The sequence below is a fragment of the Eschrichtius robustus genome, chromosome 8, assembly GCF_028021215.1.
Source record: "Eschrichtius robustus isolate mEscRob2 chromosome 8, mEscRob2.pri, whole genome shotgun sequence".
Taxonomy (NCBI): Eukaryota; Metazoa; Chordata; class Mammalia; order Artiodactyla; family Eschrichtiidae; genus Eschrichtius; species Eschrichtius robustus.
In genome coordinates, this window is record NC_090831.1 from 127,825,525 (window position 1) to 127,947,420 (window position 121,896).

Sequence of the window (121,896 nt, forward strand, 5' to 3'; positions counted from 1 at the left end):
CCCCATTCCCTTTGAGCCGGACACCATTTACTTCACCAGCCTGAGCCTCAGTTTCCCCATCTGTGAAATGGGATAGGTTGGATTCCCCAGAAGCAGATTCCAAGGCGAGGAGTTGTGTGCAGGTGATGTGGTCAGGAAGTGACCCCACCGACGACTGGCCAGAGGGAGGGGGAAGCAGAGCAGGGAGGAAGGAGGCCGGGCAGAGTGAGCTCCAGGAACCTCAGCCGGACCCCAGGGGGCAGATGCCCTGGAGCGTCCCAAGCAGAGCAAAGGAGACCGGACTGTCCTGGGAGGGTCCCTGCCGGTGGGGGAGGAAAGTCAACTCCCTCGTGTCCCAGCCCTTGGTGCCCTCAGGCCAGTGGCTCCAGAGAAGTGTCCCGGTGCTGGGTGTTAGAAAGGAAAGAGCGTGGGGGGCACGGGGGGCCCACAAAACAGCCAGAAGGCACCTGACGGAATGGGGGGCACTGACATCGCTCACCACGTGGGGACGTGTGTGCTCACCAGCCAGGACCGTGGGAAGGCCAGGCCCTGGCACAGAGCCGGCACCGGGCTGCCTCTGTGAGCTTCCTTCCCTGCCAGGACACCCCTTTGTTTCGATCGATTGCACCTGGTGAGCAGAACTGGGGTGGCGGGCCCCGGCTCACCGGCGTCTGCATGGCCTGACTGCACACCGGCTGCCTGTTCGCTGCCGGCGCCTATAGCACGAGACACAGTCAGCCCTCAGGCAGGCTTCCAGTCACTGCGTGGTGGGAGGCTGCCACCCCTTCCCTCGGGAACCATGGCCGCCCATCAGCCTGGACTCAGGGGCTGGGAGGCTCAGGTGGGGGCAGACCCAGACGTGCCTGCATCCCGCCCACTGGAGAAGCCCCGCATCCCTCCCGACCCTCGGCTTGGGTGAGGTCTAGTTCAGGGATGGACCGGCTGCCACTGCACCCGCCTCGGGAGGTGGGTTCCTAAACCTCAGGTGGGCGTGTGGCCAGGACACAGCGGGGAGGGGATGGCTGTCTTCCCCCTGGGCAGCCCTGTCTGGCCCCCCGGGTGTGCAGTGTGTGGGGGCCAGGCCTCTGGACTCAGAGCCCCAGCTCCTGGATTCTATCCCAGCTTCACCAAAATTTTCTGTGATCGTGAGGTAGAAAATGAAAGAAAGCCCTACAGAAACAGACACTTCACAATTCTGTGCCCCGTGCGCCCATTTCTCAGTTGGACGGGTCAGATGCATTGCCTCTGAGACCCTCACGGTCCTGCCGTCAGTGGCGCTGGCCCGGTCTGGCCCCTTCAGTGATCTGGGGGTGGATTGGGATCCCTGGCCAGGGTGGGGTGATCCCCTCGATGATGTTAAATTGACCAAGAATTACAAAACTACAAGGCTGCTGCCTGGACAGCCCTGCCATTCGTTACCAGCCCCGGCAGTGGTCTTGCCCAAGTCCTCAGGCCACAGAGGGGGAATGCGGCACCCCCGGGGAAGGGCCGCCAGGCATGCGACCACACTCTCCTGGGGCAAGAAAGGGCCCGGAACACAGGGCCCAGAAATCCCGGGGATGGAAGAGCCAACAAGTCCCTGCTGTGTGCTCTCACACCTGGATCACCGTGCACGTGATGACATCACAGCGGTCCAGCCCAGGGCCTGGGATAAAGTCAGCATCACCAGCCGTGTGGACCTGGGCAAATGGCTTGACCGTCAGCACCAGTTTTCCCTTTCAGTACAGGCTGTGCCTGGACTCGGGCTGCAGACTGGACCCCGGGGCTCCGTGCGATGCCCGTCAGGCAGGGAGGGCTCAGAACCCGCTGCCATGACAGTGAGGGCCCCGTGGGACTGTGAAGCAACCTGAGGCCCCTCGGTTATCCCTGACCCTGAGCATCTCAGGGCTCTCTTACCACAAGCCACGCCTGCTGGACTCAGCGGTGCTTTTCCCACAAGGTAGAGAGAACGTCTGACTAAAACTTGAGGCTTGCTGTGCCCAGGGAGAAGGTCTGATGATAAGTCCCTTCTGAGGGCAAGAGAATCTGGCCTCCCCGGGCCCCGGAAGTGGGAAAAGTCAGGGAGCTTGAGGGCAGGGGCCCAAGCTAGAGGTTGGCACCTGCAGAAACAAGCAGATAGAACCTGGCACAGTAGTGCCCCGAGGCTTCCGGGCTGCAGGGGGCCTGTGGGCATTTGTGTCTAACGTGGCAGAAGCAGTGGTGCAGGGGGCCGCGGGGTGACCAGGCCCCTCAGCCCGAGGCTGGCTCGTGGCTTGGGTGAGCAGCAGATAAGAAGTTCCCATGGGCAGAGTGAGGGGCCGCTGCCCTCTGATGAATGTTCCCGACACTCAGAGGCAACAGCCAGAGGGATGCAGCCCCAGGCCCACAAACACCGAGGATGCTGGAAGCCACCAGAACCTAGAAGCAAGGCCTGGACCAGATTCTCCCTGACAGCCTCCAGAAGGAACCGCACCCTGACGTCAGTCCTCTGGCCTTCAGACTGTGAGAGGAGGCCTTTCTGTTGTTTCAAGACACCCAGGGTGTGGTCCTTTGTTGCGCCAGCCCCAGGAGACTGACACAGGGACCCACATCTGTCACCACCAGGAGGACTCCCGCAGGCCTCACAGGTTACGAGGAGATGGGGGAACAGCCCTATTAGAGACAAACTCTGAATTAGCTAGCTATTTCCCTAAAAAGTCTACTTGGAGACGGGTAGACTTATGATAAAGGAAGCAGAGTGAAACATCAACAGTAAATCTAGGCGGTGGGTATCCACGTGTTGAGCATAAAATTCAACCTTGACATTGTTAATAACAGAATGTTGAGGAAGGTCTATTCGTGGCAGACACCGTAGGCTGGGTGACCCAACACTTGTTTCCAACCCCTTTCTCCCTTGCTCGCTTTTATTATAAAAGCCTAGAAACCCCAAATGTTCACCTTCCCAGCTTCCCTTGCAGCTAAGCGTGCCCATGTGACATGGTTTGGTCCTTGAGACGTGAGCAGAAACCCTCGGGCGTCCGGGAGAGCTTGGGGTTTCCTGTCGGGAGGGGTGGATGTGACAGAAGGCTTCATCCGGCCCCTCCTTTCCCTGCCTCGGCCTCAGACCCTGCGTCCGCTTGAGATCATGGGTGGAAAGTGAGGGATAGGCCAAGGGAACCACGGGACACGGCCCTGACATCGCCAAGGGCTAAAGCAGACCTCTTGGCAGCAAAGGGCTGATTTCAGCCCCCAGAAGTTAGGGTTCCTGGTGCTTGCAGATGAAAGCTTTCCTCTCTGATCAAACTGTTCAATCTGGAAAGACTAGAAATGCCATTATTGATCATTTAAGGTCCGGCTGTGCTCTCCTGGGGTGTTGGGGGGCTGTCCTGTGAGAAAGATTATGTCCCTCTGGGAAATGACGGGGTACTTCCAAGGGTGTAGTGGGTCTGAGACCCCAGCACAATCGCTCTTTTTATTCTGAGCCGTTACTTCAATAGAGGATGAACACGTTTATACACGGAGTTTTCCAAAGGAGAAGCATCTTTGTTGAAAATACCTTCTTCCCTCACTTACCCACTCCCCACATCCGTGCTAGGTCAGACATGCCCCCAAATGTGCCCCCAAAGCCCGTGTGAATCACATGGCACGTATCACGGTCTCCCTGCCCATCGTCCACGCTGGCCCGAGAACACCCCCATATCACACTGCCTTTCAGCTGGGAAAACCTGGGGCTCAGACGGTGCTGGACCAGCTGAGCAGTTGCTGTGTGTGGACGGATGACTGGATGAGAAGAGAACAGACTCCAAGCTTGCAGGCCCCTTACAAACAGCAAACGGACGATGACGAGGTTCACCTGATGCTGGAGGTGCTCACGCTTCGGTGCTGCTACTGCTGTGACCCACCCGCGTCCCCAAAAGCCATGTTGAAGCCCTAGCCCCCAGGACCTGTGAATGGGACCCGCTGGGAAACAGAGTCCTTGCAGATGGAATTAGGAAGCGCCTTGATGTCAGACCCCTGGCCTCCAGAACTGAGACACAACACATTTCTCTTGTTCTAAGCTACCAGCTCTGTGGTCCTTCGTTATGGCAGCTACAGGACGCTAACAGCGATTAAGAACAGCCGGGGAGCTCATTTACAATATGGAACCCCAAGGCCCAGCCTAGAAATTCGGCTTTAATAGATTCAGGGTGAGGCCCGGCACCCTGCATATTCATGATTCTACAGCGGAGAGTTCTGCTGCTTGGAACAGAAGCATTCCGGCCGTGTGCTCATTAAGACAATCCTCTGTCTTCGACTGAAGGCTCCTGGCGGGGAGGCGGTGCCCCCGGGGGGAGCTGTGGCCTCACCCTCGTTTCACTCTACCCAGTCCCCCAGCCCTGACAGCAGCCCTTGGCCCCAGTGCCTTTGACCGCCCTGAGCCCACCCTGAACGCCAGGCCTTCCACACCTCCTTCTATCTACGCCCCTACAATGCTCACTTGAGCCAGATCACAGCCAACCAGTAGGCACCTCTGTGCCTAAGACAGAAAATTAATTAAATTTAAGGCTTCAGGTGATGTAAAACAAATTAGGTCTCTGCTTCATCAATTTCAGCCCCCAAACCTTGGCACTAAGTGTACTTAGGATGGGAGTAAAATAAGATACACCTTAAAAAACGAAAACCAAGCGTGCCTAAAGATTACATGAATGGATTCAACTTTAGGAACTAGGTCAAAAATGAGGTTTTGCCCTGTGCATGAGAGAACTCAGCGGCAGTTGAATTATTCATGCAACGTGAGCCCTGCTGTTTTAAACCAGACAATTGAACACTGGTTTAAAAGGTCATTAACACCCAGGAAAAATGCAAATGGTTTCTCCATCTTTTTAATTGTCATGGCATGAGAAGAACCACCACATGGAAATGAGATGGAAGCAGGTCCCCTCCCTGGTGGGGAAGGCGGTCCCCTCCTCCAGACTCTTCTTGCAGGTAGACTGGCTCCCCTGGGCACCCGCTCTCCACAGAGACCCGCTTGATGGGTGAGGAAGCAAATTGAGGTGCTATTTAAAACCGTGTTCTCCTACGTGAATAATCAAGAGCCTTTTTCTCGGAGAGGGTGGAATTGGGGGCAATGCTCAATTAGCCTAGAAAATATCCCGTCGGCCCAGCCACCCGTGGAAGGGAGCTGTTCCAGGTGGAATCACAGTGTGAGAAGGGACCCTCCCCAGACCTTTATCTTGGAAGCACGCAGAGGGTTGGGGATTCGCCCAGAGCTGCTCAGCCGCTTGAGGGCGGTGGGAGCTGGTGCCCTTCTCGTGCCCCGCCCAGGCCAGTCACCTCGCCTCCTTTCCCCAGGGACAGGATTCCAAGAGCACAGACGCAGAACGTGTAAGGTCAGTAAGTGCAGCTTGAAAACAATGACTTCTAAGTTGCACTCCAAACTTCAGGAGGCTCTGAACACAAACCACAGGCAGTTTTTGTTTCCTAAATCCCTTCAGGTCAGTGGGAGGGGCGTCGTGAGTGCCCCCGGCTGGCCAACATTGCAGGGGGCGGCCAGGGGCTTGGGCTCCTCCATCAAGTACCCGCAGGCGCTGCAGCGGCCGGCAACGTGGGCCTAGACCTTCCTCTCCTGGAACCCTCGGTCTAGTTGGGGAGACAAACACACAGAGGGCGTGGGACCAGGGAGACAGGGTGCCCGATGACGCCTGCGGGGGAGCGAACGTGGAGGGCAGGGGGAGGCCTGGGTCTGCTGCTTCCTGGGGGCTTGTCCACACCTCATTCTGTCTAGAAGAGAGACGACCAGATCTCAGTGTGTGTGAAACAACCCAACAGGCTGGTTGAAAAGCAGCTTCCAGAGTCACAGCCCGGACTGGAACGTGGTGCTTCTGACCCAGTAGGTCTCGATGAGACCAAGACACTGTTCAGTGGACAACCCCCCGCCCGAGTGATCTTGCATCGTGGGAACCCCCCGTCCAGAGAGAATCCAGTCTGACAGCCAGAGATACAGGATGAGCTCCCAGCTCCGGGGTACAAACCTGTCCCTGCGCGTGTGGTAAGATGTGCGGTTCTCAGAGCATCTGCGCTGCCTCCCCGCAGACTTGCCGTGCTAGACAGAATGGCCCCCAGAGACGTCCACGCCCCAGTCCCTGGGAAGCTGAGAACGTGGTACTGCCACAGACTGAGCATTTGTCCCCCCGCCCCCAGATTCACGTGTTGGAATCTAACCCCCAAGGTGATGCGGTCATGAGGTGGAGCCCTCATGACGGGGTCAGTGCCCTAATAAGAGACCCCAGAGAGCTCCCCACTCCTTCCCCACGTGTGGACACAGGGAGAAACTGCCGTCTATAAGCCAGGAAGCGGGTTCCCACCAGACCCCAAATCTGCTGGCCCCTTGATCTCAGAGTCCCAGCCTCCACAAATAAGTGAGTGTTGTTTAAGCTGCCCTGTGTGTGGTATTTTATTACGGCAGCTGGAATGGACCAGGGAGCTTACCTCACACGGCCACAGGGACTTTGCCCATGTGACCAAGACCCCGAGGTGGAGCGATTACCCTGGATGATCTGGGTGGGTCCCATGTGCTCACACGGGTCTTTGTAAGAGGGAAGTGAGAGGGTCAAAGCCAGAAACAGGAGAGTGAGCTGGACACAGAGGCTGGAGGGATGGGTTTTAAAGATGGAGGGGGGGGGGGGGGCGCCACGAGCCAAGGAAGGTTGTGCCTCTAGAGGCTGGAAAAGCCCAGGACGTGGATTCTCCCCCAGAGCCTCCATGAGGACCCAGCCCAGCCAACGTCGTGATTTTAGCCCAGACTTCTCACCTCCAGAGCTGCAGGAGAATAATTTTGTGTTGTCTTAAGCCCCTAGGTTTGCAGTAATTTCTTTTTTTCTTTTTTTTACAGCAGTTGTTATAGCAGCAAGAGGAAATGCATACACCTCCCAGGGAGTGAGTCCAAAATGGAAAGGCTCTACTGGCAAACGTGCCAGGCCCACGGGCTCCTGACCTCACCCTGCTTTGTTCTGTCTCCGAGAAGCTGCCCAGCTCCCAGGAGGGCAGGCCCAGCTCAGCAGCCCTGCACGGCTTCCTTCCACATGAGAGGGAGTCCTGGGGCACCGCTACTTGGACTTCGGTTCCTGGCCAGTGGGCCCTGACCCTAACTGACTCGATGGCACAGGACACAGCACCAAAGCTTCCATCTGAATCTCACAGGCGGAAACAAAGGAGAGCTGGTGAAAACACACGCAGTGCTGCTGTGCAGAGAAGCTGGAGAGAGGAAGGCTGGGGTCCCTGAGCTCGCCCCGGCCCCCGCTCCAGGGCGGTCAGTTCCCAAGGCCCCGCTGTCCCCTTAGGGCTGAATGACGGGCATCAGGCGGCCAAGGACAGGTGAGTTTGGGGACAGAGCTGCAGGACCCTTCCAAGGTCCTTGCATTCACAAGCCCTCGGCTGCCCCCTCTTCCTAGGACCCTTCTGTTTATGAGTCAGTCCTTTGGGTGGAGCTGTTAACATCTCCTTGTGGAATCGTGAACAGGGCGGGAGGTGGGCAGGCAGATGCGTCAAGCTGTCTGATCTTAGCTTGGAGTCACTTCTTAGATCAGGATGAGGAGGGGCAGCCGAGGTGGCCGCAGGACCGGGAGCACGGAGGGTGGGAGCCGGGGCACTGGGTGTGCAGAGGGCACTGGAGAGGCGAAGGCTGTGGACCCTCAGTATCAACCCCGACACCTCGTTTTGTCTCGGGCTGGCAGGACCAGCACCCCAGTAGGTAGAATGCGTCGTCCTGTCTGGGACCCTGCAGGCCTCAGCGGGTGCTTTTTTGTTTTCCTCATCACACTCCCAGGAAGTAACCCGGGAAGAATCACCGGCTTGTTCATGTTCACGTTCATCCTGGGGTCCCACCCCAGGGCCACACCTAAGCAGCCCCCATGTCACGCCCGAGAGGGGCCCATTTGAGGGAAGAGACTCCACTCCACCCTTCCAAAGCCCCACCCCGCCCCAGGGGATTCAGAACCTGGTGGGCTTCCGGCATCAGGGACATTAGTTAAAATGAAGGTTTCCAGGTCTCTCGCCCAGGAAGTCGGGCCCCGCAGGCCTGGGCTGGGGCCCAGGAGCCTGCATTTCATTTCCCTTCCTGTAGACCTGACCACACCCTGGGTCACTTGAATGATCGGTTTTCTGGGTCACTTGGCGAGGCTCCAGGACCCAGTCTGGAAACACTAGCCCCGGGGCCGCGGTGGGGATGTTTTGTAGAGGTGATTACCACCTACAATCAGGTGGCTTTAAGTGAAGGAGATGACCTTCCATAAGGTAGGTGGGCCTCCCCCAGGCAGCTGAAGGCCTTGAGAGCAAATGCGGAGGTTTCCCAGAGAAGGAGGAAACCTCAAGACCGGGTCGTCCAGCCTGCCGGCTGCCCTAAGGCTTCTGGACCTAGCAACCCCACAATCTCGTGAGCCAGTTCTCCAAAACCAGTCTCCTAGTGGATTCTCCTGCTGGTTCCCTGGAGAGCCCCGACTGGTACAGAAGCCCAGCGCGCTGTCGGGAGTTTCAACAGATCACTCCACAGGAAGATTCTAGAACAGTGCCAGGGACAGAGCACTCGCCCCACGGATGTGACCTGTCGCGGCTGCCGTGTGCTGGGGACAAGCCGTCGTGGTCTCTGTCCTTGGGGACCTCTCCCTGAGATGGTCCCTGGTTCCAGCAACCACACAGGTGTCTATGGGCCCAGCGCAGACACCGGCGGGGGGGTGTCTCTGAAAGGTGAGTGAACATGAGTGTGGGCGGATGCAGCATGGGGGGGGGAGTGGGAGGTCCCGGCGGGCTGGAGCACAGGGCCAGGAGACCCCGGTGAGAGGGGGAGGACCGGGTCTGACCACCAGGGCAGCCCCCAGCCCTCCTCCTGTCTCCCAGCCCCTGCCTTCCGCGGTCACCTCGATCTCCCCGTCCGCCGCCCCTTCTGGCCTCCTGGCCTCCTGGCCTCCCATCTCCATGGCCTCCCCCTGCGCTGTGGCCTGCCCTCTTCTTGTCCCCGCCCCGGGTCCCGGCCACAGCAGCTGCAGCAGCTCTGCTGTCCCAGGGGCCCATGCAGCCCGGGGGGCCGGCCATGCTCAGCTGTCCATCCCGTGCTGTCAGCCTCACTCCCCCCCTTCACCCTGTCTGAGTGCGTTTGGGCTTCTGCAGCCAGAGACCGGGCGGGCCTAACAACGGACGTTCATTCCCCGCAGTGCGGAGGCTGGAAGCCCCAGATCAAGGCACAGGTAGATTTGGTGTCTGTGAGGACCCGCCTCCTGGTTCACAGAGGGCCGTCTTCTCATTGTGTCCTCACATGGGGGAAGGGGCAAGGGGTCCTTTCTATAAGGGCCCTCATTCCATTCATGGGGGCGCCACCCTCCTGACCTGATCACCTCCCACAGCCCCCCACTCCTAACACCATCACATTGGGGGGTTAGGATTCAACACATGAATTCCAGGGGGAAACAGACACTGAGCCCACAGAACCGGCACCGTCTTCCCTCTGCACAGACGCGTGCTGGCCTCACTCCCGTTCACACACACTCCAGCCCCGCTGTCCGTTCCCCGCCTTCCCTCCACCATCAGGCTTCGGGTGGGGGCAGTGCCGATCCTACCTCCTCCAGGCTGCCCCCCCCCCATCCCAGTCCCACTGAGGACTCCCGGCCGCATCTTCACCTGATACGTAGCTAGTGAGCGTCAGGAACTGAATTTCTCATTGTGTTAACTTTAACCGGAATGCACGTAGCCACATGAAGCTAGTGGCTATGGGGGGGCAGTGCGGTCCTAAAACTGGGTTCACCTCTGTGTGACTTACCTCCCTACTCCAGAAAACGCTCCATGGCTTTCCTTTGCCTTTAGGGGAGACGTCAATACAAAGCAGTCACCTTCACATGGCATGTAACGCGTGCCAGGCGTTGTCCTGCAGGCCTAACCTCATCTGATTTTCCCAACAAGCCACTGTGGCCCTCCGTTCACAGATGAGGGCCTGAGGGACAGAGGGTTAGGAATGTGCCATGAAGGTGGGTCCTCAGCAGGGCTCACAGGGCTGCAGGAACCAGACGCCGCCGACCTCCCTGCCCCGGGTCCAATTCTGTTCCCAAAAGGCTACGTTGAAGTCATAACCCCAGGGAGCTACGAGTGTGACCTTATTTGGAAATACGGTCTTCTTTGCAGATGCCACCAAGGTAAGATGAGGCCACACTGGAGAAAGGTGGGCCCTAATCCCACATGACTTCGTCCCTGTAGGAAAGGGGGAGACACAGCCGCGGGGGAGACACAGCCGCGGGGGAGACAGCCCATGACAACAGGCAGAGATGGGAGTGATGTGTCTACAGGCCAGGGGACCCCAGGGCTGCAGACGACCCCAGAGCCAGAAGAGGCAGGAAGGATCCCCCTAAAGGTTCCGAGGGAGCATGATCTTGACTTCAGGCGAGTTCCCCAGAACCGTGAGAGAATAAATTTCTGTTGTTTTAAGCCCTCCGGGGGGTGGGATTTCTTGAGTGACCCCAGAAACTGATACACTCCCTTCCGAAGCCACAACCCCTCCACCCACCTCGAGCAGAAAGCAAACACCTGGCTCTCCCTTCCTCTGCTGTGGCCTGGGATTTCACCTTTTCCCTTCTCTAACGGGTGCAGACTCATTCCTCTGGACCAGCACTGTCCAGGAGACAGAGAAGGTGGCCACGTGTAATGTATAGTGGCCGCAGGAAGAAAATGAAAAAAAAAAAAACAGGTAAAGTTAATGTTAATATATTTAGTTAGCCTGATATAGCCAAAATATTATTTCAAGTGATCCACATAAAAATCAACGAGATATTTTACATTCAGGTCTTTTTGTACTAAGTCTTCAAATTCCACGCACACTTCATACCTATGGCATATCTCAAATGTGTAGCAATTTACACTTATAACACATCTAAATTTTCATTGGAAATACCTGATGTGCATTTGACGTTTATACAGTTTGCAGTTGGAAGTGGGCTCACATACTCAAGTTGTTCCAAACACATGTGGGAGTTCCCAGGAGCTGAGTGGAAAATCAGTTTTAAAATTTGCCTTTCAGCTAATTAAAGTTTAAAAGTCAATTCTTCAGTCACACTGGCCAAATTTTGAGTGCTCAGGGCTACACATGACTCCGGGAGAGCACGGCTGTAGACCCACCTGGGAGTCACCGTCCCTGTGTCCCCATCCACTCCTCCCACTATCCCCTCCCCCAACAAATCAAACTGGAAGGAGGCCTAGAGGTACAGCCCGCCCTCCGGCCCTCCGAACAGCCCTGCCCTGGGCGCCACATACAGGAATCCCCAGCCTTGGTTTACAGATTCCCCCTCCAGCCCGGCAGCTGGCCCGGAGGATGAATCAGGATAAGGCACTTCAGAAGCACACATAAAGGAGCAAGGAGCTCTGTGAGACGGGGGTGGGGGGTGGGGGTGGGTGGAGGTGGGGTGGTGCAGCGCAGACACTGAACTGGGGGTCCTGAGCCAGGAGGGTGGGCAGTTCCTCAGGCAGGTGGGAGGTGGGAGTATTCTAGGCGAAAGGAATACTGTTTTCCAAAGTCTGGAAGCTGGTATCACTTCACACTACCAACAAGACAGACAATAACAGGTGCTGATGAGGATGTGGAAGAGTTGGACCCCTTGTGCACTGCTGATGGGAACGTAAAATGGTGTAGCTGCTGTCCAAACAGTATGACGGTTCCTCGAAAAAATTTAAAACAGAATTACTCTACGATCCAGCAATCCCACTTCTGGGTGTATATCCAAAAGAGATGTAAACAGGAGCTCGAAGAGCTATTTACACACCTAGGTTCACAGCAGCGTTATTCACAACAGCCAAAGAGGGATGAATGGATAAAGAAAATGTGGTATACGGTGAAGTACTATTCAGCTTTAAAAGGGAAGGACATTCTGACACCTGCTACAACATGGATGAATCTTGAGGACCTTATGCTCAGTGAAAGGAGCCAGTCACAGAAGGACAAATGCTGTGTGATTCCACTTACATGAGGTACCTGGAATAGACAAAGTCGTAGAGACAGAAAGTAGAATGGGGGGGGAGCAGGGACTGGGGAGGGGATGGGGAGTTGTTTAATGGGGACAGAGTTTCAGTTTGAGAAGAGGAGAAAGTTCTGGAGGTGGTGATGATGGCATAGCAATGAATGTACTTAATGCCACTGAACTGTTTCTTGAAAAATGGTTAAGACAGTAAATTTTGTTATTTTTTTCACAATTAAAAAAATTAACCTCATGTTATTGACATATAAAATCAAATTTTCGATCAGACATTGTTTCACTTAATGTTTTCCCTAGCAGCATTACTAAAGAAAATTTATATTTCTTATCGTTTTGAAAAGAATAACCATTTTCTAAGCATTATTAGCCATCCAGAACTTGAATTTTCCAAAAGGCAAAATTTCCTTTTCAATCTTAGCATTTACAATTTTCAAGCAGTCGACGTCCTAGTGGAACTTGGATTCTCACACGTGAGACTGAAAGAAGAAAAGTCTGGAAGCTGGAAAGCGCCTGGTGAGTTCAGGAATCGATAGCCCTGGGCGGCTGCAGTTCGGCACGTGCAGGACACACACGGCCAGAGAGGATGGGAAGGAGACCCAGGGCCAGGCAGAGAGGGGCCTTGAGTGCCCCCCAGACCTGGATGTCCGTGATCTGAGCCCTGCGTGGGGGGTTGCACCATGGAGCGTGGAGGAGGGATCACAGGGGAGAGGTACAGCAGGCCTTGGACCTCCACTGCCAATGTCCGAATCCCACTCCTCCATCCCCAGTGGACCTCAGGGTGGGCCAGCTGCTAACCTTCTGTCCTCGGCTGCCCCTCCACGAGTGGAGATAACGATAAAAGGTCCTCACTCCAAAACCCGAATGCTTTCACACTGAAAGTCACTTTTGAAACTCATTTGGTGGCAAAATGTGATCAGAATGGATGTGAGGCTTCTTGCGGCTGCTGTTCCTCTTCCTACGCTCTCACTGCCGAAATAGTAACGTGTTTGATTACAGGGTGCTATCGGCAACCACTGGGCCAGGTCATACACACTACATACACTCTGTCACCTTCTAAAGTCAAAGAAGTTCGGAAACGCAGCTGGTGCAAGAGCTCTGGGTAAGGACTGTGTATCCACCTCTGAAGACGGCAGGGAAATGCATTCATTCGTGAAATACTCCCGCAGCTCTCAAAATGTGGTCTGCAGATCCCCAAAACCCTTTCAGAGGGTCCACACACAACCATTTTTACAGTTAAGCAGTTACTACTTACCTTTGTCACTGCCGAGACCTTGGCACAAGGTGCAAAAACACCGGCAAGCAGAAAGCTGAGGCCTCAGCAGCATGGAGACCACGGCTCCAACCGTACCAGCAGGTGTCATACTCACAGTCATGCACTCAGAGTTTTGCTTAAAAAAATGCCAGTTTCTGGCTGAGTAATATTCCATTGTATATATGTACCCCATCTTCTTTATCCATTTGTCTGTCGACGGGCATTTAGGTTGCTTCCATGACCTGGCTATTGTAAATAGTGCTGCAGTGAACGTTAAAAGGAATGAAATTGGGTCATTTGTAGAGACGTGGATGGACATAGAGGCTGTCATACGGAGTAAAGTAAGTCAGAAAGAGAAAAACAAATATCGTATATTAACGCATGTATGTGGAATCTAGAAAAATGGTACAGGTGAACCGGTTTGCAAGGCAGAAATAGAGACACAGATGTAGAGAACAGACGTATGGACACCCAGGGGGGAGAGGGGGAGGGGTGGTGGTGGGTGGTGGTGGGATGAATCGGGAGATGGGGATTGACATGCATACACTAATATGTATAAAATAGATAACTAATAAGAACCTGCTGTATAAAAAAATAAAATAAAATTCAAAAAAAAGAGCCAGTTTCACTGAAGAATGTCCTTGAGAAAGCAGTAAAAAAGTATTAGCTTTATTAAAGCTCAGCCCTTGGGTACATGTCCATTCTGGAGGAAGGAACGGGGGCTCGTGTTCACAGCGCTGCACTCAGAAGGGCAGGAGATGTCTAAGGGGAGCCCCTGTGGGTGAACTGTGAGCCAAACAGCCCTCTGCCATGGAACTCTGCTGTACACAAAACACACCTGGCAGACACACCATAGTTGTTCAGACATTTTCTCAAAAATAAATGAAGTGAGCCTGTCATGTCAATGAAAACAGTAGTTGTTGCCAATGATAAAATCTGAGTTTTCAAGTGAAAAGTAAAATTTTGGAAAACGTGTATCCAATAGCATAAGTCAGACAACTTCCCAGTATTTAAAGACCTTTCTGATGAGCTCAGCAGTGATATTAACAAAAGTAATTTTGTGATATTGTTTAAGAAAACCTGTCAACATTTGGGAGAACTGCATAACTCAGAGAAGCATTATTTTCCAAATAACCAGTGAATGATGTTGCTAAATCTTTCATGGGTAAAAGACCCATTCAAAGTGTAACATAGATCAATGGATATGAAGTGTTCATTGATATGGTTTCAGATTCCATATTGCAACTAAATTCCGAAACTTCCACCTGTTGAATTTTGTGTAATATTCAGGAAGAACATCCACAATTGTGTGACAAGGTTAATAAAACATTCCTCCTTTCCCAACTACATGTCTGTGAGAGGCTGCATTTTCTCCATATACTTGAACCAAAATAATGGATTGCACAGCAGAAATGAGAATCCAGCTATCTCCTCTTAAGCCAGACATTACAAAGAAGTGTGCAAAAATGTAAAACACCACTCTTCTAATTTTGTCTTGTTTTGGGAAATATAGTAAATGTTCATTAAAATATAAGATTTAAGTAAACATGAAGTGGGTTTTTATTGTTATTGTAGATGAATCATCAATAGGCATATTCCAAATAAACAAAGCTCCTCGGGGCCCTCAATGACCATGAGGGGTGTAAGGATGCTGAGACACCTTGAGAGTGTGGGTGGGACGTGGCTGGGGCCCCTCCTCCTGCAGACAAGGCCCTGCCCTTCTCCAGTCCACTTTGTAGGACAGCCCGGCAGTACACACCTGGGTACTTCCAACTTCAATAGCCATGAGTGCTGTGGAGAATACAACTGGGGCAGGAGTTGTTTTAGAGACGCAGTCTCTCTCTGGGGTCATCTGTATCCAGGGTTCTGGGGGAAGAATGTTCCACAGAGGGCAGAGCAAAGACAGGGGGCGGGGACCCCCCTGAAGTGGGAAGGGCTTGGCAGCAGAGTTGGGGTGTTGAAGCTGGCTGAGGGAGGCCAGCCTTGTAACCTCAGGCGAGGGGAGTGGCCAAGGCAGGTCACGTAGGGCCCCAAAGTGTGTTTTAGGGTTGTGTCTAATTCTCAGCATTCTTGGAAACCACTGGTGTAGACCAAGTGTGGAGAGAGAACAGGCTGCCGGGGGCCAATAGAGGTTGAAAGACCAGCCCTCCAGGTGTGGGCAGAAATGGCCGCAGCTGAAGACCAGGTGTGGCCTGTGAGAGGGAGCAACCAGGACTGTCTCCCAACTGGGTGGATGGGGAAAACGGGGAAGGAGCAGACTGGGGAGGAGGGGGCAGGACTCAACCCATCCCATTTGGACTATGAAATTGAAATGCCCATTAGAACTCCGGGTAGAGGCAGCCAGGAGGCAGTCAGGTGCGTGGGTCTCATGCTCAGAGCTGGAGAGAAATCTCCATGGTCATCAGGGCAGTGATGCTATATAGGTAAGGCCCCATCCCTTCCGGGCTGGTGGGAAGAGGGCTGGTAGTCCAGGGTGGAGGAGGGTTAGGTGGAGAAGGAAATATCAGAGTCGTGTTTTCCTTTTACCCTTGGCTGCCATAGCTTTGGGACGTTCCCTCTTGTGGCTGGGGGCAGTTCATCCCAGGGGGAATGTATTCTGGGGAATCTGGGGAGGGGGAAGCAGAGGGGGGCCTTCTGGAGGTCTTTCCCAAGAGGGTAGCGGAGAGGAGCCAGGCAGAAGCAGGCCCTTTAAGAGCCTTGCCTGATAGAGGCGCGCCCCTTCCCTGGGGGGAAGCTGACGAGTCCGTGGACAGTTTGCAGGAGAGAGTGGGGCCTCTGCCCCCGCGGTAGGGAGACTCTCCCCGGGACGCCCTTGTCACCAGGGCGCAGAGTCCTGAAGACGAAGCGCTGCCCCTCTTTTCTCCTAGGTCCTGTTCCTCCTTAGCTGTGCATCCCCTAGACCCTGTCCTCCTCTGCTCTCTTCCATTTTGGACTTTTCCCTGTCTTCATTGGACCAACGCCCTCCCCCCCAAATCGTTTTTTTAAAAGATGTCCGGACCCCCTGCTTCAGTGATTCTCTCCCTGGGCCACTGAGGATGAGCGCGGCCACCGAGCCTTAATCCCTCCTAACCTCTGACCTCTCCCCCCTCCCTTTAAGCAAACTTCCCCGCCGCCACCATGCCTCAGCCCCCCTCCCCCTTCTCCACGGCTCTCCAGAAGGAAGAGCGCGCGCATTTGGAAAGTGGGTGCGAGAAGCCCCGAGGCGGTGACTGCACCCCGCAGAGCTCGCGTCTTTAGGGGCGCTCGGCCAGCGGGGAATGGCAGCGGGGACAGGCGGCTTTGCCCACGCATTCCTCTCTGGAGGGGCCCTCCCGGCGCCTCCACCCACGAGCGGGGAAGCCGGGCTCCGCCGCGGGGCACCCACGCGCGTGAATGTCCCCCCAACAATGGGAACTCGAGGGAGGCGACGAAAGCCTTTGGTTTTAAAAGGTGGGAGGGGGCAGCGGGGGTACCTGCTGAACCACGCGGCTGCTTAGGGAAGCGGGTGTGGCCAGACCCGCGAGGCCGCGGGGACCGGGGCGGGGACGAGGCGGCGCCCCGGGGCCCCGGGGGACTCGAGGGACGAGCGCGGGGCGGGCCGGAGGCAACCGGAAGCTCGGGTCGCGGTGGTTAGGACGGCCCGGGGGCGTTTCGGGGGTGGGGTGGGGATGAAGTTTCGGACCGTGCCCCCCCGGAGCGCCACCCTTTCACTGAGTCCGGACGAGCGGCTTTGAAGTCGCTGCCCGGGCTCGCCCCGCCCGCGTCCCCTCCCCGCGCCGCGCGGAACCGCCGAGTCCGGGCCGTGCCGGCTTTGTAGCTCAGCGCTATTGCGGCGGCTCATTGGACCACGTCGGTGGGGCGATAGCAGCCCTCTGATCGGTGAGCTGCGAAGAGCTCTGCGGTCCATTCACAAATCCGCGCCGGGCCGGGCCCGGAGCTCCCAGGGAGCTGGCCGCCGCGTAGGGGGATCCGCTGCAGCCGCGCCCTTCGCCTCCTCGCGGGCGCTGCGTCTCACAAGGCTCGGAATTTGGGGGCCTGGGGGCAGAGGCTCTCACGTCGGTGGAAAGTTCCTAGCCAAGAAGTCCGTCTCATGGATCCGGGCTCCGACTCCCGGGACCTCGCTGTAGAGCCCAGAGTCTCCACTGGGCCGGGGTCCCCTCCTGGCCAGAAGGCAGGAGCGTGGCTCGGGCGCATCCCCAGCGGCCTGCTCCGAGCCAGCCGGCGCGAGTGTAGACCCGCCCAGGCTCCGGGGCAGGGCCGGCGCCGCAGCCTCAGCGCCCCCTCCCTCCCTCTCGGGGCGCGGCGGGGCACCTGGCCGGTCTCTAGGAATCACCCCTAAAGCCAAGCCCGCCCGGGGATTCGCTGCTTACTCAGATGAGCCGGGGGTGGGGGGGGAGGGAGACCCTCTGAGGAAACCGGCTTCGGGGCCTCCAGGGGGTCTCCCACTCCAAACTCCAGCAAGGGATCCCCTCACCCAACCCGACGGCGCAGCGAGACGGGGAAGGGAGCCTGGAGAGGGGTAGCCGAGCCGCGCCCCCAGCAGACGGCCAGTTCTGGAAGCCAGAGACCGGGTCACCCCGCCACAACCTCCTCCCGCCCCGCGTGCGCGCACGAAGGGAAACATCCGGCTTGGGGCGCCGCATCCCCGCTTGCGAAGGAGACCGCTGCCCCCCGGGCGGAGAAGCTGGGTGCTCGCCGAGACACCACTAGGCGATACTGGGTGATGCGGGCACGGCGGAGCCCCACCCCTTCCCCGCTCGGCGGAGCAGCTGGGCCCGCAGGGGGTGCCGGGGATGCCCCTGCCCCGCCACCCCGAACCCCAGCAAGGTCCACCCTGCCCCCACCCCGCCGGCCAGCCTGGATGTGCGAGGCGCCTGGGTTCCCGGAGAGGGAGCTCTCCTCGTGCCCCGGCGCAGACGGGCGTGCCGCTTTCTTTTGGCTCGATTTCGTGCTTTCCAGGAGCCGTTTCACTGAGGAAAGGCGGTTCCCGCGCGAGCGGAAAGGCTGCTAAGCCTGCGTTCGGCCCAGTCTCGGACCCTGGCAGACGCTCGCCTCTGGGTTGCCTCTCGATCCGATATCCATTCTGGCCTCCGACTTAGGAGACTGTCCCCGGATCGAGGTTTCCTAGCGGTCGAGACTTGGTTTCACATTCTATTTTCAAGGCTGAGCTTTTCCTGACTGCTTTGCAGGAGCAGCAGCTGAACTTGTATCTGCAAATAAGACAGAAAAGCGTCGCCCAAAATGTGTCGTTTGTTTGGGGAATCCGCGCTTTACCGTCGGAGCGTTTTGGCACCAAACCTTCAGTCCCCGCCGGCAGCCTCAGACCCTCGCCCCCAGGCCCCCAACATCTGAAACCCAGAGGCTGCCCCGCCGCCGCCAGAGTTAGCCCTGGCCTTGCGAACGGAGAGCTAAACTGGGTAGTTAATTAGGACAGCTCTCATTTCTGGCTCCGGGTAGCTGGGCAGGTGTAAATCCCTAGGAATTTAAGGGCATTAGCTACATATGTGGGAAATCCTGATGCATATCCCGTTTCTCTCTCCTAGCCTGTGTTTATCCTCCAGCTGGTGTAGAGTTCCTGAACTTTGCCGTCGTCACAGAGGCTGCTGTGTCTTAGGGGATTAAGTGATATGAGACACACAAAACCCTGAAACTCCGTAACATAAGATGCAACATGAAGAGCTGCCTGCAGAGGAATGGAAGATTTTTTTAGAGATATTGAGGAGAAGGAAGCGTTTTTTGGGGAGAAGAAAGAGTGCTTCTCTAATGTGTCCTAACTTTAAAATATTGCTTTGGTGGGCTTTTCCTTAAGTGGGTGAGGTCTGCTGGGATGATGGCACAGAAGTGGATATGAGTACTGGGAGAACTGCTGAGGGCCATTCCCTGGCCCTGGGCCCTGACCGGACCAGTTGGAGCTGCCCCGGGAGGGAAGTTGGGCCTCAGTGCCACCAAGAGCAGGCACCCACTATGCAGTGACCGAAACTTTGTGCTCCTAAAAGGCCACCAATCCCCCGAGAGTGTTCTGCCCTTAGCACAGGAATGTACCAGGGGACATACACCCCATACTGTACAAACTCTCCACCAAGGTGAAAGCCTGTGCCCCCAGGCCGCCAAATTCGGAGCCTGTTGAACTCAGTGGAATTGATCGGTAGTTTCATCAAATACAGGAAATGTGTTCATTTCATTCACAATTTAGCTTCACTCTTTTATAACAAACTATAAATTTTAATATATTTCTATTTGATAAGGAAAAAAAGAAATCCATTTCATGACTAATCTGAACATCGGTTTAAAATAAAATCTATCTCCCCCAACGTAACCAGTATATAACTCTGCATGAGTTCCCCCAGTGAAGCTCTATTGTTGATATTTGGGGGTGATGGTTTAGATATTTTCTTCCTGGTATAAAACCCAGACTAATGAGTTATTTGTCTCAGTAGCAGTTGGTAGGTCAGCTGGGCTGGATCCAGGTGGTTTAAGTTAAACTTGAACTTGTCTAAAATTCTGGAACTGTCTAGCCACTCAAATCATGTTTCCAAAAATAGTGTAAAGTCAGCATACGTGAGTTTATGCCATGCTCGCCTCGCTGTGATTTCCTGTGGCTTTCAGGGAAAGAAAGCGAAGAAAAGAAACCCCTTGCTCTGTGAGGGAGGCAGGTGTTCCAGGAGTTCCTTTTGAAGATCTTGTTTTCCTTGCAAAGATCAAAAGGAAGACAGTGGATAGACACTAGAATTCCTTCCACTATTTGTAAGTAATTGTAAGATTGGAGAGGGTGGTGGATTGTCTTCACAACTCATTATCCTTTTATATATCTTTTCTTCTTGTTTTCGTGTGCTCAGCCGGCTCAGGCTATAGGTGCCGCTCTTCAAATTCCAACTAATTCTACTTATTTGCCTCTGGATTATTTGGAATGTGTCACTTTCTTCTTGGTTGCCGCAATTCCGAGGGGACATTTTCTTTACCATGGAGGCGTGAGGTCACGGAACAGTCTGTATGACTCTGCACAGGCTGCTCAGTGGGATTGGTGAGGAGAGTGTGGTCCACTTGGAGTGGAAGCGGGCCCAACTTCCAGAGGCGTCCACATTTTACTGGGATGGAGAACAGCAGTGAAACAGGGTGAGAGAGCAGGAAAGGGGCCCCTAGGGCACAAGGTGATTCCCAAGGAATCCCAGCTCAGGTCATTTAAGGCAAGAGTCGCCTGGCTCTGGAGAAAGCCAACGGATGGTGGGCCACCGGGCCAGAGCAAAAGAATGAGTTTGGGGGTGTGTTTCCTAGCACAAGTGGGGCGATTCTACGATTTCCCTTTAGAAGCATCATTTTTCCTGAGAAACCAGGTTAGGGAAGGTTTCGGCTCTGGAGAACTGCCCACCCTCCGCCCATCTCCGCAGCCCTCCCAGGCTGGCGCTGAGGATAAGTGTCAAAAGTAGGCCCTCTCCCTGAGGCCTGGACAGGCGGGCACCCACTTCACACCCCCCAACTCCCACGGGGCTTTTGCCGAGCACAGGCCGCCTCTTCTCCGGCTCCGGCGGCAGGGTCCAGACGGGCAATGCCGCTCGCTGCCCTCCCCCTTCCTCAGCTAAGCCTCCGCCTGGCGCCAACCCAGCCACCAGGCTCTCCTGGGTGCCACGTGGGGACTTTCGGGAGCGGGGCGCCCCTTGCCGCCCGGGGCAGGGAGAGGCGCGGGGTCCGGAGCGCAAGGGCGTCTGCGCCCCGCTCCCCACGACGCTTCAGGCCCTTTCCAGGTCCTCTGCGGCTGCGCTTAACCCTCTCCTGGGGCTACTCGGACGAGGTCCCTGACCCCAGGCCCCCAAGTTCGCCCGATGCGTGGCTGGGAGGTGAGCACACCCGCACTTCCTCCGCGCCCCCCGGCCCCGCCCGACCACCCCCTCCTCCGCCTGCCCCATCATTTCGGCCTTTGTCTGCAGGCCGGGGTCGCGGCGGCAGCCCCAGGAGCCGAGGGTGGCTCTCCGCCCGGGCCAGGCCCTTTCTCCCCGCTCGGCCCCAAGGCCCCGGCCCGGCGCCGGGGACCGGCCGCGCGGGGCTGGCTCTCGGCCACGGGCGCGGGGCTCCCCGGCCTGATTCTGCTGGGGTTGAGATTTCGCCCTCCGCAATTGTTGGGCGTCTCTACCAACCGAGTGACGAGGACCCCAGCGAGCCAACGCCGCTCATATTGCGCTCGTTTGTTTTCTTCGCGTCCCCCCGCCCTCCCAGAGAAGTGTGGGAAGTAAGGGGACAGCAGAGTGGCTGGAAAAGTTCCCCTCCTCCGGCCTCGTTTTTAGGAAAAAACGGGAGGCTTGGATCTGCAGCCAGGCACCCAGCGTCCCCAGGAGCTCTCTGCCACCGGAGATTTTATTTGTCAGTCTAGCGTCCGTGCTATGAAAACACCGTGTCCAGAAGCCGTCTTTCCCCTTGATACATTCCGAGGTCCCCCTTTGTGCAGAGCGCCCGGGAAGCGTGGAGGATGGTTCTCCGGAAGCGGGGAGGGGGGTTGCCGCCACTCTCCTGGGCCTGGCGAGAGGAGAAGGGATCGGGGGTCCCGGGCCGCGGCCTCACTATGTTGGGGAGAAACAAACGTCCAGTGCTGGTCGCCCGTTCACGCGGAGAAGCCCACCCTGCGGGACGGCCGCCATCCAGCTGGGAAAGCGGAGCTGCGTGGCTCGCTGGGTGCAGGGCCGGCACCTCGGGTTCTGGAGCAGACACTTGGAAATGCGTCCCCCGCCTTCCCCGGCACCCCCAGAAAGCACAGGCAGGGGGGGGGGTCCCAGATCCCGCCTGGCCCGTCGGCCCTCAAGTGGGTTTGAGAGCTTTCTGAAAAGAGCTTGTTGCGATTTCTGTGTTTGTAAGATTTAGGATTCCCTCAGACCCGGAGTAAATCAACTTTCTGCAGCTTCCCCCCAGATTTTCTCACCCTCCACGCTGTACCTTTGGATGGTGCCCACTCTCAAGGGGCGCTCGCTTCCGGAATTACGTTCATGTTTGGGTTGGCTTTGAGTGGCCTGATACTCTCTAATGATTTCTTTCCTTATTCCTTCCTCTTTCCCCTCCTCCTCCTCCTGCACCTCCTCCTCCTGCACCTCCTCCTGCACCTCCTCCTGCACGGTCCCACCACGGCCCGGCCGGCCCATAACTCAGGAATTGTCCTGCTTCCTCGACCAGCCTGATCTGCAGCCTGGAGACCAGTGTCTGCAGAATGCTGTCCCCCCAAAAGTGAGGTTGGCCTGGAGATGACATGCTGCTTTGCAGAGCTCATGCTGCAGCCAGTAATTTGGGTCTGGATCGCAGGAGAAAACACAGCAGAAGTAAAGCACTTGGGCTCAGTTAATGCTAAAGCAATCAGAGGCAAAGATGCCCAAGACATTAGAAATTATTTCTCAGGAGATAGCCTAGCTGGTTTTCATGGGACAGGTGGAGAAATTAACCTGCGGTGGCTTTGCAGAAAGCAACCAGTCCCGGGCCCCACCTCTACCCACTTGGTGACCCAGAGACCCAAAATCATTGGACATTCTCTGATGATTAGGGTTCCCAGAGTCGCAGGAAAATTTCCCGCCAAACCCTAAACATGTGTAAAAAGGGTGTTCCCACAAAACTCACCAGCTTCATTTTTCCAGGCACACACAGACTATGGGCTTCGTTTTTTGAGACCCAGGGAGGGCCACTGGCAGGTGTGTATCTAGCCAGATAATTTGGTGAAGACCCTTCCACTGGTGGGGGAGGGAAGAGAGATGTGAGTCACCCCAGTGGGAAGTGCTTCCCCATCCCGCTTGAGTCTCACCGAGGACCAATGAGCCTCCCCGTCTGCCTCCAGAGCCTACCCACACCCAGCCACCTACCTGCATTTAGCAGCAGGTGACCCAGCCCAGAACCTTCTCCTGCCCAGTCCATGCCCCTCTTCCGCAGGTGAAATTCCCCCCAGCGGCACCTTGTAACTGTTGCTTCTAGTTGAGCCCAGGCCTGACTCTGGAGCCCGAAGTGGGTGGACAGAGCTGGGGTGGAGAGAGCATAGGACCTGGGTGGGGACCAGAGAAAAGGAGAGCCAGGTCAGGGTCAAGCCTTCAAGCCTCAACGTGGCCTGGTGGTCACACCGCCAGGAGGGCTGCTTGTCCAGACCCTACTCCATCCCTCCAGGCCTGACAGCCTCCTGCTGGCTGCCCCAGGCCCAGGGCCGGCCCCGTGGGGGGCCTCAGTTGCTGGGTACCCCGCAGCCACCTGGGCAGTCCAGACCTAGGGCACCTGGGCTCTCCCTCTTCTGCCTCTCCCCGTCCTTCTTCTCATCCCCCTCCAGTGTACTTTTATTGTGCCAGCGCTCCAGCACCCTCAGAGTTGCCCTTTTGGATGGTTCTCGAACTTTGAAAATTTCCATGAAAGTGCCTTTTAAACGATGGACAGGCATGCCTGGGGTAACAACGGGTGTTTGGTGGGGTGTCTGCAGCTGGGGGCAAGGACACAAGAGTGAACAGGAAGGAGCCAGAAGGAGCAGGGGGGAGAGAAGGGGAAACAGAAGTTCAAGTTGGACATTCTGACAGCAACTGGAAAGGAAGTTTAGAAAGGATAGAGGAAAGCGGGGGGGGGAAACAAATTGGGGGGCCACCCCACCATGTGGTTTCTAATTTCCCTTTCAGATGGGCCCTGCTCTCCAGAAAAACTAGTTTAAAGGATTTTAAGACAAGAAAATGAGGTGAATGTCCTCCTGGTAGTCCCTCCCTGGGGTGGGGCAGATGATGGGTGGGGAATTGGGGGGAGGCAGCTGCTCTAGAGTATTTTCTCTCCACGTGGTTTTGAAGTCTTGGCTGACCGTCAGCTCCCCTTCCCTTTCCAGAAAAGAAGACTCATTTATAACCCTTAGGCTCCTTTATTTCTCTTCCCCCACACGGAGTCCCAAATCGCATTCCCGAGCTCTTCTGGATCTGCATGCATGTTTCAGGAGGATCGTTGTCCCAGGGTGGAATCCTACCGTATACACGCGGCTCCCTGCACAAGCGCGCACACGCGCACACACACGCACACTTACGATGAGTGTCTGTAGGAAGAGGGTCCTGCGCGTCAGCTCTGCGTTTAAGACAGGAATCTGCCAGGTTACCAAAGTCAAATGTAAGTGACAATTCCCCTCTCCGACCAGCAAGGAAGGCGGACCACAAAAGTCCCTTTGTATCTCGGCAGCTCACTTAATGTTATTTATGCATTTTGTGCAAGGAATTGTGGGATTTTTCCCCACGGTAAACAATATGGAAATGTTAAAAAATAGCAGTCTTCCAGCGCTTGTCCACGTCTGCACGCCGGGGTGACCCGGCGGGGCTATCGCGCGGGTTTCTCAGATCCCTGAACCGAGAAGCGGCAGGGAAAACACGAGCGAGCGCAGGGTACGCGGCCGCGGTCTCGCCGGTTCGGGCTCCGGTCCCCGGAGCGCCAGGACGCTGCCGCTTTAAGGGGGGGAGGGGCGGCGACGGCGGGGGAGGGGCGGCGGGAGGCTCCTGTCACCGAGCGGCCGCCGGCGCGTCACGTGGGCGCGCGGCGCCCCGACCATTGGCCCGAGGCACGTGTCCAGGAGACCGGCCCGCGACGTCACTCGAGGGGGCTCTGTTAAAAATAAGAACAAAAATCCAGAGTCAAAGTGTCTCGGGTTGCGCTCAGTGGCCTGGAAATTTCCGAGTCGCGCGGAGGCCGAGGCGGCGAGGGCGCGCAGACGGCGAGGGAGCGCGGGCGGCCCAGCCCGGCCCGGCCCGGCCCGCGCCTCCCGCCGCTCACCCATGCGACTCGGGCCGCGGGGCTCGGCGGGGCTCGGCGGGGGCGCGGCCGCACGCCGGTGGGGCGCCCCGGTCCGCAGCGGGGCGGCGGCCGCGCGGAGGGGGCCCCGAGGCCGGCGGAGCGCAGCGCGGGCCCGCGGGCCTCCATGTGCGTGCTGGCGGCGGCGGGCGCGCTGACCGCTCGCGCCCCGCACCCTCGAGGGCCGGCCGGGGCGCGCGGGCGGGGGCGGCCGGGCGGCGGCGGCGGCGGCCCGAGTGGGGCCCGGCGGGCGTGAGCGCGGGGGAGCGCGCTGCCTGCATGCGCGGAGCTCTAGCCCCGGGCGGCCGCCGCGGCAGCGCCGGATCGGAGGCAGCCGGACGTGGAGAGGAGCGCGGAGCCCGGAGGCGCCCCGGGTCCGCGCTGGACCATTGTGACTGTGTAGCGCCCGGGTGCGCTGCGAAGACGAGGACCGGACTCTTTTGAATCTCCCGGCATCTGGGCGCGGGGCGACTCTCGGTATTTTCTAACTCAACTCGTGGATTGGAACGTGGCTCCGCTCTGAGCGCGGCCGGCGACTTGTAGGAGCCCAGCCCTGGCTGCGGCCGCCGCGCACGCCCTCGGAAGACTCGGCGGGGTAGGGGCACGGGCTGGCCGCGAGAGTCTCCGCGTGCAGAGCGGGCGGGCCGAGGGTTGATTGGAGGGACTCCCCGGAGAAGCGATTTGGGATTTGTTGCGAACAGCATGGAGGAGAATGACCCCAAGCCCAGCGAAGCGGCGGCGGCGGCGGCGGCGGTGGAGGGGCAGCGGCAGCCGGAATCCAGCCCCAGCGGCGGCTCGGGCGGCGGCGGCAGCAGCCCGGGAGACGCGGACACTGGCCGCCGGCGGGCTCTGATGCTGCCCGCGGTCCTGCAAGCGCCGGGCAACCACCAGCATCCACACCGCATTACCAACTTCTTCATCGACAACATCCTGCGGCCCGAGTTCGGCCGGAGAAAGGACGCAGGGACGTGCTGCGCCGGCTCCGGAAGAGGCAGAGGCGGCGGAGGCGGCGGCGAAGGCGGCGCGGGCGGCGCGGAGGGAGGCGGCGGCGCGGCCGGCGCCGAGCAGCTCCTGGGGTCGGGCCGGGAGCCCCGGCAGAACGCGCCGGGTGCGCCGGGTGCGGGCGGGCCGCTGCCCGGCGGTGGCGGCGGCGACTCTCCGGGTGACGGCGAAGGCGGCTCCAAGGCGCTCTCGCTGCACAGCGGCGCCAAGAAAGGCGGAGACGCCGGGGGCCCCCTGGACGGGGCGCTCAAGGCCCGCGGCTTGGGCGGCGGCGACCTGTCTGTGAGCTCAGACTCGGACAGTTCGCAGGCCAGCGCCAACCTGGGTGCGCAGCCCATGCTCTGGCCGGCTTGGGTCTACTGCACGCGCTACTCGGACCGACCTTCTTCAGGTGAGTCCTGGGGACCCATGTCCTGGCCCGCCGTGGGGAGGCCCGTGGGGTTGCGGGGCAGCGCTGGCGCGGGAACTTACCCGGAGGAAGAAGATACCAGGATCCCTGTCCCCCAACACAAAGACACACACACACAGCGACATTGTTTGCGGCTGACGCTGACCCCGGCAGCGGCCGGGAGGAGAGGGGGTAGGACTGATTCACAAGGGGGTACAGACTTCGTAGAACGGCAAAAGCACAGGACCTCCTTTCTCTCTTGCCTTTTGGGCCTCTCCTTGCAGCCCCTAGCCCATTCCTCCCTTGGCTGGAGTTCATTTGGTGGGAACGGAGTGGCTGGCAGACAGGCCCGGAAGCTCACACTCTCCACCCCTTCTCCGCGTTCTTCCAACTCAGTCCAGACCCGGGCCCCACGCCCAGCCCACCGCAGACCTAGACTCATCCTACGACCCAGTTATCCCAGATGTGGCCGGGGAAGAAAGCAAGGCTGTCTGCTCTTCCTCAGCTGGGGCTGATGAGGGGGCCTGGGGGGATCCGCGGAGGGAAGGGATGGAAACAGAGGCGCCCTTTGCCCCGTGCCTGGTTTGACTGCCGAGCCGGCGCGCACACAGCTTGGGGGAGGGAGGCCTGCAATCCCCAAATAGAAAGGACCTTTCCCAGAGCTTCCCTGGGGCAGCTCTGCGTAGAAAAGGAGCAGATTTCAGAGGGAATGTGGCGGGAGCCCGTGGGGGTGTGCAGAGCTTCTGGGCGTATTTTTCATAGATCCGGGATTTTTAAAAGCTAAGTCCATGTCCCTGTAGAAATCATCAGTCGCGTTAAATGCGGGTCTGCGGCTGCGAACCGCCATTAGGCGCAGACTCCATTTGTCCCCGAGCCGGCAGCGCAGACCGGACCCCCTTGCCCCCCCACAGCCCTCAACTGTTTTGCGGGGGTCGTTTACCCAGTTCACAGCACAACAAAGTCACCCCTTGGCCGCCTTCCCGCAGAGATGGTCTGTATATCTCTGATGAAATCCAGATTTCTCCAGCTAGATCTGAAATTTGCTCCATTGTTCTCGCCTCTCTCCTTTGTTAATATTTAATTAACATATAGGCTCACAATGCGGCCGGCGAGGAGCCCCGGTCCGGCTTTGTGCGGCGCCGGAGTCGCGGCCGCGCCAGGCCCCAGTGGCCCGCGGGAGCCCGGCAGCCCGGCCTGGCTCGGCGGCTGGTCTTCCTGGACTTAAAAAAAAAAAAAAAGCCCCGTAAGATAAGATTTGTTTCTTGGCGTTTAAGAAAGCAGCAACGCAGAGTTTTCTTGCGGAGGTTTGGTCCTGTTTCCGAGACTCCTTAGGTGTTTGCGGTTTGAAAGAAAATCAAGAAAGAAAAGGAACTAAAAATTCTGATTCTAGTAAGGTTTTCTTTGCGTGAAATGGTGTGTATCTTTTGTGGGCTGATTCGTTGTGTGCGTGCGCCCCAGGACCAGAGGAGTTTGGGGGTTGGGGAGAGCGGGAGTGGAGACGGAGAACCGGCTCCGCTACGCGAGGCTTCGTTGGGGGGCCGAGCAGGCGCGGGGCCGCCCGGGGCCTGTCGAGGCCTTGCCGAGACACCTCCTCCCCCCTTGGCGCGCCCGGGACGCCGGCCGCCGCCCCGGATCCGCGCCCCCCGGGTAAGAGCCAGGCTGCTGGGCGAGGAGCCGGTGCCCTCGGCGTGGGTGCGACGGGACCGTGAGTGTGCGCGCGCGTGGGGCAGTGCGCGTGGGTGGGTGTGAGCGGGGGCGTGCTCTGGAAGCTAAAAGGCCCGGAGTGTGAGCCGAGTCAGCCCTTGGCGCCCCCTCTCCAGCGCGCACGGCCCCCTCTTTCCGATCGTGCGTCCCGGAGAGGGAGGACAGGGCTCGGTGGGCGGGGGACGGAGGGCTTGGCGCCCCCGGGCCTGCGGACTGTCCCAGACCCCTCGCTTGGCGCGGGCCGGGGACCGAACCCACCTTCCTGGTCCGGGTCCGGGTGCCGCCGGAGGGGCTCGCAGCTGGATCCCTCCGCCGGCGCTGCGCTGCGTGGCTAGGCAGCCCCCTGACCCTGCAGAGAGGGGCGGGGACCTGGGTGCTCCGGCTGCCCGAGGTCTAGCCTTCTCCAGCCTCCCACCGAGGGCGCCTCGGAAGAAGCTGGGGCCAGGAGCCCCCCAGAGTCAATTCACACACTTCACAGATTAAGAACCCCAGGCGTGCAGCCGTGACTCCCTCCTGCAAAGGCCTCTTCCCTCACAGACACGCTCGCCGGGCCCACCTTCTGAGACCAACGAAAAGAACACACTTGGCTCCCTTTCCTCTGCTCTCCTTTCTCAGGCCTTTTCCCATGGCCAGGTCCTGGGAGCCTCACCACCCCGGTCCCAAGCCACCCTCAAGTGCTGTGGGGCGTCCCAGCGGGAGGAGGTGTGAGGGGTCAGAAGTGTGAACCTCTGCCCAAGGTCACCCGGGCCCCCCAGCGGCCTCCTCCGCTCCCGACCACGCGCCGTGCCCCCTCTCCTGGACAGGGGACTGGGGAGACCTGGTGCGGTGAAGGGGTAGGAAGCTCAGTGCTCCTGCCCCACTCAGGCAAGGACATGTGGGCGCCTTCCCGTTCCTAAAGCGAGCAGTGAACTTGGGCCCAGGGCCAGCTGGGGAGGCAGACCTCTGGGCCCCTCCTGTTCTCGGGGTCCTGCTGACCCTGCCCCCGGGCCCTCGGGACCTGGGGGGGTGTTCCCTGTGGGAGTCCCTTTACACCCCCCAGGGCTCTTCCTGCTACTCCGGCTGCCCCGCCCCGATCTTTCCCCCTCACCTCTCTTCCAGCACCTACCCCCGTCCTGTACTTATTCCTGGACAGAACCTCAGAAAGGGCTAGAAAAAGCCTGGCCACAAAGTTGTGGTTTTTCGCTTTCCTGCAGGAGTTCTCCTTTCGTCCGGAGCCCTTTCCGCTAAGCCTGCCCTTCACCCGCACACACGGTCCCTCCTGCAGACTTCCTGGGCCACCTCCTCGCTCCCCAGGGGAGGGTCCTGGAGGTGGGTGGGAGCTCCGCCCCATCCCATCTCAAGTCCAGGCCAGCTTTCCTCCAGGTCAGCCAGCTGGCCTTGGGCAGCCGCCTCCCTCCCGGCCTCTGCATCCTTCCGTGCCCGTGGGTGACCCACCCCTGAGTAAGGAGGCAGGCCTGGAGCCCTCCTCACTGAGTTCTCTGTGTCCACCATGCCTATCTAGGTCCCAGGTCTCGCAAACCAAAGAAGAAGAACCCCAACAAAGAGGACAAGCGGCCCCGCACGGCCTTCACGGCGGAGCAGCTGCAGAGGCTCAAGGCCGAGTTCCAGACCAACAGGTACCTGACGGAGCAGCGGCGCCAGAGCCTGGCCCAGGAGCTCAGCCTCAACGAGTCACAGATCAAGATTTGGTTCCAGAACAAGCGCGCCAAGATCAAGAAGGCCACGGGCAACAAGAACACGCTGGCCGTGCACCTCATGGCGCAGGGCCTATACAACCACTCCACCACCGCCAAGGAGGGCAAGTCGGACAGTGAGTAGGGGGCGGGCGCCAAGCCCAGTCTCAGTCCGAGCTAAACAATGCAATAATTTAAAATCATAAATAAAGGGCCAGTGTATAAAGATTATACCAGCATTAATAGTGAAAATACCGTGTATTAGCTATGGTTCTGCAATATTCTGTGTATATATAATTTACAGGAGGTGTAAAATCCAAAATATCTGACTATAAAATATTTTTTGAGTTTTCTGATGTTTATGAGATTATGCTAATTTTACGATTTTTTTTTTTTTTTTTTGCGAAGGGGGGCTGCGTAGGGTTTCATCTTTTTTAATCCCCTAAGTTCCATTATGGGACATCGGACACTTTTTTTCTTTTTTTTAATTTCAAAAGGAGAAAAACATTAAAACAACTTGCTGAAGTCCAAAGATTTTTATTGCTGCATTTCACACGACTGTGAACCGAATAAATAGCTCCTACTTGGTCTATGAGTTCTGCCACTTTGTTCGTGTGGGCTTGGTGAGGGCAGCAGGAGGGGCCGCATCCCCGGCCTCGCCCTCGCCACCGGGCAGTCGGCGGCGAAAGGGCCCTGGCGGGGCGGCGGCTGGAGGCTCGGCACCCCCTGAGCCTGGACGTGCCGGGCTGCCTGGGCCGAGGGGACCACGGCCGGCTCCCCCATCCCCGCCTCCTGCCTTCCCTTCCGGTCCTCCTCCTCGCCGAGGCCTGGCCCGCGCCTCCCTGCGTGCTTCCGTCTGCGTCTGTGTCGCTGTCCCCAGTCCAGCCGCCCGCCGCCAGCGCCAACTCTCCCGCCTCCGGGCACCGCTCCGGGGCTCAGGGCCGAGGGGCCGGGTATGTGGCCGGAGGCCCGCGGGCGGTGAGGCCACCCCACCCCTCCAGGCCTGGGCCCGGAGACTCCCCTGCGGCTCCATCAGCAGCCCAGGGGCTGCCTGGGCCCCGGAAACGTGGCTGAGGTCCGCTGCCTCCGTCTCTGGCCGGCAGAGGCCTGGAGAGGGAGCTGGCATTTCCTCCCTTCCTTTTTTCTTCTCTTTCTTTTCTTTCTTTTTCTTTTCTTTTCTTTTTTCTTTTTTTTGTAAAGTGGCCGCTTCTGCTATAGAGAGCACTCTTTCAAGGTAAATACGTGTGTGTGTACGTATATATACGTGCTCATATACACACACACAAGCAGACGTGTAAGAGTCCACAATTCTGGAACATGTGGCTACCTTGACTTTTAAAGGAACTCAGAATTCTCCAGGATCTAGACGAAGGAAGAAAATGTGTAAATAATCATTTCTTATCACTTTGTGTCTTTTCTTTGTTTTTTTAAAATATACATTTTATTTTTTTGAAGGTGTGGTACAGTGTAAATTAAATATATTCAATATATCCCCATCAAGTACATATATATAAACAAACACATTATCTATATCTATATATATAACTCCACACTGTCTTCTGTTTAGTGTATGGAAAAAGAATTGTGTCCAAATGTCCATCTGCACTGGGACAGCCCGGGGGGTGTACCCATGGCTGAGCCAGGAGTCATGGCTCTGCCCCTGAGGACTGAGGGTGAACTTCTCTCTTTGCCTTAAACCTCTTTATTTCACTGCGATAATAGTTTCACTTTGTACATACTAATGTAAACCTTTTTAAAACAAAAACTATAAAAGCAAAAGTTGTAATTTAAAATTCTGTGAATAACCATCTGCTGCTTAGGAAACTCAATGAAATGATATGCCTTTTTAGCAGGAAGCAAAGTTTTTTGGTTTTTTATTTTTTTATTTTTTATTTTTTAGTTTATAAAACATGTGCGTTTTACAGTTCCAGTAGCAAATATTTATAATCTTATAAGAAATGAATGTTTCTATTTACAACTGTGGTTATCAAAATTGTGAACATTCCCCCTGCATTTTTGTGTGTTTAAATTCTTGAAAGTTACATTAAATAAAAAAAAAAAACAAAACGCTTTATTGTAAAATATTGGATGTCCAAGGTGTAATGACTAGTTTTTTTTTTAAGTGTGTTTCTGAGTCCAGCCAAACTACCCTGGGCATCCTCCCCAGTGCTCAGGTGTTCATGGTCTTCGCCTCTGCCAGCAGGTGTGCACATGCCTACCTTCGTAGCCAGAAGTGTAATTTTTTTTTTTTAAATAATGAAGACACTTTGGATAGCTCATGTGAATACAGAAAAACCAAAGTAATTTAAGTACACATTTCTTTACCAGAAGGATATGTTCCAAAGTACAGTGCTTTTCCGTTGAATAAATATTTAAAATCCTGCAGGACTCAACAGGTCTCCGTCCCCCTGGCTGCTCCTCAGCTGGACAGAGGCGCTCACCCGCTGGGGAGAGGAACTATTAGTTGACCTGAGGCAAAGAGGCTCTCCCCTTTTACGTTTGATTGTTGTCTTCAGCCCCAAAGCAACGGACATGGACAACATCCGAAGGTAGATGCCGGGAAAGGACCGGCTTTGCCGGAGCTGACCGGATGCCTCTGCTGGAAGCGGTTGGGATTTTCGATCTCGGGACCCACAACCCACTTGGCCACGCAGGACAGCCGACGTGCGCCCTGCGCACCCAACTGCCCTATTTCCAAACTTTCTTGGCTTAAAAAAGTTTTATTCTCCCAGAAGAAGAAGCTCAGAGACTAGAGAGGATCATCTGTTCCAAAGGCGACCTTTTAGGCATTTCAGTTCCACACAGGCTTCCCAAGAGGAAGGACGCTGGGCCTCCCGGCAGCAGCTGAGCCGCTCCCAGGTTTTGCAAAGACACGTTCCTCACTGCGGAGACTCCAGAGCTCCAGCTGCCGGGTCCCAGGAGCATTAACGGGGCGGGATCACGCCAGCCATCCCCAGCGTCTTCCCTAGCCACCACCCCACCCCTGCACAGATCTGGGGGTTCCTAAAGACAAAATTAAAACCCCACTAGCACAACTTCTATTACCCGATTGGCCTCTCTCTCTCTTTTTAATAAAAAGACAACATAGCAACATTAAGCAATCATTTTTGGGTTTTGTTTTTTAATCTGTTGGCAAATCATAGCACTGTTAAGGGGCTATGTATGGTTTTGCAAGGTAATGAGTTCCCCGTCCTCAGAGGCATGCAAGCAGACACTAGGCCTACAGTGGCATACGATTTTTCTTTTGCCTTTTTTCCCCCCTTCTGGTAGGGGATTGGACTAAATGAGCTCTCAGACCTTCCAAACGCTGAGATTCTGGTTTTGCTCCTGTGTTTATTACATTTTTAAAATTCAACAGCTACAGTCTAAGCTCATAACTCATGGAGATCCACTTCAGTGCTTGCCAGCCGCTTTCACTAGGAGCTAGTGGAGACCAGAGTCAGGCCTAAAGGGAAGGCCACGCTTTCCGAAGTCCAGCTGCCACTTGGTTCCACCTGGACCACCACGGACGGTTCTGCGTGTCTCGGATTTGGACCCGGGCTGCAGCACCGGTGACGCACCGGGCTGGGTCCCCACCAGGTCGTTGCCCCCGCAGGAGGCCGGTTTCCTAAATGTCCCTCAGAGGAAAGTTCCTTTGTAAAGGAAGTCCTTGCTCCTTGGAGCTGAACGGGCCCCGCCCCCAGGCCTGGCTGTGTCCCTACCAGGCCCAGGCGGAGCTGTGTCCACAGTCCTCCTTAGTCGGGTAGAGACTAGGCTGAGGCCTGGGAGCCCGGGGACGGGGCTGGGGAGGACAGTCGCGGCCACCCCCAGGCCTGCGGAGCAGGGTTCCTTGGCGCTTAGAGAGCCTTCCTCCTCCGGCTGCCAAAAGGGGTCGAAGGAGTAGCGCCCAACCCTCGTGCTGGCGTCAGAATCCGCGGGTCAACACAGGTCTGAAGGTCGCCCAAAGTGAACGGCCAAGCGCTTTCTTTAGGGGAGACAAGGGAGGAGCCCCCAGTCTGATCTCCAAGGAGGTCCATCTTTTCTGTTTTCCCTTGAGTGAAAAGGGCAAATCCATGGGACTTCTGGACCGCTCGGTACAGGTGTGCCCGGGCGAACAGCTTGCACAGCGAACACCAGGCACTATGTATGCAAGTGCGCTCGCAGGCCGCGCGGGGCCGGCCGGGAGGCCGCGTTTGCTCGCTCCGGCTCGGCTAAAAGCCATTCTGTCTCCCGCTGGTTTAATATCCGACCTCTCCGGTGTCTGCCCGCCCGGGCAGCTCCCCAAGCGCCCCCGGGAAGGTCCCGGCTCCTCCGAAAACGGTCGCTTGCCAGGAGGAGCCGCCGCGCTCTGGGAGGTTAATAGCGGCTGGCGACCAAGGCCTCGGGGAGACCGACCCCCCGCCCCGCACCCCGACCCTGCCTACACGCCCGCACTGCAGCCCCGAGCAGGGCCTCGGGGTGGGGACCTCCTTTCCGCGCTTCTCCTTCCTACCAGGGCCGAGCGAGAGGCCTCCTCCGGGCCTCCAGGAAGAGGAGGCGGGTGGGGGGGATGGGGTGGCGGGAGACGGGCGGTCGCAGGCGGGACGCAGCGCTGAGTCCCCGGGCCCCGCGGGCTCCCTTCGCGCGGGAGACCCGGGCGCGCGTGGTGCCGGCGCCCTGAGCTCCAGGGCGCACTTCGTGAGCCGGGCCGCGCGAGCCCCTCGTAGACCCTTCATGTTTTTATTAATAATCTCGTATACTTCATTCTATTTATGATCCCCGCCCACAGAAAAGAAAAGGCCAGTCTTGAAATCTCCTGGAATGTAATAACGTTCATTAAAGTGACTCCTAATTACGAGATTTAATCAAGCGTGGTTGGCCTCGCGCAGGGCCTGGCTGGTGAGACTGACGATGACCGCGTTATTATTATTGCCGTTGCCGTTATTCGCCTCCTGCTCAGCCGCCAGGGTGACTGGCCACCTCCCCGGCTTGGGCCCAATCCCCGCAGAGGGATGTGGGGAGACGCCCAAGATGGGGGTGGGGGAAACGACCAGAGTCTCGGGAACACGTGTGGCCCGGGCTTGCTGCCCTTCGCGGAGCCCAGCCCCAGGCCCTTGCCAGGCCTGGGCAACACCTCCGGGCGGAGGTGGCGTGTCCCCAAAGCCCTAGGCCCTCCGTGTCCCCGGGGGACGCCAGGACCGGTGTTCCGTGAAGGGAGAATCCTGGGGCCGGAGCCCCGGACTCGCCCCATTGGCTGTCCTGCCCCACCCCTCCTTCCAGGGCTGAGCCCCGCGCTTTGCCCGGAACAAAGAGTGGCCGAGATCTGCCTCCCTGGCCGCCTTTTCACCCCCTCAGCCTGGAAGGCGTCCCAGAGAAGCCCCCCCGCTCCCGCCCCATCACCCCCGCCCCAGTCTCCCCGGAGACCCGGGAGCGAAGAAGAGCTGAGGGCCCCAGTGGGCCGCGCGCGCGGCGCTTTCTCCTCTGCGGAGGGGCTCGGGATGGGAACGCGGGTGGGAGGGACCCTGACACCGCCCAGGGTCCTCCGTGGGCCGAGGGAGGGTGGGGGTCACTGCGTGCGCGGACCGTCTGGAAGGATCGGGGCGGGCCGCCGCTCAGCCCCATCTGTCGAGCTGTGAAACTTGGCCGCGCGGCCCGAGCGCGCTGCCGGCGGAAGGGGCCTCCGACCGCCTTTCAGCCGGCGCGTTCGGGGTTCTCTCCTCCCGCCAAGTCCTTTGTCTGGAAGAGGACTGTCAGGCTCTGCGCCGGGGTTTGCCCTCCTCCTCCCCCAACCTCTACCCCCTCCGCTAACTTCCCTTTCTTCCTCCGCTTTTCTCTCCTCTTTGGATGGGTAATCACAGGCTCCAGCTGCCTAGCGTGCCGCGAGGAGTTGCTGCCGGGTTCCTGTGTCTGCGGCCCCTCCCGGCAGCAGACTGGCCGCTTCCCTCCAACTTCGCCAGGACCCCGGCCCCTGCCCTCTGGCGTCATTGAGTGGCCATGGCATGCGCGTCGGAGTTTTCCCTTCAGGCCACAACTTTCTCCTGAGGATTTTGACTCTCACACTCCCACCAACAAAATATGAATCTGGAAGGCTGGCGTTTCTTTAGATTCAGGCAGTAGGCAACACAGCAGAGTCACCCAGCCTTTGGCAGAATTTACTCCTGCCAAGGTTAATACCATTACTCTGTTACTGCGAGTAAGGTGCCCGGATAAACCATTTCCATTGTAACTCAGAGGCTGTCGTTTCAAGTCTCATATTATGCCCTCCAGTGCCAAAACATCTGGGTGAAAATTGGACAGATTTCAATCTCGAGAATGAATGATGGACATGCTGGCTTCCAAACATCTATTTGTTTGGGACAAGACTGAAGCCTGCTAAGAAAGCATTGGGCTGAGCTCGCTTTCAGATGCCCCAGGGTTCAGGGTCCCTCACATGAGCTTGCAGACAGCTCAAGTTCCACATTTTTTCATGCAGATATTTATATAACAGCACTTCGCACTGAATGAAGTGCAGGGCAAGGAAAGGGCAGAGTTTTGTGACCAGGCAGCCCTGCATTCGACTGTGTTACTTACCAGCCCCAGAGTCCAATCATTCGTGTTTCAAGCAGAAAGAACACCTACCTAATAGGTTTCCTGTGAGGGGTTTTTGTGAGGAAATGAACAGAAAGCTCCTGGGACAGAACAGGGCTCGCTACTTGGGTGGTGGAACTCTCGCTCTGCACGGGAAACTTGTGCTCAGCTCACGTGGGTCCCGGCCAGCCCAGGGCCTGTGTTTGGTAAAGTGCCTACACATTCCTGGCTACTACCATCCCGTGCAACATCTATATAGTTGTTAGGGGAAATGGGAAAGGGGGGAAACCGTGAAATAGGAGAGATGATATTCACATGGTTATAAAAAGTGCAACAGTGGTGGGAGCTGAAGGAGAACAGAACACAATCCCACCAGTAGAGACGCAGGACTGCAGTTAGCACTTTCTAGAATCATGAGCCCCCCTCTCTTTCGAAACACTGCTACGCGTGCACTTTGTAATCACAGGGCTCGAAAACATAGACACCCATATTCATATCAGGATCTTTTCCCCAGGCTTCTCCAAAAAATGAGCAAGATGCTGTGCTTTGGGTTTCTGTAGAAGCTCAATAGCTTTACCTGCCACTCCATTTTCCATTCCAATCGATAATTACCGCACTGAGCAGGGAGCCTCATGGCCACGAGACACAGCTGACTCAGAGCCTAGGCGGTGGGCACCCACCTGCACATGGAGGGCTGGGCTCGAGGCTGCGACCTGCAGCGTGTCCCTCCCGCGGCCCCCGGCTGCATCACACCCGCCCCACCCACACGGCTCTTCCTCCGAAAGCCAGCCGGCCTCCTCGTGACATGATGAGCAATTTTGTCTAAATACTGAAGGGTCTAAGTACCGCTTTGAAATTAATTGCTGTTCCTATAGCTAAAAGCATAACAGGCTTTGATTACATGCTAACCAGAATGAAACGTAATCCTGAGGTAATTATGTGGAGATAATTTTATAATTATATCATTCAACTGAAGAAGCAATGTGTTGTTAACCTCCCATTTTAACAAGTCTGATGATTTAAAATAAAAATGGTCCTAAATCTGGACCTTTTAAAAAACGTAGAGTTGCCGCTTTGTTTTCCCCACATCGAGAACGTGAATACCCCACGGAGAAAGGGGGAGACCCGGGGAAATCTCAGACAAAGGGGGCTGTCCGAGAGGAGAGCATTTCCCAGCGCTGACCTGCTCTCAAAGGCTCAGAAAGCCGATCTGCATTTCTATTCTGTCCGGCTTGTATGTGGAAGTAACACCCAAAGTCCCTGACGGGCGACCCTTGGAGAGTGCCGGCTCTCTGAGACACTCTAGCAGGGTGTGAATAGAGCCGGGTGGGCTGGGGTGAAGGTCAAAACCCAGGCACGCCTGCAGGTGGTTCGTTTCCTCTCCCAAACACCAGCGTCCTTGGAGGGGCGCCCGCAGGACCTCGGCCCGGCCACGGATCCCCTCCCCCGCCCTCCCCTTCCAAGCCACCCGGGAGGCTCTGGTGGCCCTGGGGTTGAGGTGTTAGGAGGTGCTCCACTGGGATACCAAGGCCTATTCTGCCGGCAGCCTGGCTTGCCCAGCAGTTCTGGGGAATTTGCGAAGGGCTGGAGGGCCAGAGTACCGCGTCTGGATGGAGAGTTAAACTGTCTGATTCCTTTGAGGTGATCAAAGGTCAGCCAGACACGTCCCCTTTGGGCATTGAGTGCGCCCTACAGTTTTTTTTTTGGCGGTTGCACACTGCCTCAAAGTGGGCGATTCACGGGTGACACATCAGCTCACTCGCCGCCGTGAGGAAGGCGGCTTTTACGCAGCGGCAGGAGCGCGCCTTGTGGATTCCAAGCCCCAAGGAAACAAAACCAACGCGGCGGAGGATGGATGTAATACAAACCCGCCGGAGTCACAAGCCAAACAGCCCCAAACGCAACGCACGGGCATGACAATGGCCTTTGTGCTGGCACCAAATGAGGGCGCTGGGCCCAGCACAGAGCAGGCCAGGACGGATGCACATTTCCATGCAGGTGAGAACGTCCCTGGGGCAACCCGAGGGCTGGGGCTCGTTGCCTTTGCACCATGAGATTTGCAGACCCCTCCCTTCCCCCTACAGGGGTATTTCATTCACACCTTTTTTTTTTTTTAAATGCTTCCTAGTCAAACTTGAATATGCAATGAGGCGCCAGAGCTTTGTGGCGGAAATATAATTAAACTGGTGAAAGATGTAAAAGATGAAGGATGAGGATGACATCAGGCCGATTTCACACTTGGCAGTCGGATAGCTGGGCCCAAGCCGTGCTCTTGCCACGCAAGGCAGATCAAAGTGCCCTGCCACTGCTAAAAAGGGGAAAGGGGACTTAAGTATGCTAATCCCCAGGACAAATATATTTTAATCTTGTTAGAATACAAGTTAATGCTGCAGCTCAGTGGCTGAACTTGGTCAGACTGTAGAGGTCCATTTTTATTTTAGCTATGAATGAGGTAGACCTCCTGGTTTATTCATAGGTAGTAAAAGTAATTTACAAAACGAACCCCTCTTTGGGCTGCATCACACCCATCTTGAGCTTTCTTTGCTGGGAGGGCAGGGAATTCCGGAGGGTCCTGGGATGGGATGATCCCTGACACCATTCAACTCTCCCCATCCCTCCCTCTGTCTGCAGAAGATCCTGATGGCCAAGAAAGGAACTCAGCTCATTTGGCAAAGAAACAGGGAAACTCTGAAATTAATTAAAAGATTCTCCAAAGCAATCTGTTTCCCTTTAGGCCTGAGGTTTGACAACCAAACCAATTCCTTTCTATCAGCCCTCTCACTTTAATTTTTACAATGTCAATTTTCATAACTATTAATTATTTGCCAAGCTCCAACTGTACATCCGGTATTGCCCTGATTAGCAAGAAGCTTGCAGGTTCGTGGCTGCCTAAGTTTCAGTTCCTGTTAGATGTGAATGTGTGAGTTGTGTAGGTATGCATGTGTAAGATGTTAGGTGCAGAGAGAAGAAGGAAGGGCGTCAGCCTGTAGGGCCCCCCCCCCGATAAAACCATTATGGTAAAAATTATAGATGATTGCAGGTATATCTGTATATCTGTGTGTGTGTGTGTGTGTGTGTGTGTGTGTGTGTGTGTGAGAGAGAGAGAGAGAGAGAGAGAGAGCTGGCGCTGGAGAGCTTACTGTAAGGTTACAGAAGGTTAAACTTCCCTGTAGAATCTGCCGGCCAGATATTGCTGATGGCAGCCATCTAAAAGGCAATTTCTGTCTTTCTGCTCTAGTGTGTGTTAGAATTCCCTCTGCCTCGGGCGTAAAACCTGACTCACACTAAAGCATGCGTTGCATCCCTGCATTCCGAAGACCCTCCTCTGCCCTTCTGGATCCCAGCCGGCCTACTGTCCCCCAGGGGAGGCGACTGGCAGGCCGACTGGGGGAGGGGCAGCCTGGCAGCAGCCTCCGCCCCCAAAACTGCCTCTGGTTTCCAGGACTTAGGAATGTCCATTTCTGCCACAATTCTCTCAAGTCCCCTTGAAGTTAGGAAGCAAGTTGCATGCGTTGCAGTTACTGTAAACCCACAACTGGTACATGAGGAGTTTCAGAATTCCAGGGAAGCGAGACTGAAAGAAGCACAGTGGCTGGTAGCCAGAGTGTCCCGAGGAGACCCTTCCTGGGAGACCCCTCCTCCTGTCTCTCTCAACTCCTTGAGTGCGTGTACTTTGGCTGGTGGTTTCCTTAGAAGACATCCTAGCCTTTCCTTTGGGTTTCTTATTCCAGCAGTCAGGTTTCCCAGATATTTGGTCCATTGTGTCTTTCTGTCTTAAGTAATGACAGTATCTAGCGTTTGTTGAGTTCCCACGAAGGGCCAGGGCACCAGCTTCCTAGGCTGCCCCACGCAAGCACTACAAACTGGGGGGCTTAAACCAGTAGGGATTTTTGTCTCAGTTCTGGAGACTGGAAGTCAGGAATCAAGGTGTCAGCAGGGTTGCTTCCTTCTGGGGCTCCAGGAGGGGATCTGTCACCTCCTCCAGCTTCAGACCATCAACCCCTGGTGTTCTTTGGCTTGTAGACGCATCACTCCAATCTCTGTCTCTGTGCTCACATGGCCTTCTCCCTGCATGCATGTCTGTGTCCAAATTACCCCCTTTTATAAGGACACCAGTTATATTGGATTTAGGGCCCACCCAAGTTCAGTATGACCTCATCTTCACTCCCATCTGCAAAGATGCTATTTCCAAATAAGGTCACATTCACAGGTTCATGAATGGACATGCCTTTGGGGGGACGTTCTTCAGCCCAGTACAACCAGTACTCCGCACGTAATGCGGATTCTCTTAAGCCATCTCCCAGTAAAGCCCCCGCAGTGGACTCTGCTATTCCCACCACGGAAGGGTCAGGAGACTGAGCCGTGGAGCCCCCCTGGTGGCCAGCGTGAGTCACCTGCCCTCAGCTTCCTCTGCTGGTCTGTGGCATCCGTGACACGGCCTTCGACTTTAGCATCCACGCGACCCAGAGAGACACTGTCCCTTCCGTAGAATAATTTACAGAAAGGTGCTTCGTCCCCCATGGGGGCTGCACAGAGCACGGTTATTCTGTTGCAAGTATTCCTTTCCCCTCGCGGCCTTGGCTTCCTCATCTGAGACCTGGCGAGAAGGAAGGAGAGAAGCCACCCTGCAGGCTCTGGGGAGATCCCCACGAGCTGGCACCATGAGGGATACAGAATCACGCCTGGCACAGAGGAGATGCTGGATGCGTCGTCACTGGGGTCCTGATGGAGGCAGCGCTGGCGTCCCTGCAGGAGGCCCTGCAGTGCTGGGGTCCCCCTGGGCGCCCAGCGGGAGCCGAGCCTCTCTGGGTGCTCGGTACCCCTGTTAACGCAGAGCTGTGTTGCGGCTGATGCTTTTACTGTCTTGCTGACCCTGTGGGAGTGAGTCTAGTTCACGTGCAGCGGAGCAGTCGAGTCAGGACTGAGCCTCTCAAACCGGAAACGTGGGTGCGCTTGGTGAGACTGCAAGAGAGCAGCCCAGAAGACGGGAAAGAGGGGAACACAGGGCCGTCCTGCAACAAACTGAGCGCCGTGTGTTCTAGATTCTGTTATAGGTGGAGAAGAACAGAAGCTTGTTTGAGTGAAACACTTGGGGAAAAGTGTTAGATGGAGGCCTCTCGTCCTGCACTCTCTCGGGGGATTGGCCGCCCATCAGCCGTGAAGGCAGGTGCGGGGGCTTCCCTGGTCCCGGCCTGCCCGGCTTCCATCCTCTGGCCACTTCGGGCCTGCAGAGCCCTGAGCCCGACCACCCACGGCAGCAGCCGGCAGCTTTCCCGAGCACCAGCCACGATTAGGGCACAGCAGTCCCGAGAGCGGAGTCCTATTACTGGGAAGCCACCAGCGAGGCACAGAGGGCATAGGTGACGTCCCAAAGCCACCGCGTTGGCCGTGGCAGGCCTGAGATTTACGGTCTAGCAGTAATTGCATTTTAAAGTGGGTCACCGGGCAGGCGGGGGCACAGCTGCCCCCGAGGAGTGACCTCCGGGGATGGACACCTGGCACCAGTGCACAGGACAAGCGCTGGGTAGGAGGGCTGTGGGGTGACATGGCGCTCCCAAAACATTCTGCGTGCACCCATGCATTTCCCAGCCTCCCTGGTAGGCAGGTCAGGAACAGCGGAGTAGCACTTCTTTTTTTTTTTTTTTTTTTTTGCTGCGCCGCAAGGCTTGTGGGATCTTAATTCCCCAACCAGGGATCGAACCCAGGCCCTCAGCACCTCAGCACTGAGAGTGCAAAGTCCTAACCACTGGACTGGCAGGGAATTCCCAAGCAGAGTAGCATTGACCAATGGTCTTGGGGCAAAGCGACCCACTTGGACCTCAGGTCCAAGGCTGGTGAGATGTGAGCTCCCCCATTCCTTTCCCGCCTCTGCAGCTCTGGATGTCTTGGGTTAGAGAGTGACCTCACAGGGCAGTGAGCCCCATCCGCCTGGACCCCAGAGAGTTAGGCCGACAAGACAGTGAGACATGCAGTTACTATTTCAGAGCGGCACAGGCCAGCGACCTAACAGGAACCCATGTGCATGATACCAGTGATGGCGGCCTGCCCCTCCTGACTCTGGTGCCAGCCCGGTCCTGAGAAGAGAGACAATCTCCCTGCCCTTGAACTTTCACCTCTTGTTCTGCATCCTCATCCTTTCCCGCTTCTCCCTCTAGGAGCCTCGACCCAGAATGAGGAAGAAGACTGAAGTGCAAACACTGTGCCCACACAGCCCCTGGGATGATACAGGATGCATATCCATTGTTATAACTACTTATGGTTTAATTCTGAAAGGGCAAGAGGGCCCATGTGGGCATTTAGCTGGAGGGCTGAGAAGGCAAAGCTAAGAATGAGGTTAAGGAACTTGTGATGTGTCTCTGGTACAGATGCTTATCTACGTTCAAAGCCAATGGGCCGTGCCACACGCCCTACCACCTGAGGTTCTGATGTAGCACAATTTGGATATGTTGATATTAGCACCATTCTTGTAATCTCCTCCGTATAATAAATATTCAAGGCTCATGTGTTCACTATTCCTACACCCACCCCTCTTTAGTGATCATTCTGGGTGATGCTTGTCCAACTCAAATAAACTTACATTTTCATCTCTACTAACTTAGTAAGAGAAAACTATATGTTTGAGTGGACTTGTGTGACCCCTCCAGCCCAGAACATAAAGTGTTTACACACTACTGAAGACCGAAAGCAGCGAGGGTCTTTTCCTTCTTGCTTTTCAGAGAGCATCCATTGACCTACATTTGTAATTTCATGTTATTTGCTAGTGCAGAGCTAGAAGAGTGGTGGAGAAAAGGCTGCCATGTACAGTTGAGCAGGTTGCTCACGGCACAAGGACAGCCCCCTGAGGTGGTTGAGTTAAAACCCAGCTTGTATTCTGTTTGCCAAGTTCTCTTTCCTGGCATAGAGCTGCATCCACCACGAGGAAGGGGTACATTTTTCTAAATTGCAGGAAGGTGCCACCCATTCATCAAGGTTTGTACTCATGAATCTATGACTGCTCAGAGGGGGAGCCTTTCTCTAATTTGCACAAAGACATCAGTGGCAGCCCTGGTAGAAAAGGCTAGGAGACCTCAGAAAAAGAGGAGGTAAAGGAGAGGCAGTCTCTGCAGTGTCAAGACATGAGTGCCAGCACCTCATGTTTATTTCAACATAAACAAGACATAAACTCAAAAATAAAAGTCATAACAACAGAAAACACTGCCTAGGTCTGTTGATAGTGAGGGCTATTTTTCAGCAAATATTCACTCTTCCTCCCCATCTGCTTTGCATGGAGTTGAGCTGCTTCGACGTTGAGCTTTGGACATGAAGTGCTTGCAGAGTGCTGGCTTACTTCAGAGCTTGGGCTCTCCCGGTGGCCTGGGCTCCAGACGAACCCATGTGATGCAGACCTGGACCACAGCACAGCCGCCCAGCTGAGCCCATCCCTGGGCAGCTGAACTGCCGCTGACCCGGGAGTCCAGGAACAGAAGAATGCACGCTGCCTCCTGTGAGCCGCTGCGTCCTGCAGGGCTCTGCAGTGCTGTGTTTACTCCACTGGCGATAGCCGACGAAAATGGCCTCTTTCAAATTCCTTCCTTGCCCACATCTGAGATTTGGGGACTGATTTACGGAGGGTATTCGTTGATCACTCTGTCCCAGTGTTTATTTTAAATTCCATGCAAGGCTTATGCCTGATCTCTATTTAAATTCTTGGCCCTCTGTGATGTTGACACTATCATTCAGAATCGCCTGTGCATCTTACCATCTCCGTTGCCCACTACAAAATTCATCCATGCTGTTTAGCATGTTCCCTGCGGGGTGGCTAAAGCAGATGTGATCTCTCAGAACATCTGTCAAGATGTGACTGAGGCCGAACACGGCAGTGACTCCCATGTGCTAAGGCTGAGCCCCGGGGAGAACCCACTCTATAAAGCCCTTTTGTGTTTGGGGCGATGAGATCTTGATTTGACCCTTGTTATCTGTCCCAGCCTCACACTGAGCTTTGCTAATGTTGTTACCTAAGACACGAGCAGAAGATTCCCCAAAGTTGCGCACCCGCGTTAGAGTATCTGCACGTCCCTTCCCCTCTGCGACGTGGGCACCTCCGAAGGGCCAGCCCGGCTCCAGAGCCCCCAGGGAGTCGTCTGGGGCCACTGTTGTGACTGCATCGCAGCCCAGCTTCTCCCCGGCCGAGTGCCACGTCAACCTGGGAGCCGGACCTAGCCCACCCTGCTCAGCGCCACTGCCTGAGGACCCCCACCCGTGACAGCTTTCCAGGACAGTTCGGGTTTTCCGATTCCTAATTCAAGCCTCTCTCCAATACAAGAACACTGTCTCTCGGAAAACTTAAAAATATCCTAGAGAGGTAGAGGAAATACTGGAGTTTTCATGAGAGGACCTGATAGCCGTCTGCCTGCAGTGGGAAATGGGCGGCGGTGGGAGAGGGTGGCCGGAAGCATCCCAAGGGGTAAGCGGAGAAGCGTCAGTTCCTCACGTGCAGACCTCTGCTGGGCGTCTGGCCCATGTATACAGCCCACCTGTGCTCGCGCACGGCTGTGCACACCTGCATGTGTATGTGCGCGAGTCTGTTCTTGTGAGTGTGTGTGCTTGTGTGTGAGATGCACACGCATCTGATGTGTGCGCACGCCCATGTGTGAGTGTGCAGCCTGTGTGTGAGCCTTGTGAGTGTGCACGCTTGTGTGCAGCCCGTGTGATTGTGTGTGTGCATGAGATCCTGTGTGTGCACGCCCACATGTGGACGCAGGTGGCTGAGTGTGCACACTCACAAGTATACATGCATGTGCACACGCGTGTGTTAGGTGAGTCAGGTGCACGTGGGGGGCAGCTTCTGTCTGTTACTGTGTTTGATGCCAAATGCTAATTGCTGTGTGGATCTGAAATCAAGCCATGATGGAGTAAACTGGAGGACAGAGTTTGTTCCCACTGGCTTGTTGGGGACTGATGGGGCATCTGCTCAGAGCATTTGAGGTTAGATCCCCGCTGTCGGCAGGGTGTGGGGAGCCCCCTGTTTCTAGGACCAAAACCAGGGCTGGATGATCATCAGCCAGCAGGGCGGTGGCTGGCGGTGTCGGGACGGATAACAGCAGCCAGCCATCTGAGGCAGGATCGTATCTTGGGAACACCCAGGACGCACTTGCGGGGCTGGTGCCCCTCTCGCGGGCTGGGAAGAGGACCCAGGTCCTGCAGTTGGATCAGCAGTCCTGCTCCCAGCTGAGCCCACAGGGCCTCCAACTCTGGGGAAAGAGAGAAGAAATCAAATCAGGACATGGTCCTGAAAAACAGAAGAGGATCACTTTCTCCCCCCCTCCTATACAAATTCAAATTGTCTTTCTTGGTCTGGTTGATTCGCACCACCAGCAGGAGGCATTTTTTAAACATCCAAATGTGAGGGACACAACATGATGGCCACTGTCCTTTACTATCTGTTCACTGAGAAAGTCCACAAGGGGAAAACATGATGATGAATTAAGTAATGCCTTTAAATGCACTGATCATAACAGCATCTCAGATATTGTTATAAACATGAGACCTTTCATTTATTCAGCCTGTCGGCATTGCTTAACATAAAATGGATTTACAGCTGTGTCAGGATGCTTTCTGTCACAAAGAACGGAAGAAAAACAAGTTGACCTGGCTTAGACAAGCCCCCAAATCCAGCAGTAGGATGGCTTCAGGTAAGGCTTGACCAAGGCTCACCAATGTCACTAGGGCTGGTTTCCTCAGTCTCTCCCTTTGCCTTCCAAGGTGTTGCCTTCATCCTAAGACTTCCTCCCTGTATGGATACAAGTTGGCTTCTGGCCCAAATGGGGATCTCAAGCTTCCTGGTTCAAACCCAGAAGAAAAGGAACTCCCACCCCTGGGTCCCATCCTTGGAGAGAGGGAGGGTCCTTCCCAGAGGCTCCCAGTGGACACTTCTTGATGCCTCACTGGCTCAAATTGGGTCATGTGCTTTTCCTGAGCCAAGGACCAGGTGATGCGGTGACTGACCCGCTCAATCAGGGCCCTCCCCGGACCTGGGGGTGGGTCAACCCCTTCCAGGGGTGGACGCAGGAGGGGCCCTTCAGAGGAGGGGGTCCCAGGCAGGCTCTGTAAACGGCCACAGTCCTAGCCTTTCCAGGTCCCTTTGTCCCCCTCCTCTCTCTCCACCCAACCCTGGCCCAGACCTGCTGGCTTAGTGCTGAATTAGAACTTGTCGGCTATTCTTCTCGGGACATGCTAGTGTCCAGATAACTCCTCCAGGGTTTCTGGTCTCCACTCACCCCACCGTGTCCATCGAGAGCCCCATGCGGGGTCAGGACACCCGTTTTCACCACAAAGCATGGTGCGTCCTGCTACGAGACACGCTGAGGTGTGCACCGGGGCACCACTCGCCTCGGCACTGCGCTGGCCCGACAGCGACTTTCAGGGTCTCCTGTGTCCTTTGCTCCAGCCACCGGCTTCTTCTTGAGCTGTGACCCACGGCATCACTTCCCTTGTCGCTGGTTCCCTGGGGCCCCATTTTCATCGCAGGAGAGCAAAGTCCGTTTGCATCTGGGCTCCAGGTCACCATGGCTACCACCTGCATTTGGGCACAGGTGTGATGGAAGCTAGCTGACCTGTGAGGGTCACCTGCAGAGCTCCTCCCCTGGTGACCCACCGGGCTCTCCTTGGCTTTAGGAAGCCAGCAGTTCCTTAACTGTCCCCTGTGGCCGGCTGTCCCTTTCAAGCAGCACATCTGGTGTTCTTCAGAAATCCCCTCCCACCCTGGCTCTGATGCTTTCCCTGCAGGCTGGTCCAGCCTCTACGGAAGGCCCCTCCCCGCCTCACTGGCTCACAGCCCAAGCCCCTACTGGGGTTGTCTGTCTTCTAAGGTCACAATTACTCTGAGAATCTGAGAGACCCTCCAGAACTCTGACTTGATTCGTTGGCCCCCAGGCCTACCAGGGACTCACCTCCCACATCCCCGAGAGGCCTTCCCAGGCCGCTCACTGCTCCGGTGAAGTTGCGGGGAGCCCTAAACAGGGGATCGAGGAGCGGGGTCTTCTGAGGCTATCGGTCACACCCGGGTCCTGTGACCCAAAGACCCTTGCTGCTGGGGTTCCAGGCCTGCAGGAGGGGATGTGCTGTTCGGTGTGTCCCCACCACTGAGGCACGGGGAGGACCGGGAGTTATCGCCACTCAGCAAAGGGTGCTGGGTGACCTCTCCACAATTAATATCTTGGCTGTCGCTGTGAATTCCCAGGGGGTGTGGTCACACATCAGACAGAACAGAAGCGCGATTGCCTGTAGTTTGACAGCCTGAGCAGAGCAGGAGCAGGGGACCCGAGGTAACTGGGAGGTTCTGCTGTTAGGTGCCCAGCACTCTGGGGAGGCCAAGGGCAGCCTCTGAGCTTGAATCTCGACTCTGTCACCACCCAGCCGTGGGAGACTGGGGTTGTCCGTCTCTGCCTCGGTTTCCCCCTCGCTGGGGCTTTCTTCATTCCGTTTTTGGACGGCTGACTGCACGCCCAGGCCAGACAGCTGGACGCCCCTGTTTGCCTCGTCTGCCTGGAACCATCCTCCCTGAGAGCCGGTCTGGGCCTGAGGCTGAGGACCAGTGGCCAGAGCCCAGCTGCACCCACAGAGCTCCTCACGCCCCCTAGCGGGAACCCACACCCCGCTTCCTCCGCCCCAGCCCTACTCGTCCTTCTTGGCTGGGTCAGCCATTCCCAGCCTTTTCAGGTAAAAGGACCTCTTTTTAATATCCAAAGACTTAGATAACCCGTTGGTAGTTATAGTTTTAGTACTTTCTGAAAAAACAGAGACAAAAAACAACTTTCAGTTCCATTGGGCTTTTTTAAACATCTTTATTGGAGTATAATTGCTTTACAATGGAGTGTTAGCTTCTGCTGTATAACAAAGTGAATCAGCTATACGTATACATATATCCCCATATCTCCTCCCTCTTGAGTCTCCCTCCCGCCCTCCCTATCCCACCCCTCTAGGTGGTCACAAAGCAACGAGCTGATCTCCCTGTGCTATGCGGCTGCTTCCCACTAGCTATCTATTTCACATTTGGTAGTGCATATATGTCCATGCCACTCTCTCACTTCGTCCCAGCTTACCCTTCCCCTTCCCCGTAAATGACATTTTATCAATCACATCAGCGCCCTCATGTATTTGAGGTATAATTTATATATGTGTACATCTGGATCTGCTCACAAACACGTACGTTATTTATATATATATATATATATATATACACAGTCACAAGTATATCTATATAGAGCTAGAGTGTTACAACGAAGAAGTCCCCAAATACAGTATATTCTGCAAGGAACACAGAAGTTAATTCTTCGCTGGTGACACTTCTGCAGGGACAAGGGCTAGGTCACGGGGCAGCTCTGTCCCCAGGGATCATTTGGAAACCCAGGCTCCTTCCCAGCACTGTCCAGCAGAGCTTTCCGTGCCATCCAATATGGTAGCCACTCACCCACATGGCTGTTGGACATTTGAAATGTGACCAGTGCCACTGAGGACCTGAACTTTAACTAACTTAAGTTCACTGCCCCCAGGACTCTTGGCTACCACGCTGGGCAGCACAGCTGTGCTGCCGCTGGGGCCTCCCCCACACCTGCCTGGTCCAGGCTCCGAGTTGCCTGCCAGTGTAGACCCGGCGCAGCTGGAGGTGGAGGGACAGCGAGGAGGGGGCAGGCTCACACACCCTCATAGAGGTCCGTCTCGACGCCACTCCTCGATGCAGAGAGCCCGGGCCATGGCCTGACCGGGCAGCCACACCCCGGGGGAGGAGACGGTGCTACGAGAGGGAGAAGGAATCCTGGGGGACAGCTGCTGGTCTCAGCTGTGCTACAGACACCTGCTCTGTATTCCGTATTTTGTCTGTAGCGCTAATCGGTGAAGCATGGGTTTGTAGGTCCCTTGCGGTCCGTGCATCCCCCAGGGGTCTGTGCCCAGAGGGTGGGATCACCAACCTGGCTCAGCCCGCAGCTCAAGTCCTTCCTCGTCCACACGACGTAGCCAACCCGAGCTCTGTGCCAGGCGGGGGTCCCTGCCTTCCCATCACTGGCCTCTCTCCAACCCCTTCGCCTGGGCTCCCTGCGCCTTGGGGTCCGGCTGCTCCGGGCACTGACCCCTGCATTCCCAGCCCGGACTCGGAACAGCAGCGAGATGCTCCTGTCTGCTGGGCCTTTCACCGCCGGAGGACTTTGGTGATTCCGGTCTCCTTTCATCTCCCCTGAGAGAACTAAGAGACTAAGGGGCGTCCCCCCCCCATGAGGAAACTCAGGAGCAGCGCAGCCTCCGTCCCCACCCTGTCCTGATGCTCAACGCCCTGGCGGGGCGGGAAGGGCCGCTGGACAGACGCACGGCTCCTGTGGTCCCCAGCGCAGGTTCCCGAGGATGAGAACGCACGCGCGCGCTTTCCTGCGTGGGACGCTGCCTGGAACCCGGACATCCAGCCCGGCCAGCACTCCCTGGAGCGGTGTCCCCTGTCCCTCTGTCTGGATTTCTGTCCCACTCCTGGCAAGCGCCCCACCGCGGGGATCCCGGGAAGGGAGGCTGCATGAGAACTCGTGCACACGGCAGTGGGAGCACACGTGCCTGGGATGAGGGAGGCAGGCGCGCCCGGGGAAAGCCAGAACTGCCCACCGGACCAAGAGGCCGGCCGTAGAAGGTGACGCTGAAGGTGGCAGGGGTCCCCGATTTGTGGGGACGACATCCAGGAGCTGTGGTGAGAAGCGTGCTCTGGAGGCGTGTCTGGCAGCAGACGAAGGACAGATTGGAGGGAGGTGGCCTCTAAGAGGCCAGGAGAGAAGGGCGAGGCCAGCATGGGGCACTAGGGCATCGGAGGTAGAACCCCAAGGAACAAGCCTGAGAGGCAGGGGAGCAGCGAGCAGAGCGGCGCTGGGTGGTGGGCAGGGCAGGTTTGCTCCTCCGGCTCAGGCCTTCATCTGTCCCTCCTGGGCCCAGATGGTCCTCCTCAGCAGCGGGGAGAGGGGCCCCGTGCAGCAGCCCTCCCCCGCCTCCCACCCGGCACAGGCGGGGGTGACCAAGGCTCGGGGGTGGCATCGCCACAAGCCAAGGACTGCGCTCTGCTGCGAGCGCCGCTGGCTGTTCTCAGCCGGCTCTTCTGTCACAAGCCCGGGCCGGCCACCAGGAAACCGGGAAGGAGGGATCCTTCAGAACAGGAAGTGTTAGCTGGGGAACCCCCCTTCCCAGGGTCCCGGCCCCTGGCCCGGCCCCCCTGCTCCGGGGATTGTCCTGAGCACCACTGACCAGGACTTCATGGCTCAGAAGCCACCAGAAGGCAAAGGGTGAAGGGGCCACGCCCCAGCGGCCGCCCGGCCTGCACGCTCGGCTGCCTGCTCTGTGCACGCAGTCTTTCCAGGTGGGACGCGCTCAGCCCAGGGAGAAAAGGGTGCGCAGCCCAGGGAGTGAAGGGGCAGCTGCTCTCACCAGAGCCACTCTTTTATATTTCTAATCAGGACCCAGAACCAGGATGCGTCCTGCCCCTGCCCGCAGGGCTCGGTGGGGACCGTGAGGCCACAGAACATCGGGGCAGCCCTGGCGGGAAGTCAGGAAGACTCAGACTTCAGGGGGCTGAGCTTTCCCAGGAAGGAAACCTGTCAGAAAGTGTTAACGCGAAGGACAGAGGGGAGGGGCCCCTGGGCCGAGCCCGAAACTCTTCCTGGCGTTGGGATTGCTCCACGGAGTTAAGGAGTTATTTTCGTTTGCTTGCAGTTGCCTGCTAATTTTTAGCAACACTATAGAGCAAAGAGCTATTTCTCCACCAAAACTCCCCTCCACCCGGCAGGCCCCAGAGCCAAGCAGCCCCCGAGGGGGAGCTGCCTAAACACCTGGACTCGGGGCTGAGTATCTAGAACCTTCTTCCTTTATCCCCGGAGTCCTGGGCTGCTGCTTCTAGCCCCTCCTCCAAGAAGGAGGCGAAGCTGAGGCTTGGAAAGGGCTGACCCGAGGCATCACTGCCCGTCCCTTCCGACGGTTGCCATGGTTGGCCTCAGGCATCCATGGCAGGCTGCAGGAAACATGGCTGTGGGCTGCGATACAGCAGGAGAGAATGGGCTGACGTGGAAGACAGAAAATTTTTTTTAATGTGCAAACAGTTTAGGGAACCGACAGACAAAAGGAAAAAGAGGAGACAATCCAACAAAGGCTGGAAGAGCAAAGGGAGCTGATAGGACGAGAGGAGGTGTGGAGAGGGGAGAGCAGGCCGCCGATTAGCATCTGAGCCAGAGAGCAAGGACCAGGCCGAGAAGGCCGGGGAGGCCTCGGGGGCTCCCAGCGCGTGGGTGTGGGCACTGGGGGGAGGGCAGGCAGCCCGACGTGGGGATGTGGGGACAGAAACATGACTGAAACAGACAGGACAGGGCAGGTTGGGGACCGCAAACAACCACGAGAGCAAATACTTAAGTGCCTCATCACGGCCAGCGGCATCCGGAATTTCACAGAACCGCAGTCATCAGAGGACCCGAGCAACCGTCCAGCCAAGCCCTTCGTGCCCAGGGAGGACGGAAGCTGACCGCTGAGGCCAAGGTCTCCCCGGGTCCCTCTGTTGCAAGCTCTTTCCCCAGCACCACTCACCTGCCTCTTGTTTATTACATAGTTTTATTGAGATGTAATCGGCATGTAACATTATACTCGTCTCAGGTGTACAATGTAATGATTCAGTATTTGTATATGTTGCAAAAGGACGTGATGTGCAGCTTGATGACCACAGTTAACAATACCGTACTGCCTACAGGAAAGCTGCTAGAGAGCAAATCTAAAAATCCGCATCACAAGAAAAAAGCATGGTAACGGAGTGAGGTGATGGATGCACTAGACTTGCTGTGGAGATCATTTCACAATATTTTCAGCCTGCTTTTCAAATACGCAGTCACACTTGAAAACTGGGATCAAGAAACCTGGAAGGAGCAGGAATAATGTTGAGAGTGGGAAGGGTCAACACTGGAGAGAAAACACATGGGACAGGAAGCAAGAAGGGGCAGAACTCGGGCTGTGAGAGAAGGTTGAGGTGGGCAGAGAGCAAGGAGGATGGGGGGCAGATGCAGGGAGGATGGGGGCAGAGAGCAGGGAGGATGGGGGGAAGATGCAGAGAGGATGGGGGGACAGATGCAGAGAGGATGGGGGGCAGATGCTGGGAGGATGGGGGCAGAGAGCAGGGAGGATGGGGGGCAGATGCTGGGAGGATGGGGGGACAGATGCAGAGAGGATGGGGGGCAGATGCTGGGAGGATGGGGGGACAGGTACAGAGAAGATGGGGGGACAGATGCAGAGAGGATGGGGGGCAGATGCTGGGAGGATTGGGGCAGCTGGAGCCAGGCTAGGAGCCATCTTCGTCCATGAAGGCTGGTAGACCCAGAGCAGGAGTTGGGGAGGAGGTGGTAGATTTGGGGTGGGGGCAGTATGGTGAAAGGTGATGCAGCAGAGATGCAAATGCCAGGGGGATGTGGGACAGGAAGACAGCCCCAAGGAAGTGGCAGAGGGAGTGGGTGTCAGCTTCCTCCGTGAGAGCTCACTGGGACGCTCAGAGCATCTTGCGTAAAGGAGGGATGACTGTCCATCAGTCAGTAACCCTGCTGCCCTGGGATGTAGGAAAAAGTGACAGGAAGACAAAATTCAGGGGAAGATCTATTTTTAATTTATGAAAAGGGAGAAACAGTCCAACTGCCCACCTTTTCATTTAGATTATTAGTTAGATGAAGAAATAATCATGTGCTGTCCCATTCTTTTGGCTATATATTACTGGAAAAGTATGAAATTAGTCTATTTGGGGGGTATACTTCCTTCAGAGTGCTTAATTTTGTAAGGAATTCTGGCAACGCAGGTCCCGAAGACCCAATGGTCACATCTCCCTTTGCCACCAAAACATAGTAAGTGGAGCTTACAGTTGACTTATTTGTAAATATTTCTTTTAAATCTGAACGTTGGTCTGAAGGATTTCTTCAAGCAGCCTTGTTACTAATTTTACAGCGCTCCCCCCAGAAAAGGGCACCAGTAGTTGGATTTTTTTGGGTTTTCCTCAGTTGAAATGAATCTTCTAATTCCCCCTGGTAGAGCAAGTCTGTTTATGGGGTTTGGATTTGCGTTTTGTATTATCCATAAAGCTTTTTCCATTTCCTAAAGTGCTTTTGAGAACGTTTTGTAGCTTTATTAATAGTAGCAAATGTAGTCGATTGATCTTTTTGGAAGCATTTCAGGATGAAATCATGGATTAGTATTCATTTTAAGACTGGAGGCTAAGGAGGGGAGAAGCTGAGACAGACCAACTGGTCAGCACCTCTGACAGGAGTACCAGAGTGGGGCTCTAACTTGCTGTGTGGTCTCGGACCAAACCGTTAGCCTCTCTGTGCCTCATTTGTCCTCTAAACAAGACTGCTTATTTCTATTTGCTTTAGGGCAGGAGTTCTTCACCTGGGTTCTGTGAATTTGGGTGGGAAAAATTCATCCTTGCTCTCCTCATCGCTCTCTAACTGAAATTTACCAGTTCTTTTCATTATGAAATAGACATAATGATGCTACAGCAGGATTGTATTGCCTGTGACATTGTTGCCAATTTAAACCACGATATTTTTGTATCATGTTACAATTGTTGCAGATAATAATATCGTTTCTGCTCTGCGTCTGCTGCTTCAGAATCAGTGATTAGACCTGCTGCTGGACCTTGTTAGTTAACGTATCAGTAAAGAAGCACACATCACAATTAAAATATATTTTATAACTATTTTAATCTAATTGGTTTCCTTGAGGTCTTGTGTATTTCATTTTACGCATTTAAACATCTTTGTCTAAGGAGGGTTCCCGGGGCTGCCATGGCATTTAAAAAAAGGTCAAGAAGCTCTGCTTAGAGGGGTATTGAGGGGGTTGAACATTGCTAAAGGACCAGCGGCTCTTTAGGGCAAGTTCAGAGAGCATTGTTGGTATTGCAATGATGAGCTCAGTGAAATGGCTCTAGGGGGCTAAAGGGCTCTGGGGTGACTTCCTGACCTGTCCGTGTTCAGAGCAGCCAGTTCCTGCAGGATGGCGCCTGGGCCACTCCTCCCGGGGCTGACTGTGCTGGCACACATGGGCACTGCATCAGCCACCAGCGCCCGCCTGTGTCGTTGACGCAAAGTCGATGGCAGTTATCAGAGCAATGGAGCACTCACAGGGCAGATGGGGAGGGATGTGGCGTGGCCCAGCCCGACTCTGGGTGACCAGCCCCCCGGCCCACAGCCCGGGAACCGCTCCAGGCGGGTGTGGGTTGGTCCAGGTTCTGTTGTCCTTGGACTGAAGACAAAAGAATTTGCCAAACAGGGCAGAGCTCTCCTGGATGCCAAATCTCCCCAGGAGGACGGGCGGTGTCCTAGACTCCGAGGGCGTCGTGGGTAATAGGGACCTAGGCCTCCCTGGACCGTGAGGAACTGGCCTCACGAGGGCTGCCCCGGGACCCAGGGCCATTCACGTGCCCTTATGCCAGCACTCCCGCTTCTGGAGATTCATCCACAGGGAATTCCCTTGAATTTGCTAAAGACTCAGCCACCGGAATTCTCCTCTGCCTTGTTCACAATAATAAAAATATCGAAAATAATCTAAATGACCTAACATAGGAGATTAAATACATGTGACATGTGTGATACAGGAGGTAAACACTTGGCAGCCCCCAGAGTTCATGGTGTAGAAGAAGGTGGAACGACATGGAAAGGATCTCACAACACGTTGAGTGAAAAGGCCAGTCACAGGGCAGGAGGAAAGACGTCTAATTCACATCCATGTACCCACACACATATGTGCACAGGCATACATACATGAGGTAAACAATCAGCTGGGTGATGAAGTTGAGAAAAGTTTTCTTTCCTTTTTAAAAAAAATCTATGTTTTCTAAATATGTGTATTTCTTTTTACTTATAAGAAAGAATGTAGGGGGCTTTGTGGTTTTCATTTTGTTTTGTCTGGTTTTAAAGAAGGAAAGGTACGCTAAAGAGGCGGAAATGCCCTTCTCTGCAGTTTTCTTTGTCGGGGCAGACTAAGGTGGCCGCGGTCACCCACCTGTCCTGGGCCATCTGCTCTGGTCTGAATGGCACCTCCCGAACATTCAGAGGGCCGAGGGTTCCCACGGCGTGGCCCCGGTGGGCCCCAGAAAGAGAGAGCAGGGGGCAGCAGGCACTTAGGTGGTCCTGGATGTGGTCTCCCGAGGAGGATGGGGAGACAGACCAGCAATGTCCACTCAGGGGGCTCGCGACCGCAGAGGTCGAGCCGGCAGGTAAAGCAGCAGAGCAAGGCTGGAGGTCCGCGCGGTGACCCGTAGATAAAAGAAGGTCCGCTGGGCATGGCCCCTCAGCTCCCTCTGCCAGGCTGCCAGGACACAGGCTGGTCACAGGTGCACCATCAGACACAAACATAAAAGCTCTAAAGGGATCACAGAGCATCCACCCCCTCTCATGCACCCTCAGCTCTGTAAGAACCTAAAGTACCCAATAAAAAGTCGTGCTTTGGGGACTTCCCCGGCGGTCCAGTGGTTGAGAATCCGCCTTCCAATGCAGGGGATGCAGGTTCGACCCCTGGTTGGGAAACTAAGATCCCACGTGCCGCGGGGCCACTGAGCCCACGTGCCACAACGAAAGATCCTGAGTGCTGCAACTAAGACCCAATGCAGCCAAATAAATAAATATATTGTTTAAAAAAGAAAAATACTTAAAAAAATTAAGTGCTTTCTACTGTACTGAAATTTACCAAAACTAGATGAAATAATTTTCCAATCTGAGCTTGCGTGTAGCTTGACTCTCAAGTAATGCCCATGTCCCAAGCCCCCAGATGATTGCAGTTCTACGGAAGCCCAGATGGTGGGGCCCCTGGGTGCACAGTGGAGGCCCTGGGGGCCAGATGGGGCCCCCTCAGCCCTCCTGCCAGTCCCCCTGCAAAACCAAGAACAGACTGAGATCAGGCCGTTCCCTGCCCCTCGGCTGAGGATACGTCCACCTGCGGAGAGGCTCCTCCACTGACGTGTCCCTGAGGGGTTCGGGGCGAAGACACCTCTGTCCTCGGCGCCCGGCACCGGGCAGGCTTCACGATCTCCTCGCCTTATCAGATTCCTTCTCTCACTCCCACCAAAGGCCACTGACAGGAGCGTACAGTCTCCAAATCCACATGCTGTCGTCGGCAGGGCCTAGTGTCAGCATTTCCTCACTGTCTCCAGCAGGGCCCTTTCCGTCTCTGCAACCACTGCTGATCTCTAAGGGGCTGGTCGCCCGGGAAGAGGTGACCCTTGCAGGAGGAAGACAGGAGACCGGCCCTGGTCCACTCAAGGAGGCACCAGCTCTCACACCAAAGACCCTGCCGAGGTCGCCCTCCTCACCTCCCCGTTCCCACGGCGGGGTCCCGTTCCACGGGGCATGGAGGGTGCCCTGCTCACGGGCATGGCCACCTTTCCTTGTGTCCCTCTCAGCACCCACCACGGGGCCTTGTCACGGGCAGGGGCCCGCTGGGCACAGCCAGGCGTGCAGAGAGCAGGGGCGTCTCAGCTCTGGGGGGCTTGACCGGGGGGAGTCATGATGGGGACAGTTGCTGTGAAATGAGCCCAACACAGGGCAGGTGCCAGGCGTCCGGCAGTGGTGCCGGCCGACGTGGCCACCTGGCTCGCGGGGCGGAGTCAGGTCACGGGCCCGCCTGCCCCAAGTCTGCGGGTGGACGAGGGGCTTCGGGGAGCGGGTGGGTTTGGGTACATTGCTAACTCAGATCTGACTCTGAAGCTCCATTTCTGCTGCCAGACTAAGAGAAGGGCCGCCAGCCGGACTGCCTCCCGGGGTTCAGATCTATGAAAACAAATGGGAGAAAGTCAGCTCCCGCGCCCCCCTCTGTTCACGAGGCTTTGTGTGAGCCCAACGGGCTGGCCAGCGGAGAGCTCTGCTCCCATGGGACCCAGGACAAGGACAGTTGGTTCAAGGGCGTGGGGCTGCTCAGAGCAGGGATGCAGGACACCACGGACGACCAAGGGGCTGCCCCGCCCCGGGCCCCGCTCCCCTCACCTGCCCGGGGCGCCCCCTCAGTGCCAGTGCTCTGGGGCTCCCCAAGGGCCACGTGACAGCCTCACCAGAGAGGAGCAGGGCCTCTGGTCCCCCTGCTTGGGCCTGAGTCCTGGGGTGGCTGCAGGTCATCCGGGCCGGGTTAGTGCAGGAGACGGAGCTACCACTGCTGGGAATGAGTCACAGCAACGACAGAAACTAAGGCTCTGCTGGATCTGAGCCTCAGACACTCAGAAGAAGCAAAAGGATTTCTAAACAAGAAAAAAGTATTCCTTTCTCAAGGCTGAATGTATCACACCCTTAATCCGAATGGACGATCAGCAGCTTGTCCTCGGCTTTCTTTTAACACAAACGCGGCTCCAGGTGCTTCTCTTTCTGTGGAAGGACCTTGCATAGCACCAGGAAGAGGATGCAAGAAGGGCTGACGCGAAGGAATCACAGCACACCTGCAGGCACACAGGGCAGCTACCTACGGCTGCGCCAGACCCTTGGGGTTTTCACTCTCAAAACTGGTCCAGGTTTTAGTGCCCACAAAGTGTACAAAATGGAGCTAATTTGCAACATCTGCTGTTCACCATTTGGGGGTATTGCTTAAAAAAACCCACTCAAGTGACCCTTTAATCTTAGGGCATTAATATTTAATCGCGGCTTTGATTGCATATAAAGGCAGTTCGAGGGTATGTTTTCACCTAAAGGTCTAATAATTTAATAACACTTATTGAAGCTGCATTTGTATTAGATTTTGCTCTGTTTTAATACCATGGTGCTTTAAATAGGGTCCATTTTTAATGGGGACCAAATAGTCTATTTTTTGGTTCTCTGCTTTCTTCTACAAACCACAGGGCATGAAGGTGCTTAATCGGGGCCCTTTGATGAAGAACAACAAAGCCATAAAGATCATTTCTATCAGACAATGAAGATCACCTGATTGAAATCTTCTCTCTGTGGACAATGGTGTCACCCCCCAGGATTATCGTCACCTTTCATGGGCTGATATCAGAGAACATGCAGCAGAGAAATCCCCACTTGTTCAGAAAGCAGCTTTGAGGCAAACCTTTAATATAAAATGTCAGGATACATTCTAACTCTTCAGGTGCCAACCTCTCTATTCAAGAAGTTTGAAATTGGTATTAATATTTTAACTTATCACTTACAAGATCTTTTCGAGTCGTAGCCACACTTAATTAGCTGACATTGGGCTTCCAACGTTCCATTATGTAACTTACATTCCTTAGATGTTGGTTTATTAACAATCCCGAAAGGAGAAAGAAGTTACTAGAATCTTTGTCTGCTCTAAAGCAAGGCATGTATGCCTCTGACTTGCACCATAGATCAACCAAGTCGGCAGTTCAGGAACTTTGTCCGACACTTTGGTTCAATGGAATACAACTCTATTCTACATATTTAATTGCTTACATCATTGTATTGGGCTATTATGTATTGGGTTACTTTGCGCTATTATGTTTGGTGGGGGGGATACAATTTTGACCCACAGTTCCTTGAAATCTGAGCTCCACAATAATAAGCCATATTAGAATAACATTCTAATACATTTCCCATGTAACCTCAGAGCATTTTTTGTTTTCCAGTAACTTCTTAACGAATATGTTTCATAAATATTTTGCTGTTGTGTTTCTATGTGTATTATGATGTAGGGTATATTTTTTCTTTCTCAAAAATCTTGAAAATCAAGATGGGAATATAGGAATCATTTTTTCCTTTAAGGAATTAAAGAAATTTCTAGACACTTTTTTTCTGGGATCACCCTGGAGCAGTCAAAGCTTTAGCGGACCTGTGTCCTGACTTTATTCATATCTATGTATGTAGGTTTGTAGGCTGCATCTACGTACCTATGTTTCTATCTACCCATCCATCTCCAGAGTCCCCCGAGAATCGGGAAGGGCACAGAGCTGTATCTGACGTTTTAGACTCCACTTCCACAAACTGTCCTTAGGAAGCAAAGCTTGATGTTTCAGGTGATGGCCCTACAGACAAATGAGCCAATATTATATAAAATTTAATCACCATCTCCTCTGAGCAGGGCAGGTCCTGAAAACGGACAAAAAGAGTGGATCCTGCTTCCTCAGCAAATACATGTTTAGGGCAAGGGGCAGCAAGTATGACTCCCAGAGAGAACCATGCCATTTCCTGCCTCTTTCCCTAGGTAATATAAGGGCAATGACTTTCATATTTCAATTTCATTCATTGCATTTGACCTTTTATTTATTTAGTTCCTTGCTCTAAAAGCAAATAACCTGAGGAATTTAAGAAACTTATAAAGGGAAATTAAATTATAGGTTAAAAATCATAATAAAAACACATATCTAATGGGTATACCTTTTATTGTAACAGTACAATATCATTGTTAATTGCATTTTGGTATAAAACTATGAAATATGCCATTGAATGGGTTTCAAGATTTAAGATTAGCTCATAGATTTGTATGAGATTTTAAAACAGGCTACACGATCACATCAAAGACTGGCTTTTTCTCATATTTCATTACAATGTGAATTTTAAGATTGATACAGAGTTTAAAATATTTATTTAGATAATGCTATTACATATATGAATAAATATCAGCCAAGCAGAGAAATAGGTATAAAAAAATATAACCAGTTATTGACTTTTTTTTTTAGGGCTTGCTTTAGTAAATCAAGTATTGATCTCTCCCATTTGGGACTTTGCTCTATTCCACTCTCCACTCCTCAGTGAAATGGATTCATCGGTCTTGGCTTATTCTTAGCAAATCGTAATCCACATAACAAAATATAAGCTGTTCATCTCAGCCAATTTGGTCTTTTCTTTATGAGAAGAGGCTCACAGAAGCCTTCCATGGAGACCCAAAAAAACCATCTCATAAAAGTACGATTTGAAATCATCCACCTGAAACACGTCTTCTCTCCACATTATTTTAATAAGCATTATAAATCTCTCCCTACCTTTTCTCCGAGATTCTCTTCTGACCCAGAATTAGGTGCTTTCCATGGGCTCTAAGAAACTTTTCTGTCACACCCTAGGTGTTGTTTTGTTTCTTTTTCTTCCCTTTTTTTTTTTTTTTCCCCTGGCTTTTTGCTTTTGCTTTGTTTTTGGTCAATAAAAGTCATTAAAAGGCAGGAATGCGTTTGGAGGCCCGGCAAAGCCAGCAGTCAGCTACTCTCTCATTATTGTTCATTTAAAAGCAGCACAGCCTCACCACACCCAGAGGGAAACTTAAGTCATCGCAGCCATAAGAAATGCAGTGGCTCACTCAAATGTAGTGTTAATCAGTAACTACAAACATGTACATGCGTTTAACAAGTTCCATCTGGAAAGAAAACAATTATCTAAGTCGTGAGATATTGAAAATCTTGCAAGAGACAAGATTATTTTTACTGGGAAGTAAGAAAAAACGGAAAAGCCCTATTTAGCAAAACCTGAAGATATTCCCCATCAGAGGCAAGATGTTTGGTTCTCTCCAGTCAAAGCAGAAGCCTCAATATCCATGAGAAACAGCCATCAGTGGAGGGAAGGCATACCTCCCCACGGTCCTTTAGGTGGGAAACAAAAGTCCAAAATCAAATTCTACGATTAGCATTAGTACTGTCTAGATGTGAGAATTTGTCAGATTTACCATTGAGGGTATGGAAGGACCGCAGCCAACACTTCTACAATCACAAATGTTATGGTTTTCGAGGGAACTTTGTGCCAGTGTCTCTACATGTTCCCGTGAAGAAACAGTTTAGTGCATTTACCAAGGAAGCCTAAGTTAGGAAAATGTTTATGACTCATTTTTTGAAATGCTAAATTAAACTTAAATAGCTAAGTTTACTAAAGTTATAGGGACTATGTTTTAAGTCACAATTTTACTACCCTACTGAAAAATGATGCTAATTATTCTTAAATCCTATTTCCATTTTTTATCAGTTGTATGCAGTGCAGCCTCATTGGGTTATAATATGTAGGATCTATACTACTTAGCCAGCTACAGACGTATCAGAAAATCACAAACCTTCTCAGTTTTCCCAAATAAATGAAGTTCACTTTAAAAATCTAACTTTTAATAAGAGTTGCGGTGGGAAAAGGAGAAGAATGGAAACCTCTTTCTCTTCACTTTGGCAAATTTTTCTAAATGTAAGAATTGTTTCCTCCTGACGAGTCAGTTGAGTGGCTTAAGTAATGTGCTTTCTAGGCCATCAGGTAACATATGGCAAATAGTTTTTGTTTTGGGGACTTTGCTCTATTCCACTCTCCACTCCTCAGTGAAATGGATTCATTGGTCTTGGCTTATTCTTAGCAAATAGTAATCCACATAACAAAGTATAAGCATCCTACCTAGTAAACTCTCAGAGACAACAATGAGAACTTCTTCTTTAAAACAAGTGTAAAATAGGTCCTGACCTTTTAAATGATTAAAGTTATATTCCAATGAATGTAAACTTAACAGAGACAATGAAATCTCCAAGAGTGAGATTATTACTACACTCTGTTATTAACGTGGTCAAAAGGCAATTTTCCATAAGTTCCCACCTCTCCTTCCATCTCCACACCTACAAAAACATCCATAGAAAGAATGATAGGTTGGTTAGTAGTAAAATCTACACGCTAAACGTTAGGTGAAATTCTTTAATAAACAAAGGAACGACGACAGGAGAGTTTGCAGCAAAACAAAACATGGCCACTGGTATCATCCTTTAAGACTACATGATAATAAATACATGAATAATAAATCAACTTTCTAAATCATTTGAATTCAGGATGTATGCATCAGAAAGGCCAATATAGTTATTGTTCCTTGTAGAAGTACTCACTGTTTTTTATGCATTTAATTAAATTTTAGAAATTAAAAAGTTTTTAAACTTAAGGTTTCTAGAAATTTAAATTTCATTCCTGATATAAAGTGAGTTCGCTTCTTTCAGTGACAGCCATACAGCCCAGAAGAATTAACCTGGAATTTGCAGCAATATGTTTTCTTAATTTCATGACTAATCAAGTATTTATGAAATCAAATCAAGTTTTTATCAAACAGAACACTATACTTGTATATGTGCAAGAAATATACAGTACACGTTATTAAATCTTTATTTCATTTATGAAATGTCTTCACTTTTTTCCTATTACTGAGTTAAATGCTTTCCTGCCAAGCCTGTTTATATCAAAATCTACAAAGGTAATTCGTTTTATGCACCCCTCAGCTTCACCTATAGAAAGAATTGGGGCTCGTCATTATGCCAAACAAGAGATTTTCAATAAAATATCAAACATGAGACAATGCAGTACGAACAAGAGACGTAAAGTTTCTTCTCATGAAGAAACATGAAGACAGAAATGCAGACATTGACCTTGGGGGCTGTGACTTGTCTCTCCTCTAACTCGCAGCACCGTCATTCCTAGAGTTCAGTGTGATTAGTAGAAGTTTCACACAGACCTGGGAAAAAAAAGTTAGATGGCATCACTATCACATTTAACACCAGCCCATAAGTCATAATTTACTTTCTGCAAAAGCACATTCTTGTGGAAGCACATTTTTTTTTAAACTTTCTTATGGACATTTTCAAATACACACAAGAGTAGAAAGAAGAATGTAATCTACCCCCCTGCAGCTCGGTCAGCCACTGCTATTCCTGTCCCATCTCCAGTATTTTTTCCTGGAGTATTCTGAAACAAAGCCCAGGGGTTGTATCATCTTGCCCGTGGTCATGGGAGTATTTAAGGAATATTCGAGACAGGGAATCAGTGCGCTGGGCATTTAATCCAAGCAGCAGAGAGGCAATGACGCTTGGATACACAGTACATATCCAACTGGCAGCAATTAATGCCAGCTCTCTTTAGACTGGACTACGGTTTATTTTAGCTACGTAATTTATTTAAAATAGGAAATAGGCCAGCCTTCGTATTATTTTGTATGATTTATTAGCCTTGAAAGTAATTATTTTGAATATTAGAATTTAACACCCCCATTAGTGCTTGGAAATCTATACAAAAAGGTCAAAATGCTTTTACTTTAAATGTAGGCTAAACGTTTCTGGATATCTGAGACCTTATTCCATCTGTGGCATTCAAAATGATCGTGTCACAAATTCTCATTGGTCTGATGTTTTTAAATGTTAAGGTTTGATATCAAAGCAGAAGTGATATGTATACAAAACATATTTATGTATTTGTGTTTATACCCTCACTCTACCTAATGAAAACCTCCAAAGACCAGAGTATCCATTTATCCATAATCTAGAGTGACATGTTCTACCTTGAGTGGAGTATAGCTATCTTTTTAATCATGACCTTATATATTATTAAGATTTTAAAATACCATTTTTACTTCAAGACATTAAAACGACAATCTGGAAAAGCCTGAGCCATGTGCCACAAAACATTGAACCAGGAAAATCTAATGAACTCACTTTTACTTCATGCCTGGGAAGGAAAAGGAGATACGTAAGAAATAACCTGCTACCACTATTACTGTCTCATGCCCCCCAAACAGGGTGTATTTGATAACTTTTCTTCTATCCAGTGAATAAAGCTATAGTGGTAGCTGCAGATCCATCTGCAGACCCATAGCCTTTCACTGAGACGTTTTTCATTCGTTGAAAGGATGACACGTTTATGAAAATCTCACGAAATTGTTATTTTTAAAGCCAAACAGAGTCATTTTAAGTTTAACATAAGATATGTTTCCTCCATCATTCCCCATTTATTTTGTGTAGGGGGTGAGCCTTAGAATATTAATATTTTAAAGAATCATACATGTGTTAATTAACTAGATGGGGGGAATCCTTTCACAATGTACACACATATCAAATCACCATGATGTACACTTTAAATACCTTACAACTTTCTAGGTCAATTATACCTCTACAGCTGAAATGTTAAAGTCTGTGAATGTGCCCTCATCTGCTCCCATGTAATTGTTAAAAATAAAGTGAAAAGGTCTACATGAAATAGAAAAAAGCAAAATTCACACACACACATATAAGGTGCATATAAAGCATATAAAGGGACTAAACTTCCATTCAAACCTCTAGTCCTAGAAATATCTATCTTTGAAAAGATTATTAATCTCCCTAAAAGCAATGTGGACATTTTACGAGCTCTCAGTACAGTGTCTGCTCATAGTCTATACTAGGTACAGAGTTACTGGTTAATGTAGTTTTCATAGCCTCCAATAAACACACGCACACACACACACAGAGTCATATTTTTAAAACATCGTTTAAATCGTGCAGAGGGATCATAGCAAAACTGTGGTACAACAGCACAAAATAAAGCATCGCCTTTACAAAACAGAGGGTGAATGTCATGCTATCGTAGGAAACCTACTGTACTTGTATTAGACTATGTTTAAAAGCTTCTGGACTTTTTCTACAATACGAGAGTCTCACCTTTTACACAAATTTCCGAAAGCATCCCAATATGTTAAAACGTATTACATCTTCGTTGCTGCAGTCATTAATTGGAATTATTCTCATTGCTGTGTCACTTTAGTTTTTTCCTGGCAATAATTTTTAAGTTTGAAAAACTCTTTATCTTGTCATGAGGTTTACTTACTTCAATAATAGTGGGGGTTTAGGAGGGCAGGGATTCTTATCTCTTTTTAGGATTACTGTATTCCTAGTTTTTAATTTATAAGTGGTTTAGAACATCCATAAGTATGTTTCACAGAGAAACAACCTGAAAAAACTCACTCCACTTTACTACGTAGCAGCCACGTGGTGGTTTACTCTTTGGAGTGGTTACCTTGTGTTCTCAATAGTTCTGGGGCACTGATACTTATGTTTACAGTGTAAGCACTTAATCAGTTTTTTTAAAATCGATGCTATTAAGAATTATTTGATCATGTTTTATTTTACACTGGTAATATTGCACATATCCTAAGTTTATGCTTTATGCTTGTATTTTCTTTAGGATAATATTAATTTTTATTTCTAATTATAAATATGCAGAAGGAATGAAAAGAGATAGTTAATATTATCCAAATTAAGCCAAATTGCAGCACTTGGGAACAGAGTCTTTCCTCAGAACCTTATTATCTGAGGCAACTACTGTCACAAAGAGTTGGTGAAACTTTCTCAAGACTTTTGTAATATTTGAGCAGGTGTTCATACAGCAAATGATTTGCATTTACCACAGATGATTATGACAAGCCCAAATCCTTTATGAGAAAAAAATAGGAAAACAAATATTCTCAACATCGTTACATTTTTGCTTACATCTTAACGCACACATTCACCTCTGAATAGCTTGAAAACCTTCCAAAATAATTTCTTTGGGAAATTGTGACTATGCACTTATTTATGTGAATTTCACAAGTTACAACAGTACATATCAAAATCAATGGAAAAAGCTCTTGAATTCCTGGCTATATCCTGACTACATCATTTCACCGTACTCTTCTTCAGATTCCCAACTAAACTGGATTTTAAACAGAACAACCCCATTATCTACTCAGAGTAAGACAACGTCATCATGTTCATGGAAATTTGTTACTTTCTTGTTCAGTAACTTTGGATGACAAATATTTACCTTCTAATCACAGTAACTGTTATTTTAAGGACTTCAGCACTAAATTTGATCCTATGGCTGCAGGTATATTATACTTTATTATAAACAATTGCCGAATGCTAAACATCTCAAGCTTCCATAATTGCATCAAAGTATTTCCCCCAGCTTTCAATCAGTGTCTCCATATATCACATTCATTTTTTCAAAGATATCTGAAAAGAATGTACGACTTGTACTACATTCTTGTAAATGTATTTTAAAAGGATCAACGTGATACAGACTAAAAGGTGTGTGTTCAACCAAATGGAGGGTCGGGTCAGGGTGGTCCTGTGTTTCAACTCTGTATATAGAAAAGAAACTTCTGGCAGTGTTTCCTAGCTTCTTATTGTACGTATGCATGTGTGTGTTTAAGAATACGAATCAAGTATTATTTTCCACCCTCTACCAGAAAAAAATTTTTAAGAAGTAGGTATGCTGGGAAAGGAACTTGAAAAAAAATCCAGCACCAAATAAACAAACAGAAAAACGTTTGAAATTTCTTCCTAAAGAAAGATCCCACTTTCTGTTGGTGGAGGTAAGTACACAAGTCATAAAGGGATTCTCCTTCCCTGGTCCAGGATGGAGAACCCAGCTCTAAAAGTTTAAAAAGAGAAACGCTTTGGATTCTTGCAATCCCAATTGGAAACCAAGCATTTTAAAATTCATTTAAAATGTCGAGGAGAAGAAGTGCAGCCAGCAAGGCCTCATAGCCCTGAGGTTTGTTTGTTTGCTTTCTCTCACATGGCGTCGTTTCTGATTCAGTGGAGACCCCGTCAGTGGCAGGGAGACAGCGAGGCTTGGTTTGAAAAAAAAAAAAAAGATGCTGCAGTGCTGGGCTCGAGAGAGGGGTGGGCCAGGGAGAGGGCGCATGCTACATCAGACACAGTACCTGATTTTTCACTGCACAGCTTGTCAGTGAGCTAGTGTGCCTCCTGGGCGATAAGTGAGAATATTTCATCTTCGTACTCTTCCATTCTAGTTTCACACTGTAGAAACAGAATAACAACATATGTGGATAGATATGCACTCACAGGACATCTTGTTAGGAAGGACTTGTCACAGTTTTATTAGCTAAAAATATAAAATCATGTTACCAAGGTGGTCCATTTTTATTAGCCCTTTTGGTTTAAGACATCACTGCATTGGATTAACCCTCTTCCCAGAATGCTAATTGCATCATTTTCCTGAGACTTGGCTAACTGATTAGTCGTGTTGAAAGACGAGGGTGAGGCAGGAAAATGGTTCTTTGTATTTGTTCCTCTTCCTCACACTGGAATGGAAAGGAACAGGAGGGATGGAGCTCCTATTTATGGAGCTGAAAGTCTTCATTTTTGTTTGTTTGTTTGTTTGTTTTGAAACTTTAGAGAACACGGCTCCTTGAAATGGTTAAACCAGTTTCCTTTAGATTTAACATAATAATCCATTTTGTGGTTTTAAAACAGGGTCTGAAGTGTGAAAATAATTAAGCTTTCTCAGCAATCAAAACACAAGTGCATCTTCAATTGCACTCAGGATAACGGGGCTTTTCAGTTACTCAGGAAAGTTTCTCTTCATACCACTTAAGAGATCCATCCATAATTTCACTTTGCTTCCCCCCACCCCAAATCTGACTTTCCAGAGAAGAGGGAGCTCAAATGTACCCACGCACCCCAAAATCTTAAATTCTGACTGGAGCGTGTGTCTGCGTTGGAGAAGCACAAGCTTAGGAACTGTGACTGTAAAGAGTGTTCACTGGAGACCAGTAACTCATTTCCCGAGTTCATTAAGGGAGAAGCTAAAATTTTTTAAATGGCATTTTAAAATATTTAAATTCCACTATTACATGTTTATGGAAGACCTGTGAGATACAAACACGCTTCCTCACTGCGATTCCCATTCTACAGTACTTTTAGCCCTGAATTATTGCCTTGACTTTTTAATTAAAATGAAATCTTCAAAAGTCAGCTGCAGCCCTTATACCAGGGGTTCAGCATGTCTGACATTTTGGCCAACGTGTGAACCAAAGATATTTCTCAAACAGGCTTTCCCATCACTTGGTCTGACAAAATAGCATTAAGTAAAGTGAAATCTCTCGCTATATATTTGGCCAGGCACATTCTAGAGAGCCAGAGGCCAGCATTCACGTGAAATAAACATTATGATGGGAGGAAATGCGGCATAAGGCCAACTATCATTCTAAACCTTTGTTTAACTGAGTTTGTGCTAAAATACTTGAATGAACTCAGGAAAAAAACATTCTCTCTTTTCTGTGAAGCCTTGGGAAAAAAAAAAGTGACGTGTGTCACTCTCCCTCCATCATGTGGCTATAAATATTTCAAAACGACATTCATTTTAATTTGGATTTTAACCTCGGAACCACAGTCCCTGATTCCTGACGTGGGAACTTGTAAGAGACCTGCCCGGGCACGGGGACGGACTGAGTCCTCTTCCCAACCGTCCCCAGGAGCAAAGCAACGTGCAAACTGTGCCTCCAAGTCACTGGGATTTGTAACGCACTTTCTGGAAAATATCACTTAACTGTCTCCACGGAGATGAAATAACACAGCCCCTAGGTGTCTCAAAAGGCAAGTCACTAAGTGCGCGGTTAACACTGAGAAAGCAGCAGGACAACAAAGCTAATAGATAACATTTTAATGGGCATGTCTTGAAACTCAACCAAAACCCAAACAAACAGCAAAAAAAAAAAAAAAAAAAAAAAAAAAAGGTACCAAAACCTGTGCATGGAGTACGGAATTCCTCTGCGTAGAAGATAGCTTACCGCGAATTTCAAATGTCTGTAAGCATCAGAATAACAATAGAATTTTAAAAATTCTTTGTATATTTTGTCTCCTTTCCTTGGAGCAAATCTCTTGAAAGTCTTCTCCTTAGTCACGGGGTCTTCTTCGAGCTTGTAGTCATTCATTCGCTCGCACACTTTATCCAAGAGGTCCGTGAGGAATGCCTCCGACTGGGCTAAGGGAACCTGTGGAGAAAAGCCAAAAAAGGGAGGAAACTCGTCTTAACGTTGATATTATTCAAAAGACCTTCCCCGGAATGCACGTGGTAGCACACCCCATCCCCCAAACAGTATTCCTGTCCTGATACAACATGTGCACAGTTCTATTATTTACATAATTTAAGGGGTTAGCCTAAATTCTGGTTTTTAAAAAGTGCCTTTGTTCGAAAGCGGACAGAAGAAAAAACTTCTATTCAAGCTGGAAACTATACTTCTACAGGTGATAATTTTGGAAAGTCATGGAACATGCAGAATAAGGCATTAAGCACAGGTAATGGCTGTTATTATCTATCTACTTGCAAGAGACAGACAGACAGACAGACAGACAGAGCCAGAGAGAGCGCTCGGGTCTCTCCTGCAGCGCATCCCGAGCTGGGCGAAGGCCGGGCCTCGCGCTCCGCAGCCGCTGCCCTGCGCGCCGTGGCCCCTCGGCGGCCGCTCGGGCCCGGGGGCAGGGGCGGTGGCCGCGGGGCAGGGCAAAGCCGGGCTGACCCAACCGCCCCTCTCGCAGGCGCGGCTGCGCTGTCTTTGGAACAGCTGCTGCCCGTCTCCGCGCGCCCCTCTCCCTCCGGAATCCAGCGAGGATTCGGAGGACCCTTTGGCCACCACCTCCGCCCCGCGCGGGGGTCAAAGAGCACCCCTCGGCCTTGGTAACCGGGACAAAAACTCGGGGGCCGTCTAGACAGGTCAAGGTGCAGGATGCTGCGTCCCCGCGGCTCCTTCCGGAAGGGGGCGGGGACCCGCCAAGGGCGCCGCGGACGCGCCGCCGCCCCGGCCTCTGCGGGCTTTCTCCCTCTCCACCCTCTGCTGATCAAAGTAGGAAGTTTGCATGACAACCATGGTGAAAGGGGCTGAATCACAAATGAACTCGATTTCGCCGATGTTGATATATCCAGCCTCCATTGTCCCCTTTCAGACGCAGTGTGAACCCTTCCGGTGCCGGCGACCGCGCGGCATTCACATGCGCGCTCCGGGCGCACAAAGGCTCCCCGCGCCCCTCCCTGCCATCTGGCCGCGGGGCTCGGGGCGGGCCGTGCGGCGCGCCTCTGCGCTTAACCCTGCTTCCAGCCAAAACCACTCCAGCATCACTCCCGTCACTCCCCAGGCTCGGCAAGGAACGAACTCTGTAGAAAAGGAAAGAGCCAAAGAAAAACGGCACTAATGAACTTTCCATTACCACCACCACGTGCGCCGTGATAAAATATCCCTCCTTCTGCCCGCAAAACTCCATTTGAGATTGATTACGAACTGCTTTCAAGGCCCATGCAGTCAAGTCTGCAATTAAGTCGTTTATTAAACTGGAGTGTACCGCAGCATTCTTTATTCGCTAAAATATCAAGTTAAAAAAATGAGTGTTCTAATTCTTTTAGATGTCTACGGTCAAAAGACCCTAAAGAAAGTAGCTCAAAGCGCACCGTCAAAACGCAAGTTACGTTTTTATTTACACCTTTAATGGGGCCACTTAAGCATCGTAAGCTGTAAATAAAACCAAAAACATAGGTTAACAAACAAATTGAAAATCTGTTTCAGAAACGAAAGATTAAATATGTATTGGGACTTAAAAGCTAGAAAACAGAGGTAAATTCTTAAATTACAATTTACCAAGCAGATCATTAACAGAATGATTATGGCTTTTTTCCTGCCCTGCGTGTGCTTTAGTATATTTCCTTGTCTGGTCCATATGAATAGGCTCGTAGCACTTTCTGCAGGTCCACAAAGCAACATTTTAACCTCAAAGTGAAGAGTTGGCTCTTTCATTTAAAAAAATCTAACTGTAATCAAGAATCCATTCTCTCTCTCTCCCCCTCCCTAACCCTCTCCTTCCCCAATCAAAGTGTAAACACCGAGGGGCAATTCTGTCACTGAATGGAGAGGGTCTGAGCATTGGGAGGGCGCTTTTGGAACCCTGGATGCCGTCCTTACACACCACGGTATTTCCCGTTGAGATGAGACCACTCTCGAAACTTTTTTTTTAAAAAAACTGACCTGACGTTCTGAGCTGCGTGCAAAAATCCTGAGTGTATAAGATTTGAGCAAATCAGGATGTCAATATGCGAGACCTTCCACAACTTACTTTTGAGAGCTGTATTATTTATTTCCTGCGTTGACGCTTTTTAAAACACAGTCGCCACATGATAACTTTCCACCAAACGGGATTGTTTTCCTTATTTTGAAAATGGAATTTTACATATTTGAATATAGTAGTATTGTGCCTATTTTAACGCAAATATGTTATACCTAAGGATCAACACGTGAATCTTGCTGATTTCATACATCTTTGAAGGCTAACTGGCTTTTTGATGTAATTGCTGGCTCTTTTGAGTAAATGTTCTTTAGTAGAAAGAGTAGGAAATGTTACAGACAGAGAGCTCAGAAAATGCCACGTTACAATCTTCACTGAAAGCAAGAAAGGAAAACACCCAACATGAGACTAGCAGTGTTCGTTTTACAGAAATATTTTTAAAAAACTGACCTAAAGTGCCAATCAAAGCATCCGATTTTGTGAGAAAATTTTAAAGAAAAAGATGCTTATGCATGGCAGCTATTTATACACTTATTAAAATGCACATGATTCGGGTTTAAAATGATTACACTTAGCTGAACTACATTCACTAAACTTAAAGACTGTTCAGGGAATAATTGAGCCTTTTTCTCCCCTCAAAGTGTTTTGATTATAAGAGTGCAATAAGTATTGAGACAAGTGGAATAAAACTAAGTCTTTCTTCCTATACTATGAAGATTCTGAATAGTACTTGTCAATAAAGCAACTCCTATTGTAATCTTAGGGGAGCATTTCCTCCACCCTGGAAGGAGGGTCTCAGAGATACTAACCTCATTAAAATATGAATGAAAAAGGCCGCCATCATTGTATCAGGAGAAAACCGATTCACTGGCAGGGTTTTCTTATCAGCCATTACTTTTACACACAGATTCATTTGGTATACGTTATAAATACAAAAACGATCTGTTACAATTTCGTTGCTACCTTAGCACACCCTCATCAAAGTAAATCCTAACTTTTGCCATTTTGGAATCTAGCTACAACTCTAAATCATACTTAGTATATATCGTGTTTATTTTTCCTTTAGGCCTCGTCTGACCATGTGCTTATTGTGTGAGCAATGACATGGGAGTGGGAGGAGGTACTCAGATCCCAACTTGAAAACGGAAAAAGGTAGTTGAAAGTTTTGGCTTTGGTTTCTTGAGAAAACGAGTTAGGGATCTCTTCCAGAGCACTCTGACAACACTTTAATAACAGTCAATTACAGGGTGCCTCCCATGTTCGTTCATTACTGTGTCTCTGTTCATCTTGTAGCAAATTTCTTGCTTGATAGCTATCACAATTATGTTACAGTGCACAGTCTGATGTGGAAACTGTCCTTGTGGTACACTGTCTTTTTCATAACAGTCTGACAATTTTGGAGTGTCCCTCAGATAGGAAACCAGTACTTAACCTGCTTAGTGACTGATAGTTAGTTTCACATTGCTGCAAAGATTTTCTTTCTAGAGGTTTAGTTAATGTAAAAATTTTAATTGCGTTACAGCAAATATTACATCTAGTTTAATCACTAACTTTTCATCCATAAAAATACTGAAATCACTTCTGATATTAGTTAAAAGTCAATATTTAGAAGTGAAAATTCAAACCTTCTTTGCTCTAGGCTACAGCAGGGAAAGCAAGAATTCAGAAACTCTTCTAAGTTGATGAGATCTATAATTAGCTTTTATGTAAATTGACTGCTATGAGCTTGTTGTGTGACACTTCTTCATATAATATGCAAATAGCATTGACTGTTTAGTTTTATTAAACAATATAATTAGAAACCTAAAGAAGCTCATTTCAATGAGGAATAATAAAGGTTGATACATTTTCCAGTGTTCTGTATATCAGAAAAAATGAATCCCATCTGGACTTCATCAATAAGAGAGGTTTTAAGCAGCCTTTGTTCAGAGAGCCAAACAACAGAATTAATATTAGTTTTTCCATAAATTCGATGTTAAAACAGGTGAATTTGTGCAATCAATAAAACCTTGGGGGCAAAAATACAAAGATTGCAGCACAATTGACCACAAATGACACAGTAAATTTATGAAAGTAACATCAAAATTCTGCCCCCTTTAATCTGAATACTGGAAGAAGACATTCTTATTATTTGAAATAAAGTATTTTGCAAGTGTTTCCTATTCTTATTCGTGGAGATATTATGTCTACATAAAGTATACTCTCAGGTTGTGAGAAAAATAGAAATAATAAAATAAGAACAATGTGATTTGGGGGGAAATTTTCCCCAGAATTCAAAACTATTAAAGTTTCAATCACATTTTCTCATTCTGGAGCCTGTTTTCAACTTAACAGTATAGAAAACTTGAAAGTATAGAAAAATCGCTTGGTGGATCACCATTAGTGAACTCCAAATGGGGGTCATCTAAGTCAATTTGACTTTTTCCTAAAGTTAAAAAAACATACTTTCTTTTCATTATTAAATACAAAATTGGCACTGCCATTTGATTTCTCATCTTAAAAACTATTCTATTAGTCTCTAAAAAAACTAACTTTCAAACATTTTAGGTGAACTGAATACAGCTATCCACGTGAAAAATGTTACAATTTTTCAACCTTTGTTAAAAATCACTCTAAGCGAGGATTTAGAACGACCTTTTCATGCTGTTTCTGAGCTTTGACCTCTGCTGGCTTACCCCGGAAGGATTTTGCAGATTAAAAAAGAAAGTAATAGAAGAAAGTGACAGTGCTTAAAAGGGCAAAGGCCGTAAGACTGCAACAGTAATAGAGGTGATGTGAATTTGTTCATTCGCTCAACAATATTTATTCAACTCCACCTCCCTGTCAGACAAACATACCTCTCTAATTTGGACTTTTTAAAGGGGACTCTTCCGTGATTCTGAATAAAAATGAAAAGAAATACTCGAAAAAGACTGCCTGGAAGAGAGTCAATAAATCCTAGTTGATGATAATATAAAGATCACATCAATACAATATCTGTGTCCTTATTTGACAATTTCTGTCCCCCACCTCTGCGCGTCTTTCACCATCTTGCTACTGAAAACACAACAGTTATCCCTTTCTAACCACCTCTGCAAAACACTTTCTCAGAATAGAAGAGGCGAAAAGTCACGTTTGGGGAACCTGTTGTGGCATTTCCCAGTTTCATCATCTGTGTACTTGTGGGCAAATGGTGAGATTTCCCTGGAAAACCTTAGAGGTCTCAGAGGAAAAGGACGAAAGAATGGGATACGTTAAGAAGCTCCGGGTGTTCCGTCTCCACAGTTGTGGAAACACGCGTGCACACACCAGTTCCCGCTGGCTGCAAAGAAAGCACTCTCTCTTTTTTTTTTTTGGCCACGCCATGGGCATTCAGGATCTTAGTCCCCTGACCAGGATTGAACCCCCGCCCCCTGCAGTGGAAGCCAAGAGTCTTTTAACCACTGCCAGGGAAGTCCCTCTTTCTTTAAAAACATTTTTAAATAGAGAAAGTTACAAATTCACTTGATTTTTTTTAATCCAGAAGGAACAAAAGAACAGAATAAAAAGTAAGGCTGATGCTTCCCCAGACCCTAAAGCCCAGCTCTCCTTCCCCCAGAAACATTCTAAGTGAACCTCTATGAGTGCGTAATGAATGCGTGTGTGCATGTATGTGTGTGTCCGTGTTTGCATGTGTGTCTGTACGCACGTGTGCCTGTGTGTGTCCGTGTGTATCTATGTGTGCATGTAGGCGTGTATGCATGTGTGTCCGTGTGTGTGTCCATGTGTGAGTGTGTCCATGTGTGCACTTGTGAGTGTCCCTCCTCCTCTTTTTACGAGATCCGAGCACAGCACACCCCCTGTCTTTCTCACTGGGGGATAAGAGAGTTCAGTCACGTCCGGGAGGCTGAGGACCGTCTCCTGACGGTCACTGGATGAAGGCACACGTACTATGGGGGCATCAGAACTTAAACCCATTTAGATTCGAAGATGCTCTACATCCCAAGGGCAGGTTCAAAAGGGGAGCTCCCGCCCACGTGAGCTATGGCAGAATCTCTCAGGAATATTTGTTAAAAATCTGTTAGGGGGTATAGCTTAGCTTATTCTCTCCTGAAACAATGGTTTTGAGAGGGACGGGGCCAGCGTTTTTAACCCCCTTTCCTGGGTGAGGAGCCCCAGGCCCCAGGGACTTCCTTCCCCGACCGACCGTGATGCTTCAAGGTCATTGCTCTCCATGCCCTCCAGGTCCTGCACCTGAGGACACAGCAACGCAGACACTGCGACCAGGAAAACCTTGGAGATCCCACAGTAAACCCCCCACTTTTCAGGTGGGGAGACTGAGGCTCAGGCAGGAGCGACTTACCTGAGCACCGCCTGGCAGAGCCAGGGTTGGAAGCCAGCTGCTCTAGTCGGTACACGCTGCTGCCCTCCACCAAGCGACCAGGTGCGGCCACTCCCCAGATTCCTAGGTGACGCCCTAACCCCCAGGACCTCAGGATGTGACCTTATTTGGCAATTGGGCCTTTAAAGAGGTGATGAAGGTAAAATGTGGTTGTATGCGTAGGCCCTCATCCCATTTGACTGGTCCTTATACGAAGAGGAGATCAGGACACAGACACACACAGAGGGACGGCCACGTGAGGACACGGGGAGAAGACAGTGTCTACACGCCAAGGAGAGAGGCCTCAGGAGGAACTGGCCCTGCCCTCGCCTGGATCTGGGACTTCCAGCCTCCAGGGCTGGGAGACAACACGTTTCTGCTGTTTAAGCCACCCGAGCTCCTAATACAGTCCCAGACCATGGAGCCCCCACCTGAAGTCTTGCTAGTGCAGCCCAAGCCCAAGAGGTGACTGGGGGCTGCTCGAGAGCCTGCCATGACGGGGGGACACGGAGCAACACGAGACGCATGCTGGTCTGCCTCGGTGCACGGGTGCTGTGATCCCGTCTGAGCCGGCGGCAGGACTCGACACAGGCCCCCAAGCACCTCCATCCTGGTCTGGCACCACCTACAGCCTGCTGAGGGCTGGACCAGACGCTGGCCTCCTTGCTCCCCCAGAGTCCTTGCCGGTAAACCTGGGACGAAAACAACACCTGTTCTAATGTATCTGATCAGGTCAAGCAACTGGTAGGAAAATCTTTCGAGAGTTTGACGCGACAAGTAAACGTAAAGGGTTATGATTGCTTTCCCTCTGATGGATGCTGACTGTTTTAGTTTGTAAATGCCTTAAAAGTGATGCCGACTTGAGCATAGACTGATTTTTGCACTCTCCTTACCGGTGGGCTAGTAGGATGGTCCGGTGACTCCGAGGCAGTGCCTTGAAAAGTTAGCCTGAGGACCTCTTGTCATTTTCTCCCCTTCCCATCCTCTCAGAATCCGAGAGCTGTCAGCGTGGGCATCCAGACCCATGGCACTCCAAGTGTGGTCACCACCACCTGCTGCCTCGGACTGCCTGTTCCCGAGACCCTCAGGCAGCTGCGTGCCCAGGACAGAGCAGCGCTGCTTAGAATCCCGCTGCTGGCGGTCAGGGTGGCAATGGCGAGCGGGTGGTACCTGCGCTGACTTTTCTACTTCCTGCTTCTGTGCTCCGCCTAGAAAGAGCAGAAACCGGAGGAGGACCATTTCGTATAGAGAGGCCAAGTGAAAGGCTTGTCCTTAGAAACACGTGTGGGATGACCTGGAAAGAGGCCTCCGTCCTCAGACCCAACAGCACTCAGGTAGCACCTCTGGGAGGACCTCACGCTCCTGTTACCATGCTGAGCGCTAAACTGGGAGAGACGGCGGATCGCGAGTGAGCAGACGCAGTGCCAGGACAGAGGTCTTTCATCGACACGCAGAGAAAACTGAGAGGGGCCGAGCGGACGGTGAGGGCGTCACAGCCGTTCCCAGGCACCCATCTCGAGAGTCAGATCTGTTATGTTACAGGGCTGAACATTTTCCAAAAAATATTTAGCTCATTCTCATGGCATTGTTTTTCTCTCATGCATCTCTGACCTTCCCTCTCTTCTCCAGACCCATGCCAGGCAGGGGTGCTGTCCCAAGTGTGACTTTGCTAGGACGTCCTAGTGCCAGGAGGAGCTCTCTGGGCTGGGTGCCCGTGTAAGGACCCACCCCTTCTGCACTAGGCCCCGCGGGCCACAGCCCTTCTAGTAAGAAGCGGTAAGAAGAGAAGGGATAGTGGTTTCTCTGATGCACCAAACTCAGGTCACCCAAGGCAAGCAGCTTGGAAATGGCTTTAACACCACATTGAAGATCCTGCACATGCACCTGGCTTGGAAGTCCCTTTGTCTCAGGAACACCCAGTTTTGGGACTTCCCTGACGGTCCAGTGCTTAAGACTTCGCCTTCCGATGCAGTGGGTGTGGGTTCGATCCCTGGTCGGGGAGCTGAGATCCCACATGCCTCATGGCCAAAAAACCAAAACAAAAGCAATATTGTAACAAATTCAGTAAAGACTTTTAAAAAATATTCCACACCAAAAAAAAAAAAAAAAAAAAGAAAAGAAAAAAGAGCCAGTCAGTCCTAGGGTGGTGACCAGACATGCCATAGCTTCAGGTGCAAAGGGGGCAGGTCACTGGTAAACTCTTGAAGTATTGGGGGGCTGCCACACCTCAGGGGGCAGGTCACTGGTAAACTCTTGAAGTATTGGGGGGCTGCCACACCTCAGGGCCAGAGGGGAGGGCTGTCGGCGTCTTTGCCGTGCTGCTCATTCTTGGATTCCGGTTCTGTCGCGTCTCTTAAAACCTCAAAAGAATGGGCACAACATTTGGCCCTGATTGAGACCCCGCCCAACCTCTCTCCAAGGAAGACAGAGAGACTGTTAACAAGTCAGCTTTGTTCTTATGCAAGAGAACGTTTTTGTTTGTTTGGTTTCATCTTCAGTGTTCAGGGCCGCTAGTGACCGCGACTCTTCCCAAGTCAAGGCGCCGACAAGCTAAGCGTGCAATGACATGCTGCTTCACGCAGGCAACGGGACACAGACGCGAGGGGGGAGGTCTACCCGCCGTCGCAGCACCCCTACACCCAGGCCCTGGCCCCTCCCAGCCTTCGTCCACGTGGGACCGTGCACACCTGTGCAGCCCCACCGCCCCTGGCCCCGTCGCAGGCCTTTCCGGGGGCACCCGGCCCTGTGATCATCCGGGTGGCAGCGCCTCTGAGAATCTACGGCCCGTCTCAAAGCTCCTTCGCTTTGGGACATGCAGGGGGTTGCCCACATTAAAAACATGATGAATAACTCCTCTCTGAGCACTTCTGTAGATGAAGTGCTTTTTCTTTCTCCTGTTGGATTATTTCCTCAGGCCGTGTTCCTAAACGTGGGGTAACTAAGTCGTGTTTGGTTTTATCTGCTGATACTTCTGGTCGGGGTATGAAACCCAATCCCGCTAATAGAGAGACATCTATGGAAATAAACTATGAACCAAGTCACGGTGAAGTTCCTCAGCGGTTTCCCTAAAGAGGAACGGCTCCCTCGAGGCCCCGTGTGCTGCGGATTCCTCAGAAACCTGCTCCAGGTAGAGAGTGGATCATGGAAGGAGGAACAGTTTGGGTTTATCACGCAGACTGGAGGCATCTCTCAGCGCCGGGCAACGCCCACCCGTCCCTCTTCATTCCTTCACGTGTTACCACTTTGCCCCCTGCTAATGTTTCCAAAAGGAGATGGACCTGAGATCATTTTGTTCCATTTGAGCTGAGTTTTCTTTATCACTATTTAAAAATTAACAATCCCAAGAGGTAACATGAAATCTCTTCCTTCCTGATTCTCTGTGCATTTGGATATTATCTTTCTGCTCGTTAACACCCAGATCTTGGAAAAAGGTTACACTTCTAAATCGGGAGTAAGAAACACTCTCCCTAATGCTCCCAAAGGGAAAGAATCCCTGCCCATCGTTCTGCCAGGTCCCGGGAGCCTGGGCTGTGGGTGGAGTGAGGCTTTCAGGGACTTTGCCTCAGGGATCCGCAATCGCAGAGGCCATGGGCATCCGCTAAACTCCACTCACCGAGAGCGGTGCCGGGAAGTGAGAATGAGTGGGCTGTTCCGATGGGCAGGGCAAGGTCCCTCCCGGTGTGGGAGCCCCGAGAACGGTGCACAAGGAGACACCCACAGCCAAGAGAGTGTGGCACGAGTCACAGACCTAAGCGGTGAAATCAATCACTTGACCGATGTTTATTGAGCACCTGCTAGGTGCCAGGTGTTGGGTTAGATGTGAGGAGACAGCAGGGAACAAAATTATGGTGGTCCCTGTCCTCCCAGAACCTGTGGTCTGGGCCCCTACCTGAAATCACACAGGGGCCATGTTGGCCTCGGGGTCCCCCAGGCCACCATCTTTTTTGTGTCGTGAGCCATGACTGGTTTTTACATTTACAAATGGCTGACACAATTAAAAGAAGAATATCTTGTGACACAGGGAAATGATATGAAATTCAAATTTCAGTGTCCACAATAAAGTTGTCGAGGTCTTTCCAGGAGACTCTCGCCCAGCCCCACTCTGGCGAGCCAAGCTCCTTTGCCCAGGTGGGCTCCTGGCAGCTGTTCCATCCTCCCTCAGCCCTGCCTGCCGAGTGACGCAGTCCCGTCTCCACGGCTCCCCCCTCCCCAGCGTCTTCCCTTCTCTGGATGCCAGTAGCGCCTCTCTCCTGGAGGACCCAACAGTAGTTCTTCCAGATTTGTCTACATACACACGCATGCACACACGTAGACACACATGCATGCGCAGACACTGAGTGAGCCGCATCGTCCCCAGTGGGGCGTAGAGATGCTTCTACCCAGGCCCTGCCTTTACCTACCTGTACGCGGTGACACCACAGTCACTACAATAGTGAAGCTTCGCACACATGCCTTGGTCCAGGACCCCACCCCCCGATGGGGTGGGAATTGTTATCTCATGCTGCAGGCCAGGAAACTGAGGCCTCGAGAAATTCACATAGTGATTTCAGGGAGGCCTGGGATGGGACAGATGCCCCAGGCCTGCATCTCCCCCCGGCACCGCATAGCCAGCCCCACAGTGGACATGGCAAATGTCTGTGGCCTCCGTGGCCTCCTGTCTGTACTCCAAGCCTGCTGCCCGGGGCCTCTCCCAGTGAAGCCCCCTTCTCTCCATCCACGAGGCCTGCTGCAGGGGCCCCGTCCCTGTCCTGTCCATCCCACTTCACCAGATGCAGCCCCCGAGATGCAGGTCTCTTGCTCCAGGTCACAGAACTCGTGTACACGCTAAGCTGGAAGCTAATCGGGTCCATGTGATGCCAAAGCCCTTCTCTGAGTGTGGGGGGGCCAGAGGGAGTGACCCTTCCCCTGCCTTCATGGCGTGTGCACTGCCACGCACAGCCCTGGACAGACACCTGTCACCTCTGGCACCGAGGAGGCGCCCCAAAGCTACTGTTTCTAGAACAATCAGTGTCACGGAACTCAGTCTCTCACCTCAGTCATCTTTCTCAAAGACAATCAGTGCGTTGCTTTCCCTCCAAAGTTTCCAAGGAAAGAATCATTCGAAACCACCAGATGCCAAGCTGCAGTGCGTTCAGCCCAGCTCCCTCACCGAGGGCTGCGTGGCGCCCACTGCCAGGCCTGGCTCCTTCTGTGCTGGGGAAACAGTGCAGTCCTCTAAATGCATCCCCTTTATCCCTCCATTCCTCCCGATTTGTGGATTCAAACAATTCTGATTCTGTGGACTAAGGAGCAATTAACGGGACGAGGGATTTATTAAGGATAAGTCATGCCAGACAGTTTTGACAGCTTGTTTTGAGTGTGACAGAATTACAAAATGCATTATGTATTTAGACTTTTGTGCAGCGTCTAATACCACGCTCGTGAAATTATTCTTGCCAAATGGTCTGAACCAGCCTGGATGAGAGCAGTCTCAGGTACCGGAAACGAAGGCGAAGATCAGAGACAAAGGATACAGGGCACTCAGCTGCACGCCCAGATGGAGGCCAGGCAGGGGGCTGCATTTCATGAGGGCCGTGGAGGTCAATGTTAGGGTTTGTCTCCCTAACATGTTTATTGTTGATCTGGAGGGAGAGGCCGCTGCCGGCCAGCATGCTACGTGGGGCGGGACGTGCCAGCCCCAACCGGGCGGCCCTCAGCCTTAGCAGCCAGCCAACAGGAAGAGGGGCTGCAGAGGGCTCCCTACCCACCCTCCAGCACCCCCATCAGCTGAGAACGCCCAGCAGGAGGGCAAGGTGGGAACACAAACCCACTGAGCCTTATGGAATCAGCAAGACAGAACTGGGAGGCCCCGCGGTCGCCAACTCGAAAGCCTGCATGGATCGAATCGTGTCCCCCTAAAAGATAAGCTCACGTCCACACACCGGGTGCCTGTGAACGCAGTAGGGTCTTTGCAGATGTAGGTAGATAAGATGAGGTCATATTTAGTGAGGATGGGTTCTAATCCAATGTGACTGATGTCCTCATAGGAATGGAAGAAGAGACACGGATACCCAGAGAGGGGAGGGCCACGTGCTGACGGATGCAGAGACTGTGGAGGTCACATCTCCAAGCCAAGGAGCGCCAAGGAGCGCCAAGGAACGCCAAGGAGCGCCAGCCCCCACCAGAAGCTAAGAGAGGCAGGGAACCCATTTTCCCTGGGTCCCCAAGAAAGAACCAACTGCCAACACCTTGGTTTTGGACTTCTGGCTCCTGAACTGTGAGACAATCCATCTATGTTCAAGCACCTGGTTTGTGATACTTTGTGGCACAAGTCTGGGTTTAGAAATGAAGAACTAACAAATGAGTCCAGTGGCCCAGACACCCGGGGGCAGGAGGTGGAGCTGTAGATGGAGAAGCTGGAGAAACCACACTCCCATGCTGGGGAGTAGATTCATTTCCCTCCGGGATCTGAGTGGGAAAGGGGGCGTTTCCATCCTCTTCAGGGTCCCTGGGAGGATTCAGGTCAGGGAGGGAGCAGCCAGCAGGCCGCTAGCTGGCACCATTAGCTCCTGGTGCATTCTATCGTGGCTTTTGTTTGTATTGATCCATTGAAACGCATGCATGGCCAGGGTTTAGTTAATTAACCTTAATTCTGTGCTAAGCTACTATAATGTTTAATTCTCTCCCATCACTTTATGCCCTCTGATAATTATTATTTTTATCGGTTCAGGGGTATTGAATCATCTGTTTTATTTCCTCTCCCTGAGGATAGCATGGCACTTAATCTTTCTACATGCCCAAATGCTAACGTCAATGTTTTCTTGCTTAGCCAGAACATTTGCTTAGTCAGGCCACGTTGCCTCTGTCCGTGACTTGTATACTGTCCACTAGCACCAGTAACATCAGAGTGTGTGGGAACCGAGGAGGAAGGTGCTAGAGACCCAGGGCTGGGGGCTGGCTGTGTGCGAGCCTGCTCTGGGTGAACAGGGCTGAGGGCACAGGGCAGCCTTGCCAAGTCTAGAAACTCCAACTCTGGTATCATAGACTCCTTTTATGTCATCCTGGGCTTGATCAGCACAAGCCTGATACCATAGACACTTATAACATCATCTAATTAAATACCCAGGAGGTTACAGGTGATGAATCCTCTTTTTTCCTTGACATTCTATCATTTTCCCAGGGGCTTCACAAAATAGTGGAAATAGTCCCCAGACACCTCACAGAACCAAAGGAGAAGAAGTGACACACCTATCAAGCAAACATCTATTTTCTTATTTCACAGAAATTGAGAACACACTATGAGCAAAGTATTGTGTTATGTGGTGTAGGGAGTGGGGAGATACAAGACAAAATGTGTCCTTCAGGGTAGAGATGTAGGACAGCACACAAATAACTAGGATAAAATGCAGGATTTAACAAATGCTCTAAAAGAGCTACAAAAATACTTGAATGTCCAGAACGTGTGAGGGAATGTCTGTATTTCAGTTTCTGACAAATTTATCTTTGAGAAAAGCTAACAAAGTTTCCTTCTAATGCAACAGGGAGGGGAGTGCGGTTCGTTTAATCAACGGTGCTAACATATATGACTTGCTTCCAGCTGGAAGAAAAGAAAGCTGGATCATACCTCATACCATATCCAAAAACTGCGTTCTGTACAGACTCAATGTTGAAACATAAAAGCACAAACTATTGGAAGAAAATTTAGAAAACTATTAGTATGACAAATCGGGGGGTAGGTGTTCTTGAACAAGATGAGACACCCAAAGGCGTCATGAAAAGAGACTGTCTGTGGAGCAAAGGGTGCAAAACCACCGACAAATCCCAACTAAGAACACGCGTGGGCAACATGGAGCTGCCTGTCCTTACACGGTGACTTGGGAAATAACGTAAAAGACAAACAACCCAACAAAAAATGGGTAAAGGATACAAATAAGCAACTTGAAGCACAGGAAATCTGCTTAACAACCTAGGAGCCACTGAAAGGGAAATTAAGACGAAAATGAAATGCCATCTTTCATGTCTTAGATTACCAGAAATTAAACAATTATATTATCTGGTGCAAAAATGCAAGAAAGGTCTCATGCATGGCCAGTAGGGACATAAAATGCGGCAACCTTTGGGGAAAGTAACCTGGCGACATGGATTCCAGTGAAGATGTACCTACTCTTTGACCCCTGCCCTCTGGAGAGTCTGTCCTGCAGAAATCACATGCACCAGACACGGGGACGTGTAATCAAGGAGGCTTGTTGCCTATGCTGCTGGTAGCAACAAACCGGAAACAACCTGCGTGTCCACCTACAGGAGAACCGTCTCATTGGCCAGGCTAGATCTCCATCCACTGACCTGGAGGGGGTCCATGACATATTTTCATTAAGTGAGTGTCTTAGCTTGGGCCACCATAACAAAACACCACAAATTTGGTGGATTGACCAGTAGAAAATTTTTACCACAGTTCGGGAGGCTGGACGTCCAAGATCAAGGTGCTGGCTGATTTGGTGTCTGGTGAGGACCCGCTCCCTGGTTTGCCCGTGGCCACCTTCCCTCTGTGACCTCACATGGCAGGGAGAGAGAGTTTTGGCGTCTCTTTCTCTTCTTATAAGGACACCAGTCCCGTCAGGTTGAGACCCCACCCTATGACCTCATTTAACCCGAATCGCCTCCTCAAAGACCCCATCTCCATCCAACACGGTCACGTGGTGTGGGAGCGGGTTAGGGCTTCAGCATGTGAATCGGGAGAGCAACAATCCAGTCTATAGTGTAAGGAGAGCATTCAAGCCTAACATTCACATTCATTGAGGACTTCCCTGGTGGCCCAGTGGTTAAGGCTCTGCGTTTCCACTGCAGGGGATGCGGGTTCGATCCCTGGTTGGGGAACCAAGATCCCACATGCTGCACGGAGCAGCCAAAAAAAAAAAAAATTATAAAAAAAATTCATTGAACATTTCCACACTCTTCAGAGGAATATATGTAGCATGATTTTACTATTTTATTTTATTTTTTGGCCGTGCCACACGGCATGTTGGATCTTACTTGCCTGACCAGGGATCAAACCCGGGCCCCCTGCATTGGGAGCACAGAGTTTTAACCACTAGACGACCAGGGAAGTCCCACTATTATTTTTAAATGACTAAAAGACAAAACTAAAACATATCAAACGGGTATGTTTGTGCAGGTTTGAGTGGGTGTGAAGGACGCTAGGAAGGAAGGGCTCTCACCCTGGATTATCTGAACGGGTGGGAAGCCACTGGGGGGTGGGGGGAAGGGTCAGTTACAAACTTTTTTTTCTGTGTATCTCTAGTTAAAATTACCGTCTTACTTCTGTAATGTCAGTTTTTTAATGAAGAAAAATTTGAAAACCCAAAGTAGAGTCACCAGACAGGCATGTCCTCTAGTTCGATTTAGGTACCACCTGAAAACTGCTCAAAAACCCATCAGGGGCTCCCAGCCCACTGCTCCCCGCTGTCTAGGGACCCCCAGAAGCCCCCGGAAACCCAGCCTCTGGGCGGCACGGCCTGACCCTCCCCCAAGAACTCGGCTCCTTCCCTGAAACACCGGGACAGCTGCCCACAGAGCTGTCTGGCTAAACAGGTGATCTTATTAGCGGACCCAGCAGCCTCTGAAATATTAAAGGCTACTCTACATCCCACATTTTTACATAGAGCTCTCCAGACAGACCAAACTCAGACCATTCAAGTGGCCAGAGAGGCCGCCTTCTCTCTGATGTTTCCAGAAAGTTCAGGAGGAAGGGCATGAGAACAGCCCAAAGAGCCTAATTATTTTTTCACTTGACTTAAGTGGTGGGCAGGGGAATAAGACCTCTCTTAATATAAATGTTAAAGCCTCTCGGTTGAACCTTTGTCCACTCCAACACTTCTGTTCGTCCTCTCAATTCATCTTATCACGAGCAGGGCCCCCGACTTTTCCTTCTCTGTCCCACATGAAGCTCGGCAGCGGGGCTCGGGGGCTGACCCCATCGTGGAGTTCACTTGGAGCCGGAGAGAAGGGACGTTCAAGTCCAGCCCTTGAAAACCACGCGTCGGAGCCCCCCGGGCAGGCCGTGTAGGCTGAGGCAGCTTCCCCATCCAGAGCCGAGCCCTGCGGGAGAGCAGGTGGTCTTCACACCCCTGCAGAGCAACACGCGGGCCCCTCCCTCCGCGCACTGTCATCTCTGTCTTTTAAGGGTCTCTCCTTTGTTAGAGACCTGGTTACAGACAAAGATTCTGCACCTGCCGGGGAAACGACTGCCCCCCAGCAGTGAACACTGGGCTGTGGAGCCTGGGAGACCACAGGAGGGAGAACCTGCCAGGGGGCTGCAGTCTGCGGCTGGCTCGGCAGGCCGTGCTCTCCCAGCCTCGCTCCAACCTCGGGTGCCCTTGGCCGCCCTGGGTGTCCTGCCTGCATCTCCCTCTGAGCACCTCCGTGTCTGCTGGCCTCCCTGCAAGGACTCCAGTCACTGGATCAGGGCCCATCTTTATCCAAGATGGCCTCATCTTAACTACAAACATATGCAAAGGTCCTATTTTCAAATAAGGTCACAATCTGAGGCTTTGGGTGGACGTGCATTGCCGGGGGCGGGCGGCCGGGTAGAGCGCTACTCTATTCAGCGTACCACCTCACCAGAGTTGCGTGTGATTTTTTTTCATGCCCCTTCCCTCCTTTATGTCCTGCTGGTGTGTCACTCTCTCCGAACTGGATCTGACCACAGTCGAGGTCCAACACCAGCAGCCAAGGGTTTCAATCATAGGATGGCAACGCAACTCCAGGGGTGGCCGTTCTTTATAAAGTTACAGCCACAACTTTCTCCAAACACCGGAATTCCGGATCTAAGGAAAGAAAATTCCTGATTTCCGCAGAACAGGGCTTCTCGAATTCGGTGCTGTTGACATTTAAGACCAGATAATCCTTTGTCATGGAGGCTGCCCTGCGCTTACAGGGCCCCTGGCCTCCACCCGCAGATGCCAGTAGCGCCCCCTCCCCCCGGTTGTGAAAACAGCACGTCTCCAGACGTTGCCCAGTGTCACCCCCAGCGGAGAACCACTGCTGCCCAACCCGTTTCCCAGGTGTAAGCCTCTGCTGAAGCATTCTGGTGGGAAAAATGGCTCTGCCGCCCACCTGGCTGTCTGGCCGCCCCGGTCGTCCTCGCAGCTGTGTCGGGGGCTGACCCCTGTGCAGCACATCATAGCATCCTGGGCCGAACAAGTCCAGCCCGACCCCCCTTGCCTCGCCCTGCAGGTGAGCACCGCCAGCCTCTGGGCCTCTGAGAGCGGGTGCTGCAAAATGGGTGACCGTGTACACTTTATTTGGGAATAGGCTTCTCCTCGTACATAGACCCTTAAAAAGAAAAAAAACTGGGTCATAGTAGGCCAAAATTCTTGACAATCAATCTTCTCTGCCTTCTACATTCACTTTTTTTTTTTTTTTTTAATTGAAATTTAAGGAATAGTGTCCATATTTGGCACTGGCCTCTGTCGCTTAACACTAAGCTAAATTAAAGATTTTCTTTCCCTCAAAATTGTGTGAACTTGCGTGTAGGTCACTAGAGTAGTCGTGAAATTTGAACTTGGGAGGTTTAGATAACATTTAGAAGGTTAAAAACGTGTTTGGACAGTAGGAGAGGTCCTCAAGCCTCAGACCGAGGACTTGCTGAGTGCACGGCCGGATGTTGGTGTGCTGCCCGCCTTCGGCTGGCTGACCCTGATTTCATCAGGCTGCTCTATCCCGCCTTTCTCCTCCTCTCCCTCTGCCGGCTGGGATACGAGCTCTTCCTTGTCAGGGGCGGTGTGCTGGTGATGCACAGCTGCGTTCGGACATGGGATCGTTCCTGATTTGTCTGTTTCCTAAGAGCTCCTTGGCTGAGACTTCAGGAACTCTGGCTGCTTTCAGCACCTCACAATCCAGCGGGCAGACGGCAATCAGGCATCCAGGCAAAATGTGGGCACAAGTGGGTGATGGCTAAAGGGACAGAGATCCAGGGAAATGCCTCGTCCATGGGGGAAAGGGGGACGTTGCCTCCTCGGTTCCCTGGAGGGCTGAGCCTTGAGCCCCTGATGTCCTAGGATGCATCAGACAGACCTGGGAGAACGAGTCCCCCTCACAGCAAATCACCCGAATTTTTGGTGAAAGTATGAGAACCAAGTCAGCTTGGATCTCAGATAACAGCTTGAGCAGGTAAAACAGAATGTGTGTCAACATCTGTTCAAAATTGTAAATAGGAGTTTACTTAGATCAGCGTCTGGTAGGACACTCCATAAGCGAAAATGAGACTGAAATTTAGAGAGGGAAAAAAATTGGTTCTGAAAGTTCAGCCTGATTTTCTTTAATGGCTGATTTATAACAAAGACAGTTCCGTCTTCTCTGCTTGCCGATCCATGCGCAGCCCTGAGGGCTGTTTCTTTCATTGGGTCATTGTCTTTTTAAACGATTCTTTGACCATTTGGGGACCAGGACACCTTTTTATGCCATGGCTTTATTTTACATTACCAGCCATCTCCTCCTCAGTCTATAGTCAGAAAACAAAATACACTAATTTCTCCTTTATCATTCAATAAAACCAAAAAATCTTCAATGGCTATCCATTCACGCTTGCTGACATACAGATCAAAGATAGCGAGACATCTCTGGGGGATCGTCTGTGCCTTAGAGGAGCTAAGAATAAACCATACGGAGATAATGCATGTGTGGTGACTTGGGAATCAGCATAACCACGCACAGACAACCGCAGAACCACGTTTCCAAGGGCTTTGCCCCACCACAGCCATCCCCAAACGCGCTAAACCCGGGACAGCAGGTGTCTGTGCCTCTCTTCCTCAGCCTCCCGCCCCGTCCACGGCAGGAAAGGCAGGAGAAAGGAATAAGCCAGAGCTGGGCAGTTCAGAACCTTGACGTGTTTTCAGTTGGCAAACAAATGGAACTGCTCTAGACCCACGGACATAGAAAACAGACTTGTTGCCAAGGGGGAGGGGAGTGGGGGAGGGATGGATTGGGAGTTTGGGATTAGCAGATGCGAACTATTATATATAGGATGGATAAACAACAAGGTCCTACTGTAGAGCGCAGGGAACTGTATTCAATATCCTGTGACAAACCATAATGGAAAAGAATATGAAAAAAAAAGGTATATGTACGTATGACTGAATCACTTTGCTGTACAGCAGAAATTAACACAACATTGTAAATCAACTCTACATCAATAAAATTTAAAAAAAAGGAACTGCTCTATATTCAATCCTGGAACATGCCCATTAGTCAGAGAGAGAGGGAAAACAGGAAAGTTTGTGCCATTTCCAAAAAGATTCTCAAAGCAAAGTTAAAGTTTGTTCCTTTTATTTTTAAGTACGTGCCCAAGTTGGGGGGTGGCAGAGACTGCAGATCACCCAGGTAATAGGGTAGAGAGGGTCCCCGGAATGAGACCCCAGAGAAGACCCGGCTGACCCACACTGTGTCAGGACGTTCTTTAGGACGCACGGGATGCTTGCTTTCCACAATTCCCCTCATCTGACTTGAAACCCCTCGAGAGGCAGAAGTTGACATCAAGTCTGAGTTCCACTCGCCCACAACGTCAAGCACAGTGAAAATCTGAGCACCTTTGACCGGAGAAACAATCTCTATAGGGTTAAAGCGATTTTCTTATTTAGAAGAGGAAAATATGCAGTTTGTAATTACCTGCTCCTGGTGGCAAAGTCTGTCCTTGGTGCCTCAATCTAATGGGACAAACTTTTAGCGGTTTTGCTCTCCCTTCATCGTTTCAACACCCACCAAGAGGATTAAAAATAATCTTCTCTTTCCCTTTTAATTTTACGTCACCCCTCCGCCCCACATGCCCTGGGGACAGCGTGAATTTTTAATCCCCGTGGTTTGGGGGGAGGGCTGGTTAACCCTTGTTGAGGTGCCAGCCAGGACAGGAAGCCCTGGGGAAAAGGTCCCTCTGCTGGCCTCGCCGGGAAGAGCACCGAGCGCCCACACCGAATGAAGGCCACCAGATGGCCGGGCCGCGGTAATGTGCCTCTCCCCACCCCCGGGGCCACCAGCAGTCCCCCATCTCGGTGGGTCCCGACCAGGCCTGCCCAGGCTGGCAGCTCCCTCCTTCCCTATACCACCCTCGGCTGACCAAGTCTCCACTCTCTGCTCTGTGATGGGCGACTGCGAGCGAATGGGTTTGTGCCGTGTGCACAGGCACGCTCACACCCACACTCACACGCGGTGCTCACACAGGCATGCGCACACACACGCACTCTCCCACGTGTGCATGCGCACACACGTGTGCTTGCACACACATGCACACTCTTGCTCCCGTCCTCCGGGTTTGCATTTCCACCCTGGCCTCTCTGGAGGCGGCTCAGGCTGAGAAGAGGATTTGGGGGCTGCGGGCAGTTCCAGCCTGGGGCGATGGCCAGTGGCACTGCCGCCCCGGGCAGGTCCTGGGCAATTCAGACAGCTCGCCCCCCTCCAGCAGCAGCAAGGGGCTGGCATGGAGTCTGGAAAGTAGATGGGACTCCAGCCTCAGGTGAAGAAGAGATCAACAATCCTGCAGGTCCCAGACGCCCCATCCCTCTGGTGGGGAGCGGCAGGCTGGCCGGGCGCTGAGTGGGCAAGTGCCGGGCAGCCCCTTGCGCTCGCACATGCGGCTAAGGAGTCCAACCTTCGGCCCTTGTCCACGTGTCCAGAGGGCTGGGGAAGCTGGGGCATGTCGCCTCTTCCTGGGTGATGGAGTTGAGAGGCCGAGGCGGCTGATACCCTCTGGGTCAGGAACGTTCTCTGGGAAGGGAGGCAAAGGCAGCTGGGGACCCGGCTCCTGAGGGAGAGGTCTGGGCTGTGTGGACGCAGGAGAGGCGGTGGACGTGTGGCCCCACGCGGAGGGCAGGAGAGGACTCCTGCGGCTCAGAGACGAGCCCGCAAGCAGGCGCAGACCCCCGTCCCGATTCCCTCACCACCTTCCACCACCACGTGTTCCTGCTGTTGTGCTCCAAGCACCTGCAGACGCTTCTGGGACAGACCCTGCGTCCGGGACACGACATGGTAGTTGATACTAACGTGTGTTTTCTTCCCTGTGGTTACGGCTCCGTGGCCCCCTGGGGGTCTCAGGCCCCTCCGCCCCTGCATCGGGGGAGGTTTTCAGGCAGACCCTTCTCTCTGCCAGAGTTTGAGCCCATCGGGAGGGGAGACCAGGAGCACCTGACCTCGGAGGGACAGTTTCCCAGAGATGGGGAGAAGCCAGCACCTTTAGGTCACACTCAGTTACAATAATGACAAAAACACACCAGGTGTAAGAAGAAAGGGGAGAAAGTTACGGCACCACAGGAATAAGAAGGAAGACCCGTCAGAAGGATGTAAAAGGCTTGAACCCACAGAGCCCAGGCCGCGGCCCCCAGGGTCTCCTCTTCATCGTCACGAGCGGCCCCCAGGCTCCTGGACGACGGGGGTGTGCAGGTGGGCGCTCGGCTCCCCGCCCCGCCTGCCGCCGCGGACTGCAGAGGCCAGCCAGCGATCCCCCAATTCCAGGATCACTTACAACTGGGGTTCTTTATGGGACGTAGGTCTGGCAGATCCGCTGTGTTCATCTGTGACCCAGAGGGTGGTGTGAGGGGAGCCCACCTTTGTGCTGCTTCTGCTGGCCTGGGGGTTCTGGAGCGGCTCCCCACACCCCATCGCGGGTCCCGCGAAGGACGAGGGTGTCTGTGGTTCGAAAAGGCAGCGGCGGAGGGCGGGGGGATGCCACTGTCTCCTTTCTGTGGCACAAAAGCAGCAGGAGTGTCCCGGCTCCGAGGCCAGAGCGGCCACAGGTGCCCTAGCTGAGCCCGAATCTTCCTGAACCCCGTGGCCGCCTGGCCACGGCCTCCTGACGGCAGCAGAGGAAGCAGCTCCCAGGTGGCTGCGTGGGAGCATCTAAGCCCTGCATTCAATCTCTTCCTGTTTACAGTCGCTGCAGGGATTCTCGCACTCAGCAGAGCCCTCCCTGAGATGCGGTCTGGTACAAGAATCGTCTGCAGGCCACGAGCCCTGGGGGCGGGGATCTGGGGCCGCTGTCCTTACCCGGGTAGAGGCACTGAGATCGGGTTCCATTTAAAGCGGGACCCCGCTAATCCCAGGCCTGCAGTGGCAAAATAGCGACGTGAGCGGCCGTCTGTGATCCCCTGGGACGAAGCGTCTGTGGAACAAGGCCAGGCTTCCACGAGCCCGAGGTGGGCTGTTGGCTGCGCTACATCGGGAGATTAACAGGCTTTGGGCTGCTCTGCGCTGGGGCTCCAAGTCATAGGTTTGAGGCAACGTCACTCGGGTGGCACAGTAGATGCCTGGTAACCTGAGGTGCCCACACTGCGCACCCCGGAGCCCCCGGGTCGTAGCTTCTCCCCAGCGGCCGCAGGGCAGGAACTGCTGAATGGTCACCGTCCTGTTTCTTTTTTTTAATTAAAAAAAAAAATTATTTATTTTTGGCTGCATTGGGTCTTTGTTGCTGCACGCGGGCTTTCTCTAGTTGCAGCGAGCAGGGGCTACTCTTTGTTGCAGTGCGCGGGCTTCTCATTGCGGTGGCTTCAGTAGTTGTGGCTCACGGGCTCTAGAGCGCAGGCTCAGTAGTTGTGGCACACGGGCTTAGTTGCTCCGCGGCATGTGGGATCTTCCCGGACCAGGGCTCGAACCCAGGTCCCCTGCATTGGCAGGAGGATTCCTAACCACTGCACCACAAGGGAAGTCCCACCATCCCATTGCTTTCTCCTCCTGGACACAGCTCTCTTGCAACCAGGTGAGCACGAGTGACAGAGTCCCAGCCGTTGCATGTGGGCAGAAGTGAGACACCCCACTTCTAGGTCTGCCCATGAAACCTTCCCGAGGAGCCCTCTGCCCCGTCTGCCCCATCCTCCCAGGAATGCAGAGAACACTGAGGACTGGACACGAGGAGCCTGGGTCCCTGAGTGACCAAGTGGAGTGGCCTCCCCTGCCAACCCGCACTGGACCCAACGTGGGCAGGAGGCCAGCTCTCATCGTGCGAGGCCTCTCCTCTCTTCATGAGCGGTAAAGATGCATGCAGCATCATAAATCAACGCTAGAGCAGGAGTATTTCTCTTTTTAAAAAATGAAAGAAAGAAAAGAAGTAAAAGAGAAGATGATACACAATAAAAGCCACCAAAAAAAATTAATGATAAAGGTGCAAAGAACCCAAGTATATTGTCTTGAGGACTAGAAAAGTCACTCATTCTTCTTTAAGAGGAAAGGAAAACGAAGAGTGGAAGGAAACCAGTCAGGCTGTCGATTACTGAACACACTAATTCTGCTCGTTTCCTTGTAGACGGTTGAGAAACACGAGATCAAGTTATCTCAGACCCTGGGTCCTGGGCCCCCTCTGGTCACGGGAAGAAGAGTCAACCAGAGACAAAGTGACAACCACCCTTCACGAGCCCCACCTTCCCGGGACTGTCCAAACCTCAAAGGACAGGACAGAACCAGGACCACCAGGAACCAGGAATGGAGGCTGCACAAACCGGGGGCTGTCGTCTCGCCACTTCCTGCTAAGTGTTTTGTATGAGAGTATCACGTATCTGTGTGTGGTTTCCATCTCACTAAGAACAAGGCTACTTTTGAGAGTTGGAACTCCTGAAATGACATGGAATTCTTTTGATTTCTCAAAAAAATAACCCAAACTATTTTTTAATGTCCCAGTAATAATCTGTTCATTATGGAAAAACATTTGAAAGATGAGCAAAAAGGAAAGCAGCTCAGGTAAGGCCAGAGATGACCCCGTCACCACCGCAGTGTGTATTCTGTGCCCCTTCACCCCAAGAAGAGATACTCACACACGAGGGTCGTCTGTATACACTGATTAGTTACCTCTTTTTTGGACTTAAAAACTGGAAAACACCTTTCTGATTTTTTTTACACGCTGCCTCGCGGGTTCCTGTGAATGTAATTTTATTCACAATTGTTCTCCAAGTAATATATTTATTAAGGTGTTAACCATGGGCTGACAATGTCCATAAAACAACATAGGGGTGGTCCCCCAATTCCTGTTTGCTAGGTGTAGCTTCCAGCCCTGCAACCCACGCGCACACCAGCTCTTTCTTTTGCTTACGGGAAAATGCAAGAAAGAACTCAGGACAGTCCCCTGACCGCATTTCAGACCCATCACCACACTGGGGTCTCCAGCCACTGGTCCTGCTGTCTCCTGGGCCCTCACGCTCACAGCACGTGGCTGAAGTGTGGGCGGCCTGGCGGCCACCTGCCACAAACCCACCCCCCTACCCTCAGGCTGACAGACCCTCTTATGTCGCCCCTCCTCTGCTCAGGCAGGCGCCCCTCAGCCCCGGGGTTGGGCCTCGACTGATGGGGACCCTCAAGGTGGGCCCATTCCCTTGCCCAGTGATCTCGTGACTGTGAGATACAAGCAGGAGGCCCGTGGGGAGGGGATGTCGGGGGTTTTTTGGACAAATTCTCCACTTGTTAAAAAAGAACGGAATGCAAAACTTTTCCCTCTTCTGCTCTGAACGTTGTCTACATGTGACACCTGGAGATGGGCAGCCGTTTGGGGGCCATGAAGAGAACCAGCCTATGAGGCCGAGCTCTCTCTTATTGCCAAGAGAGGCAGGAAAGAAAGACAGAAAGGAATGAGGTCACTCGTGGTGTCCCTGGGCCACTGAACTCACCTCCGTCACCCCAAAACCACCTGTACTCAGATTTTTTATTGCGTAGGGTAGGAAATGCTCTTCTGGCCAAACTGCTTTTAGCTGGTTTGTCTGTTCTTTGAAGCTGAGAGCTTCCCACGGCAATATTTTTGAAACGAGTAGTGGTCACGTTATAAAGCTCTAGTGCCAGGAACTGGGACAAAGACCAAATCCATTCTTCATTGTTGCCACATGCGGGGCTCACAGTGGTTCCTTCTGAGACCTCTGGGTCAGAGAGCTACCTCCTTCGGGGTGCGAATTCCTTCTCCACACCATACTCAGCGTGGGCTGAACGCATACGTGGTGTGTTGACTCAGGGCAGTCACGGTGCCAGAGCCCGACTCCTGAGTTTCAGCAGCCGTGAGCTGGGAGCCAGGCCGCTGGGGCCACCGCTGGGCTGGGAAGACATCAGTGGTGCTCGTGGCGCCCTGGTTCCCTGGTCTACAGACTGTATAGACCACCAAACCCAATGCTATTTCTGCCGTAATACCTGGTCTCAGAGGAGAAGTTCTGATTGTTTCCGCATGGGGAATCAGGCATTACTGTGGCATTGTTTGGGTATGAATAATCTTCCCAAATGAAGTGTCTTTAGGCTACTGTCCCATGCTGAGAACAGCCATCTGCTATGGTGGCTTTCAATTTTTTGGACATGACCCACTTTTTTCATTGCAACTCATTACATAAAGTGTCATGAGATGATAGTTTCCTTTTCTATAAGATGCACTCTGATATTTTATGTATATTTTTCTATGCCAGTTTCACCCCACTATACTGATTTATGGCCCACTATTGGGTGGCAGCCTGCAATCTGAAGGTTGCTGATGGACTGAATTCCCCTCTGCCTCTTAGCTGTCCTGTTACAATAGCCCACCTCTCTCATCGTGTTAGCAAACAGGGTCCCATGTACAGTTGTGCAGGTTGTGTACTGCACGGCCCCAGGACACCACAGCAACCTGATGTTGTGCAGTATGCAACAGGATGGGGCAGCTCTATCAAGAGCTAAATTGACTTATCAGCAGATTAAGTTGATACCAATTTGTCAAAATTGAGTCGCTGAAGCTCCCTGAGCCTCATCTTCTGTATTTGTAACACGAAACTAATTAAAGTGGCCTCATTTACCTCCCAAAGTTGTTGAAAGAATTTAACAAAAACAGCATTAGAGTCTAGTGTAAGGAGATATTGGTCTCATCGTCACTATTATTGACGATACTTTCTCTATTTGAACTTGACGTTCACAGCAGGCCTGCATGATGCCTCGAGGATGGGGTCAATTCAAGCAAACAAGACTTACTTTCTCACACCCCCGCACCACATGTCCCTCCCTCTAGCCCACCCAGGTCAGCAGCCCAAGCCTGGCTTTGAGGCCGTAAGCCCCGCCGTCCACTGAGGCTGTGGTGCACCTGTCGTAGGCCTTGCTGGGTGACAACTCCAAGAAAACAGCGCTTCTCCCTAAGGGTCTCCCCGCCCACCGCTGCCAGGTGGGGAGCTGGTGGTGGTTCCCGTGTCCCTCCAGGGGAGGAGGGGTGCCAGACGGGCAGTTTGCGTGGGGGGTCTTTACAGAGACTATCTCGGCTGGGTTTTCCTTGGGAAGTTCTCCAAACATGGGAGGGGAGGGGGCGGTGTTGGCGGAAGAGGGGCAGACGGTAAAGTGTATCCCCGGGGGGTGGCAGGGGCCCCATTCCACTGGGGACGTTCCAGAGCCAAGTAGAGGACACTTCAGAGGTCCCCCCACCGAGGAGTATCAGACCCCTTTCCCTGCGCTTCTCCACCACCAATCCATCCCCTTCCTGCTCACCGGAGAAACCTGTCAGATGGAGAACACGTCTCCCAGAGTCAGTGGGAGAAATGGAGCCGCTGCATCAGCCACAGCTCTCCCGACCCCAACCCTGACCCCGATCCTGACCCCGATCCTGACCTCAAACCTGACCCCACCTAACCCTGACCCCACCCCATCCAACCTCGACCCCACCCCTCACCCAACACTGACCCCAGCCTTGACCCCAACCCTGACCCCAGTCCTGACCTCAAACCTGACCTCACCTAACCCTGACCCCAACCCTGACCCCACCCCATCTGACCTTGACCCCACCCCTCACCCAACCCTGACCCCAACCCTGACCCCGATCCTGACCCCGATCCTGACCTCAAACCTGACCCCACCTAACCCTGACCCCACCCCATCCAACCTCGACCCTATCCCTCACCCAACCCTGACCCCAACCCTGACCCCAATCCTGACCTCAGCTAACCCTGACCCCAACCCTGACCCCACCCCACCCAGTCCCACCCCGTCCTCCGAGGGCCAGCATCCCGCAGGTGGCCACGTGGGGGGCCACGTCTGGGAGTCTGTGGTCCCGCAAGCGGCCTCAGGGGCAGGCAGCCCTGCTCATGTGTGTACGGAGCCGAGGGAGGAAAGAGGGGAAGAGGGCTCAAGGCAAGGCTGGCTCGGGACCCGGGGGGACATGCAACCACATGGCCGAGCCAGAGCAAAGTGGGGCCTGCAGGTGGGCAGGGGCCAGGGGGTCCTCACTGACCGTGGCCTGGGCCTGACTCCCGCAGTCCGGGCACGGCCCGAGGCCAGCGCTTCCCAGGGTCCCCGAGCGCCCCGGCTGGGCCACCCTGGCTTCTGGACCAGCGGCTGGGACTTCACAGCTGGGATGCATGTGGAAGGAGTCCTGGGACAGAAGAGGGCGGGCTGATTTCTGTGCAGGCCACAGGGCAGCAATGCAGAGTGGAGGCTGGAGAAAAGGCCGGACAGAGAACGTCGCCAGGCCAGGCAGCGAGAGGGCGACGGGCGCTCCTGGGAGGGTCGCGGCGGTGCGAGGGCCCCAGGTCCTCGGGGCTGCTTCAGCAACGGGGCAGCAGAACCTGCTGTTTGGAGGACACGTGGCCTCTTGGGCGCCTGCCCCGCCCTCACTGTGTCCTCCGCGCCCACGTCCACGGGGACAGAGCGCGACGGGGCAGTGGCGGTCCGCAGCGGTCACACGGGCCAGCTCCCTCCCCGGCTGTTGTCCGGGGGCAGAATGTGCCACAGTAGCCACCTGGCACCTCTCGCCCAGCGCGACCCGCCCCAGAGCAGCTGTGCACGGCCCTCCCCCCACGCCGCCCTCCCCAGGGCCGTCCCAGCACCAGGCTGCACACGAGCGACCAGCCTGCATCGACGCCAGGCAGTCCGTGCGTTAACTGTCCACACTGCACTTGAAAGGCCAACTCGGGCCCCTGCCCCTCAGGGGGCCCTCGGGGGTGCTCCCCACCTCCCTCTGAGGAAGGCCGGGCTCTCCCGGACCCTCAGCTTGGAGGACGCGGCCCACGGGTCAGCGTTTCCTTCCGTCCTTGGAGAAACAGAACGAAAAAGGAAAAGAAAAGACAGGACAGGGCAGGAGATGGGTCGTGTCGCCCTCGGCCGGCATGTCAGGGACCCAGGAAGCGCCCTGAATCTGAGACCTCTCCCAGCCAGGGCGCCGGCCTGATCCTGCCAGGCGCTTCTTTTGTGCTTTTTGTGTGTTTCTTGAACACTAAGCTGAGCACACACAGGCTGCGCGCCCCCAGCAGCAGGACAGAGATGCCTGCACATCAGCACCCCCGGCAAGAACAGCTGGCCTGCATCCCCGGCGGCGGGCGAGGCCCCGACTTCACGCCGAGAGGCCGCAGTGTTTCAAGTTTGGCCAAGCAGCCCGCTGGCCGAGGAGGCAACCGCGGGGCTTTGAAGCAGAGGAGAGTTTTCGGAGAGGGAGGGAGGACTGCTGGGTGCTGTAAAGCAGAACTGCTGTGATCACTAGCTTCACGTTGACCGCAGGCAGGAAACCTGACCTCCACCCCTCAACCCCAAAGCCACCGGGCTCCGAAACACGGGGCCTTAGAGACCAGCCTCTCCGGGCACCGCGTACCCTCCACGTGTCTGCCAGGAGAGTCCGGCCCCAGTGCCGACGGCAGGGAGAAGCTCCCGGGGGCTGCTCGCCCCACGACCGCCAGGCAGCAGTTCCGAGCAGGACGTGGTCCAGGACAGCCCTGCTCACCGTCGCCGGGACTTTGAGGTCACTCTGTTCTGACTGATGAACGCGGCGGAATGATGGCTTTCAAACGGCTCAGCAGATGGAGTGTTTGTAGCAACACTGAAAACGTGATTTCAACTCGATTGTCTCAAAGCAGAAGACAACAGGGGAGGGAGAGCAGGCCTGTTTCCGGTAAAGGTGAGTCCATGTCAGGAGGGCTCAGGGCCCCTCAGCACGGACCCCGGGAGAGATCCCCAAGGACACAGCAGGAGAGCTCGGAGGATGGAGGGCCTATGTGTGCAATGCCAGTCACCGAGGGACCCCGGGACACGGCTAACCTGCTCTGCGTGTTCTCAACAGAAAACATACCTATTTTGCAGGTTGCTGTCAGGACTAGGAATCACTTAAAGGCTGTCATGGCAGGTCCTCGGTAAAGAACCGCCAGCTTCCCCAGGCCTCCCTCACGGACCCCGCGTCCCTACCCTTGCCCCCGCTCCTTCCCTGACCCTCCAGGGTCTCCCTCTTTTGCCCTTTTACCTTTTAGAGAAAGACTCCTTCCTCTCTCCTGGTCCAGGTGCACCAACAATGAGTCAGGTAACCCACATTTTAACCTCTTACAATAGTGACCCTCCATTTATTTTCGAAGCTGCCATGCCCCCGGGCACACACGCCTTTCCTGGCGCTGCCTGACCGTGAGAATCCTCTGCAGCCGGTGTCAGGGACCAGGGCTGCTCCTCCCCTGCAGGTCGCTGGGACCAATGGGGCCACCTGGTCGCAGGGAACGAGGCCTGTGGATGAGCAGTGATGCGAGGTATCACATTCCTTCCCGGGAAAGCACCTGAGTTATCAGAATTATCTGCTAATTCTGGTGAATTACCTGGTGAAATTATGGGAGATGTGCTTTTGTGGGGAAGATTGTCCTGCCCTTCTTAGAGGGGGCCTCCTAGCTCAACACACACTTAGGCCTCCCTTAAAGACGCGTTCAATACCCTACAGAGTCCCCTGGTGGGGCTTGTCCTGCCCTACTCCCAGGCTCTTGGATGGGCACACAATTCCAGAAAGAGGTGGAAAAAGCAGACAGCCCACCTCAGTCATTTGCTCTAAAACAGGGTGCCGTGTCCTCGGCCAAACCAACAGGAAATCCAAAACCAACTTCTGTTCAGCTCCGAGTGAGTCGGATGACGTTATGGAACACTTTTTCCTGTTATGGTTCGCTTAGGATGACAATGAAATTGGCTTATTGTTCTGAGTGCTGGGTTGGGGGAGGTCACGGGAGCCTGAGTTCACCGTGGCTCCATCCCTCCTGACTTCTCAGACCCCTGCCATCAGATGCCGAGGGCTGGGCCCCTCTCCGCATGGTCTCTGTGGTGGAAGAACATCCATCTTTCCGCTCAGACAGGTGCCTGAGTCTGTCCCGGAGATGGGTCTTGTATCCTTACCCACACTAGAAACTTCTGTGGATCTCAGAGGCGGGAGTGGGGAGCCTGGGGGAGGGTGCCCAGCCTTTGAGGTCTCTGGGCAGCCCCTGCAGCTGTTCTGGGTCCCCTGCTGGCCTTGCCCAAGAACCATGGAAGCGCTATTTTTATCCTGATGAGCAATAGTGCAGAAATGTCTTCCGACTTGACAAGACACAAAATTTAGGTGCTGGGAGAGAGACTTCAATTTCAAGCTTAAAGATTACTTTGGGTCCCCCAGGACTCAGAAGCAATTTAGAGCTGATACCCTGAACAAGAGAAAGGTTAGAAGATTAAGACCAACTGCTGTTTGGATAAATGGCTGGTAATTGCCCATATCCGCAATTATACACTGGCACATAATTTCTTTTCCGCTACCTTTCTCCTCTCCTGCGACCCGTCAGGATTTATTCAGAAGGAGCCCACCTTGGTCTTCTTCTGCCGAGCCTTGGTGACGTTGTACTCTACCTCGTCCATCAGGGCCCTGCACGCTAAACAAGCACAAAGCATGTGTTACCTCTGGAAGGGGAGTGAGGCTCCTGGTGAGCCGTTCTCCAGCTGGAGAGTCAGCAAACCCACGGTCCCTGGGGGCTGGGACGGGCTCTTGTCCTTTGGCTGCTTCTTCGAAGGCAGGAATGTGCAGAGTTTTCAAAGACAGCCAAACTGAGACTAGTTTTCTTTGCATGCCCTTTTGTACTCGTGTTTTTATAAACCACATACATTTTACTTTTTCCATTTAAAACATGCTTTTTTAAAGATTAAGGAGACCCGTGCTCTGAGACCATCAGAGACCTCAAGCCCCACTGGGTCACGTTAATTACACCCAAGGAACCTTTGCAAATGGAAAAGGTTTGTCCAAAACTGGGCCCTGCTCCCAAAGACACATTTTGGCTGAATTTAAAACCTCAGGGAGCCTCTGCAACTTACCTCTAATGGGCTACACAGCTGATTCTGCCCCTTCTTCTCAGGCAGGAATGCCCAGCTGAGAATTCTCACCAAGAAAAAGTAAATGAAGTGGTGCCTCTAACATCAGCCTCATTTACTCAACAGGAAACTGGTTTTGAACATGCTGTCTTTGCCCCAACGGTGACCGAGGATGCTGGAGGAGCCTGGCAAAGCCTCGGTTGGTCATGACCACTCGCCTGGCGTTCAACGAGGCGTGAAGACGTTATCTGTCCTAGTCAAGCACTACATTTCAGGGCGTCTTTGGGAGAACAGCATAACCTTTAAATCTGAATGCTGGCACGGCCGACCCGATCCCGTTTTTTGTGCTGTTTCCTGGTTGTCCATCAGAATGGGATGGCCGAGGGCTCAGCCTGCATCCATGGCAGCAAAGACCAACCACAGTCACGACAATGCCATCGCTACGGATGCTTCCCGCCTTCCACGTGTCCTTCTCCACGTGCCACGCGTTCGACGCTTGTCACAGCCTGTGAGAGCGACCCGAGGACTACTGTATCCCCATTTCACGGCGAGGCTTAGAGAGATTGGGGAACTTTCCCCAGTTCCACTTCCCAGGTCACCCGGTGCCCGTCTGTGAGTGTGTCCGGGCAGGTCAGCTGACTGAGAGCCAGGCCGTGGGATCGCACAAGCCCGGCTGCCATCCTGACCCCGCCCCTTACTGGCCAGGTGACCCTCGGGCAGTGTGAGCTGTCCTTGATCATTAGGGTTGTCAATTATGCAACTACAAGCCCACTGAGTGGTACCCAGTCCTTCTCCTTCCCCAGGTCCCCAGGAACAGCCTGTCTGTCCAAGGTGACAGCAAGGGCTGGAAGGTCTGTGGGCCCAACACCAGAGGCCGGGAGGACCCAGCACTTCCTGCAGTGTGTTCCTTCTTCCCAGGAAAGGACACCTGTAGCCACAGGTGTCCTTTCCAGCTCCTGTGGCCGTGTGACTTGCCTCCAGAACCATGCATTCCAGAACCTTCCTGAAGGCCCTTGGCCCGGTGTTGCCCTCCTGTCCCACTGGAGCCTGGACGGGGCTCGGGCCGTCAGGACCAGGGCCCTGCGCACTGCAGGACAGGTCTCCCGCCCACCTGGATGGCGATTCTCCATCCTCTGTGCGATGCCTCAGCCACTGCTATTTCGAGTTCACTACTCTCCCTCCAGGGCAGGGGTCTCCAGCGGGGACCCTGACCAGCCGTGGGAACGCACTCGTGGGAGCAGGGGCTGACCGGGAGGGCACAGGGCCACACCTCCCAGGACTCCCAGGTGACAGATGGCCTGGCAGGCTCTGCCGGGAGGCCTCTTGGGAAGAAAGCGAGGGCGACCATTGCAGGCTGAGGGCCGTTAGGATCCCTGCAGACAGACAAGAGTGGAGAAGAAGGGATTTCCTAGAGGTTCCTGACCTCCTTTACTCCTTGCTCCCAGGAGAGGGAAGACAGCGGGAGCCAGTCTCTTGGCGGCAGGGAAGGAAACGGCCAGTGTGAAGGAGCGGTGCCTGGCCTGGCCACTGGGCCACGCGGCGGCTTCTTGTGGGAGCAGCACTGCTGTCTGAGAGGGATACGGCAGGCTGGTGCGAAGGGTCCCGCAGAGCAGGGCGAGCGGAGCAGGGCCCCGGGGGTCCAGGCGGCTCCGTGCTCTGGCAGGGCCCCCCGCCCTGCCTGATACAGGTGCCCATCCGGAGGGCAGCAGGGGCCCTGTCAACAGCACCTGGCTGCAGATCCTGCCCACCTGTGCCTGCTTCACTCAGCCTGCTTCACTTTTAGTTCTCTCTTCATCGGAGGATGGGGACTAGTCTATAAGGCACGTAGCACATGCATCCGCTCAGCCAGGGCTGGCCCCCTCCCCGCCCCTCTGGAAGAGTCCAGGTTCTCGGAAGCCCCCAGCTGGACCTGGTTACCCTCCTGGGATCCCGGATCCCGCTCTGTGTCTGCAGACCGGGGTTTCAGACCCTGGCAGATCTGGGATGTTCTTGGCTCTCTGGAGCCCCCTGGGCTGGACCTGGCAGACGTGCCCACCCCCGGGGCTATTGGTCATGTTAATACCCTGTTCCTTTCACCTCGGGCCCCAAGTTTGGGGAGCACCAAGGCAGCCCATGTAAAGGAAAGCTCCTAAAAGAGGTCCCCCTGCAGTGACTGAGTTGATGGCAGTGTCACTGATGGTCCCCAAGCCCACGGCGCTGCCTTTCTCTTCTCTGGCACCAGCTGCCTGGATCCCAGCCTCCAGGGGCCAGGAGGGTCCACACTCACTGGTCAAGCAGGGCGACTCAGGGGGCAAAGGTGAGCCCCACCCACACGGAAGGCCGGGCTTCCAGGGCAGCCCGGGAGGGGCGGAGGCCCTCCAGGTCCACATCCTGACCTCCCCACGGAGGGAAGGGGCGGCTCCATCAGAAAAGATCATTTTAAATTTTCGCCCCAGGTCACAGAACAAGTTAACACAGTCACACCAGCGACCTGGGCCTCCAGATTTCTAGTCCGGCGTTAATTTAAATGTTAATCTGAGATCTTCACTTAAGTCACTGGAGTTTCGAGTTTATTAGAGCAGGCGGGGCCATGGGGCCTCCTGGGGGGTCACGTTGCCTGCCAGAGGGCGAGCCCTCCTCCCAGCTGGGCCCGCCAGCCTCCTCCCCCTGCCGGCTTCCTCCCCTCTCCCACCCTTTCTCTCTTTCTGGGAGTGAGTTTGGGGAGGAGGTGGCAGTGGGTGTCAGGGCAGCTGGGCTGGTCCCTGGGGGCAGGGCGCTGGAGCGCCTGGGCGGGCTGCAGAGGGCAGGTTGCGGGCAGGGACAGCACACAGGAAGCCTGACACCTGCCGGCCCTGTCGTGGCGAAAGCACCTCCACGGGGAGAAAGCCTAACCCCACGGCAGACTCCAGACTCCTCTCCCACCCACACCCTGCTCGGCACACGCCCCACAAGCGTCTTCAACCAGTGTTTTCGCACCTGCTGTTTTCAAGGTGGCACAAGGTACGAGGGAGTCGTGGGGAGCAGGTCACAGACAGGCCCTCGAGGAGCTCGCGTTTGCCTGGGGGTCAGCGAGCTGGCCGATGGCCCAGGAACCGGTGCAGTGGATCGGGGGTGGAGGGGACACCTGCAGACACCTCGCCTGGACCAGCGGGGCGAGCGAGCACACCTGAGCCACGCGGAGCCCCCCGCAGCCGTCGGTCCCGGGTGCCAGTGCAGGTGACCAGCAGACACACCTGGGCAGATGCTAAGACACGGATCCAGGTCCCAGCCTGGGAGGATGCCGGTCAGCGCTCGGGGTGAGACCCGGGTTCCGCCTGTGTCCTTAACTCACGACAAAGTCGCTTTGCGCCTGTGACTGGGGGACGGCCGCTCAAAGGCCCACGCTCTTCCCGCCACCAAAGTACCTGTCTCAGCTTAGTGGGACCGAAGCTCCTTTGGGGGAAGACAAAGCCCTGCCCCATGGTAGGGGGTGTCCTGGAGAGGGCGACACGACCCCACACCCCTCCCATCAAGGAACTCTCAGTCTCCCGCAAGTGGAAGCGGCCGATGCTCGAGTCTTTCTTGAAAATTTTGTCCACGAGACACCAGAAAGCGTGGTGGGAGTGTGGTGGGCGCCGCGTGGTGCTAAGAGGGGCAGGTGGGCCACAAGCCAAGAGGCCCAGAGATGAGCTACCCGGCTGGAACTGAGATCCGGGGCCTGGCTTCCCCTCCGGGGCCTGCGATGCAGTAGCCCAGAGCCCCCAGTGGAGATGTGAGTGCCAGCCATGCAGGAAGCCTCCCGGGCTTGGGGAGCAAATCTCAGCTTCACAGCACCCACATCTTGTCACTTCCTCCCTCCCTCCCCCGTTGCTGTGGGTGGAACAGTATCCCCAAGGCTACGTGCCCGTCCTCACCCCTGGTACCCGTGAAGGTGACCTTATCTAGAGACAGGGTCTTGGCAGACGGTCAAGTTAAGATGAGGTCACTAGGGTGGACCCTGATCCAACCTGACTAGAGTCCATATAAGGAGAGGAGAAACCCAGAGAGGAAGAGCATGTACAGACTCAGGGGGTTGGGGGAGCCACAGGACAGCAGATACAGAGATCAGACAACGTGTCCACAAGCCAAGGGTCGCCAGCCGCCACTCTACATCGGAAGGGGCAAGAGAGGACCCTCCCCTAGAGGTTTCAGGAGGAATGTGGCCCTACTGACACCTCAATTTCAGACTTCTGGCCTCAAGAACCATGCGGAAATAAACTTCTATTGCTTAAGCCCCCCAGGCACCCCCAGGCACCACATCTCACCTGTGCCAACACCGTGCCAGGTGACACAGCCCCAGGTAAGGCAGACGATGGGGGAGGGGCAGGGAGACTTACAGGGATGTACCTGCTTGGGGCCTCAGAGAGCCTTCCTGAGGCCTGACATGTGAACCAGAGCTCCAAGGACAAGCAGGAGACGGCCACACTGGGACCCACAGAGACCGGTTCCAGGAAGAGGCGTGTCCACCAGCCGGAGGAGGTGAGCCGGGGAAAGATGTACGTGAGGGATGGAGCGACATTATTATAAAGTCTTGTCTTCCTTGTCTCATTTTTTTCCTTTTTTTAAAAAAATATTTATTTATTTATTTGGCTGTGTTGCGTCTTGGTTGCGGCCCGTGGGATCTTCATTGCGGCGCACGGGCTTCTCTCTAGTTGTGGCATGCAGGCTCTAGGGTGCGAGGGCTCAGTAGCTGCCGCACGGAGGCTTAGTTGCCCCGAGGCATGTGGGATCTAGTTCCCCAACCGGGGATCGAACCCGCGTCCCCTGCATTGGAAGGCGGATTCTTAACCACTGGACCGCCAGGGAAGTCCCTCTGTCATTTTTCTTATTCAATTTTATATCATAAGTATATTCTCAACTTGTGGCGTAATGGTGACTATCATAAAAGTTGTGTGTAATATCCCATCAGGTAGATGTGCCATAATCTCCTTAACTCTTCTATCTGTGCAGGTTAAGTTGTTTCAGATGTTTAAATGTTTAATGGATAATTTAGGCTCACAAATGATCCTCATGTGCAATATAGTGGCCTTTTTGAATTAACCTGGTGCATAATTGTATCTCATTCATTCGGTCATCCAATAAGTATTAAAGCCCTGACTCTCTTCTGGGCACTGTACAGGGCGCAGGAGTTATAATGGGGGTAAGAAGACCACCGTCCTGGCTACAGCCGCTCAGGAGTTTGCAGAGGACAGAGGAGTGTTGATCATATCCAGAAAGAAGAGCCTCATGTGCTCTGAGACCCACATGACGAGTGGAGATTAGAAAAGGCAGTATTGGGGCCTTCCCTGGTGGCGCAGTGGTTGAGAATCTGCCTGCTAATGCAGGGGACACGGGTTCGAGCCCTGGTCTGGGAAGATCCCACATGCCACGGAGCAACTAGGCCCGTGAGCCACAACTACTGAGCCTGCGCGTCTGGAGCCTGTGCTCCGCAACAGGAGAGGCCACGATAGTGAGAGGCCCGCGCACCGCGATGAAGAGTGACCCCCGCTTGCCACAACTAGAGAAAGCCCTCGCACAGAAACGAAGACCCAACACAGCCAAAAATAAATAAATTAATTAATTAATTAAAAGAAAAACTCATAGCTAACATCTTAAAAAAAAAAAAAAAAAAAAAAAAAAGAAAAGGCAGTATTTCGCCATCCTTCCGTCTCCCCACACTGCTGGGCAGGCCTATGGTCCGCTTTGACCAGTAGAAGTGAAGTGAGTGATGTGTGCAAGTTCTAGGGCCAGGCCTCAAGGGGCCTTGCAGCTTTCACCGTTGCCCTCTTGGAATGGTCTGGCCGCCACGTTCAGAGCCCAGAAGGACGACTGACTGAGAGGTCACGTGGGAATGGGCACAAGCTGAGAGCCAGCACCCAGGCCCCAGACCCTCCAGCCAGGGGAGCCACTGCAGGCTCAGGCTGTGCAAGCGAGCGCAGGTGGGACCAGGAGAGCGCCAGCCCACTCCCGACCCGGGAGAACGATTAGTTCACACGCAGGCTTCTGAGAGTGGGAGGGTTACACACAGGTGGGTGCAGGTGGGCTGGATCAGGTTGGCTGGACCTTGTCAGGAAAGACAGCAGGTTTCCCTAGAAAGAGATGTGTAAGCCCTGAGGGATAAGTGCCAGGTGAGGTATCTACCAGGTGAGGAGTGTACAAGGTCCTGGAGAGAGGAACCAGCACATGCTAAACACAAGAGTGAAATCACAATATGTTTGAGGGACAGTAAAAACAACAGCCCACATGCCTGAGGAGGAGTGGGTGGGAAGAGTGTGGCATTTGATGAGGTTGTGGGGTGGGGAGAGGCCAGACTAGGCAGAGCCTTGCAGGCAGAGGTAAGGAAGTATGTCTTATTCTAAGCCGCATGGAACCACTGCAGTATTTCAAGTAGGGTGAGACTTGATGACATCTGCATTTTTCAGAGGTCATTAGGCTACAGTTAGAAGAGACGAGAGGGGATCAGGGTGTGCTCAGGCAGGCTGATAGGCTACTGCAATAGTCCCAGTAAGAGATCATTGGAGCTTGGATTACAGTGATGGAAGAGGGGATGCAGAAAAGTCAATGAATTCAAGAGCTCTTTGGGAGATAAATCACCAGGATTGGTGATGACTGTTTGCGCAGGTGGGGAGAAGACCCTGCTGGTTGCAACCCAACCACCATTTCTGTTCCACTTTCTTCTAATGTACTAATAAAGCACCACTCACATCCCATCACTGGCAGCCACATGTGACAGACAACTGGCTTCTTCCTGGTTCATTCCCACCACAGTAATTCTGTGCCCATGGCCAGCCATGGGCAAGGGTTGTAGTTCTGGCCAATGAGACAGGAGGAGAGGGCTTTCTTCCCTTCAAAAAACAGACATGTAGGAACATTCCAGCACCTCATTCCTGCCCCTGCACAGTGTCACCTGCAGGAGGCAGCTGGATACATGGCGGCCATCCTGGCACCTCGAGGAGCCTGCCTAAGGGTCAGGCCAACATGCCGAGTGGGCAGGAAGATGGAGGAGCCCGGGTCTCTGATGGCATTGCTGAGACTACCGTGGGCTGCTTTACTGCCTGACTTCTTGGATGTGATTTAGTCCATTTTCTCCTTATTACTGAAGCCATTTGGAGTTGGGGGTGATGCCACTTGCTTCCAAAGCCCGTATTGGCTTCGGTGATGTTTTAGTGTCCTAGGGCTGCCATGACAAAGTACCATGGAGGGGGCAAACAGAGATGAAACAACTGAGATTTATTTTCTTACAATTCTGGAGGGCAGTTGTCCAAGATGAAGGTGCTGGAATGTTGGTTTCATCCTGAGGCCTCTCTCCGTGGCATGTATGTGGCTGTCTTCTCCCTCTGTCTTCACGTGGTCTTTCCGCCGTGTGTGCATATGTCTGCATCAAAATCCCTCTTCTTATAACAGACCAGTCAAGTTGGATTATGAGTTACTGTAAGGCCGTTAGCATAACTGGTGCCATCTTGGGCCCATATAGTCTCACCTGTCCTGCTGACCCCACCCAGGCCTGTACCATTCAGTGAATCTCTTCTCTGTTGTGGTTGAGAGGTCTTGTGTAATGATTGTTAGGTCCAGGTGGCCTCCATGCGCTGTTAGCCTCTAAACAATCACAAAGACCTTCACTGGCGTCTTCCTGGCGCCCAAGAGACTAGTTACCCATTCATAAATCTTGACTTAGGAAGGCTCATCCTGTTTCCAAACACATACCCCCATACCCTAAGTTAGCTATAAAGTTGCCCTCGGCAGCATGGCATACAGCTTCGAACGCTTCCAGACTGATGTCCACCAGACCCCACCCTATAATAAACTGACCCACTGAGTATAACAGAGTTACCCACCTCATTTTCTGGTTCAGTGGGCACTTTTCGTTCCCTCCATCCTCCAACAGTTACCGATTATAATTCATTGGTTATTGATTATAACCCGAAGCCTCACTAGAGTTAGGGTCTATAAAGACCTCATTTTAGTTTAATTATCTCTTTAAAGACCTTACCTACAAATACGATTACATCCAGAGGTACGAGGGGAGTAGGGCTTCAACATATGAATTTGGGGGAACACAATTCGGGAATAAAAAGTTTATTTTGGGACATCAGGACGTCCCCAGGTTGATTAACTCCGTCTCAGTGACGCCCCAACTCTGGTTCTGCTTTTTTGCAACCCTCTTGACTTTCCTGCACAGGTGAGAGACGTCACCTGTGGTTCTAAGCGTCAAATCCTCAGACCTGACATCTAGAGTCCTAGACAGGTGTTTCCTCACCTGTGAACTTCTATTTGTAAGGAAAGTTCCCAGACACCCCTGGCACACTCTCACTGTCATTGGCCAGAACTGTCCTATGACCTGGCCCAACCCGGTCACTGGCATGGAAATAAAATTATGATGTTTAGTTTAGACCAATTGAGATCCACCCTCTGGGGCTAGAAAGGGTGCAACCTGTCCTAGGAGGCGCTTGGCCCCTCTGTAGCTGAACAAAATCAGGGTTCTGCCAGCAAGAATGTGCCCGGCCCTGGGACCCCATGGTCATCTCAGTACCGGGCAGTGATTCAGGAAGGCAGCAGGTGGAGGCAAGGCCTGGAAAGAGGAGGTCCACCAGCCGGTGCAAAGACAAAGCCCAACCCAGAGGCTCTTGCAAATACCTCCAGCCATGCATCTCCCCTCCCCGCACGTCACCACGGCAACCCATCCGCCTGAGCGACTCCCCATCGAGTTTTAACCCAAATTACATTTTCCAGATCTAAAAACAGAGGCACTGTGAGAAGTCATTTTAACAACTTGAAGATGCTCAAAGATAGAGATGGGTGGCAGAAAAGGAAAATCTGGTAAACAATATTTTTTAATCAAACAGGCAAACCCTGGTTACTCAGAACACAAACGACAGGCATTTTCCTCCTACATTCTTTTAAGAAAAAGAAGCGATATTAGGATTCATCGGTGGTAGTGTTTGTTTTCCAGGGAACATTCTAGTTTCACTATAATTCTATTTACCTCCCATCTTAATCATCCCTGATGTTCAGGATAACGGCCTTCAGTCACCAAGGAAAGAGGTGATTATCATCAGCAGATGCTGTTTACTCTGGGAGGATGTGGGCAGATGCAGAGTTGGAAGATTTCCGGTTCTAACAATACAAGGGTCTCTGTCGGCCTTCAGGAGACCAGAAATGCAACCAACCAAAACGCCACTTAAGTCTCACTTATAATTTCTATCTTTCATTTAGGTCATTCTCACTTGATTACTCTTTTTTTTTTTTTTTTAGTAAATTTATTTATTTATTTATTTATTTGTTCGTTTTTGGCTGCGTTGGGCCTTCGTTGCTGTGCACGGGCTTTCTCTAGTTGTGGCAAGCGGGGCTATTCTTTGTTGCGGTGCGCGGGCTTCTCACTGCAGTGACTTCCCTTGTTGTGGAGCACAGGCTCTAGGTGCACAGGCTCAGCATTTGTGGCGCGCGGGCTTCAGTAGTTGTGGCGCACGGGCTTAGTTGCTCCGCGGCATATAGGATCTTCCCAGACCAGGGCTTGAACCAGTGTCCCCTGCACTGGCAGGTGGGTTCTTAACCACTGTGCTTCCAGGGAAGGTCGTCACTTGATTACCCTTTGAAAGTTTTTATTCTGCATGTCTTGAGTATTAAATTTCTCTGAGAATTGGTAATATTAAGAAAAGTCTGGGAAAAGCATAAAACAGGCTATTTGTCATGTTCTATTTTCACAAGGCGTAGTCAGAGCTATTTGAGTGGGGCTTCCAGCCCTCAGGTCCCTGTCTGTTAAAACCACCCTGATGTGATTAAAGATCATCAGGGTTGCAAACTATTATATGTAGGATGGGTAAACAACAAGGTCCCACTGTATAGCACAGGGAACTATATTCAATGACCTGGGATAAATCACAGTGGAAAAGAATATGAAAAAATGTATATATGGATAACTGAGTCACTTTGCTGTACAGCAGAAATTAGCACAACATTGTAAATCAACTATACTTCAATTAAAAAACAGACCATCTGGGAACTGAGTCTAGGCCTGTCCGTGGGGAGCTGGGGACCCACACATGGGGGTGGTAGCTTCCACCCGTGGAGGCCCACTGTGTGCAGACTCTGTGCTGAGCCCTCTACATGCCATCACACTGAAGACCAACACAGACTCTGGAGCAGCTGCTGTGGTCATCGTCCCATTTCACAGATGGGGACACTGAGACTTGAGCAGGTAAGCACACAGGGCTGCAGGGCCGAGATTCAAAAGCAGATGCATCTCCAGAACCCACCATGGTTCCACCCAAATGCCCTCTGCGTAGAGAGGTGTTAAAGCAATCCAGTGATGGTGAGAGCTGGCAGGTAGGGCCGTCAAGGACAGTGGGGAGAGCGGCTCACACAACCAAATCATCTTGTGCGGGTTCCGTAGAGACTGTCACGGGCCCCGTTATCTCCATCCTAAGAGGTTTGGTCACAGGAAGACTCTTAAATGCAAAACTCTCACGAATTCTAACAAGCCGATTAAGAAATAGCCCAGGCTGGCTTCATCCTGAGCACGGTGCGCCCAGCCCGAGTTGCTGCGTGCTGCCATCACCAGGGGCCCCTCCAGTCCCACCAAAAGGACGCTTGCCCCACAGTGGACGTAGACACCTGCACCTCCCAGGAAGAAAGAAAACACTTTCCCAATAAAGTGTCCAAAGATGCCCACGTCGGTTCCAACAAGACCACGGCTCTCCTGCCTGCGGCGTGTGCATGGCAGGGGGGCCCTGGCTCCCACCGAGGAAGTCGGGGAGCATCTCATCAGCTAATCCCACTCAGCGGTGAGGAGGCACGGTTACCTGGCTGGTTAAGAAGCCGGCATTTCCAGAGCAGTGATATAAACTGCTCTGAGAAGGCACAAGCTCAGTTCCCTCTGCAGACACAGACCCACCTGTAGAAGGGAGAAAACCCCACCCTGGTGGTGACACTGGCCCTGCAGCATAAATCTGTAGTTCTTCCTGGCCCACCCCGGATGTGGGGCTCAGCTGTGCGACCCCAGGGGACTGAGGTAGAAGTGGCCAGTTCTGAGCGCAGGCCTCCTGCAGTGTCACACAGTTCCTCTCACCCTCTTGCGCCCATAACCTGGCCAGAGAAGAGCACGTCCCAACCAGCCCCCGGGTCAGAGGGAGAGGAGTCACATAAGGGACAGACCTGGACCCATCCTACCCTGTAGAGCTGCCTGCTGAGCCTGGTCTAGACAGCTGGCCACCCATCAACCAGCAGACTTGCAGGGAAAACGCCCCCAAGACTTGCTTTGTTACGCGGCAGTAGCTGGCTGACAGTGCACGTCCAAATCAATTAAGAATTTAGAACTTAGAGGCTGGGGGTGGATGCTAGATGCTAGCTTGGGTGTTTTTGGTTTTTTCAGATCAAGTAGCCTATACAACAACACAGGGAAGATGCGCGTGCAGAAAAACCCCAAGATGGTTTTATTTGCTTTGAATAAATGAGGGCGCCTCTAGGGTGCTGCCCACAGCAACGTCATTAATCACAGTGGCGTCGCGGAGCTGTGCTCAGGCCTGGCTTAGCTTCAGAAACGTGGCACCAGCAACGCCGCCAGGTAAACAGCTCCAGCTGCTCATCTCCCAGGCGTACGGGAGGCAGCGCTCGGGCTCCCCCAGCTTCACGTGAAGCCAAGCGGGCAGAAGTGCTGGAATCATGGCTGTGTCCACACATCCGAGCTCTGGCCAGGACCCTCCAGGGCTCTCTGCCCTCGGCCATGACAACCGCATGGGTTCAGCCGGCGTGGGCCTCCGGGGCTGGCTTCAGGCCTGCCCACCGGGAGGGACCCCAGTGGAAACCATAAGGCGCCCAAGAAGCGGCGTATCGTTCGGGCTTGTGGGCAGGTGGCCCCCTCAAGTCCAGACGCGCAGACTGTCTGCATCTCTGACCCTGGTTCCTGGGACACAGCCTGATGGGGCAGGGCCACCTGTGCTCTGCCGTCACCGTCCTGAAACCCTGATTTGTGAACAGGGTCTCTGCATCGGCATTTCTGCTGGGCCTCACAAATTACACAGATGGTCCTGGGGGAACTAAGTGACCAACACTTCCTGGGGGAACTGCCGGCTCAGACCAGGGGTCAGAGCGGAAGGCCAGCCCTCTGTGCCAGGCTGGGACCTGGGCTCGGGAGGAGGTGGGCACCGAGGCCGGGCTGAGGCGGGAGCCACGGCTCTGCTGTCAGAGAGCTGGACCCCGCTGGCCAGTGGACGGCCCCAGCACCCTGGACAACGGGCCCTGCGGGGAGATTGCTTCCCTGAGTACTCTCCTCCTCCCCCCGCACCTGTGCTGGGCTCCCGTCACTGCACTGAAGACCCACCACCTCCCTAAGAATGAGTGGTGCTACCCACAGTTACGTGTGGACACCCGAGGCACGGGGTCCCAGGAGCAGGAAGCAGCGAGGGCTCAAACTGAGGTCGACACGCAGGAAAAGCCTGGGCCGGAAGGGCGGGGAAGCCAGGTGGAACATACTGACCTCCCCCGTGCAGACAGAGGATGCCGAGGCCTTTGGAGGATGAGGACCATCAGGGCCACTTGCTGGGGGGGTGGGCGTATGGAGAAAGAGCCCGGGCCCCGAGGACAGGGACTTGGGGAAGCCAGGCAAGCCACACTGAGTATTTCCAAGCCGAAGGCCTGGTGGGGACACCAAGGGCTCTGGTCTCTTTGGGGAAGGCAGCCCCACAGCACCGGGCTGAGTTTCGCCAGGTAGAGTGGTGGCTTTTGTCCCTCAAGGTCCCCTACAAGTCACCTCCTCCTGGGAACATGATGGGAACCAAGCGGATCTTTGCCATCACCTAATTCTGAATGAACTTGTTAAAGCATTTTTAGCGTAATGAAAACATTAGATCCATTCCTCGCAGCGATCCTTGTCACTAAATCAATAGCCCGTTTGGCGTACCACACTGACGGCTGACACACACGCGTGAAGGTCTGTGAACAATCGTGGGGCTGCAGAGCGCCCTCCGCGTAGTAAGAAGGTGGAGCGGGGAAGGAGGGGCAGGAGAGGGAAACTCCGCTCTGTCTGCAGGTCGAAGCACAAGAGGAGGGGAAAGAGGCAACGGTCTGGATGCCACAGGCACCCCGAGAACAGCAGGCAGCAGTGGAGAGAGGTCAGGACCAGCGCTGCACACGAATTCTCGTGCAGCTGGGCCAGAGCAGCATGCATGCCCTGCAGGAGTCTCCCGTCTCGTTCCACCTTTATCTCTTCTCCAAATGAGCCCACAGAGCAAAGAAAGGGTCGGTGAGAGAGAGGGCAGAAATAGATGCTGTGGCAGGAGCCCAAGGCAAGCCCTGGGAATAGCATGGATGGAAAGCCGGGGGTTGTGGGGTCTGCTCTCCAGGGCCAGGGCTCCCGGCAACAGCTAACACATCACCGGGAAGAACGGGGTTAGGAATGCTCAGACTGGGTCCAGAAGCAGCACATTTTTCAGCTTTCTAAGAGGGGTCCGTGACGAAGAGAAAGGGGAGTTGGTCTAGGAAGATAAGAAGAGGTTATTCAGTTCAACGATGTATCCGGGAGAGCTGTAACCATAACTATACCGTAAAAGCGTGCACACGCACACGCACACACCTCCATGGGCAGTATCTGGGCAGAAACAAGTTCACTGTGCGACACTGTTGGGCCAGAGCGTGGCCAGGAGGGTGTCTGTGGGTGACCCAGGGAACCAGTAGCTCCAGGCCCAGTAGAAACGGGTAGATAAGGGTGTGAAAGTCTAGGGTCCGTGACAGAGTGGGAGAAGGTCCATTGGAGAAGCAGAATGAACTAGAAAGGTGTAACTATTGGCAAGACATAGGCAAATTGGTCATTATTTGTAGATGATGCCTGGAAAATGCAAACGAATCCCCTGAAAGAATATCAGAACACTTCAGAGTTCAGCAAAGTCTTGCTTACAAAATTTATATGCAAGAATAATAAACATCTTATATACAAATATAACCAATAGAAAACACGAAGGAGGAAAAATTCTCATTAACACTAGCAATAATAAAATAGACAAAGTAGCTAGAAATAAACCTAAAAACAAGGGTGTTTTAGGGCAGTGAAACTACTCTGTACGGTCTACAGGGGTGGATCCATGACCTCATACACTTGCCCAAAACCCACAACACGTAGGACACGAAGCGTGAGCTCCAAGGTCTTCTCTGGACGCTGGTGATTGTGACATGGCAGTGCAGGTTAATCAATGTAACAGACATCCCTCTCCGGTGGGGAGGTTGATAGTGGGGAAGGCCGTGCATGTCGGGGGCTGGGGGTAAATGGGAAAGATCTGTGCCTTCCCCACAATCGTGCCGTGAACCGAAAACTGCTCTACAAAATAAAATCTATTTCCCCAAAACGTGCCTGATCTATATCAAGAAAACTTTTAACTCGACTGGGAGATAGTAAAAAGACTTGAATAAAGGAGCTTGTTCTTGGCTAAAGGTTAGTGTTGTAAAGATGTAAATTCTCTGTAAGCTGATCTACATATATTCAACGAGATTGCAATCAAAGTAAGACCAGGATTTTCCCTGACCTTTCTAAAATAATTGAAAAGCTAATAGAAAATATGAATAATATGGGATATTGAAATATACTGTAAAGCTATGATAAGTAAAATAAAATGATACTAGTACAGAAATAGATAAATTATTTTTTTAAAACCCCAGCAGTCTGGAAATAGACCCTAATACATATGGGAATTGATTAGAAGATAATATTTAAAATAATGAGAATAAGCAACACTTATTGAGCATGTTATGGGCCAAAGGTCAGCGCACTAGCCTTGATCTTTACTAACTCTCTATACCAAAATTAGTTTTAAGTGGATGCAATATGAATTTTTTAAAATGTATTTATTTTTGGCTGCATTGGGTCTTCATTGTTGCGAGCGGCCTTTCTCTCGTTGCAGCGCGCGGGGGCTACTCTTCGCTGCAGTGCACGGGCCTCTTGTCGCAGTGGCCTCTCTTGTTGCGGAGCACGGACTCTAGGTGCACAGGCTTCAGTAGTTGTGGCACGTGGACTCAGTAGTTGCGCCTCGTGGGCTCTAGAGCGCAGGCTCAGTAGTTGTGGCGCACGGGCTGAGTTGCTCCACGGCATGTGGGATCTTCCCGGACCAGGGCTTGAACCCGTGTCCCCTGCATTGGCAGGCGGATTCCTAACCACTGTGCCACCAGGGAAGCCCTCAGTATGATTTTTGAGAATAATCTTCAAGTGAGCTAAGACCTTATAAGCATGGGATGAAAGCAAAAAGTCATAAGGAAAAATATTAATCAATTTGACTACATTAAAATTTGTAGGAAAAAAGTCATGGACAAATTCATGATAGAGAAAAGCTAAAAGAAAATTCGCAACACCTATGGGAGGAGCCATTCTGATCTGCTCGACTCTCACAAAGGAGCCTTGTGAAGCTCCAGGTTGGGGGCTCCAGCCTCACAGCCTCCTTGGGTCACTTCCCTCGTTCGTCCATCCAGCAGGACTTACCTGGAGCCTTCCACCTGCTCTGCTTTCAAGGTGAGCACAGCAAAGTTCATGCGCACACAGAGCTTTTGTTCAAGTGGGGAGGTGACAGCTGACTAGCACAGGAAGAAGTCGCACGTCACAGCCACTGCTCTGCACGAACCAGGTTTTGAGATAGGAAGTGACTGGGGAAATCTCTCCTAGAGATGGTGGAAGGTGCATCTCTATTACTGAAGGTACTGCTAAGCAGCAGCAACAAAAAGACCCCAAACGGAATGACCTAGATAAGATGAAGCGTGTTCCAGGGGGTCAGAGTTCAGAGGCTAGAGGTTCAGGGCTGACAGGGGGCTCTGCCATTCAACACGGGGCTTTCCTCTCTGGGTCCAAGGAGGCTCCGGGGCAGGGGGCGGGGGGAGAACCGGGAAGGAAGGCGAGCAGATATCATTTCCCATGGCAACCACACAGCACGAACACACGGGAGGCTGGGGAGAGCAGCCTTCAGCGGGATGGCCGCGCATCCTGGCGCACCTGGGTTGTTCAAATGTTGACGAGAAGAGTGACCGGCGATCAGGAGTCTCTGCTTCAAAAGCCTATCTGAGGAGGTGATGTCTGAACAAAGACCCAAAGGATGAGAGTGGGCCCCAAGAGAACATTCTAGAAGAGGACCGGAGCAAAGGCAGCTACGGGCATGAGCTGGGCAGCAGCCAGCCAGGGCAGGGCCTTGGAGCAGAGGTCTGGGAGGTGGGGTCGAAACGGCAGAGGGGCGAGGTCACCAAGGGTCTTACAGGCCATAGCAAGGACTTGGATTTTATTCCAAGAGCAATAGGGAGATCCTGAAGACTTTAAGAAAGGGACTAAAATAAAACAGACACTGGCTTTGCATCGAGAACGGGTTGGAGGGTGCAGAGAGGGATATGGGGTCCCTTAGGAACAAACCAGGCGCGAGGTGACTGCGGCTGCACTGCTTGGGTGGCAGCGAGGAGTGGATGGCTTCAGGTAGCCTTGGAGTGGAACCATCAGGGCTCGGTGATGGGGCGGCCTTGGAGGGGAAGGAGAGGAAGGAGTCAAAGACAGAGCCCAGGGCTTTGCTCCTGCCGCTGAGTGGAAGGTGGAGCCACGCAGGGGGTGGGAAGCCTGGGCAGCAGCATGGGGCAAGGTCCATTTCGGACACACGATGGTTGAGATGCTCGTAGACTTCCGGTGGGTACAGTGGGCAGGTGCACACAGGACTCTAGGACTGGGTTGGATGTAAGTGATGAGTAAAGCAAGAGCCTGCCTGGATCACCCAGAGTGAATAAGTAGAGGCTTTTTTTTTTCTTATTTTGGCCAAGCCGCACAGCATGCGGGATCTCTAGTTGTGGCGCACAGGCTCCAGCGCACGCGGGCTCAGTAGCTGCAGTGTGCAGGCTCTCTAGTTGTGGCGCACGGGCTCTAGGGTGCATGGGCTTAGCTGCCCCACAGCGTGTGGGATCTTAGTTCCCCGACAAGGGATGGAACCCGTGTCCCCTGCAGTGGAAGTGCGGAGTCTTAACCACTGGACCACCAGGGGAGTCCCGTGATGGATTTCTCCAATGAAAAACGGGCTTCCTGATTCCAGAAAGAGCAGAGCGGGTCTTTGTGCTCCAGGTGAGGGCTCTCTACCTGTAGACACATGCTTGTGGAGGATGGGTAAGACATGGCAAATGTTCTGCGGCCTCTGTTCCTGCCTGGGCCTGGCAGGGAAGGGGGGGCTGACCCCTCAGGGAGGAAGGGGATTAAGGATTAGAGTTTCTTGCTACTCTAAGCAGAGTTCAGCCTTGCTGGTGATGAGGGAGGCTGGGAGGAGTTGTACTGACAGCCTCAGAAAGGCGAATGGAGAGGCGGCACCTTCCTGGCAGGGTCAGCTCAGCAGGGCTGACCGCAGGTCCTGTGGCCTCAGGCTGTGCCAGACAGAAGCCATCGGCACCACCGACGCCCACCCACCATGGGGCCAGCTGGGTGTCTGCCTTTTGTCCTGAGTGGCCAGACAACAGAACTGACAGCCTACCCATCCAGGGTGAACAGATGTTTTGGGTCAGACTCCCCAAGCTCATGGACGGTGGCCCGACATTCAGGGGTTAGGGCATCGCAGCCAAAAATTAAGCAGCAATTATTTAAAAATACACGCGCGAGCCTCACGCTGTCCTATTGCAGTAAAATTGCATCAGCTCGTTTCGAAGGCTTCGACTGCTCCAGGGGGCTGGCTGGCTGGTAAAGAGGGGTCAGGCTTCTGCTTCCAGAGGCACCAGGAGGGGAACGATGTAACCAGGGCTTTGGCCCAGGACAGGGGGAACCAAGAGGCTCACCACGGGGTAAGCTTGAGCCCCCAGCATTCAGACGTGGAGGGGGGGCAGCAAAGGAGGTGAAGAAGTGCTGCCGAGAAAGCCAGGAGGGCAGAGGTTAGGAGGGCCCACTCTGCTGTGGAAGTCGGGGGTGGGCATGGATTCATCCCTCCTCTGAATTCCATCGTGGGCATCCCCTCCCCTCCTCTGACACTCAGCGCTGTTAGCGCACCTTGTTTTTTCTACAGCTTCTTCCCCAACAATGCGCAATCTCTCTCCCCATGGCCCCTAGAGGTGTTCAAAGATACAGATGTTCATTGGCTGCCGGAATCATGCAAGAGATGCAAGACAGCAGGACAGGAATCCAGACTGCAGAGCCGGGCTGCGGGGATGGGCCTGGAACTGCTGCTCACTGGCTGAACAACCCCAGGTGAAAAACTACAATTTTGCATCAGTTTCCTCATCTGTCAAATGATGGTAATAATTCTATCTACCAGTCATAGGTTGAGTTCCCCCAAAACAAAGGAGTGGGAAGGAGCGTGGAGAGGTGAGCAGAGAAGTTGCATGGAAGCGGCAGGTGCGGTTCAGTCTTTTGAGGGCTGTGGAGCCTATGCTGAGTAGGGCTGGGCAACTGCAGTGTACGGACCAAACCTGGCCCTCTGCCTAGTGTTATAAATAAAGCTTTATTGGAACACAGACATGTCCGATTGTTTGCTTGTTCTCTATGTCGCGGGGGCCAGGTGAGGTTGCAGGGATGGACAGGGCACCCGCAGGTGGGCGGTCCCACCCCCTCAGAGGGCTGCAGAGGCCTGAGTGAGGCCATCTGTGCAAGACCCCTCACATGTGCGATGGATGCCAGACACGGAAGTCAGCTGTGACCTCCCATGTCCGTCCTGTTGGCCTCTCCCCGAGAAGGGGAAGAGTCTCTGCTCTGAAAACAGCCTCTACTCGGCAGAGATGACCATGACGACTGGGAAGGTGGCCAAGGTGGCGGCTTTCGGGCATTTTACTGTTGATCTGACTCCTTAGAGGGAAGGCAGCGGCTTGCCAACCCCCCCGCCCCCCGCCCTGGCGTAAAGTGTCCTGGATTCTAGTCTTTGGGAGACGGAATTGGGAGAATTCCTTCTGGACGCGAGCAGCCCCGACACATCCAGTGTCTGGGTTCAGGGCCGTCTGTGTGAGAGAGACGGAGACTCAACCAAATGCAGGGGGCCTCGCCTCCCTCCCAGGTTTCCCTGAATGAGTTGGCTTCAAATGGAAGGAAACACTGAAAGAGATCTTAAAAGAGCAACACAGAAAGAGAGAGAAAAGAGACAAAACCCTGAGAGAGGAGGGGTTCCCCAGGGGAGCTGAGCTGGCCTGGTGGGAGGGTCCCTCACCATCCTTGTGCCTCTGTTCTCTGTGCTTTCGCTTCTGCACCCATCTGGCACCCAAGCTTCATGGCTAGTGTGTTCGAAACGCATCAGTATGTTAAAAATGTTGAATACTCCCCATATACGTCTATTTAAAATGTCGTGCATGTGTTCTAAAACACATTTATACACCATGTAGAGTCTTGAGATAAAACACACCCAAACAGAAGCACTAACATCTGCAGGCCAGACCTCGGGGGCTCCTCACCTTCTTCCCGGGCACGGCCTGCAGGGCACACCTGGGTCCAGCTAGCCCCGTGTTACCCGCTCTTCGTATTGTGCTTCTGGGTACACAATTTTCATTTGAAGAGAAGGATCTGTTGCCAAAAAGAAGTTCGAAACTCAGTTCTAGAAAGTCCCAGGCCTTCTCTCTTTTGGTCAGAACTTCCTCACCCTCCCTCTAGGGAGCCCTGGGACCCTTTAGTGGAGAAGACAATTTGGAAACCAAGTTTGGGGTACTCACTGTTTATTGCTGCTGGGGTGTCACTGCTCCCTGGTTCTATGGGAGAAAGACCAGGAAATCTATGTACACAGCGCTCTGCAGACACACCCACCCTGACGCACACACGTCTCCGTGGCTGTGTCTAGATGGGTGAGTTGACACTGATACCTTCAACCCAGTCCAGCCCCTCAGGTTCTTCCTAACCTTCTCCCTTTCTGGTATTAGTAAATCCCTCCTCTGACAGCAAGAAACTTGGCTCCTGGTTCCCTTGAAGTGTTTCTTTGCTGCTCAATCCCCTGTACGTCTCCCTAAGCGTCCATGGCCCTGCTGCCCATCACCTGGCCCCCAGCTGTGTCATGCACTCTAGGCTCAAGGAATGAGGCTTGGTTTTGATAAATAATAGCCTAGTATTATAGTCCTCTCTCACTCACATGGTATCGCCATTCTATAGATACGAAACTGAGCCTAAGGGAGATTTATAGCCATTTGCTCATGTGCACTTGTCTGCATGCTTAGGACCATGACTTTATTTTTAAAGTCATGCTGCTCCAAGCAACATCCTTCCAGCCACCCAGCTACAGAAAGTCCTGACAGGTATGCCTGCACCCTTCGGACAATCCACCTATTCTTTGCATGTGGCCAGAGAGAGCTTTTCACAAACCAGCCTTAGGATATGATGAAGGTGATGTTTCCAGTAAGGGACTGTTCAGTAAATGGTCTCGGGATGTATGTCACACCAGGGGAAGCTCCAGATGGATTAAAAAACAAAACCATAAAAATACTAGAATAAGTTATGGGGGACTATTTATTATATAATTACAGAATGGGACAGGCCTTTCTAATTATTACCAAGAAAAAAAAAATCATAAAACAAGAGAGCAAGCACCCTTATAATCATTTAAAAAAATAAAATCAATTGGCAGAAAGCAGAGGATTTTTAAGGCCATAAAACCACTCTGGATGATACTATAATGACGTCATTACACATTTGTCCAAACCCATGGAATGTACAACAGCAGGAGTGAACCTTGATGTAAACTGTGGACTTTGGGTGATGGTGACGTGTGATGTGTTTTCATCAGCTGTAACAATATCCTAAACACACAAAGGTAGCAAATGTGGGGATGTTGATAAGGGGGAGCCTGTGCATTTGTAGGGGCAGAGGAGACACAGGAAATCTATGTAATTCTCTCAGTATTGCTGTGAACCTAAAACTGCTCTAAAAAAGAAAGCCTGCTAAAAATGAAACCAAAAAATTAAATCTAACAACCTCATTGAAAACTGAGTAAGGGGGCTTCCCTGGTGGCGCAGTGGTTGGGAATCTGTCTGCCAATGCAGGGGACACGGGTTCGATCCCTGGTCCTGGAAGACCCCACGTGCCGCGGAGCAACTCAGCCCGTGCGCCACAACTACTGAGCCTGCACTCTAGAGCCTGCGAGCCACAACTACTGAGCCCATGTGCCACAACTACTGAAGCCCATGAGCCTAGAGCCCTTGCTCCGCAACAAGAGAAGCCACCACAATGAGAAGCCTGCACACCGCAACAAAGAGTAGCTCACACTCTCAGGAACTAGAGAAAACCCACGTGCAACAGCGAAGACCCAATGCAGCCAAAAATTAAATAAATGAATAAATAAATAAGTTTTTAAAAACTGAGTAAGTGTTTGAACAAAAAGGCTAGCAAAATAAAAAGGCTGGGTTGGTAATGGTGTGATGAAACCTCAGCCTCGTACATCACTGGTGGGAGTGGAAACAGACAGGACTCAACGGAGGGCATCTGCTAATGTCCGAATAGTCACTTAAATCACAAGTACACACATGGGGTGACCCAGTGACTCCAAGTCCAGGAGTTCAGACCACACATACACGTGTACAGGTGCAAAATGACTCATGTATAAAGTCATCCATTGCAGCATTATTGTAGCAGCCATGGCTGGAAACAATCTATCCATCAATAGGAAGCAGTTATAGCACAGGTGCAATGAACTGCTATGTCAGGCAAAAGAGAAACTCCTCAAGTATAACTATGGGATAATCAAAATATACATTTAAGTTCTAAAAAAAAGTTCCAAACCATGTGTATAGCATAGAATGCTACCCTTGGGAAAAATACAACATTTCTGGAAGGATACTAAGATATTCTTTTTTTTATAAATTTATTTATGTTATTTATTTATTTTTGGCTGTGTTGGGTCTTTGTTGCTGCACGCGGGCTTTCTCTAGTTGCGGCGAGCGGGGGTTACTCTTCGTTGCGGTGTGC

The 121,896-nt window shown here is 52.7% G+C and overlaps 2 protein-coding genes across 2 annotated transcripts; one reads left to right on the plus strand and one right to left on the minus strand.

Annotated features, from left to right (window-relative positions):
• The first annotated feature begins 25,311 nt into the window (after positions 1-25,311).
• On the plus strand, positions 25,312-29,997 carry EN2 (engrailed homeobox 2). Its single transcript, XM_068550212.1, has 2 exons — positions 25,312-26,302; positions 29,505-29,997. Exons 1-2 carry the CDS (start codon positions 25,612-25,614, stop codon positions 29,819-29,821), a joined length of 1,008 nt encoding a protein of 335 aa, XP_068406313.1. The 5' UTR covers positions 25,312-25,611; the 3' UTR covers positions 29,822-29,997.
• Positions 29,998-62,566: 32,569 nt separating this feature from the next.
• Positions 62,567-99,626, minus strand: CNPY1 (canopy FGF signaling regulator 1). The gene is given in 4 exon segments (XM_068550391.1): positions 62,567-62,604; positions 66,607-66,703; positions 68,476-68,679; positions 99,528-99,626. Coding segments are annotated over 4 exon segments (438 nt in total).
• Positions 99,627-121,896: the final 22,270 nt, after the last annotated feature.

Bases quoted from the DNA above. Each gene is read 5' to 3' on its own strand.
- EN2 (XM_068550212.1), top strand. From the start codon at position 25,612: ATGGAGGAGAATGACCCCAAGCCCAGCGAAGCGGCGGCGGCGGCGGCG. The intron at 26,303-29,504 runs GTGAGTCCTGGG...ATGCCTATCTAG, and splicing joins CTCGGACCGACCTTCTTCAG to GTCCCAGGTCTCGCAAACCA.